This window comes from Carassius auratus, chromosome 45 (genome assembly GCF_003368295.1).
Source record: "Carassius auratus strain Wakin chromosome 45, ASM336829v1, whole genome shotgun sequence".
NCBI lineage: Eukaryota > Metazoa > Chordata > Actinopteri > Cypriniformes > Cyprinidae > Carassius > Carassius auratus.
Genome location: NC_039287.1, coordinates 8,362,498 through 8,506,676, shown reverse-complemented (window position 1 = coordinate 8,506,676; position 144,179 = coordinate 8,362,498). Strand labels below are relative to the sequence as shown.

General features: G+C 36.9%; 5 protein-coding genes across 7 annotated transcripts; 3 read left to right on the top strand and 2 right to left on the bottom strand.

Annotated features, from left to right (window-relative positions):
• The first annotated feature begins 42,485 nt into the window (after nucleotides 1-42,485).
• LOC113063124 (KATNB1-like protein 1) lies at nucleotides 42,486-46,826 on the top strand. Of its 3 annotated transcripts, none has more exons than XM_026233307.1 (10): nucleotides 42,486-42,634; nucleotides 43,638-43,765; nucleotides 43,962-43,999; nucleotides 44,116-44,392; nucleotides 44,597-44,712; nucleotides 45,543-45,593; nucleotides 45,687-45,776; nucleotides 45,900-46,004; nucleotides 46,100-46,193; nucleotides 46,286-46,826. In XM_026233307.1, exons 2-10 carry the CDS (start codon nucleotides 43,649-43,651, stop codon nucleotides 46,316-46,318), a joined length of 921 nt encoding a protein of 306 aa, XP_026089092.1. In that variant the 5' UTR covers nucleotides 42,486-42,634; nucleotides 43,638-43,648; the 3' UTR covers nucleotides 46,319-46,826. The 3 variants fall into 3 exon arrangements, with proteins under 3 accessions (XP_026089092.1, XP_026089090.1, XP_026089091.1); XM_026233305.1 differs by having other exon boundaries at nucleotides 46,097-46,193; XM_026233306.1 differs by lacking the exon at nucleotides 42,486-42,634 and adding an exon at nucleotides 42,688-43,074 and having other exon boundaries at nucleotides 46,097-46,193.
• A 377-nt stretch (nucleotides 46,827-47,203) lies between these two features.
• Nucleotides 47,204-49,681, top strand: LOC113063125 (ER membrane protein complex subunit 7-like). The gene is made up of 5 exons (XM_026233308.1): nucleotides 47,204-47,558; nucleotides 47,855-47,974; nucleotides 48,066-48,204; nucleotides 48,425-48,505; nucleotides 48,610-49,681. Exons 1-5 carry the CDS (start codon nucleotides 47,332-47,334, stop codon nucleotides 48,754-48,756), a joined length of 714 nt encoding a protein of 237 aa, XP_026089093.1. The 5' UTR covers nucleotides 47,204-47,331; the 3' UTR covers nucleotides 48,757-49,681.
• A 963-nt stretch (nucleotides 49,682-50,644) lies between these two features.
• LOC113063121 (muscarinic acetylcholine receptor M5-like) lies at nucleotides 50,645-61,215 on the bottom strand. Its single transcript, XM_026233301.1, has 2 exons — nucleotides 60,110-61,215; nucleotides 50,645-52,381 (listed from the first exon to the last, which is right to left on the bottom strand). Exon 2 carries the CDS (start codon nucleotides 52,301-52,303, stop codon nucleotides 50,798-50,800), a length of 1,506 nt encoding a protein of 501 aa, XP_026089086.1. The 5' UTR covers nucleotides 52,304-52,381; nucleotides 60,110-61,215; the 3' UTR covers nucleotides 50,645-50,797.
• On the top strand, nucleotides 53,320-74,349 carry LOC113063122 (cell death regulator Aven-like). The gene is made up of 6 exons (XM_026233302.1): nucleotides 53,320-53,585; nucleotides 53,931-54,108; nucleotides 72,973-73,043; nucleotides 73,130-73,225; nucleotides 73,315-73,612; nucleotides 73,958-74,349. The coding sequence occupies exons 1-6, from the start codon at nucleotides 53,388-53,390 to the stop codon at nucleotides 74,095-74,097; spliced, it is 981 nt and encodes a 326-aa protein (XP_026089087.1). The 5' UTR covers nucleotides 53,320-53,387; the 3' UTR covers nucleotides 74,098-74,349.
• ryr3 (ryanodine receptor 3) lies at nucleotides 74,350-139,352 on the bottom strand. Its single transcript, XM_026233304.1, has 101 exons — nucleotides 139,253-139,352; nucleotides 135,713-135,811; nucleotides 134,797-134,817; nucleotides 132,940-133,014; nucleotides 132,546-132,624; nucleotides 131,663-131,775; nucleotides 130,538-130,637; nucleotides 130,348-130,441; nucleotides 130,174-130,248; nucleotides 129,688-129,844; nucleotides 128,721-128,885; nucleotides 127,378-127,499; nucleotides 127,051-127,231; nucleotides 126,839-126,974; nucleotides 124,500-124,595; nucleotides 124,077-124,195; nucleotides 123,049-123,182; nucleotides 122,730-122,971; nucleotides 122,423-122,615; nucleotides 121,817-122,033; nucleotides 121,380-121,484; nucleotides 117,814-117,917; nucleotides 117,415-117,498; nucleotides 117,114-117,273; nucleotides 116,843-116,987; nucleotides 114,879-115,081; nucleotides 114,473-114,647; nucleotides 114,109-114,317; nucleotides 113,789-114,016; nucleotides 113,482-113,642; nucleotides 113,154-113,313; nucleotides 112,617-112,703; nucleotides 112,305-112,531; nucleotides 111,321-112,140; nucleotides 109,918-110,118; nucleotides 108,675-108,777; nucleotides 108,373-108,507; nucleotides 106,937-107,210; nucleotides 106,495-106,609; nucleotides 105,687-105,819; nucleotides 104,181-104,284; nucleotides 103,611-103,746; nucleotides 103,319-103,502; nucleotides 103,052-103,160; nucleotides 102,802-102,922; nucleotides 102,437-102,606; nucleotides 101,906-102,126; nucleotides 101,736-101,826; nucleotides 100,667-100,807; nucleotides 100,026-100,189; nucleotides 99,864-99,942; nucleotides 99,657-99,746; nucleotides 99,361-99,542; nucleotides 99,252-99,294; nucleotides 99,090-99,165; nucleotides 98,875-98,998; nucleotides 98,645-98,760; nucleotides 98,486-98,553; nucleotides 98,243-98,364; nucleotides 97,804-97,853; nucleotides 97,645-97,705; nucleotides 97,327-97,565; nucleotides 96,470-96,551; nucleotides 96,250-96,380; nucleotides 95,439-95,756; nucleotides 95,104-95,344; nucleotides 94,878-94,965; nucleotides 94,694-94,786; nucleotides 94,363-94,533; nucleotides 94,224-94,283; nucleotides 94,013-94,147; nucleotides 93,072-93,184; nucleotides 92,248-92,344; nucleotides 89,329-89,441; nucleotides 87,851-87,902; nucleotides 87,693-87,746; nucleotides 87,499-87,598; nucleotides 87,337-87,416; nucleotides 87,175-87,251; nucleotides 87,011-87,084; nucleotides 81,820-81,900; nucleotides 81,640-81,728; nucleotides 81,400-81,528; nucleotides 81,210-81,314; nucleotides 81,051-81,132; nucleotides 79,666-80,969; nucleotides 79,227-79,270; nucleotides 78,990-79,155; nucleotides 78,805-78,891; nucleotides 78,529-78,723; nucleotides 78,290-78,420; nucleotides 77,914-77,956; nucleotides 77,706-77,833; nucleotides 77,567-77,627; nucleotides 77,343-77,489; nucleotides 77,118-77,252; nucleotides 76,694-76,850; nucleotides 76,468-76,532; nucleotides 76,294-76,394; nucleotides 76,151-76,202; nucleotides 74,350-75,405 (listed from the first exon to the last, which is right to left on the bottom strand). The coding sequence occupies exons 2-101, from the start codon at nucleotides 135,737-135,739 to the stop codon at nucleotides 75,310-75,312; spliced, it is 14,343 nt and encodes a 4,780-aa protein (XP_026089089.1). The 5' UTR covers nucleotides 135,740-135,811; nucleotides 139,253-139,352; the 3' UTR covers nucleotides 74,350-75,309.
• Nucleotides 139,353-144,179: the final 4,827 nt, after the last annotated feature.

The following is a 144,179-nucleotide window of genomic DNA, read 5'->3' as shown; positions in this document are numbered from 1 at the left end:
GACAGGACTCAAACTATATTGTTGATTTTAATTTTTCAGTTTAACTCAGATTATTACTTAATTCAAAGCACTGCACAATAACTTGACAGAGAAAAATAATTCAGGCAGTTAAGATTGGTCATACAGGAGGAAACTGAAACTGAGTGTGTGTCTGCTCATGAATACATATCGGAATATAGTTATCGTGGTCACAGATGATCTTGAGGCTTTCTTTCTTAATTGTTTCACTCTCATGTAATTCCAAATTGCTTTTCTTTCTTCTCTTAAAATGTAACATTTTTTTTTTGTCCTTTAAGAAAGTCAGTGGTGTTGGAACACCCTGAGTGTGAGTTAATAATGACAATTTTCATTTTTGGATGAAGAATCCCTTCAAGCATGAAACCCACTTGAAAAAATTGCATTGTGTTCCATTTTGTGAAGAGCTGTCAGCAAATAACCACAAAACAATAATGCCGTATTGTGTACCATGAGGATTTTTTAGAACTATACAAAGATATTATAAAAACACCTAGTCTTGAAGTGGCATCTTGTTAATATGGAAATCTCATCAAATCGTGGTCAGATCTCAGGGTGTATTGCATATCTGATGAATACACTCATGCAGGAGCTGTTTGGCAGTGCCATAAAATTTTTTGTGGCTTTTCTGTCTGTAAGGTATGACAAAACAGTCTGAGCTTCAGACTAAATCAAAGCCAAAGCCACAGTGTTTGTAGGATTCTGTAGCATATGTTTAGCAATTATGTGTAATACCTTCCAGTCTGTAGCCATTATGGCTAAAAATAATGGAGAGTGACATATTTCATTTTCTTTCACACAAATATTATGCAAGAGTCTTATTTTGAGGGTGCAAAAGTATTTGACATTCTCTGTCTCTGTTATCATGCCTAGTTAGTTTTCATGGTTTTTGATTAATTAGCTCCATATCTGTTTCTGTTCTTCTTGATTACGTTCACTGTTTATAAGTCCCATGTTCTCCCCTTATTCCTTTGTCTGCTATCGTTTGGATTTGTGTTTAGATGTGTCCATTCTCTCGTGTGGATTATTAAAAGAACTCTTTTGATTATACTCTTTTGTCATGAGCTTTGTGTTGCACACCAACTCGTGACAAACCTTTCTGGTTTTCCCAATTACCAAATGTTTTCGTTTGTAGTGTCTCTTCAGAGAGGGACTGATAAATGTAGTGTGATGAATTTAAAGACATGAGAAGGAAAGATATTCTTAGGTTGTGTGTGTGGTATAATTTGCAGAAAAAGAGTAAAGGGATAATTCTCGTGAGAAAACAAAGATTTTAAATAATAATTGTTAATTGTTAATAATTAATTAATTGTTTATAAAATAAAATGTATGACAAATATTTTATATGAAATTCCTTTCATTTGGAGTTTATAAACCCAAAACCTGAGACTGGTTCCACCGCAAATAATTTATTTAACCATCAGTGTGTTTTGATAACATTTAAATATTCTCAGATTGACATTTAGTTTATTGTGGTGTATGCTGAGTTTATTTTTCCTTCACTTTCAAGTGTGATTTGTTGGGCCTCTTTGCAGTGCATTCCTGAGTCTAGGGAATGTGCTCTGAAACATCACATAACCACATTACTCCTGGTTGTTTTCATGCTTAGCTTAAAAGCCATGAATAGATGTTCTCAGACAGCACAGAGTGACTCTTAACTTCCTCGTCCCATCCCAGGGATGAAGCCTTGACAAACGCGATCTGTTCTGTGTGCTGGTGGGTGGCCGGTGGAGGTCACTGCCCTGCTTAAGTTGAGAGTGGATCTCGCAGGAGATAATATCTCTTTTAAATAAATCTGTGATCTCTCTATTCTTTCACAGAGTACGATTATGTCTCATGTCAAATGCAACCTTAAACTATAGAGATTAGGTAAAGTGTGTTTGCCATAAAGCGAAGTGACATTCAGCCAATATGGTGACCCAAACTCAGAATTCATGCTTTGCATTGAACCCATCCAAAGTGCACACACACAGCAGTGAACACACACCCGGAGCAGTGGGCAGACATTTAATGCTGCAGCACCCGGGGGTTCAGTGCCTTGCTCAAGGGCACTTAAGTCTTGGTATAGCCAGTCCGAGACTCAAACCCACAACCCTAGGGTTAGGAGTCAAACTTTCTAACCACTAGGCCACGACTTCCCCAACTGGGAGGAAGAAGACCAGTATGATTGAGAAATATTCATACCCATTGATTTGACTAATATTAGGCAGTGGGTCACTTAAGAAGCACTGTATTCATGTTTTGTTTGATATTACATCAAGGCAGCATTATCAGTGATTAGACTTCAGGTCTTGTGCATCTGTATAACTAAAGTTTGTTGCAGCTAGTAGTGTAAGCTGGCCTGGTTTGGCTGACAGCCATGGAAGGCATCATGGAGATGGATTAGAAGAATGATGTCACATTAGTGGTATTCCACGTTCATCTTGTATGTAGCTTATGATCTCCAGAGCTGGACATCGGAGATGTGTCTGGATTTGAAATAATCTAGATTCAGCTATAACAGACTATTCAGGAATGGATTCTTTGTTCTGATTTTGAATGCTGTCAAAATGTTGAAATATTTGTAGCTCCCCACATGTACAGTGCACTGCATAGTTTATCACTTATCAAGAGAGCATAATTTGAATCCCCTATTGTGTTTTAAAACCTCTTATATGTATAACAGGAAATTTTGTTCAAAGAAATCAAATAAAATGCTGAGCAATTCTTAGATGTTGTCACTTGATTGACACAATTTTACATCTCATTGATGCATTTTCTAATTTAAGCACAGGAAGAACGAAGATGGTGCCATATAAGTAGGAGAGAATATCATCTGTCAATGGTTTACTACCATCAACTTGTTTACTTATGCCACATATTTCTTGGTAAGAATAAGTTACAGTTTGTTTACTTGCTGCCAATGGATTCCACTTTTAGTTGGTTTCTGTCTTTTTATGTTATAGAATTTAAAGCATTATATACATGAAATGTCAGTGATATGGGTAAAAATGATGCAAATTGCATTTGTGTGCATTTCCTGCATATTTATAGAGGTATGTTTTATAAGAGGCACCATGAGTCTGTGAGAATCTTTCAGTGGGATAAGAATCACTCTTAAGTTCAATTGCTCTTAAATTAAAGTCTCCCTTGAGACTTGGATTAATCAAGCTTTATATAGGATAGAGCACAGAGTATTCAGTTAAACCCATTTCTGTGGAAATTACATTTTTGCTTTGCCAACAGCTGCTTGTTATAGAGATCCTGGTAAGAAAATGTACATTTCTGTTCAAGGCAGTTTAGAATAACATCTATTTTCACCATCCATTCCTTTCACGTTTTACGTTCTCTAGTTGGCCTCTGGTATAGCCAATTTGCCCTTTTTGCTATATATATATATATATATATATATATATATATATATATATATATATATTTTTTTTTTTTTAGAAATGTTGGCTGTTTGTTAACCATTGGGATGTACATATATATATCAGAAATGTTACCTATATGTACTACCTATATCTCTTACGATAAGCATATTTCAGTTCTCTCAATATTCATGGCCACCGAAATGGCCTGATAAACACATCTAAATTGCACAGGCAGGAAGGTATGCTGAGCAGCCAAAGAAAAGCACCTGTTAAATTTATCATCAACTTCTCAGGCATGTGTAGGAGTACTTGATCTTCTTAGGTAGCAGTTACACAGTCTTTTACACAAATGGGTTTAGTGCCCAGAGGGAGAGTGATGTCACTGATTTCTCTTCTAATCAACAGCCATGTGGTCTGGACTCTAAAAAGCAGTCGGAAGTCTGGACCACCAGCCTAGATGATGTCAGGGTGTATTTGAAGCATTGACCTTTGATAGCACAAAACAGTAACTAAGAGTCACTGTGACTCTTTGTATAGTAGTTTGTGTTTCTGCATGAGTTGCTTTGAAATAGCTATTATTCAGATTTATATTGTTATTCTGTATTCTTCAGAAAAAAGTTTTCACAAAACTGCTGTGCATGTGATGAACTAAAGCTATGGTTCCTGCTTGAGAGGCTCAGAAAAGTGAGGTTATTTCTTTAGAATCATTCGATTGCAGATATCAGTTGCTTTGACATTTTGTCTATGTACTTAGAGAAAGTATGCTTAAACACAGATATAATGTGGCAATGAGAAAGAACTTAAAGCATAATTCCCAGTATCTACATTCTACATAATGTCATTTCAGCTTTTTCTTTGAGTTAATGATGCACTCTGTGTGTTCTTATGTGGTTTTTTTTTTAACTATGCACAATTTGTCTCCTTTCTTTCTGCAGGATTCATACTGTACATCATGACTAAATTGCTTCCTTGATGTTATTTGTGAGAATTATCCAAAATATACCTTTCGAAGGCAGCTGTGGGAAAAGACTCACACCACTGCTCACAATTAATAATTTTGTATTGTAATAACAGCTTTGTGGTTTCATGTCTCACGCTGTTCCTCAAAGCCGCCAGTTTTTCCAAGAGCTTTGCACAAGCCGCTGGTTTATGATATGCAACGATGAATTTGATCTGCTAGCTGTCATCACCTGCATCCCATGAGGAGCTGCTGCTCGCACAAGTCACTGCCTCAAAACAAAAACAAGTAAAGTGTGTTTGACTGTTTGCATATGAGTCTGTGTGTTCGTAGGGGGTTAATGGACCTCTGAGTAATGGAACAATAATTGCTCTGTTTGCTCTCAGTTGAATCGGTGCCATGTTGTTCATACAGTGACCTCTAGGAATGAGATTTCAGGACATTCCAGGCATTCTGTTGCAGGACATAGGTGAAGAGCCCAGTGGCATGGAACTAAGCCCTCTTGCTATTCTCTCTTTCTTTTTGCAGTTTTTAAGCCCATTATGTAATTTCTGGTCTACTTGCATCACATCTGATAGGGATGTTGTGATTTGGAGGCACTGTCCTTCACTCACTTACTCACTCTGATTAGGGGAACTCAGTCAGGTATGACATGAGGTTGCTCATGTACAAATGCACTCTTTGTGCACTCTACGTGTTGTTTGCACTATGAGCATTCACTTACTGGTGTTGCAGAATCGTGAGGTTTCTGTGCATATAAACTAACTAAAAATAAATTCATAAAGACATTTTCATTACTTGAACATTAACTCAAAGAGAATAATAATCACAATAATAATAATAAAAACAGCTAGTTGTCAACATTTCTCATTTCTGATTTAATTTTAATTAAAGGAATACCCCCCCCCCCCCATTTACTCATTTACTCACCTTCAGGCCATCCAAGATGTACAGTAGATGAGTTTATTTTGTTATTGGAACAGATGGAGAAATTTAGCATTACATCACCTGCGCACCCACGGATCCCTTAATTTTACTACTAAGAACTAAAATGGTTTAGACGTGAAAAAAAAAATACAAATGACAAAAACATACTAAAAATTGTAACTAAAATTTAAATAAAATCTGAAAATATATAGAAAAACTGATAAGGAAATATCAATTAAAACTACAATAGTATCTCAGTTATACTAACAATAACACTAGTGCATGACCTGGGATGAAACCCCTGTCTGGTACAGTGCCTTGTGAAAGTATTCACACACCTTCATTTTTTTTTTTTTACATTTTGTTATGGTTTATGTTAAACTGCTTTAAATTACATTTTTTCGACATCAATCTACACTCTATTCACTATAATCACAAAGCAAAGACAGAATTGTCACAACCTCGTAAATTTGTTAAAAATTAAAAAATTAAATAAGTACATTGCATAAGTATTCATACCCTTAAATAAATATTTAGCTGAAGAACCTTAACAGGGTCAAGTCTTTTTGGGTATGATGCGATAAGCATTGCATATCAGCATTTGGCAATTATCTGCCATTCTGCTTCTCGCCTCATCTCTCTCATGCTCTGTAGGTTGTATGGGGGCAGATGCACATTTTCAGGTTTCTCCAGAAATATTTGATGGGTTCAATCCCAGGCTGTGGACTGGGCCACTCAATTTTCACAGGAGACGGTCTAAAAGCCACTCTTGCTGTGTGCTTTGGGTCATTGTCCTGTTGGAAGGTGAGCCTTCTGCCCAGGTCTGAGCTTCTTTAATGGCTCTGGAACTGGGTTTTTCACCTAAGGTGTTAGTGCTAACAGTGATGTTTGTCAGCTCTAAGGGTTGTTTCAAAGTTCTTCCATTAAGGGTAACAGAGACTACATGCTTCTGTGACCCTTCATTGAAGCAGATTTTTTTTCCTGAACTCTTCCCCTGATGTGTGGCTTGACACAACCCTGTTTCTGAGCTGTACATGCAGTTCTTTTGACCTCAAGACTTTTTGTGCTCTAATATGCATTATCAGCTGTTTAGACCTTTTATTAAGGCTTGTGTGCCTTTCCAAATCATGCCCATTCAATTGAATTTGCCTCAGGTTAACGTCACTTTGAGTGTAGTAACATAAGTACAGTAATATGAATGATCCTGAGCTAAATGTCAACTGTCCTAGATAAATCATTTGGAATCAATGGAATCATTTCATTTTCTTATTTTTTTTTATAAATTTGCAAAGACGTTAAAAAACTGTTTTTTTTGCTTTACCATTATGGTGTATGGAGTGCAGATTGATGTCGCAGGAAAAAGTAATTTAAAGAAGTTTAACATAAGTTAGCCATATAAAAAAACATTAACTTCCATTATCCAGTAGATTGATAGGTCATGGAGATCATAGCATTTTTACAAATTTCTCTCATTCTCTTTGTTGCTGCACCCTAACACAGGATTTTAAACATTTTTTTTCACTTGGGGTTCACAGCTCAGAGCCTTGAGGCATAGGTTTTCTCCATGCGCTCCATGCATTTAATATCTTAAATGTTTAAATGTGTTTTTCTCCACCTGGTTTTGATTGTTTCCTCTCTACTATCCATTTTTAAGTTAATAGTGAGGAACTTTGATAGCAGTGAGTTGTGTGAGATACATGGTCATGTTATTGTGCAATTTTTGATGGAACACAATTTTCTTTCTGAATTGCATTATTGTGGCCTTTTGGCAGTCTTTGACAAATTTTAGATTGTAAACAAGTAAATTGACAGGAAAATGCCCCCATTTCTCCTTAAAGAGAAGGCATCCCTAGGGTATCCACAGTAGTACTGCAGGGGTCTTTTTATTTAATGTGCGTTAAATAAATAAAAAGAATACAATTCATTAATTAATCTCAACCAAAGTGATCAAACTAACCCTCACAATATCTTCTACATTTATTTAGTAATGTTAAAAATAATTTGAAAATATTGTACATGGAAACTGCAAGTGTGTGTGTGTGTGTGTGTGTGGTTATTTGCATAAATTAATGTTTAATATTAATTTCAACATTACTTGTTTAATAAATCCTGATAGTAATTTAATATTACTAGTAATATTGAATCATATTTATCCATGAAGGAGTCCAGAAAAATAATTATTGCCCACCTTAAAACATGAACCACAGACTCGGTAGTCATATGTCACTAAACTTTTCCATTATAAAAGAAGTCCACACGACTTCAGGGGGTTAATAAAGGCCTTCTGAAGTGACACAATGCGTGCGTGTTAACAAGAGAGTGGCATCCAGATGATCTCTTTAAATGGAAATAAGGTAATGAGTTACGATGTTAGAAATATTGTGGGATTACCTAATTCACTTACCTAATTAGATTGTAAACCATATTAAATAGTCTCATGCAGACCAGCCTGAGAAATTACATGCAGGAGTTATAGATATGCTCTTCTTTTATGACAAGTCGGCACATGTGTATGGTACCAGGCCCAAGTTTAAAAACCCACAGGGAATGAATACAAATTATAAGTGATATTATTATCACCACAGCTTCTGAGATGGTCATTATTCTTGTTTGACTGTTCACTGACTTCACCCAAACCAGAAGACTTTTTCAGAGCCAAAAAAACACATAGTTTAGTTATGATGGGGTACCAGATTTCTTAATTCATAAAACTGTAGTTATTGTAACATTAAATATCCCACCAGACCTTAAAGGCATAAACCTGAGCGTGGTATTGTATATTCAGCTTGAAAGTTTATTAATATCATGTTAATTGTTCTTAGTTCACATTCAGTGTGACAGAAGCTAACTTTCTATAAGAACACCAGTGCCAGTTTTTTGGGGTAGGAGAATGACATCAGTACTTTCAGCCAGCGCATGACATAGTAAGTTCTGTGTTGCCTCATTTCTTTAGCAAAAATGAAAGCCACTGGTATGTTGAACATAAAGGGCCACATTATATTCCACCTTCTGCGTCAGTATAGCCTTCCACTGACACACCCTTCCTCGGTACACGGGGTCAGACTGTGTTCACTGTGAAACTGGTCAGGTTCATGAAGGATATTTTTCCTTCTCTACTAGATTGCCAGAAGGTAAAGTGGAATCAAAGCCGTTCTGTTTTGAAAATCAATAAAGAGTGCTATGAAGTTCAGTACTGCACTGGGACTTATACTGTTTATGGCATAAGCTTTATTTGGAACTATTTTCAGTAGTAGAGCAAATAGATAAAGGAGCAGGCAATATTGTATCTAATATACTCAATATTTATGATTACTGAGCTCTAAAAAGCAATAATATGTGAATTACACATTGCTTAGATCTAATTTGTGTGTGTTTTTTTCGGATCAAGTCTTTAAATTTAGAAATTATTTATTTTTAGAGAAAGTTGTTTATTAAATGTTAATTAATGTTGGTTAATTTTTGCTTCTGTTCGGGTGTTTGGATGAATAGTTGTAACGGTATAATGTTATAGTTGCGGTAGGGAACTTTTGACGCTCTAGCGGTTAATAAACAGAACTGCTTGCGTCTTGCGGAAGAACATCGTAGCCGGAACTACTTCTCTCTGTTTATGTCTATGAAGAATCACAAAGGTACTGGGTTACTCCGCCGCGGTATCCCCTAAGCAATCTAAAATAATCTGAATATAAACACTTATTATAGGTGCACCCTAGTGGTTCAGGAAAAGCTAAAAACACGGTTTGGAAAATGGATTCATGGTGTACTCGCTTATTATATACATTTTTCTACATTTTAAACACAAACAAAGTTACGGACCGCAGCTCTGATTGGTTGTTTCTTACCGGGAGCGGTCTGTAACTGCAAATGGCAATAGGACCACTGGGAGGAGCTTGATTTTTTCACAGATTATCTGTCTCATATTCTACTGTCAGGACATAATGACAGGTTTAACAAATATGTAAAAAAATATATTTACAAAAGTTACCTAGTGCAGCTTTAATATGAAGGATTCAGATGTCAGCACAGCATGTATTTGGATTGTCTGTCATATAGTCTGTTGAATTCCGACAGTTAAATTATCCTCAGAGTTGTTATTTGTCCTCAGTAAGACATTGTTCTACATATGATAAAGCTTATCCATTTTTCCCTGAGGTTGTAATTAAAGCCACTAGTGAACTAATGGTTGAGGGAATCGATCCCACATGTTGAATTAAATATTCCTGGGCCTCTCTGAACACATATCACATGTTGTTCTTGCCTATTTGCAATTAGTTTTTCATATTTGCACCCTGTTTCATCATGAGCCGTCTCTGGTGTCACAAGCAGAACGATAGCATGGGAATTGAAAGTAGACTTATTTGAAGTGAGTACAAGCCTAATTCCTTCAGTCGTTGCCATTTCTGAAATTATCCACAAGACATTTTCGAATCGTAACCATCTTTCTGACGTTACACCAGAAGACTGTTGATATGAGTCTGTGTTGTGTTAGACAGGGCTTGGAATCACACTATGTTCGCACAGCTAGTCCCACTGTGTCAGCCAGTTGTCTGTGGTTGACATGAAATGAAAAACCATGTATGTGAGGCAATAGCTGGTTTATGGGCACATTTATAGTATTTAATGAAATTAAGCATCAAGCCGTGATGTTCCGAGTAAAGTGGTCTATTCTTTTACATATTTACTTCTTCCAAAAGTGTCCAAAAATCTGAAGAAAAAAAATATTAATAACAAGTTAATAACAAGTTAATAATAATAAGTTAATAACAGTTTTTCATCGTAAAGTATATTATCATTTTGATAATTTGGGCAAAAAGGTAAAAATGACAGACTATCTTAATTTTTAAGTATTTTTAGTATACCTTTTTGTGCTTTAATGACAGTAGTACTCAAGCTTCTCCACAAGTTTGTGTAAAACTTAATGATCATGTTCTCATGATTTGATCCAAAGAACATATTGTGCTTGTGCAATGGAAGCAAGAACATCTGATCATCAGTTCAAAAAAATTGCATGGTCAATATCACAACAAATTTAACAAATTTAGTTTTCAGGTTTGATTTTTCAATATGGTCTCAGGCTCTTGGATTTCTCTGTACACTACTATTCAAAAGTTTGGGCTCCGTAGGATTTTCTTTAAAGGGGTCATGAACTGAGAAATCTAAATTCCCTTGATCTGTTGACATTTAAGAGGTCACTGTAATATAAAAACTGCACAGAAAATAGCCTATTATTTCTGAATTATAATGGGGTTTTTTTATGTAAAAATCTTGATAACATTATAAGTGGACCTCAGAGAACAGTGCAACATAAAAAAAGAAAGGCAGTTTATGACCCCTTTAAAAAAATTAAGACATATATTCAACAATGTGGCATTTAACTGAAATAAAATAAATAAATAAAGAACTTGTCCCCATATACTGTATATAGATATATATATATAGACTTGTCCAGGGAAAAGAGGGCGTTTGGTATCATTAGCATAAGAGAATTATAAAAATCTTTAAAAAATCTTACTGACTACAAATATTTAAACTGTATCTAATGCCTGTGTTTTTCTTTACACACGATAGTCCCAGGAAATCTTTATTTCTGTGAGGATCATATTTGAATCCATTTTATAGCAGTGACAGTGAACTAAAGTTATTTCGCAATAAAGCTGGGAAAATCTTTGACAGTAGCTAAGAAATGCTTTTCTGGAGTAGCACAGAGAGTAAATTTAAGGCCATATGTCTAGTGTGAGGTCACGTTACAGAGGTTTGTTTTTGCTGAATTAATGTTGTTAGTGGACAGTCAGCACGTGTTTTCAGTGCTCATCAACACACACTGTGAATTTAGTTGAAAGACCTGACCCATACTTTGATATCTTAAGGAAATACTTAGTCTTTAAAGGTTAGTTCACACAAAAAATGACAAAAGATGACAACCGTTATGTTGTTTCAGACTTGTACTACTGTCTGTCTTAAGTGGAACACAAAAAGAGACATTTAGCAGAATGTCTTAGCTGCTCTTTCCCATAGAGTGAAAGTGAAAGGAGACATTTTAAGATGTTAATTCTGAACACTAAGTGCTTTTCTCTATGTTAGAACCTTAATTTTTCAAAAGATTGTGGTTGTGAAAAATATGAGATTTAGTGCTATAACAGTCTGAAAGTATTGTGGCTCTGTATTTTTCCTATCACGTGAGACCGATTTCTCCACACGTGTCTCAAAGAGTGTTTTCTCTCTTTTATGAGTTTGTATGTCTCCAGTCATTTTGTATATTATGGTCTACCCTCAAAAATGAAGGGTGGTGATGATGTTGTTGGAAAAGCTCTGTCAAGGTTCAGGGAAAAGTAAAAGTTGCATCTGAATAAGGAGGTATCATCTGTACACTTTATGTAAAGAGCACGTTCTTATGTCTGTGTCGATCATGATTGTTCTTAAACCTTGTGCCAATACATTAGATAGGTTTGCCATCCAGGTGGATCTGATAACCATGTGTGTGTGTGTGCGTGTGTTTGTGTATTTAAACTTTATTAAATAAAAGTCATGTGAGGCCCACAAATCATCATCCAGACCACCTTCAACCACCTGGCAACGTCAAGACAGAAACGGTAACTTATATAATGCCAGAAAATTACAGCCCATTTGTTTTAGACCAAAAGCTTTCAAATTGCCCTAGTGTTGGTGTCCAGCCTACGGTGCTTCCAAGCTCTTTTTGATGGGTTACTACACATTAACACACATTAACCATCTGGTGCATTTTTTGGCATTTTTTCCTCATAACGCCTAAAAGAACTTAAATTACTCTGTCATTTTTGATCGTACAGATCAGAGCCATAACATCATTTGAATCTGTAAAAGGTCTACTTTTATTTGAATACACTCATAATCAGTAGCGTGCCATGGGGTTTCAGTCAGGGCCTTCAGTAAGCAACTGTAAACTACATACCCTTACACATCTTTGTAACAGCTTATGCAGCCATACGCATATAATTTGCATATTATGCTGCACACAGGCTTTCAACGACAATGACAGCTTATCAACAATTTCAACAGTAGATTAGATGGGGCTGGGTTAAATTCAGAGTAAATTTCCCCTACATGGATCAGTAAAAGTAATCACAATACACGATTCACTATGAACATTCACGTTTCACTTTCTAAAATGATGATGCGCTCACAGCAGCAGAACTGTACAAATGCTGAACATCCACACAGCCACGCCACGTATTATCAACCATCACATACCCTCCATACAAGTAACGTCCGAGCAGTAATTTAGCCAAATTTTGTTGAACCATCACCTTTATAAAATTATCATCCCTCCACTAACTACCTTAACAAGAATCCCTTAAATAAAATAGAGAACATGATGTACCATAGAGATAAACTCACAATCTCTGTGCACAATGTTGCCACAACAAAGCCCTCTTATCACTGTTCAGAGCTGTACGGATTTGTCAAATAAAGCATCACCTGTCACTTGGTAAATAAAAGCTATGCGTCTCGTTCATTCCAATGTCCCTTTAACTCCGTATAAAAAATAAACATGGCCAAAGAACTTGTGTCTAAGGTGCTAGCTGTTTAGCCACTCATAGATCAATCTTTGAAAATGCGGACAAACCTGTTGTTAGTTAAATTGAGTTTACGTATTTTTTAAAGTTGTATTCCTCTTTTGTCTGCAAAGATGAAACGCGCTTGAGAAAAGGCAGATCGGCAACCAAAAAGATCTGGTGTAAAGGCGCCATCGACAGCAACTTGGAAATTCCCAACTAAACGATGGATGCAGTGTTGCCAAATTGGGCTACTTTAATAATGTTGCCGCGGGTTGTTTTTCATGTCTGCTGGTTGAAGCGACCTCAGTGACATGATATTTATCCCCTGGAATGTGAATTTTACCAGAAGAACCCCCCCAAAAATGTGTATTTAACTCCTGGAACATGATTTTTAGTCACCTCGAAACGCGATTGGATGGGTTTTTTCTGAAAAAACCTGGCAGCCCTGGCTGGAGGAAGCACTGGGCACGACGCTGGTCCCAGAGTGTGCTGTCATGAAACGTCAAATTTGACTGGCTGATGATTCTGTCACTAATGCTCTTTACAAATCAGATGCGAAGTCTTTGAACAAAAGGGAAGCACTATCTGTAGTGCTGGCCCTGTTTTTATACAGTCTATGTACTATGTACAAGCAGAGAAGGCCCTGTTGGCCCTGAGGGCCCACCACTGATTATTCATATATCATAATAACAACAAAATTCAACAAAAAAACAGGGTGCACTTTCTGCCACCTCGTTCTCTTTGAACTTCTTTCTGAAAAGCGTCACAAAAATGAACCAATACTCAGTGAATACTTGACACACAGAAATGAAAGCTATATCTATAGAAAGCTTGAAGTGTCTACATTTAAATGTAGTAAGTACCAAGGTTCCAATCTTTCCTGTCTGAGCTCATTATCTGAAATGTGATCACACTCTCGTGCAGCAAACACTATTCATAAGATTATCATCCACGTGAGACACGATAACATGCAAATGCCCACATCATCTCTGTAAACATAGCAGTTAGAGGTGGCCTCGTGCAGTGAGGGACCACTGTCAAGCTCACAAGGGCAGCCTTGACTGCTCTGGGAGCAGAGTTCTGTAGCAGGATTCTGTACCCACGAGCAGCTCTCAGGAGCACAATGGGGACTGCTAACTATACCTACTCATAGGTGAGGGGCATTGGCCAAGGAGGCCAAGCTTGCTCATCGGATGCCACAAGTATTGAATTTTTGAACATTTTCCCATTGGCTTTTAAGGGGGAAAATTGTGTTTGGGCCAAGTTCTGAGCTCGGAGCCATCCCCTTGGACAGCATGCCATATATGCATTACCTTTACTTCATTTATTATACACGTGACCCTGGACCACGAAACCAGTCTTAAGTCGCTGGGGTATATTTTTAGCATTAGCCAAAAAAAAAAAAAAAAGATAATTTATTAATTTCCTTAATTTATTAATTAAGTTCCTTTACCTGAGAATGGCATTTATCGATATACCAGATATTGAAGAACTGTTAAGTGTGAGTATTTGTTAGAAAACTCTAAAGTCATTGTAGTCCGTTTTGTTTTTCTTTTCTGAATTTTTTGGTCACATTTCCTCATGCTTTTATAGGAAACATATGCACTTTTTTCACTTTCCTGCTAATTTTCTTCATGAACTGCCCTTGTGTTTTCAATTTCACGAGGAGCAATTGGCTCAAGAAATAGAGTTTCCTATGTGCAGTGAACGGCCAAATACAGGCACTCTGTGGCTATGTGTTTACATGCAGCTCTCAGTGCACTTCCACTGACACATGAGTGTGTATCCGCAGGTGCACATCGCTGCGTGAAAAGCATAAAGAAGTGTCTGTGAGGATACTTCCACCAGCTTCACCGCAAAAATGTATCCCTGCTTTTTCATCATTAAAGTCAGCTGATGAAAAAATAAGCAATGAGGGCTTCTAGGTTTCCAAATTTTATGAAGCACCTTTCATACAGGAGTGTCCTCTTACTTCACTGTCTGTCCACACTGGTGGTCTATCTGCACTGGCACTTTGCCCGAAGCCTGGGACTCATCTTCAGAATCACACATCTGAACTTCTACACATCCATCTATTTTTAATCTATTTTCATATGTAAGCTTTCCTCTTTTTGTCTGCCTTTCTCTGATTTTTTTTTTTTTTTTGTCTTATTAACTTAAGCAAACCCCACTATCCTTCAGCCCTTTTCACAGAATATACACTTCCATTGATTGTGCCAGTATTTATTTCCTTCAAATATAGTGCTGAGAACCAAGCAAAATTGCCCCCAGGAAGTTGAACTGAAGTGATGTGGAAATATTTACATGTCAGCTGTCTAATACCTTCCATGGGCATTCCTGAACCTCCTTTGCAGTACAGAATGAGACCTTTGTGTGGTTGCAGTTAGGCAGCATCTCCACACAACAGCCACTGCCACTATCCCGGATGACTTAGGTTGGTGTGGATTGCATTAGTACAGTGGCTACACTGGCTACTTCATCTCAGGGTCACTCTGGTTTGTGGTCGCAAGATTTTTAGTCTTTTGGCTTTTGGTTTGTGTGAGGAATTGAATTGTGGATCGTCTTGGACAAAGTCAAAGTCACAGAACAGAGAGCCAGTAATGCTCTCTCATACATTTTAAGGTTGATTAAAATACTCATATGTGGACTATTTAATAATTGTAAATTGCACTGTAGATGTCAGCACCTGTGGTGTTGTTTTACAATTTATACAAATGTATGGCAACAGCATTATATTATAAAAATAGATATAAAAGACAGTCAAATTCATAACTAATAAACTCACTGCCTCCAGGAATTCAGTCTATTAAAAAATATATATATCTGACTTCCTAGCAGCTGGCCCTTTTTTTATTTATTTATTTAATTTGGAAGGTTTTCCACAGGAAATTAAAGGTGACTACAATTGTGTTCACCTCTACTGTCTAAAAAAATGTACATATACAGTATCTATATACTGTAACTGGTAGAATGCTTTGCAAAAATAATATGAAGACCTATGAAATTCTCTTAAAAGCCTGCTCTAAGTACAGAAAATATTTAGAAAAAAAGTTTTTATATACATTTATATGATATTTCAGGATATATTTAGAATTTTGATATTGTAAGCTGGCTCATTAATTTGTTTATAAATAGTTCAGGACAAATGTAGGCTACACTTGATGATTTAAAGCTGTCATTTAAATTCAAGCATTTTATACTTAGGACCATTTTACAGGAAATACTCCAAAGCTTATTGCTGACAGACAGCTTTATCTTGGCTGAAAAAATGTACTGTCACTAAAAAGTTACTGAGAATTATTCTAAAGAGAGCTGCTGTGAGTGTTGCATAACTCTGGTACTTCAGCAGGTGCAACTGCAGCAGAGCAGAAGAAGAGGACAGTAGCTTGTAAGTGTACATCAATTTTGAGTGCGGTTGTTGTTGCTAGGAACATGGTTTTTATTACTGTGTTTACCATGGTAAACGCTTGCTGAATGTGCGTTTGTTCTTGTGCGTATCGTGTGGCTTTTGATTATCAGTTTGCTACGTAGTAAGGTATGGCCTAAGCCAGGTAAATGACTTATTTAAGTGACCCTGTCTGCAAGTACTTGTTAGAAGAAGTAATCGAGCAACAGAAAAGGACAGCAGCTTATACAAGGTTTGTTTCTTTTCTCATTAGATTTTAGCGCTTTTGTCATTGCTAGGAAACATTGTTTTGCTTACTGTGTTTACCGTGGTAAATGTGTGCTGAAGTATTGTTTATTCAAATTCGTATCATGTGGCTTTTCAGTTTCTGTTTGCTAAATAGTAAGGCGTGGCCTGCTGAATTCAATAACGAAGTATCAGGCGAGTACATAATTGGTTAGCCCTTGTGTGACTTAAACATCCACCCAGGCTGCTGACTTCAGCAATTTGCGTGACTCAATTGACTTCAAGCTAGTGTCTACTACAGCTACTCAAAAATCAGGTAACCAATTGGACCTTATCTACACACACTAGTCTGCTCCACTGATAACACTTTAGTTACTCCATTGCACACCTCACCTTAGACCACTTCCTCATCCCTTTTAACCTCAAACTGACTCCGGACACAAAACGCACTCCTCTGCAGGTCACCTTTTGGCGTAACCTACACTCACTCTCTCCCTCTCGCCTATTCTCTATGGTTTCATTCTCACTTGAATATGCCCAATCTGTTATATGGTGGTGGTTTGGTTTTCAGAGAACAGGTACCAATGAAAATACCATTATTTCATTTGTAAGGTGAGAAAGAAGAATATAGCTACAAAGAGTGGATCTCTTTCATCACCTCAAGCAGCATCCTGTGCAGTATGAGCAATGCATGACTCCATGAGCCATCATCACTAGCCTCGCAGTGAAATAAAACCCTTTTGTGAGATGATGTGGCTTCTTACACATAATAACACATGCAACAGATCACAGAACCATGCTTCATTGACAAGCTGCGCATGTGGAAATGGCAGCCTTTTGCAGTTTAATTTCGATGAATTGCTCAGTCTTAAGAGAACATGAACAGTTGGGAAACAAATAGGATTTGGAGCTATAGGATTCCACCAGTGTAATACAGTAAACCTGCAGCTGAAGAAGAGAAAATCACTCACTACTCTTCACTGACTATTCTTCACAAGCTTTAGCTTGTATATTAATTCTTGTGAAGACTGTGTAGTGTTTTAGTTTTAGTACATTTAGTACATAACTTTTAGTTTTTAAATATTTTAAAATATAATTTAAATGGATTTCACACACTTAAAGCAGTATCGTATCGCATTATTTAACAAGGTTTCGGATATCGCATTTTTCTTCAATATTGCACAGCCCTAATACTCACAGGTGCCTTTGGGAAGAGATAACATAACTTTTTTGAGTTGTCTGTTTATCCATAGAGGCAGGAGTATTTTGATTTGACGTGTTTGCATAACTGGGCTGTCTGTGATGTTAAAGTGTCTGAAAAATCAGGCCAGCCGAGGAAAGTAGCTCAGCTGCAACTGCATGACTTTAGACCTTAGGCTATCACAAAGATACCTTTATGCAGAGAGCTACTGAGTTCAGCCGAATGATGGAGAGCACACATACACACTGTGAACACAACATGTCAGAGCACAAGTAAGAGTGGTATGGCAAAAGTATGTTCAAATGGGAATGTGAAAGTGCAAAAGGTTACATTTGCAATGTTATTTGTGTACATTTGCACAGAACTATTTGGGGAAAATACACATTTCAGTTTAAAATAGAGTAGACTCTCAAGATACAGTGCCACAGAAACTGATGGAGCCCTGACCTCTCAAACAGGAGGAGTTTTAAAAAAGATTCTCCATGTAGATGGTGATCATGTTTGTAATGGATCAAGAATGCTCTGGGAAACATCAAATAGACCAAAATCCATCTCATAATCACAGAAGTAGCCACAAGTGTCATGTAAACATTTTCAATAAGAAAAATCATTTTATGGACAGAGTATTCTTTCCTGGAATAAGTTTGTTTTCATTCATTGAAATATTGCATTGCACATGCAAGAAAAATGACATGCTAATTCCTCTGTTTTGAAAAGGACAACCTCAGTCAATTTTATTGCATTTTTGAATTTCTTACTAGACTTTAAGCATCATAAGAATGACCAGATGTGGCCCAAGCTTCCTCTAGAGGTTTAGGTGGTTGATATTGATATCATCTAACAATGTATTGGCCCCTGGCACAATATCTACAGTCTGCCACTATGAAGATCGAGAGCTCTTGTTAAAAGTCTGTTGTTTAATTAATTAATCAATTTATTTATTTATTTTTATAAGAACATCAAAGCAGAGATCTCTCCAGGTCCATTTTCATATATTTTATAGTCATTTCATTACATTTACATTTAATCATTTAGCAGATACTTTTATCCAAAGCAACTTACAAATGAGGAGAATAATAGAAGCGATCAGACCAACAACAGAGTATGAGGGGCCGTACAAGCCATAATTCTATGTGAATGGAGAATGTATGTGTGTGAAAGCAAGAATATATGTATGTGAATGGAGAATGTATGTGTGTGAAAGCAAGAATATATGTATGTGAATGGAGAATGTATGTGTGTGAAAGCAAGAATATATGTATGTGAATGGAGAATGTATGTGTGTGAGAGTGCCAGAATGACTTATGGCTTGTACGGCCCCTCATAAGAGAGCAACAGTTTACAAATTATGTTCATAGAGAACATCGGACACCAGGGGGCAGAGGTTTATCTAAGCAAGATTTTAGAGTGGAGCAAAGAATGTCAGTAGCAGTATTAGTGTCCAGTGCTGAAAACTGAGAGAGTGGAGGAAGAGAGGATGAAACCATAGAGGATAAGGGAGAGGGAGAGAGTGAACATAGGTTATGTTGAAAGGTGACCTGCAGAGGAGTGCGTGTTGTGTCAGGAGTCAGTTCGAGGTTAAAAGTGATGAGGAAGTGGTCTGAGGTGAGGTGTGCAATGGAGTAATGGAAGTGTTATCAGTGGAGCAGTAGTGTGTGTAGATAAGGTCCAATTGGTTACCTGATTTGTGAGCTGCTGTAGTAGACACTCACCTGAGGGCAAATGAGTGTTAAGCTATACATTTTAGTGAATCAAGAACATACAGTGTGATCAGTGTAGTTCAAGTTGTGAATGATAGTTTGAATTAGGTTGTTTTAGTGAATCAAACACAATGTCCAGTGAAACCAATGTAGTGTGATTCCTGAACAAATCACTCTAATGATTATTTTATTTGTTTATTTATTTAAAGTTGATCAGAAACATAAAGCATGACCCTTGTAATCAGATTACAGAACAAATGACTCATTTCAGATGATTTTTTCAGTGAACCAAACTCATGCAGCAACTGTAAGACCTACCGCATTTTTTTGTGTGTGTCTTTCTAAAAGATATGTATATTATATATTTTGAAAAATATATAAAATGTTCTAAAATTCTGTTACACTGAATAAATATGCAGACATAATGGCATAACAGAATTTCCATTTCGTTTGACCTGTTCCTTTAATGCCTAGCACACACAAAAACACAGACTAGAGTTAAAAGATTTTAGACAGGGCTGTGGTTAAGATTATTCTGTTGAATGGCATGAGAAATTGGTCAAAGTGGTTTGTTTTTAGATTGGTATTTGGTTTTCAGCCTCAATATTTAATATTTGTATATTCTTAAGTGACAGCAACGCTGCAGCCGGATTGTTTCCATAGTACTGATCCGACAATCCTGAGAGACAACGAGTTTCTCCACTTCGCGTGTTAAGGACCAATAGACAAGAGAACTCTTTTCATCTAATTGTAGACAACAAGTGTGGAAAGTTTCTCCACTTTTTAAAGTCTTTCTTCAAAAGCTCATGGGTTCTCCTGGGGGAACAAAGGGCATCATGTTAGGGCTGCAGTAATCTTGCCTCATGGGCCAGAGGGGAGAAAACATTCCAGGAATTAAAATGACCCTAAGATTGAAATTTGTGTACAGGTACATGCTGCTCAGGTACTGTGGGCTGATATCCTCATATAATCCTTTATGAAACGGCCAAGGAAAACCCCGGACATTGTCTGCAAACGATACCTCCTTTGGTAGGTATGACTGTTTCGATTGGTTGTCCTGCCAAAATGTACTGCCAGGAAAGGATTTATGTGTATAACTAAAATCTTTCCAGACTGCAAACCTTCTAGAGCCTGAAGAGTTTACAACAAATGGATCTAAACCTAACATGCAAAAACTGTTTCAAATATGTCTTTTTTGAAGAGTTGCCAGGGTTTTTAAATCTCTTCCAACACCTTAGATGGTGTACGACATTGTAACCCCCCCCCCCCCCCCCCCCCGCCACCCCATGTGTTTCAGCCTTGTTTTTACATTTTCAGCCTTTGAATTGTGTTACAGAGTAATTAATTCTCAAATAATTATTCCTGCCAACATAGATGTTTTGTTATTTGAAGAAACATCTAAAGAGACATGAAACCCCAGGCTGAAGTTTAACACACAAACACTGCATTCCAGCAAAGCTTGACAGTCCCAAACAAATTAATTCCAACACCTGATCTTGTTCTTGGACCCACTTATGACATATACTTCCAGTTTTACTCCCAATTAAGGCCTGTGGGTGCTTCTTTAATCTGTGACTTTAATCTGTGCCATAGACCTTATGTAAGATTGACTCTAGTCTCACATAGCCAGACCTTCAGAGTGAAGGCTGAAGGTCTGGAATCCATGACAGCTTCCATTGGTCAAGGCATTGGTCAAACCACCAATTACAGTTCGTTTCATTCAGCGTCATGTTTCGGGGCGTGGAAATGTCGCCACAATAACAGACCATTGTGTAAAATTCTCTGACATAGTTTAAAGATTCTATGCCGCAGACTTTAAATATTTCACATAGTTTTTAAAATGCAGTGTTTAGTTGATCCTGATAAGTGCTCATGGTCACAGTTGTAAACAAGATGGTTTTCTTCTTTCTTGAGGGGGTTGGACATATTTGTTTCCAAGTTAAAGAACATGACACAATTCTCCCAGAAATCCTGTATAATTCAGCCAATAAGATGATGACTTCGAAACACTTGAAGTGTTTTCACTTTTGTGTGTTGTATGCATCTGATGTTCAGCCAACGGTCCGCTGGCATGAAGTCTGAGGCTGAGCCTAGATTGACTCCCTCTCTTCTCTTTTCTCCAGGTGTTCAGACAAGTCTCTGTGTCAGGTTGTGTATATCTCAGCTGCTACGTGGGCAAGACAAGCAGATCCCTGTTGACATCTGCAGTAGTCAATGGATTCAAGCTGACAGTCTAATTTGCTTTATTACTGTGTGCACTTGAATAAAAATATGGAAAGATGGATGGATGCATGATGCTAGGGGTGTATAAGTATACAGATGTTGTCTCCAGTTCCCCATCTTCCTGCACGCCCCTTGCATGAATTGTAGAGTCCTTAATACAATTCTTAAGATGGACTTGTAGGACAATATGATAAGTCATGCTACATATCAAACTACAATGTAAAAGAGGTTTTACTTTGTGGTTTTGTCTTGTTTTCCAGTACAAATATATATTTAAAAAAAAGGTTAAAAAAAAAGCAGCTACAGATTTCTTAAGAGGATTTGTCAGGAGCTTAGCTTTACTGGCGGCAAAAGTTTTTCTCAGCAGTGACGTCTGACCCAAACGTTCAACGGTGCAACAATTTGCGAAGGTGGCAGAATCGTGTCTTTGATTTCCCTATTCCTTGCAATCTATGCGAGCTCCATGATCTCAGGTCAGTAAGTGAAAGGGAACAAATCTCCCCTTGTGCCTGGCTGCAGGTTTGAACAGTCTCAGACTCCTACAGAGTGCCAGAGTAAAGGAGTTGCCAGTCACCCTGGCCCGTCTGGCTGATGAAAGCGATGACCACATGCCAAGCGGGACATCCAAACATTGTATTAATGTAAAATGTTGGCTACTAAAAGCTAGAAGTTAAAGTCCTGAAAAGCGGGCACTAAGAAGCACCATAAACCAAAACTACAAAATACATCATAAAAAGGATTTATGAGACTGAGCAAATGTTTACAAGCCCTTTGAGTTATATATGAAATTAGAAACTAAATAAATATGTAGTAAGCTTTAAATTATGATATGATCTTTCCATAGACCTCACTGTTGGAGGTTGTCCTTGATAGTTTTGGAGATCTTAAGGAGCAGGGAGGACACCCTGTTGCATTACTCCCTTAGCAAGAACTGGCTGCAATTAAGAATCTGACACACCAGGAAATTATGACAATGATGTGATGACTTAAGTAACTGGAGACTGAGACTTTTTTTATTTAGACTCTTTTACTTAGACAAGGCTTATTCTGCAATATTGCAAGTTGCAGTTTCTCCCATTAATGATAATCCAAGTGAACTGTCTTGATATGTATAGTCTTCATCGATTCACATGATACAAAACTCTGAGACCACTATTTCCAGGTTTAAATTGAGTTAATCCCAGATTATTCAGTGTCGTCTCAATCTATTAACTGTAGGAACGTGACATTAGGAACATGTTGTTAAAGCCTAACCGATTAAGAAATTGTACAGTAGTTAGTTGTGCATGATTGCTTTTCATAATCATCGAACTTCAGAACAGTCAGCACGCTTTTCCTGACCTCTCTCTGTACAGAGAACACTTACATAATAATCTGCCATTGGCCTTTTCACTATATCACTATGTCCTGCCATGATTATGGGACTTCTATTATGGGAATCTTACTAATGCATAGAAATAAAAACATTTTTTTTCTATTGATTAGAGATGATGTTTATGAGCAGTGCATGCTTTCACACAGAGTTCCTTCCTGTTGCATGTCAGTCACTCTCACCCGGCAGCTCAATGAGGTGTTTATGCAGCAGTTGATCTGATTGGACTGGGGACCTTTCAGCAGCTCTGAGGCTGACTGTGGTGGTGATGTTTTTATTTTTTTATAGGGTTTTGTATGTCAAACACTTTAGTAACACCCTTTCAGCATCAAGACACGTCATGTGGAGAGGGTACTGTTAGGTACACTGAGTACAAAGAATTGCCTTGTTGTTGTTCCTGCATTTTATTGCTTCTTGCTGCTTGCACTAAATTATTTTCCTTCTTGTGGTGTTGATAGGATATACTTGAAAGCACTGGGGTTCGCTATAAAAGCACTGGTTTCCTTCTCATGCAGTCCCAATGGTTTCCTGTGCATGTTTGTAGTACATAAGTGGCATTTGTATATGAGCGTATAGTTTAGTCTCCCCCACTTTTATTCACCCTCATGTTGATCTAAACCTGAATGTTGGTCTGTCAAGCATCAAAATTAAAAAAAAAAAAAAAAAAAGGATCATAAATGTATCATGAATGATTTGTGTGTTGTACTATGTTTTCTTAAGAGCCATATTACTATCAACCTCCATTCTCTTTCAGTAGTAAATATATATATATATATGGTGCAGAGTGCCTGTAATGAAAAGGCACATTCACATCATTAATAACTATAACAATATCTATAAAGTTTTAGCAATTGTTCTAACTGTATCAGAATATAACAGACATAACTGTAGTGCACTTATAATAAACAGAATATTATCGTGCATTGACGTGGACACTAACAAATATTGTTATAGTTATATTTATTGTTTTTGGTTAGAACAGGTATTCACCCCACGGAGAAATGTGATGCGTAACTAAAAGCACTTATCCGCACTGCAGCCATTGTTCAGTATGCAAATATTTATGCCTTGTAAGCCACTTTTAAATTCAAAACAATTTCTGTACTTTAGTGTGAGTTCCCGAAAAGGAAGCACTCCAACCCATTTTGTCAAAGGTCATGCTCTGAGTGTTTGCTCACACATTACTTGCTGTCACTCCTCACACAGATTAATGACATTGTTCACAAGGTTTAAATCCTTGCAGTACTAAACACTCTGGCTGAATATTCCCAGTTTACATATGAATTAATATTTGTATAATCATTTGTATATTTTGCAATATATTATATAATACATGTATCATCAATATATTATTAAATGTATTCAAATATATAAAATATTAGAAAATAAAAAGGGAAAATAATATATTACAATACATCACAATATATTTTAAGAAATATATTGGTAAATATATTTTCCTTTCGTAAGGGACCCTCTGAAAGCTGTGGCTGTGTGAAAACACTAGCTAATTGTCTGTTATATAACTGTGGGTTGAAAAGATGTAGACTTTCGAAATCATCATGCCGCTTTATGTGCTGGTGAACCTCTTCATTTAGTAAGTCAAACACACGTCCATGCTTCTCAATCAAAAGAGGTTTATTTGAAGCCTAAATTCAAAAGTTTCCTCCTCAAAGTAGAATCAGATGCTTCTCTGGGCAAAACACTTCAGGTGGGAACACTCAGCCATGTTATTTCCAAAAGCTAAGAAGCAAACAGTCATCTAATATGTTGAGGGTGGCTCTGAATGAGCCTAAGGTCTAGTCTCAGCCGCAAAAGTCAAACACCGGCTAAAATAACACCGCCTAACAGTACAAAATAAGACATCACAGGCACCATGAGAGCCCCTCTGTTCTCAGATTGACTCATCGAGACCAATTGATGCACCCGGCTGGCAGTGAAGGTGATATGTTTATATGTTAATTTATTAGTGGAAGAGGTCAGTGGTGTATCTGTGGACCTGTGTCATGGAGAAAGAAAATAAAAGGGAAATATACACGGCACACGATGGGCCCCATTGCATATCTGCTGGACAGGGATGAAATGTCTAAGTTCAGACTTGTTTTTTGAGCACAGTGGCCAACAGAGAGAGGTGTTTTGCAAGGAAACATTTACCAGTCTAAGCAGAAAGTTCAATAAATTATTAACCAAAACCCTATTGCTTCTTTCCTGATCAAACAAAAAAGAAGCAATGAAGTAACAATATGGTACTTTTTCATAATGATATTATGTTAAATAAAATGAAGCTATTTTTTGTCCTATATAAGTATGTATTAACAAAAATATTAAAATGCTATTCATACAAGCGATGACTTGAATACACTATGAGCATGTTTTTAACTTCTGAATTTAAATTCACTAAAGTGGTAACACTTCACAATGAGGTTCTATTTGTTATGTAAATTTCAGCATTTACTATTGCAAAATTAAAATAAAAATGTATCTGTTAATATCATTCAATGGACCTCCTGAGCTAACATGAACTATAAACTTTTTAAATAATGTTATACACTAAATATAACAAAGATTACTAAACAATAAAGACAATATATAGCTCATTACTAGTGTTACTGTTATCTTATTGTAAAAAGTTACCAATAACGTAAAAAAAAAAAAAAAAATGATTATTTTTTTTAAATGAATGATTATTAAAGAAAAAAAGATCCATTAAGAGAACAAATACATTTTTATTATCATTTTTCCATTCTTCTGAAATATTTGTGCATCAGTAGTCATCCTGTTTACTTCACATTCTGTTGGCCCACAGCTGGTGGGATGGTTTTGAAATGAGAATTTGTGTGACTCTGAGAAGTCTCTGAGATCCTCCAAGACACCCGCAGAATCTCTTTGTAGTGGAGTTCCCCAACACTGTGGCACATTGAGAACGAAGATGATGAGGATGAATGCATGGATTGATGGGATTCCAAAACAGTACTTGAAAGAGAGCAAATTTATGAAAGACTGTTTGCTCCTCAGTACAGTCTTCTTGATCCTTACTTCATCAACAACACACATTAGTGGCATCTCAGGGGAGTTTTCCAGCTGGTGAGAACTCTGGTGTGGTGAAAGAGTTCTAAACGTGGATTTGTCATGTGGATCTTTCCTACTGTTTGGAATCTCTTTTGAAGACAGTGTTGTTTCTGGCTAAGCATTTAAGGAGAAGTGTTTATATTTTCCAAGATTACCTGTTTTATCTCTATGTACATGCTTCATCACACCCAAACTATTAGAAAGGGTTCAATTTTAGAAATGGTGTATATTTACTGTGGCATTTGTGTTTACAGTGTTTGCTCTCTGTTGTGACAGATCTCCATTTCCATGTCCTGGAGATGAAGAGACATAGAGGAACATTCATTATACTTTCAGCCATATGCGTGGGAAAAGAAGAGGATCAACAAGATTATGCATATATTTACTTAGAGATCAGGTCACCTACAATAATTCCACTAAAAGTAACTAAAATAGATTAAATGTATCTTTCAGTAATATGGTAAATAATCATCAAAAATAGAAAATGGCGTATCTTCCGAGTTATTGATATTACAGATTTTTTTTACTGTGCTATTTTATAATCCCCAATATTCTTAAATATCATGCACCAGATATGGATACATTCATTATATTCAGGCATTAAAAATTTTTATTAAATACATATTTTTCTCTGTTACAGTTACGTAAGTTTGACCAAATGAACCATGGTGAATCAGGTCAAAATTCCCAATAATACGAGTTATAAAAAGTCTTTATTTGCACACATTATGCAATATGCCCTTGCACCCAGTTTATGAGGTTTCTGTGTCGCCTTTCTTGAGTGCTCTGCTTGAAAAATGTGTAATGCAGGGAGGGGTGAGCTCAGCTTCGGGAGGAATTTGAAATCTGACCTTCAGAGAGGTGAACTTGATACTGTTTCAGACAGTTTAGAATTATGCAAAAGGTCAGAAAGGCCATTCTGGCTAGATTAGCATAAAGTAACCTAATGTAACTCTTATGCCCAAATCATTCACAATTTTACTAAAAGTTACATTATTTGTATTTTTTTTTATATATATGTTTCTAAACTATTCCCCTGCTGTAATTTGTCTTTCCAGACATGTATAAAACATCTTTGTTTTCGGCCACACATTGCTCTTTTGCTGCCAAGAGGATTCCCTTCGTTCTGCTCATGCTTGATGATTTTATAACTCCTTATGTTAATGGATAGAGTCAGCAGTAGAGAGTCAAATGACAAAGATTTGCTGGTGTTTAAAATTCATGATCTTAAATCAATAACAAATACTGGGCTTTGCTGCTAATTAGATACAAGCAGTTCATAAGGCATGCTTTTATTGGACGTTGTAGATAATATACACTACTTGTCACAATTTTAAGGTCAATTATATTTTATTAAAAAAAAAACGAATACTCTTTCTCCGTAAGGATGCATTAAATTGATCAAAAGTGACAGTAATTACTTTCTATTCAGAGAGTCCTGAAAAAAAAAATCATGTTTCTACAAATATTAAGTAGCAGTTTTCAACTCTGATAAGAAAAAAAAATTGATCAAATAAATCCAGCCTTGGTGAGCATAAAAGACTAAATTCCATATACTCAAAAATCATACAAACTTTCGAAACAGTATGTTGGTTATTTTTGATACATTAAATTGTTTTACTTCATACGTTTTTTTTTTTTCAAGTTATTGAGTAATTTGTGTGGTAAGTAATGAATACAAAACACAGGGAGCAGTATCTCCTGCAAGAGATTTTACAACAGAGTTGCAGGCTGTGTTATCCTGGAGCAGCATAATTACCCATCCACATCTAGGCTATATTCGTAAATCACACATGTCTGCGAGCAGAGGGAGGTCAGCTTTCCATATGTGTTCTGCCTCTTTTTACAGCATTCTAACATTCAGTAGCTTATTCTGCACTTTTCACATTAGATGTTTGCAACCCCACAGGGATTTGTAGCCATGCTGAACTGTTCTGGGAAACAAAAATGCCTTTGAGGTGCAGGCTATTAGAACGTAGCGTGCAGCGATTATTCCCATCACTGTATCAGACTGAGCTGCGTTTGTTCTAAGCTGTGTTTGTTTACACTAGGTCCAACTGACAGCTGTTTCAAGTCATTAAAGGCCCTTAACTTTGAATAGCAAACATGCTAAAGTCCATGCCAAACCCTTACTATGTGTTACAATGAAGTAATGAAACACTTTAACCCTATATCCTACTTATTTTTTCTTCAGAATATAGATGTAAACCATGGCAGACTCTGCATGAACATGATTGAGTCACTGCAGACACCACACAGCTGTAGAGGTCTGGTCTATCACACTTTACTGTACAAACTACTCATAAATGGGTTCATAAATTAGGTTAAGCCTTTAAAGTCGTATCATGCTTGTTCTGATCCAAGTTAGGTATTCATAATCGTTCCATTGTTCTCATTTCCGTAAACTCTAAATATCAACATAAAGCATTTCAATTCATTTTTAAATAAAGTATTCTTCTTCTTATTGTTATTACATGATATAAGGAAATTAGATACTCGAGCATGATATTGCTTCCATTCAGATAAAACTGACTCTTGTCTTCTTGGGAGATCTGCAGCATCTCTTGTGATGCCAGTGTCTGGAATCTGTCAAAATGAGAAACCTCTTCTGTTTGGAACAACTATGCAAGTCAGCTCTGAAGTCTCTGGTTGAGCTGTGGATCAACTACACTAAATATATGTCTGTTCTCTCGTTTCTGCAGACTAGACATGATGAATAGTGCCCAGGCTCAGACAGATTATGCAGACTTTTTTAAAAGCCTTTTTGTACTAGATTATTTAACATGGTGAAATGTGTTCAACAGAGCTGAGAGTTTTACACAGATTGCCTGCAGAGGTGTGAATTGTAACATGCTTGTAAGATTTTTAACAGGAATGAATGACATATACTTCCATTATAAGCTTATATCATGTATAAGTCCATCAAGGGCTCCATCTTACTGTATGTGTATTGTATATACAGTAAACATACACACACACGTGCACAACCATTCCAAATGTTGGGGTGAGGATTTTTTTGTTTTTGAAAGAGGTCTTTTATGCTCACCATGGCTGCAATCATTTGATCAAAAATGCTGTAAATTAAACAGTAATGTCGATACAAATTAAACAAAAATTTTCAGAGGTCATTATTCCAGTCTTCTATGTCACGTGATCAGTAAGTAATTATTTTAATATAATTTGGTGCTAAAGAAACAGTTATAATTATTAGCAATGTTGAAAGCAGTTGTGCTGCTTCATATTTTTGTTCAAGAAGATAAATTTTTTTGAGGATTCTTTGAATTGAACGTCTAAAATAACAGCATTTAGCATATTGAACAGCATATTGAAATTGAAATCTTTAGTAAAGTTGTAAATGTATGTTCTGTCATATTTGATCAATTTAATGTATATTTAAGAATAAAAGTATTCATTCCTTTTTTGTAAAAAAAAGAAGTAAAAAACAGTTACTGACCCAAAATGTTTAAACTGTATTGCTCTGTTGCTATACAATAATAACATTAAAAGTTTGGAGAAAAAAAAATTATAATAATAATAATGAAAAAAAATGGAATGGAATGGAATCAGCCAACAGTTTCAACTTTGGCTTAATGAGCGTGTGGGAGCTTAGTGTTAGTCAATATTTGTCCCAGTGTGTGAATTACGTGCATTGTTGTGTTTAAATTTCCTCAAACATTTACAAGTATCCTCAAACATTCTGTTGTTACAATACTTTCCCATGCGACTGTCTTTCTACCCGCCTTGATCACATTAACCTCAATGACAGACATGAAGGAAAATGGCTTGATTGTGCTGATCAAAATCATCTGTTGAAGTTGAATGGAAGTGTTTTGGTGTAAATTTGTCACAGTGATGAGAAGAGAATGGTCCTTTAACCTGTCTTGGAGCATATTTGGACTAAAAGCTGAGGAAACAAGAACAATTAGTCTATGGACTGAGGCAAAGGTTTTCTTTGTACGTGAGATATTGATATTGTTTGGTTTTTCTGGGTAATTTGACAAGTATGTTCCAGTTTTAGTCTGCACGTGATCACTTGACAAGATCCTTTTTCTCCTCTCATGGATAATCAAACAAAGCAGTTGGGAAACTCTCAAATTTATCCGATAGCAGCAGTAGCTCTACATCTCTGATAACTAATGTTCCATGTCCCTGTTTGAACTTCAGAATTATGTGGAAAATCTCAGAGAACATAATCAGAATGGAAATATATTTATCAATCCAAAATTACAGAAGTTGATTATGTTCAAGGTACAGCAGCAATTTCCAAGAGATTCCTGGAAAGCCAAATTTGTTGGCCTTCACTGCCTTCAAATGAACCTGGAAAGCCAAGATCATGCATTTAAGTTGAATACGAAATACAAAAGTAGCCAAAGCAAATACACAATTAATGATGCTGCTCTCTCTTTATTTATGACCTTAGTGCACTGTTAACAGTACTTTTACTCAAGTTAAAGGATGTATTTATTCATGGTGTCTAAAAATGTCATTTAAAACATTCATTTAACAATAATTTGCACAAAGCAAACCACAAAAGGTGTTGACTATAAACTCTGTCTTATAAATTAATAATGTTGTTTTTGCTTGCTTTCCCATGGTTGAATAAGGCTTTGTTTGGTTATTCGGGTGCACATACAGTACCTCGTAATTATGATATATATGCCACTTGAAGGCTGCATGTGGCTTCTGTGGTATCATAAACAGAACTGTGTTATTTTGACTAGTTTAAATGGATAGTTCACCCAAAAAATGAAAATTCTGTCATTGTTTACTCAGCCCCTGATTTCAATCCAAACCTATTATCTTTGTTTCTTCTGTGAAACATAAAGATATTTTGAAAAAATGTCTCTTATTTATAAATGTTTCTTGTCTATATAATAAAAGTCAGTGGTAACCAAAATTCTTAAAAAGTTATAACAACATGAATAAATTATGACATTTTGGGGTGGATTATCTCTTTAATTTGCAAATATTATCATAATTGTGATGAAAAGTGTTAAAACTCCTGTTTGAAATGTTTGCATTATCCAGATGTCTTTTTGTCTGCTAGGCAGATGAGAAAACCAACAAAAAAATACTGAAAAGCTTTGACTCTGGACCTCATTTATTGGAAGTTCAGAACTTCAAGTCTTATTCTCACTCAGTCACTTTGGTTTCTGTATGAAATATGATGGTGATGTCATAAACAGTGAGCCAAAGGGTGACTCAGTGCCTGGATCCCCATTAAAAAGGAAGAACAGATGAACTGATGCTGGACTAGAATCTCGCTGCTTAGCGTGTGGCTTCTTGACAGGTTGGTGGCCCTTCACGAATCTGCTGGATTTATTGGTCTGAATGTGTCTGAAGTTCTGAAAGTATGCCCAGAGTGATTCTGGTATCACTCAGACTACAGCTGGATTGAGTGTGCGGCTGTCTCCTACAACCATGTGGTGAAGATTTCATGACATTCACACTTTTAACCAACAATATACAAGATAATGAATTACGAATATTAGTCTTATTACCTGAAAAAAAATGTCCTTCATGTTTCTGATAACAGTTTTTGGCTGATTTATATTTGTTCCTGTTGCTAAATGGAAGGGGAAAAAAACAGGGCACTAGCAGCACTAAGGTCATGGGTTTGATTCCCAGGGAAATTGCTTTGATTTAAAGTGTCTTCAAAATGCCAAAAAATGTAAAGTGTTTGAGTCATTTAGCATTCTTAGCTCATCTGATATCACACTTTGTCACGAGTCAAAGGGCGTACTGTGAAAAGCCAAATGGAAACTATTTTCTCTAAGTTTGTGGTAAATGTAACTTATTGTGAAAAAGCACACTCGCTCGATCATATGAAAATGTGCATCTGTTAGGTGTCAGGGTCTTCTGAGAAACTTTGGCACAGTCAGGAAGAAACCCATCTTGTGAAAGTCTTACAGTACATTATCGATTAAATACACAAGGGGAGCCGTACAAAAGGCAGAACCGACTGCGTAATACATACGCAAATCTACACATGATTCAAAATGCTGGCATATGTGCTATTTGGCAAGACACAGTGTTTAGGTTGCGCAAACAGATGAAAAGAAGCTAGATTCCATGCACAGAGTGTTTAAGGGATAGTTCACTCACAAATGAAAATTCTGTCATCATTTAAAGCTCATTCACACAAAGGGCAATAATAATGATAAATATATACATGTTTAAAAATCAATTTTTATTCTATGAGACCCAAACATCCATACTAAAACTAATGGTAGTGATAGAACAATATAGTTGGAATCACTTTCAGAACAACTTATTTTCCATATATTGAACAATAGGCCTATATATTAGTATCTAAAATAGAGTTGTAGTACTCAAGACCGGTCTTAAGGGCATTTTTTGATGGTCTTGTCTCTGTCTTGACTGCATTTGTACTGCATTTTGTTTCAAGATATCACTAAATTGATGGTACATTGTTTGACTTATCTTCAACCATAATTAATGTGATTGGATGTAAAATGTCCTGCTTCAAATTCAATCCAAAACTAATAAAAAAAAAAATATATATATATATATATATATTGATTTATACCATTAAATCTCAAAATGTTTGACTTCAATGCCCCCTATTGACCACAATAATGATTGAAGGCCCCCCTCTACTAAAATTTTTTATAGCAGGGTTCACCAAACTCGGTCCTGGAGGGCCGGGGTCCTGTAGAGTTTAGCTCTAACCCTAATCAAACACACTCTTACTAGGTATACTTGAAACTTTTCCAGGCAGATGTGTCGAGGCAAGTCGGAGCTAAACTCTGCAGGACACTGGCACCCCAGGACCGAGTTTGGTGACCCCTGTTTTAGAGCTTAGCATGACTAGAATGATGTATATTGATTATAAAAATAACCAAATACTAAGAAATATCTTGGATTTTGGCCAGCCCCCTGGCTTTATGATATCTGGATTTTTATTTTATAATATGACAAAATTCTATGATATAAAGAGCAAAAGAACTGTTTTCAAAAATTTGATATTGCTTTTATTCAAATGTTCAAAACATTTGTAGTTTTAAAACATTATTTTCAACATTATTTATGAATTTGTAATGGAACCAAATCAGATGCAGCTTCTGTGCCGCCTCTGCAGTGCAAATACAAATTTTATTGTTAGAGATTTCATTTGATTTGTAACTTTATAAGTGTCTTATTATTCTTAATTGTATTCAATGATTAAAAAGAAGACATTTCTCAGGAAGTCAATGTATACACCTGTAACTTTCATCACAGTGAGGGAAGTAACAACAACACTGAGAGATATAAAGTCACAGCTACCTTTTGTTTATTTTTATGGCAGCATTCATACAAACCTGATTCCAAAAAAGTTGGGACACTGGACAAATTGGGAATAAAAACAGAATGCAATGATGTGGAAGTTTCAAATTTTAATATTTTATTCAGAATACAACATAGATGACCATTTCAATGTTTAAACTGAGGAAATGCATCATTTTAAGGGGAAAATAAGTTGATTTTAAATTGGTTGGGACAAGGCCATGTTTACCACTGTGTGGCATCACCTCTTCTTTTTAGAACAGTCCTTCTTCTACGCAGCCATGATGTTGTAATTGATGCAGTATGTGGTCTAGCATTGTCATGTTGGAAAATGCAAGGTCTTCCCTGAAAGAGACAGCGTCTGGATGGGAGCATATGTTGTTCTAGAACTTGGATGTACCCTCAGCATTTATGGTGTACCCTCAGCATTTATTGATATGGTGTACCCTCAGCATTTATTGATTCGTCTGACCACAGAACAGTTTTCCACTTTGCCACAGTCCATTTTAAATTAGCCTTGGGCCTGAGTAAAAGCCTGTGCTTCTGGATCACGTTTAGATATGACTTTTTTTTTTTTACCTATAGTTTTAGCCGGCAACGGCGAATGGCACAGTGGATTGTGTTCACCACAATGTTTTCTGGAAGTATTCCTGAGGCCATGTTGTGATTTCAATTACAGTAGCATTCCTGTATGCATCCAGTATGATTTTCTGGCCTTGACGCTTACGCACCGAGATTGTTCCAGATTCTCTGAATCTTTGAATGACATTATACACTGTAGATGATGATAACTTCAAACTCTTCCCAATTTTTCTCTGAGAAATTACTTTCTGATATTGCTTCACTATTGTTTGTCGCAGCATTGGGGGAATTGGTGATCCTCTGCCCATCTTGACTTCTGAGAGACACTGCCACTCTGAGTGGCCCTTTTATACCCAATCATGTTGCCAATTGACCTAATAAGTTGCAAATTGGTCCTCCAGCTGTTCCTTATATATACATTTAACTTTTCCGGCATCTAATTGCTACCTGTGCCAACTTTTTTTTGGATGTGTAGCTCTCATGAAATCCAAAATGAGCTAATATTTGGCATGAAATTTCAAAATCTCTCACTTTCAACATTTAGTATGTTATCTAAACTCTATTAAAAATATATAATATATGTTTATGAGATTTGTTAATTATTCCATTCCTTTTTTACTCACAATTTGTAAAGTGTCCCAACTTTCTTGGAATCGGGTTTGTATTACTTATATGGCTGCATTAAACAATGTTGATCAATCTCTTTCAGGCAAGTGGCAGGTTTCAATCCATGGGCACTGTTATGATGAATTCATCCCTGCTGCAAGTTGGCAGATGAACTCTAAATTTGCAGTCGAGTCTCATACACCACTTGAGATATCATCTTACCTCCCTGCAGAGAGGAGAGAGTCTGGCCAGCCTGTCAGCATCTGGAATCTCAGCCCTGTCGATCTTCTCCTGCCCAGAAGAAACTGGCTGAAAAACAACGGACTGTTTTCTTTCCCTCAATGCTGTTTTCCAGCACTTCCTGTTCTAATTTCATAACACAGTGTTGTATTATCTGGTCTTTGCTCTTATATGTGTTTATTTATTCAAACATGCAGTGAGATGTATTATTTTGAAAAGAGCTGATTACATCCTCCAAGAGTTTGCAAATGTTTTTTCAGACCTCATTCCCTCTAACAAGTCAACCAGGGATCATATTTGTAAAAACTTGTCTTGATTAATGCCTTTTGTTTTACCTTTTTGATGTTCCAAATCCAAATGATTTTTTCCCCTGTGGAACACAAAAGATTAATTGTTGTAAAGTATTTTGCCCACAATTTTCAATGTAATATAAGTAAATAAGGATGGATGATATCAAGTTTGAAAATGATAAATGAAGCACTAAGAGATGTGAACAAATCACTCGGTTGGATTGGATCTTTTAAAAAAATAAACTGAATTCTGTGAAACTGAAGTTCACAGAACTGGACAAATTATTCATTTATGAATTCGCATTGCTCCAGTTCTGACTGTCATTAAATAAATTAATACCGTTTTAGAACAGTATGTTGAATAACTTAATTGTTGGGGGGGGGGGGGGTTCTAACTATTCCTTAGAATTAAACATCTATTGCATTTAAAACTTACTGCACTGATTTCTTTAAACTTCTTGGAAGTTTTGTTTTTGAAAATGTCTGATACCTGAAACCCAATCACAGCCATTTAGCCAGACAGGATGCCACTCTTATTGCTTGTTAATTACATGCCTAAAATGGTCACTAAAATGTCAGCAATCGTGCCCTTGCAGAATTTGAAATATATATATGGAAATAAATGTGGGACTGGCTCATGCAACTGGAAAAGAAATACAGCTTTTTGTTAAATTTTGAATCTTGTTTCTTCTATTTGGACACCTGTGAGTGTTTTATTCTTTAAACCAGGTTTAATGTCAGGTTAACCAAACAAAGATGAGTTCAGAGGTCAAGGTTTATTTTAGGGTTACTATGGTCAGAGAGTTTCTGGGTCATTATACGAAAACGTGCCATTTTGTGTCCCTCAGGAAAAAAAAGCTCTGTAAATCTTAATAAAACATAAAAGAAATAGAATATTTTATATTTTAGTTTCCATAATGTCTCATAATATAAGAATAAATTATTTTCTGTTTCTTTGGTTTTTAAAGGATTTTAATCACATTTTTGTACAAAGCATCTTGAAGAAATGTTGAAAATGGCCTGTCCCTCAGTAAGATTTTTCTACTTCTACTTGCTATCGAGGCCAAAAAAGTCAAACTATCATAAAAAAACATATACTTGTATAAAGCCTTAAGTGTCAGTTCATTAGTCATAAATGGATTTTATTCTTAACGTGTCAAATAAAATAAAAAAACACACAATTTAGTCGGGTCCCTAGGTTCTCGTCAACCCTGTTACTTTTTATAAAAACACCTCTTTAAAGATAATGGACTGTTCCAAAAGTTGCATCAGTTCCAGGAAGTGACATTATCTGACTTTCATGAAGTTGATGGTAGAAGACAAGTAAGTGTTCTCTTCTTTTTAATGAATTTTCTTTGAGGTTATGTAATGTCTGAAAGACAGGGACACGCTCATTGTGTCAGCCCTGTTACCAGAAAAGCATATGTTAAAAAGTTTTTTGTACATATTTAAAAATTTACATATATGATAATATTTAAGCCTCTCATTAAGGCACGTAATGTAGTGTCATTACCTATACCTCATGGCTAGTAATGGCCGGCAATAACCTTTTTCGTCAACCCTGTTACCGTCAACCCTGTAACCATTCCAGGGTAAGAGGGTTGACCCAAGTACGCTTTTGTGTGTCTTACCCATGTTGTATACACAAGAAGGGTTAAATCAAGGGCAACTGGACTAGGTACGTCCATATTTGAAGCTATTGCCTCTCATCCAAGGGGTTTCTTCATTTCTAAATGACTGATGGGGAGTGCCAGGCATTTAACCTCTGTGGGGTTGTCACCCCTGAGCCAACCCTTCTTGGATAACTATGACCTGGATGACTGAGAATTTTAACAGACATACTTTTCTTACAAATAGTATACATAATATACATGTTTTTACAGTTTTTATCCCTAAAAATCATGTTTTTTTATTAATTCTACTGATAGATTGGTTTAAATATGTTGAGGTTACTGATCTATACTGATACACACAAGTGCATTGGGTTTTATAAATGTGCTTTATAAATCAAAAGTCATTATTTTTTTTATTATGAGAAGTCAATAAATTAACAAGCTTTTCAGTTTGCATTTGGGATACTCTCCATACATGCACTCCATCCAAATAGTTTGAAAAAGTTTTCTTGTCAAAAAATAAATCAAGCTTGTGTGACTTGTATGATTATTTGATGGCATGTGAACTACTTACATTTACAGTATGCTACACAATCATAAATAATCAGGGCTGGGGTGTAACGAATGTAAAATACAAAATATGAGTAACTGTATTTCGTTAAAATTACATTTTAAATAAGGGTTAATCAGATTACAGTAACATCTGAAAACTATTTTAGATTACCAGTGATTACTTTTATTTTGATGTAATTTATTAATTTAATATTTAAGTTTGGGGATTTCAAACAATACCGCGACTGATTTTTTCCCGTTACAAGCACATAACGACACAAACATTCTCCTAGAAATCACACTATGCATTCAGTCAACAGATCCATACGAAGCATGCATAAAATAAAGGTTTATGAAGTCAAACAATAGCTTTATGTGGTTTACAGATGAACTTCTTTATTCATTCGAAATGTTCAGTATCATCTTTGGCTCGGTAATGCAAATTCACGATCCAATTCGTGAACAGATGATTCTTATTCGTGAATCTTTTAAAATAATAATTTCCTTTATTTATTTATTTAATGAAACCAGTGTGGAAACCAATGCTTCACTAACGGGATAGATCTGGGTCAGGGTATATTCTGGCAAACCGTTTACCAATCAAGTTTCTCAATTGGCAAAGCAAACTGTGGTACACGCCACTACCAACACCGAATGGGTAAATCTGTGTTTTCTCAGCACAATATCATAGAAAGTATGAGGTTTGAGAAGGAGAAGGCGGGGCAACAGTTAAAACATTTTAAAGGGACACTGAGTAGGAATTACTCCCATCTAGTGGTGAAATTGTATTTTGCATTCAAACTAATTTTGCTCTCCAGCGCCTCGCTTTTTCAAATGCGCATTGCATCTACGGTAGGCGATATGTACCAAAAAGCTTTGACAGGATGTATTCTAATAGCACTTCGTCGAGTTTTCCTTCAGGTGAACAGGTGTGTTATTTCAAACAAACTGCAACATGAAAACTAACAAACGAATGTTACAGTATGAATTACTGACTGTGGAAAACATGAAATATTGTAATTAGTAGTTATGTCTAATTTATTCGTTATATTTTCTGAATTATATGCATTGTTAGATATAAAAAAAATATTATAATATAGACTGTAACACTGACTTACCTGTCGAGAAGAAAACTGGCCACTTCAGCGTCTCTTTTGAAATCTTTATCCAGCATTAGCTCTTTCCACCTAGAAAAAGCTTCCCCGACATTAACTCTTGTTTTCTGTAATCTACGGTCACGTTTCCTTTTACGTTCTATTTTTGACTGTTTTGGCGACGATGTTTTCTTCTCCTGTGGCGCGGCATATGTATGGTCCATAATAAGAATGCAATCCAGACTTTTAAACTTGCCGGTGCAGTTTCAAGCGCCTCTCACTGCTCTGCACCTGCGTTTCTGGCTCTGACCGAAAACGCGTTGTGGAAACGCGTTGGCTTAGTACTTTTTGTCCCTCTCTGCTATTATAGTTTTGCAAGATGGCGGAACTACATGGAAGCCTCCGTCGACCTACCCGTCCCATGTATATAAAGATAATAAATTCTTCATTTACAAGGATTAGTTTAAACATTGGCATAGGTATTTGTACACCATTGAGGGCATATTTATGAATAAAAATATTGATTTTAGATAATAAAATACCTAAAAAGTTACTTATTGTCCCTTTAAAGTTAAAGTTCATGCAAACAGATAAGTTTCGGTTTTTCATCATTTTTATGCTAAAATATCTCAATAGAGCCGTCTACATAATATGCTGATTAGTCATGTTGAATTAAAGGTTTATGAATGTCCAATTAAGACTCCATTACAACCATAATTGTAACTCAAACAAGCAGTATAATCAATACGGTAGCTGTTGTCAACCCTGTAACTGATGTGTCAACCCTGTTACTTGTATAATATTCTAATATAACTTAAAAAATGTAAATAAAAATGTAATCAATTAATTGTAAATGTTTAGTAAGAGAGGCTAATAATCCACTCAAAATTGAATTGAGGTGTTTAATTTTTGTTTCCATACATTTTTCTTAAAACAGAAGATGCTGGGAGAGTGTAATTTGGAAATGAACGTATTCATCCCCTTAAAAAAATAAAACTTTCAATATTCTCAATTCACAAACACTCTTAATGTAACAAGGGGGAGTATATCTTCCACAGTATATCAGATTTGTTCTATACATGTATTTAAAACCTTTTCAAAAAGTAATTAATATGTTGGTAACAGGGTTGACCAAAAACACACATTTAAATTAGTTAAATGAAAAAAATGAAAAAAATAAGATAGCCTGAGATGGCACGGCACATTTTCCTGAGAGGTAAGGATCTACTTAATCCAAAAAGGGGCTTAAAGATTTTCAAAACAGAAATTTGAAAATCAAACATTAAAAGTGGGAAATGGCACGTTTTCGTATAATGACCCTTCTAAGAAAGATGAACTGGTTAATAAACTATCACAAATTCTTATATGAGCCTTGCATTTTAGGTTCTCCTCTTTAAACAAATTGCAATAAATTCCAAAAAATATGGTTAAGCCACAAAATTACGTTTGAGATTGAGTAGTGACATCTAATAAATAAGAGCTCAGCCTTACACACTTCCGTTTCCACAGCTTCACATCGCCATCTGGTGGTTTCAGGAAATGTGCTGTTTTGGAAGCCGTCCAGACGACACTAAAAATGAATGATCCGAGATCCGTTTTTGTCAGTTTTGAACATTCTCTACCATCCAGCTTATATATTACATTTGCCAACAAGAAAAAAAGACAGTTGAAAGATAATCTCAAGAGATATTGACTAATATTTATTTTGTGAATGTCAGTCCTACAAGTCAGCACAAGCAAGGAACTAATTGAGTGAAAAGTGGATTTCTTACTTTTTAACTGATTAAACTAAACATCTTTGATGTTTCTAAGATCTAAGTGCACAGTTATCTTTATACCTGCTTTAGATTATTTTTTCTGTAAATTCAAGGTTAAAAAAAATAAAGTTATAATGCAGCAAATCTTTCACATTTTTATATATGTCACGCATAAGCAGAATCCTTCAGGCCATCAGCCCGTTTCCAGGTTTTGTCATTAGAGGTGAAATAAGAGCCATCATAACAAAACCTCAGTGATCTCAACAATCTTATAAAGAGGAGAACAGATGAACAGTACGGGAAAAGACAGATGGTAACCCCTCTTTTCTATTCATCTAAGATGTTACATCACAGGTGGAGGTCTGCCTAGTCATGCTGATACATTTACAAAAGTCAGATTTGATATTATTTAAGGAACAAAATGTTACAAGCCTGAGTTGTTTCTATATCAGATTGGCACAGCAACTCACAGATATTATATAATAACCTGCAAATATAATATGTGGCTATAACATCTGAAAAAATGAATGATTTTTTTCAGCAAGGACATATTCATTTGATCAAAAGTGACAATAGAGACATTTATAATGTTAATTCAGCTTTGCCATTACGAGTCTAAATTATATTTTTAAATATATTTAGAAAACTGTTATTTTAAATTGTAATAATATTTCACAACAATAGCATTTTACTGTTATTTTGTATCAAATAAAAGCAGCTTTAGTGAGAATAAGAGACTTCATTTAAATAACATTAAATACATCTTAACAACCCCAAACTTTTGAACTGTATAGTGTACATTTTATTATTTTGACAAAATAATGCTTGTTCCTGAATTTAAGTATATACAATCTCAAAATCATTTGAAAGTAATTCCCATATTTTTTTCTATACAAGTGCAGTGAAAAATGAATTTTTGTTTACCAGTGTCTGTCATTTTCATTCCAATAAAAACTAAAGAAGTCTGTATATCTTTAGACTTTTTTGGTTAGATTATTTTTACATATATTGAAATAGAAGTTATCAGTCTAAAAGTGACTCTTGAAAGAGTAACTATTATTATTTTTGTTTTTATTGAAAGACTTGCACAACCCAAATAACGGTAAAACTGGTTGGTGAATTTTTGTGGCTGTCTGAATCTGAGTCCTAATGTCGGCTATTTGCTCAGTTTTCCCCAACAGTTCAGCAGCTTTTTATTTGAACTCTGGTAAGATTTGTCATCTGTGACACATTCTTCAAGGAATGGCATTGCATTTTTTTCTCTTAACTTCAGCTCAGAGTTATTTTAGAACTAAAAAGAGTTTGATAGTATATATATATATATATATATATATATATATATATATATATATATATATATATATATATATATATATATATATATATATATATATATATATATATATATATATATGGCTGTCTGCTGGCTGTGCGCTGCTTCATTCAAATTCATTTCAGTTCAGTTCAGTTCAGAAATCTTCCTGCATTCATATTATCAGTCAACACCAGTAGATCCTTACAAGATGTAGTTTAATAACAATATTCACTGTTCTATTTAAGTCCATTTAGTGGTTTGGCTGAACTTCACTATCTTAACTGTATATTTATTATAACTGAGTTACAGTAAGTGAATCTTGGTGAAAGATTATTCATAATTTATTAATTTGTCTTTATTTACTTTCAAATGGGATCTGTATGATACCAACCTAAAAACCTCAAAGTGCTTATATGACAGTAGCTATATGTCACATTATACCAGCTTGATGGAACATTTCATGGCCTAATGATCACATCAGCACTGCCATAATAGTCGTCACCATTGTTAACACCTTTGAACTTAAGGTCATGTGATATGAAAGGATCTTACCATTAACAAAAATCAATTCTAACAAGATACCCACTGATGATTTAAGTGACAATACATTACAGTGATAATTATTAAGGCCTTTTGTTTGTGATATTTAATTTTTCTGAGAATATTTCTCCCTCAAGAAGGCAAATACTGAAACCTACTTAATGTATGTTTTTTGATGATTTTAAAGACATTTTAACCAAAGGCTTAAGCTTTTTCAATTTCTAATATAAAACAGTGGTTCTGAACTAGGGGCCAACTATAGGAGACCTTAGCAAGCCTCCAGAGGGGCTGCAGGATGACTTTGAAATAGGCCATTCCTACTGATAAAATATTATTGATATATGAAAATAATTAAACTCAAAAAAAATAAAAAATAATTTGGTGAGTCAAAAAGTTTAAGAATCACTGATTTAAAATGGGTGTTGGACTTCAATTTTATTTTGTGTGTGTGTGTGTACATATCAAAATATATCTTACATTATTATTATTTTTTTTATTTTTTTGTAAAGCATTAAATTAAGTTCGTTGAGAGTGTGCAATTCTGACTGGTGATTCATGGATAAACTACTGAAATGTTGTTTTTCAAAGCCGAGCAGTTCCATTAAGTCCCATCAGATGTCGCTTTACCCATCTCAGCATTTCAAGTTTGTATTTATTTGAAAGGTCCTTCCTTCCTTCTGAAATCTTCTTAAATTCCCGTTTCTTCCTGGTTGTGCATGGCAACGCTCTCGGATATATAACGTGGTTTAGGATGCATAGACAACTTTACACAATGTTATGGTGGGTGCTTACGAAATACTCGAGGTTTGACAGCGGTTGTATATGTTATAGGTTTTGTACGTGCTAAGTCCTTGTTTGCTAGCAGGTGATTAGCCTGGCTTGTTTGTTTAGCAACAAGCTATCTGGTGTGTTTTCATCACCTGCTTTGATATGCACATGTCAGTGTGAGCGTAGACTAATCTCTAGACTTGTCTTGTGCAATTTAGTCAAAGATTATTGACTGTTTGTCAAAATGTATTTGACTTAATTAGCTCGCCAGTGCTACCAAACCCTGAACTTAAACAGCAGCGTCACATCATTGGAGGCCTTATGCTCCGTCTGACAGATCTAGACATTTACCAGGAATATTAGATTGTTCATTTGAATCTTACTAGTTACGTTTGATAGAAACTGTTTATAGATTCGTCCTCTTCCTCTGACTCAGCGTAACGTGCTACGTGGTAAGACGTCCGCTTGAAAATTACAAAGAATCTCGTGTTTGTGGTAATGAATAATGCGATATTATTTGCATTAGCACGGCATGTCATAACTTGTCCATAATAATGTATACAGTATTGTCTGTTTAGGTTTTTATACAGCCCTTATGGACTGTTCTTATTCTAGCAAATAAAACGTTTTCTTAACGTTCGCATATGGTTCTCGTTTGGTTATTTTTGGAACCAAGTGATAACGTTCTAGGAACGTTTTGTGCATCTTATTTTTATTTATTTATTTAATGGCTAATTTTAGGTTTTATTTTAGAATGAAAACTAACACTCCCTGAAAGTTCAGGGAACCAATTTTTTTTGCTACTGTGCCAAACTGTATAACAATATCAAAATCTTTACATTTAAATATTTCGTGAAGATTAGTTGACTCGGTTTTTGTACTAGTTCGATTATAGAATGATTCCAGTCTCTAAAGAAGAGGCTACACAATGGAGGCTTTGAGCAAACAAACCGCAGCTGTTTTGCTTTAACATCATGCATCCTGTGCCAGATAATGTTTTGCTATTGTATTTTAGAGTCCCTGATTATGGCCACTGGAAGTCATGTTGGAAGTAATGCAGAAGTCCACAGGCTCAAGCAGGCCCAGCCCCATGATCTTCTCAAACGTATGCTTTGTTCTGGAGATGAGAGGAACATGAGGGAGGTGAGTAAGAGGAATTGTTTAAAATCAACAAATTGTTTGTAGTGTATGTGCTGGGTGGGATTAATAGGGGTTTTCCCCAGTATTTTAATGCTGTGATACACTACACAACTTTTATCCAGATTGTGTCAGATTCTAAGTGACGTGAAGTATATTCCAGGTTTTAGGAATGCTAGCTTTAACTGTTATCTCTTTTCAGGTGGATTATACACTTAAGGACGAAACCGATCAAGATAGGTATGTTTTTGGGCCATAGCAACTCAATGACCTTTTATATTATTCATTGCTTTGAAAAGCTGACTTGTAAAATGTCAGTTAGAAGATATAAGCAAGCATTATTCTCCATCCCACAGATTTCCAGTGGGCCGTTGTGTGCACAAATACAGCAAAGCGAAGCGAGCGGTGGTTAGCAAGAAGAAAACGCGTCACTCTGGGGTGGGAACAAGAGTATGTTGGAGATCGCCCTCCACAAGCAGGACATCTGACATGGCTAACAAAGAAAATGAACTGACCTGTGCTGATGACATGCAGGCTATTCCATACAGTGACAACTGTGGGTTCCCTGTGAGCTCAACAGACACCTCAAAAATGACAGGAGCTGGCTCCAAATACAGTGATTATTTCACTGAGGTGAGATATGCTGCATGTTAATGCTGATATTTTCCTGACTATGTTCTTGCCATACTAAGCTAAAACTTACCTGTGTTGATTGTAAAATCTTCAACCCCTCTATATCTGCAGTATCAGTCATGGCGAAGTGTGATCTATAATAAAATTCTATTATTTGTTGTACTAACTTTGTATTATTTGTACTATTTGTTTGTATAATTTCAGTTATCAAAGGAGCATGAAGTAATGACTCATGTGCTCTTTGGAAGAAATCTGAGACTGAACGTTGCTTTGACTCTTTGGCGGAAGAACGCAAGTGAACTAGTTGCATATTTGAACAGGTTAACAGTTTGAAATTTATCACTGCTATGTTCAAAGTGACACAAAATACACATGTATATGCACTACTTTTGTTGTTGTTGTTAAAATAAATTATTTTATTTAGCAAGGATGCATTAAAGGGATAGTTCACCCAAACATGAAAAATGTTCTTCCACACACACATCGTTTAGCTTCAGATGGTCTTTGTTAACCCCCTCACCCCCTTTTTTGGGCTTCAAAATCTCAACACCCATTCACTGCCATTATAAAGCTTGTTAATGCCAGGAAGTTTTTTAATATAATTCTGATTGTATTCATTTAAAAGAAGAAAGTCATATACAACTAGGATGTCTTGAGGGGTAAACGATGGGGTAATTTTCATTTTTGTGTGAACTATCGCTTTAAATCTATCTAGAGTCTCAGTAACCTGTCACACAAACACACACACACACACACACACACATGTGTATATATATATATATATATATATATATATATATATATATATATATATATATATGTATATATATAAAACTGCATCAAATTAGAATGATTTCTGAAGGTTGATATGGCTGAAAACTTAATAAATTACATTTTAAAATATATTAAAATAGAAAAGTTTTAAATTGTAATATTTCACAATGTTTCTGCTGAATTTCATATAAATTAAGCCATTGGTAATCAAAATGGACATCTTTTAAAAACATTGAATGGTAGTGTATTGCAGGCATTTGTAGATTTGCCTTTACAGCATGCTAAATTGCCATCTTTCTCATGTTTTTTGGCATAATGGATGCCTGCAATTCTACATTTTTATGGATAACATAATAACCAATTAACTTTTTTCCAGAATACAAGACACAGGGGTGCTTGTTGATTGTTTGCCTGTACTTACTAAAAGGTATAAAACCTATTTAAAGTCAACATTTGTTAACTTTTGCTAGACATGTTGTAGATTTAATATGTTGTTTCATACGTATTTCTCCCTCTATAGTCTTCAGGAAGAACAGCCGTGTCTTTCAATAGGCTGTTGTGTTGACCTCTTACCACAAGTGAAAACTATTCTTAACACTAAATACGAAGAGTAAGTATTTTGTCCTGTTTTTTTTTTTTGTTTTTTTTACTATTATTGTTGCTATTTATTTATTGTCATTCGACATTTTGCCCAAGTTTAAATGAATCTTTTAAATGGTTGAATGTTTTCCAGACACCTCATTGTAGCTTTACACTGGGTTCAATCTATCATTAAAAAATGGTGGTCTGAGCTCTCCACAAACAACAAAGGCTTGCGTGATGGCTTTTCAAATGACAGGTGCTTCATTTTTTATGTATATACAGAAATTAAATGACAGAACATTTTATTAATGTTTGCTGGAAGGTGTAACTGAAAGTGTTTGCATCCAGCAGGAATGTTCAGGCAATGAAGACGATGCTTCTTGAACTGTGGGAGGGGAAGAGACATTTATGTTCAGTTCCAGGAACTGTAGGAGAGACCGCAAAGGTGGAGTGTTTGGTCATTTTTTCTTTGCATTTGAAAAATTGCAACTGTTTACAAAAAAGTCTTACCTTGTCTTCTTGTCCTCTCTTCCACAGGTCATAGAATCATATGTGTCACAACTGCGCTGATGTATCATTGTAGCACACTATTGAAGATAACCACTACAAACTCTTGTTGCATTTAAGCTCTTTGATTGGCTTGGAGCTGGTGATTCTGAAGCCCAGTAGGCTGTGGTGGATTGTGGATAGATGAACTGAACAATTCAGACACTCCCAATTCTTCCTGCAGGCACTGAATGACTGCTTCACATTGAAGTGGACTTGCTTGGGGACACATAATCAACTCCATGAGACTCTCTGGAATCAGGCAACTCACTGAAGTGCCAAGCAGAAGTTTTAACTGTTGCACTTGTAGTGCTATGGTGTGAATCTGCTCAAGTGTATGTGATTGTAAGTGTACCTTTATGAGATGTTTTTTCTCTCTCTCTCTCTTTCTCAGTCATGCACTTGAATTGCAGGAGTTTTAAGTTATTAAGTGTGTTGTTGTCCATTGCCTGATCATGAATGGATATTTGAGTGTAATGTGTACATAGTAGTCGTCTTTTAATCAACTTTCAAATAAATTTACATAAACAAAGCTTTATGGTGTTTATTTGAATATTTGCATTGTGTATGTATGTAAAAAAAAAAGATTCAGACACAACCCCAATCAATAAAGGTATGACGTTGTCAGAAAATTGACTGATTGGTTTAATAGAGTTGCAGATTGTTTCATTTGCATTTGTGTTCCATTTGAACCACTACGACAAACTGAACACATTACTCAATAAATAAGTGTATGGATTTACTCGAACGAACTGGAGTATGTAAGTTATGCAGGCTGGAAGTGGACTAAAGTCCCCTTTTTAGCTGGATCGTCGTGATGTATTCGTAAAGAATTGGACTCCTCTCATTCGAAACCCCCGCCCATTTAAATAGACCTTCAACGATGATCACGTGGTGTAACAGATGTTCTTCCGGTGTCTGCGTTCGTTCGTTCCGAGTTCCGTTTACTTCCTTCAGTCCTATTCCTTTGGTCCAGGTTGACGCGTGGTGAAATATTGTACATTTGAAACGTCATATATATCGTGTGACAGAACACGATGCGACAAATGAAACGTCTGTTAGATGTATATGTGGCGTTGCAGGCGCTGTTTGCGTTGTCATGGTGCTTTACCGACGCAGATCCGGGGCCTGCAGTAGGTTCTCAGTCGAATGGAGAACGTTTCAAAATCGAAGGGCGAGCGATCGTTCCCGGAGTGAAAACACAGGACTGGGTCTCCACAGCCCGAATCCTGGTGGAAGGAGAGGAATATGTGGGTTTTGTCAAGTGAGTTGCCAGCAATGCTAACGTCAAAAAGAATGATGTAACGTAAATATTAATTTCGTGTTTGTCAGTTTTTCGATTTACTGCATAACGTTACTTGATCTCAATTATAATGATCTTGTTTTAAGCTTTCTCTTATATGAATAGGATTTCTAGAGTATTTGTGAAAAATGTGTTTGTATGTAATATCATTCCATTGCATTGCATTGTAATTCAGATTAGATGGCCAGTGGTTTCATTGCAAGCCTTTAAACGTTTTGCCAAGATGACAGAATTAACCACATCAGTTTCCCTCACAGGACTGATGGGAGCTTCGCTGTCAACGATGTGCCCTCTGGCTCATATGTGGTTGAAATCGTATCACCATCTTTCAGATTTGATCCTGTTCGAGTGGACATTACCTCCAAAGGGAAAATGAGGTGGCTTTTACTTTCCCAATTTATTCTACCTCCTTCTAACAATTATTTTTGTAAACATCTAAGTGAATCTCACAGTGTTGTTGAACCATAGGGCACGCTTGGTGAATTACATCAAAACCTCAGAAGTTCTCCGACAGCCGTACCCTCTTCAGATCAGATCCAGTGGTCCACACACGTACTTCATGAAGCGGGAAACATGGGGCTGGACTGATTTTCTCATGAACCCAATGGTAAAATCATATAATGGTTATTGTGTGTTTGATTCTTTCAGATTTATTGGGTTTTGCTTTAATTACTGGAGATTAAGCAGTCATTGTTATTTTTTTTATTTCCTCTACTTTAGATTAACTTGCTCTTTATAATAATATGACTTTAGCTATGACATAGGTGTTGTTGATGGTTTTTATTAGCTCTTGTGACTTGTCTTGTAAAATATTTTGTCGTCCTTAGGTCATGATGATGGTTCTTCCCTTATTAATCATCGTCCTGCTCCCAAAGGTGGTAAATACTAACGATCCTGAGATGAGAAAGGTAATAAAAAAAACATAGCATGTAGTACCTACAAGTAGGTACAGATATTTTCATCCAGTGTATATTGCTTTATTTATACAATTTCATATGTTTTTTTCCTGCAGGAAATGGAGCAATCTATGAATATGTTGAACCCTAACCCAGAATTGCCAGATGTTTCTGAATTCATGACAAAGTTGTTCTCAAAGGGCTCCAGTAAGGCTGGCGGTGGCAACAAAGGCAGCAGAAGTGTTGCTCTGAAGAGGAGGTAGTGCCGTGTATTTTGTCGGTTTTCTTTAACACTGTTTTACTGGTTTTCTTTTTATATGTATATATATGAACAGTTTCTTTTTCAACTGAAAAGCTTGACAAAGCAATACTGTGTTTGCACTGTACCACGTTTCCATGCTTAATTGTCTTCTTTGGATGCATTGTTAATAATCAGATAATTTTACTCATTGTAATGATACTCTGAAAACTATACAGACAATTTATTAATGGAGAAAACCAGTACAGATCGAGCAAGGCATGTATTCATCTTTTTTTTTTTTTAGAGCTTAACTAGGATGTTTAAACTTTAAATGTAGAATGAGTGAAAAATAAAGTACTTGATTGGTCAAGAGTCCTCTTCCAAGAGAAACAGTTTTGCTAAAACATTTCAATATCTTGTAATGCAATTAACGTGATGGTAGTCTATGCTTTTACTGCTTCTGTGCAAAAGATTCATCACACAGGTATGATTTCTTCTCGGAATTGAGGTCTATACAGTTTCACCTCAGTTATAACTTGAATAAAAGCAAAATAGTGATAAAATGCAACAGCTGCAGTACGGCTGTACTGATAAAGTCAGATTCAGAAGTTGGTACTCAGTGTATGCTTGTTTTACTCATTTTGTCACAAGAATTCTGGGATATTTTAAAGCACACTTGAGCTTAAGGGTCAAGATAGATAAAAAAATATATAACGAGGTTCCATTTTTTGCAGTGATAACATGTGTATTTCCAGACCAACCCATGGTGATCACATTGAGCCCAATTCTTCTTAATAACTACTTGAAATAAAGTTTTTTAGGTTATAATATTTAATATATCTTGTTGGGTTTGTACAAGACTGTGAATGAAGATGAGAAATGCAAAAGATTTAAGCTATGAAGTATAATCTTATTTAAATTGAATGAAAATAAACTGGTGGAAAATATCCGTTTTGCTTATTTGTCTACGGTTCTCAGCATGATGCTTGCATGGTAATATGTGTGGAGATCAACATTTAAAACACATTTCATGATAAGTGACTGGTAAACAGTTGCTAGTATATGAGTGGGTAGCTGTAGCTTTATTTTGACTCGAACCCCTTCCAAATCCAGACTGATGTTTCAATTAGTTGGGTTAATCTCATGTTAAAACATTTATTTCACATCAAATTAAATAGCACGTCATCACAAGAGTAGAAACTTCTTTAACAATATGCAAGGAAAACAGCCAGGCAACATTTATTAATGTGTTATTATGAGTTAATGTTCAAGTGAGTTCTGATTTAATTTGTGGCACTACAAAGATGTATATATATTGAATGTAGCATAGGCCAGAATGTGAAGCACAGAATGTAAAATGTGCTTTCAGTTTTGTAGTCTTAATGAATGCCATGTAAATTAATATTTCATCCAGAGTGATGCTACAATCTTTTTGTGTAAATCTCTATACACGAATGTCTACAGTGATGGTTTGGAAACACAAAAATCTTCAAATCTGTATCTAACACTGTCCAGTTCTGTAAACATAAGAATAATAATACAACAACATTGCTTTGCACATCATTTCAATATGCTTAAATTTGTATGTATGCAGTGTCACTGACATGACCAAACCATACAATACATAAAAATAATTTTATCACAAAAAGTTTACCTTGTAATAAACACTGTATGTGGTATTTATAATAATTTAAAAGTTCACATTCCATATTTTCATACCTTTATTTATTGTCCTCCCCATCCCTAGCCCTAGACATTTCACAATATTAAAATACACTGTTGTGTAAACATGTTAAATGAAAGCAGATTAGAAGCTACATTAAATATTAATTATATCATTTTTCAAATCATTATAGCAATATAAATGAAATGTACACACACACACAAAAAAATATATGACCTAGAAAATTTTAAGGAATTATATAGGAATATGGTCTATGGCACTGTATGCACAACATAAACTGAAATTAAATTTTAATGCCCTAGCGATCTTGATCATTTAGAATACTCTGAAATCAGACACTTCTGTTGTGTTCCTTCAGAATTTAATGGTTTTGACCACACTAGTAAAGTTTCTCCTCTCCTCTGTTCTTCTTCCACTTGCAGAGGACTAACATCCAAAAGGTCTTCTGGAAGGTCTTGTTGCATAGGGCATAACACATGGGGTTGATGGTGCTGTTGACATAGCAGAGCCAGTAACCCAAATGCCAGAGGGACACTGGGATGCATTCAGAACAGAAGGTGGAGATGAGCACCATGATATTGTATGGGGTCCAGGTGAGGAGGAACGCCAGAAGAATGGCGCTTAGAGTCTGAGCAGCCTTTTTCTCCTTGATGAGGACCATTCTTTTCCGCTTGGTCATCTGGATCTTTAAGTTTGGATCTTCTGGTTTAGTAGAAGTGGATGTGGATGAAGGAGCCTGTGGCTCTGAAGACTGACAATGATCTGTGTTTGTTCTTTCTCCTTTGGGACTACCTTGCAAAGCGGTGATGTCGCTAAGGATCGGCTTGAACTTGTATGACATACATTTTTTATCGTTTGTCTGGGAGCATTTTGCAAGATCACTTAGATACTTGCTGTCTTCATAACAGAGTAGCTGTCCATTTCTATTGGCTTTTGATTCTTGGTTCTTGAATGATTCTCGCGGGGTTGTCTCAGAGATGGACCGCTCGTCATCCTCTGATGATGTGTAACTGTTCAGGGTGCTGACCTGGTCTGATTTTGTCCACAAGTCCTCAGACTGCAATGTTGTCCTAGTTACATAACTCTGGTTGGATGAAGACCATGATGCTTGAGTCCTGTCCCTCTTGTTTTTAAAGCTAAAGCATCGTAGTATTGGCTTTCGTACTTTAGGCTCTTCATGACTGTCCAGCGATGGGTATCCTTGGAGCTCTGCTAAGTTCTTAGTGCGTTTTTCTGTTTCTTTGTAGATTTTGGAATATAAGATTATCATGATGGATACCGGGACATAAAAGGCTGCTATGGCTGTCCCAAAAGTAATTATGGGTTCTGAGAAAAACTGAATCTGGCATTGGTCAGGAGGAACTGTCCTCTCTCCAACAAAGTACTGCCAGCACAGAATGGGTGGAGCCCACAATATAAACGATACCAACCATGCCAAGCCAATCATGATGCCTGCACGTTTCGGGGTCCGTTTAGCCCTGTAGGTAAGTGGTCTTGTAATTGAAAAATATCTGTCAAAGCTGATGACCAGCAAGTTCATTACCGATGCATTACTTGCAACATAGTCAAGCGCCAACCACAGATCACAAGCTATATTCCCTAAAGACCAGTATCCCATAAGAATGTATGACGTGTACAGGTTCATTGAGAACACGCCGATAATGAGGTCTGCAAAAGCTAAACTGAGTAAGTAGTAGTTGTTAACAGTCTTAAGTTGGCTGTTGACCTTGAAAGAAAGAATCACCAGCACATTACCTACTACTGTGATGAGACTCACGACAGCTGATACTGTTGCAATGGTTATAACTTCCAACAGACTGTATGGGGAAGGCAAGATAGTGGAGACATTTCCACTTGCAGTTAAATTTTGAATATCCATGTTCATCCTGTTACCGCTGATCGGTTAGAAAACTCTTGATGAAATTTTCACTGTATTCTTCATGTTCACTTGGCAATGGATAGTCTGAAAACACAATAAAGAGATCGAACACTTTAAAAACAGGAGAATTTGAACAAAAAATGCATGTTTTGTGTGTGAGACACCTATAAACAAATACAGGCCAAACATGTAGCTTACTAAAATAAAGCTTTTCAATTAAAATTCTAAAGGCGAAACACTACAGGCAAAACCATTCTTTTTTTCCTGCACTAGTCAATTTTGGGATCAAGATGTTAGGCTATTCAGCACTACTATATTGTTTCTATAACAAGAAAACATCCAAAATACATATTTAATTGCTAATTTTATTACTTTTTTTTATCTATTTGCATATCTAGTTTTAAATTATTAAAGGCCAACAATCTCCACTTCAGTAGCATTTATATAAACCAAAAGTATTTTAATATTCTTAATATTTTTAAGGCTTTTACAAAGGGGTTTGTTTCTATATAATTCAAAGAGATAAAAATCGAGATCCAAATTCCCCTTTGTAAAAAAACTTTAACAAGGATTTTGAACCTGTCCTTATTCCATGTTCATATTTCATATAATTAAACAGCGCCCCATTTGCATATTTTTTATTAAAAAGAAAAATGTTATTCACCTGTGACATAAATGACTAATTATTTAAAAAGTCTGAATAATTAATAATTTTAGTTTTACACTTTTGAAGTATTTTTTCTTGTAATATGTCAATATGTCTAAGTCAAAGAATTCATCCTTCAAAATATAATGTAATTTACATTTTCTTTACGAATCGAGTATCGAGTCAGATCTCACATGCCCCACACACCACTGGTGCTACGGTTTTTGATACTATTCACACTCATACATTTTTCCCTCAGCATTTTAGATCGGATGCACATTTTTCATTCGATAAACTGAACTCGCATTTACCATTAGGCGGAACTAGTTGGACGGGCGGAACGTTTCCCCAGTGAAAAGGGTTCTCTTTTAAGTGTAACAACTGTTGTGGTGTTACACGATTACAGTCTCGAGTCGAAATTAGTTCTCTAGACTATTTTCAGTTATGGAAGGAAGACGGGGACGCGGTGGGCATTGGAAAAGAGGAGGTGGAGGTGGAGGTGATGCTGAGACCAGCGGTTCAGGAGAGCACAGGGGTCGCGGAAGAGGAGGACCCCACCATCGTGGAAGAGGCAAACGAGATCATCGTAGAGGAAGAGGGCGCGAGTTTGGACCTCCTGCAGACTTTAGAGACTTTCGACGAGTGAGTGACACCCTTTAAAAATATCCACGGAAACCATAGTTTCTGCAGAAATACCATAATCACTGGAAATACGTTATGTTGGGTCAAATAATTGCGTTTATTTTTATCATAATAAAACTGGTATTAATAGACACAAATGGCATGAAAAAAGTGACAAGCATTCAGAGAGTCTCTCACACTGTTTTAATGAGGTTCATTTGATCAATTATTAATTTATGGTAATAAGTAACGGTGCTGTACAATAAAATGTTGACTGGTTAACTTTTAAGGTTTTCATTAATATAATAAAACAACTGGGTTATGTCATGCTTGCTCACTGTCATCCTTTTTCTGATCACTTTCCAGAATCAAGATGACAATGAGAATAAAGAAAACTTTGAGCAAGAGGAAGAGGACAAGACCTTCTCTAGACGAAAGCTTGCATCCAACTGGGACCGTTATAAGGAATCTGAGAAAGAAGAAATTAATGAAGATGTTCCTGCGCAGAGAGGCACAGACTATCATGTCCTCCTCACTTCAGCTGGTAAGACATGACTAGTACCCACTTAGATCTGTGTCATATTTCCCTCGTGCCTCCGATACAGCTCATGCAGGCAAGAGATCAAAACCAAAATTAATGTAGAACAACACTGGTGTTAACCAGCTGTCCTGCTGTGTGCTATTGGCATATGAAAGGGCAATGAGAAGGGCAAAGCTCTATTTCTGTTGCACGGTTGTATTGATTAATGGACTCTTCTCATAAGCAACAGTTTTGCCATGTTTACAAATAGCACAGTGAACTACCATTACTAACCATACAGTTCAAAGTTTGAATTTAATTATTTTTTTTAAGAACTGTGGAGATCGATGTAATGGACATTTTTTGTTACCCATTTATTTATGTCTGCGAAGTTAATACAGAGAGTGTACATTTTGTTCAAGGGCAGGTCATTAACACACAACTGTCTAATTATTAAAAATGAACCATCACAGAGACTTTTGTTCTTTAATGAGCCTTAATCCAGTGCAGAATAAGTTAACATTACGCTGTTCTCTTGAGGGAATTTTCTTTGCTCAATTTGCCTCTAATTTCCCTAATCTGCTTCCTCAAAAGCCACATTGATATTCATGAGATATTTTTGTGTCACCGGTATATATATGTGTGTATATATATATATATATATATATATATATATATATATATATATACCGGTATATATATATATATGTGTGTGTATATATGTATATATATATATATATATATATATATATTAGGGGTGTAACGGTTCACAAAATTCACGGTTCGGTTCGATACGATACACTGATGTCACGGTTCGGTTCGGTAGGTTTTAGATACAGCAAAATGTAAAAACATCTAAACTTTTCAGAATGCCGCAAGCGCACCGTGGGTCATGTGACAAGAACTAACCAATCAGCTTCATCCTTTCCCGTAACAACGTTGAAAGCTCAGCCAAGATGAAGAAACAGCTGATCATAGTTGTATATGGATTGCAGTTTTGAAATAAATTTAGTAGCAGAGCTAGCCTACTGCAAGCGATTTTTAGAGCTGCAAATCCATTTATCCTTTGCTGAAATTTCCGCATCTTCGTGGAGAGAGCACGTCATTGTTGCTTAGCAAAGGCAGATGCCTCACGGGTGCTTCTGCCCGATCGCTTTGGAAAGGAGGAGAAAGACGCGCCTAGCGTTTTCAACGCGTTTTTAGGCGCGATATGTGAACGGCCCCTACGGCGCTCGCTCACTCAGCATGCGCAGAAGGCTCGTTGCAAAATGTCTAATGCATTTAACAGACCAGAAATAGAAGATCCTCCAATAACCAACAGGTCTGGTGTTTGGGTGCACTTTGGATTCCCTGTAAGCTATAATGGTGATGAAGGGGGATAGTTTGTTGCGTGTATGTTTCTCTTTTTTTCCTCTTTTCCCAGATACTGACACAATAAGGTGATGTCGGCGTAAATGAGTTGACATGTTTCAAGTATTCCCGCTGGTGTTTTTTTTTATTCCCGCTGGTGTACCCTATTGTCATGTAGCAGATGCGACCGTTGTTTTTTTTTATCCACCACTCTCTTGCCATCACCATTATAGCTTACAGGGAATCCAAAGTGCACCCAAACACCAGACCTGTTGGTTATTGGAGGATCTCCGATTTCTAGTCTGGTAAACGCACTGGCCACAGCGTACCGTGCATGAACTGCTCGCTCACTCAGCGCGTACTGAGTGAGCTAGCGTCTGATTGAGTAGCCTAACATAAACATATAAGTTGGTGTTTTTTTCTTCTTCGGGGGTGTCAGTGGTGTTGCCTGTTACGTCGTTTGGGTTATTGGGCTACCTTGTTGAACGCATATCATTATATTTCACTTTTTTTTTTCAAATATAATTAATTAGTTCAACGAACCGTTCGGTACATAATGCGTACCGCGTACCGAACCAAAAGCCTTGTGCCGAACGGTTCAATACGAATACGCGTATCGTTAAACCCCTAATATATATATATATACATACATACATACATACAGGTGCTGGTCATATAATTAGTATTATAATATCATCAAAAGGTTTATTTATTTCACTAATTCCATTCAACTTGTATATTATATTTATTCATTACACACAGACTGATATATTTCAAATGTTTATTTCTTTTAATTTTGGTGTTTATAACTGACAACTAAGGAAAATCCCAAATTCAGTATCTCAGAAAATTTGAATATTGTGAAAAGGTTCAATATTGAAGACACCTGGTGCCACACTCTAATCAGATAATTAACTCAAAACACCTGCAAAGACTTTAAATGGTCACTCAGTCTAGTTCTGTAGGCTACACAACCATGGGGAAGACTGCAGACTTGACAGTTGTCCAAAAGACGACCATTGACACCTTGCACAAGGAGGACAAGACACAGAAGGTCATTGCAAAAGAAGCTGGCTGTACACAGAGCTCTGTGTCCAAGCACATTAATAGAGAGGCGAAGAGAAGGAAAAGATGTGATAGAAAAAAAGTGTACAAGCAATAGGGATAACCGCACCCTGGAGAGGATTGAGAATAAAAAACCCATTCAAAAATGTGGGGGAGATTCACAAAGAGTGGACTGCAGCTGGAGTCAGTGCTTCAAGAACCACTACGCACAGACATATTCAAGACATGGGTTGCAGCTGTCGCATTCCTTGTGTCAAGCCACTCTTGAACAACAGACAGTGTTAGAAGCGTCTCGCTTCAAAAAGGACTGGACTGATGCTGAGGTGTCCAAAGTTATTTTCTCTGATGAAAGTAAATTTTGCATTTCCTTTGGATATCAGGGTCCCAGAGTCTGGAGGTAAAGAGGCAAAGGCACACAATCCACGTTGCTTGAGGTCCAGTGTAAAGTTTCCACAGTCAGTGATGATTTGGGGCTGCATGTCATCTGCTGGTGTTGGTCCACTGTGTTTTCTGTGGTCCAAGGTCAACACAGCCGTATACCAGGAAGTTTTAGAGCACTTCTTGCTTCCTGCTGCTGACCAACTTTATGGAGATGAAGATTTTATTTTCCAACAGGACTTTGCACCTGCACACAGTGCCAAAGCTACCAGTACCTGGTTTAAGGACAATGTTATCCCTGTTCTTAATTGGCCAGCAAACTCACCTGACCTTAACCCGATAGAAAATATATGGGGATGCGATATGCCAGACCCAACAATGCAAAAGAGCTGAAGGCCACTATCAGAGAAACCTGGGCTCTCATAACACCTGAGCAGTGCCACAGACCGATTGACTCCATGCCACGCCGCATTGCTGCAGTAATTCAGGCAAAAGGAGCCTCAACTAAGTATTGAGTGCTGTACACGCGCATACTTTTCATGTTCATACTTTTCATTTGGCCCAGATTTCTAAAAATCCTTTCTTTGTATTGGTCTTAAGTAATATTACAATTTTGAAATTTGAAAAAAATATGAATTTAGGATTTTTCTTAGTTGTCAGTTATAATAATCAAAATGAAAAGAAATAAACATTTGAAATATATCAGTCTGTGTGTAATGAATGAATATAATATACAAGTTTCACTTTTTGTACGGAATTAGTGAAATCAACTTTTTGATGATATTCTAATTATATGACCAGAACTGTATGTGTGCGTGTATATATATCACTCATGCATCTCTGTGCAAACATGCATACCAGGATTTGTCAGTTGTTAGCAGCAATCTTTTTCTGTTTGTTGTGGCCAAAACATTAAAGTTGTACTCCACACAAAATCGGAGCACTTGATCTGTTTTGTTGCCCTCCACTTTTTCTCCTGCACATTTACGATTAGTCATCAGTGGTTCAAACTTGCTGATCCCTGTGAATGTGGGTGGAATTTGTATCTGCTCTCCAGAGCAAGTATTGTATCCATGACTTCTGTAATTGTGTATGACAGCTTGTCCATCAAAATGATGTGGTTGTGCTGCTCCACTTGTTTGTCATATGACAACAACAAAAGAAAGCTGGTGTTCATTATAGGACTTTAAAATGGTTCAGTGCTTTCGCTTGACCACTTTGAAGAAGAATCTTTTCTGTCTTTCAAATTTTAACTGTGAAAAATATATTTAAATAATTTGTTTTACTTTGCAAGATATATACAATAAATATGGTCACACCTATTGGTCAAATATTGCAATATAATGACTTCGGCTTAGTTATAAATAGAAAGAAGGCTATTCCGGTTTGTTCAGCTCCACGTCTTTCAAAGTTGCCCGACCTCCCCCTGCGATACTCAACATACTGCCCTTTATCTCATTATGACCCTGCCAGCAGGCTCTGATTAGTGACTGGGGTGGTAACTGACTGATTAGGTACAAAATGAGTGTAATTCAGCTTTCACCGGGGAGTGGAATAAAGTGGGGGAACATCCTTCCCTTGCCCTTGAGTTTTCTCACATATTACCAAAACCATAACTTAATCTGCATTCTTTAAAGGACTGGTTTGCCTAAAAATTCAAATTGTAGTCATTTAAGTCACCCTCAAATTCCTACAGGCTTGGAATGATATGAGGGTGATTAAATGATGATGCAATTTTCATTGTTCCTTTAAAAAAAACTTTTAATCATTTTATGCTCTCCTGCATCCTTATTGCTTTATGCAAATAAGAAGAGAAACAGATACATTAGCAGATGAGTTTTCTTCTGCATCATACCAGGTGCTTGCTCCTGTTTGTTGCCCACAAAGAAGTTTTTTGTGTTTAATCAGTTTAAGTGTGGAAATGCTAATGCATAGAAAACTCATTTTGCCTTCTAAAATGGCTGTAGCAATATCATATGCAACTGAGACAATTTTCCATATGGTATGAATTTTTATTCAGCTGCAAATTTGCCGTGATCTGTTATTATGCATGTCAAGTTATGGTGTCCAGGAGCCCAATCTTTTAGGCAGTCACTGTAAAGAAATCTACATCTGTCACATAACTTCAAATCTGTTTGTTGAGAGGCTTTTTTTTTTTTAGTGTGCAAATTACTGTCTCACAGATGGGTAATTTTAGTAAATCTAATTTCACATCTGATTGGAGATTAATCTGTCAGATCCTCTCAATAACATCTTTGAATTTGGGTAGCATCATCCAGTCCTTGTCACTCTAGCGGTGAACTTGTTGCTAGGGCCAGCTTCATAGGACAATGTTTAAGCACTAGGGCGCTTTTCTTTTTTTTTTTTTGCTCCGTATAAACCTGAAATTCACAATGGTTTGAAGACACACTGTGAGGAAGGATATGGTAGTTGCTGTCTTGTAATAATGATCTCCTTCAGATGAAAATGACGAGAAGCTCCCTCAGAATGCTTTGCATTGATTTCTGGTTTCGGGTAAGGAACCATAATAAACATAGTGCAGAATATTGTATTCACAGGTAATACAAACCTGTATTTACATGTAATTAAAAATTAGTGTGTGTTTGCAGATATAATAATTTTTATGATATAATATTTACCACACAAAGTTATTTTTTTTAATCATTATTTAACACATTTTTACAGCCTTTATTAGTCACATTACATTAATGTTGATTTATACTATGTTAAATTATTAGTATATGTAAAATAAAAAATAAAAATAATATTAACCTAGATAAATAGATGCAAAATTATTGGTAATTGCTAGTGCATTAACTTATGTTTACAAATTGATCCTCATTGAAAGTATATGTTTATTACATTGATTATAGATCATAGCATTAGCACATATATTTATCTATTTAATATTTTTACACTTCACTTTCTATACTTTCTCTGTTGTTTATCTGATCTTCACAAATACTGCTTTTACTATCTATTCAAATCATTTCAGTGGATCTCTGGGATATCCTTAACACATATTTTTTTTTTCTCCAGAATATCTGCTTTTGTGTTCCACAGGTTCAACATGTGGGTGATGAAAATGAAACATAATAAATTTAAAAATGTCAGTCAGTGATATCAGTTGTCTTTCTTTTAATAATGTTCACCTAATATTCAGACCACTAAATTGCCCACTAGTATTTACTACTTTTTCTTATTATAATTCATATGTGTCTTCAGTACTCACTCTTTTCATCATTCAGCCTTGAATTCCGTCTACAGATCTGGCTTGGTCAGACTGTCATCCATCACTCTCTTCATCCAGTAAATTCTATAATCCTCAAAGTGGTAGGAACATGTTCTCCTTTGTTTTTGGAAGGCTTTTCTCATGGAAGAATCAAAGTAAAAAGCTCCGTCTCAAGTTGTGACAACCACACCAAAGTCCATCAAATTGAGTGTTAAGCATCTCTTTTTCTCTCGGTGGTGGACGGTGATGGGGAAATGCTGCTGCCGCTGTTTCTCTGGATGAATATGTGCTGCTCCTGTGGATGCACTGAAAGACACAGATGTGAATGGCTCGGAGGAGGTCATTCCCACTGGGCTGAGATGATCGTCATGATTTGGGGCAGTGAACAACAGGCAGACGCTGAGAATGGGAGGAGGAAGAGGAGTGGGGCTGAACTGAAGCAGAAATGAGGGGATGAAGGTTAGACCGTTCATGCTCGTACTGTAGACAGTGGGGGTGTGTGAAGGGGTGGTATGATGCTCACTGAAACATAATGGAGGCATTAATTACTCTCATTTGACACAGATAGCGTGGCTGTGAGCAAATCGGTGGGTGGAAAGGATGGGTTATCAGGAATTACTGAAGCGAGAGGGTCATTTCATGACTTTTGGTATGTCTGTGAGCGCTACTTCAGCTCAAATCAAAGTAAAATAGTCATCAAAAATATTACAAGCTATTGAGTTTCCTGGTGAATTGATTTTTATATATACTCATACAGTAGTTTTTGCAGTAATTGTCTGGTGTTCAAGAAGTGTTTGTTCCACTCGCTTCACTGTTTGGTGTTTTAAAAAAATATCTCATCTGCAGTTGTTGAATAGCCCCACCTCAAATTTACAAAATTAATTCTAGTCTTTTTTTAAATTCATTATAGTGTTAAAAAATGTTAAAGAAAGTTTTGAAAATAATTTTATATTTATATGCATTTAATTGATACAAAATAATGATTTGCATTTACATTTGTTTTTAACGTTGATAATAATGATTCTTCAGCAGCAAAGCCGCATTTTAGAATGATTTCTGAAGGATCATGTGACATTGAAGACTGGAGGAATGATGCTGGAAACCCAGCTTCCACATCACAGGAATAAACTAGATTTTAATTTGTAATCAAATGTCATATTATTACTGTTTTTACTGTATTTTTTTATCAAATAAATGCATCCTCGATGAGCATAGGAGACGTCCTTTTAAATATATATTTTAAATCTTATAAACTCAGAGCCTTTAAACAAGTGTATCAATTCTGCACTTGCACTATTTTAAGAGGTTAGCTTGAATGAATTTTCATATGAAGATGACTGGACTATGGAAGTGTGGTTTGATCCCTCTAATTCTGCTCTCACAGCTGCATGGGTGTAATTAGTTGCATCACAGGCCATCAAAGGAAGCCTTGAATGATCAATGAAAAGAAACTGATTAAATGCACACAGAGTTAATAGACAGTAAACATGAAGTTTGTCCTAAGTGCAGGAAGCTCAGGGGCTGAGCGAGGACAGCGTGGGCACCATTAATCTGTGTCTTTTGGACTGTGTGTTTGGAAAAGGGTTGTCTGAGCTGGGATTAAGTCCAGATCGACCAATCAGGTCGTTTCTTTTCACCTTTTTCCTTTTTGTCAGGAGCAGCACAATATCACATGTTCATGTCGTACAGTCAGGTTGAAAGGAAATGGCTCATGTAAGATATTGCCATGTAGGGCAGGATTTCCAGGCCTGCAAGTTTATTGATTATAATGAGATCATAATGGAGGATATGAGCTGTATCATGTACCCTGGAGGAGGACTAATAACGAAGAGAATAGATATATAGTGACAGCTCCGCGACGTTTGCCTGCATCTGTGTGTCTGCCGTAATGAAGTATGTCTCCGCTGGGTCTCAGACGGCCAGCAGACACAACTCAGCCCTACAAGCCACATACTTGGTTTACTCTTGCAGAGAGAGCAGTGACTTGAAGGGATATTTCACCCAAACTTTTTTATCTGCTTCCCACCAGGGCATCCAAGATGTAGGTGACTTTGTTTCTTCAGCAGAACACAAACGGAGATTTTTAAGCCAAACCATTGCAGTCTATCACTCTTAGAATGTAAGTGGATGGGAATCACAGCTAAAAATTCAACCCTGCAGCTCGTGACGATACATTGATGTGTAAAGACACAAAACGATCAGTCTGTGCAAGAACCTGAACAGTATTTATAAGGTTTTTGTTTTTTTTTACCTCTGATTTACACAAAGTATGAACTGTCAGAAATCTACTGAGCAATTTGTGTGAATCAGAAGAAAAAAACTATATAAATACTGTTCAGTTTCTTGCACAGACCGATCATTTTGTGTCTTTACACATCAATGTATCATCACGAGCCACAGGGTTTAATTTGCTTTTGTTTTGTTTTTTTGTATGTTTTTAGCCGTGATTCCCATCCACTTACATTATAAGATATAGACTGCAACGGTTTGACTTAAAAATCTCAGTTTGTGTTCTACTGAAGAAACAAGTCACCTACATCTTTGATGCCCTGGGGGTAAACTGAAGAACATGAAATTTTCATTTTTGGGTGAACTATCCCTTTAATACTAAATGTTGCCTGAATTTCATGATCTTGTTCAGCTGTTGACCGCACTTCTTTGTGTCTGTGACCCTGCAGAGAGGGAAAGACATGCTAATTCATAACCAATGACACTGCACCTGTAGGAAACTGCCCCTCCTCCTGACATTCAAGTTTCAAGTTTCATTTATTTCAGGAATATATGGCCTCTCGGCCCATAGTTCCACAAATGTCATGACATGGCAGATAATCTCTTTTTCGTTCCTTGATATATATACAGTGCTAACCGCCATGCATTCTCAGAATCACAAATACTTGGCACATCTTTGCAGACATCACCCACAAGGACAAGTTCACTAAAATATTTCTTGCGTAAATCTCTATACAAAGGACAAACATACAAAAAGTGCATCTCATCTTCAATCACAGAAATATTTGTTAAATTACAATAATGACAGATTCTTTCTGCAACTGGTGTATTACTCCATCTACCCGTTTCTATAGCTAACTGATGGCTTGAACATCTGAACAAGAATAATGATCGTACCAGTTGCCTATTATACACAGACGTAATGTAGCTCTCTTGTATTAACAAAGACTTGCATTGTGAGTATATGTTTAGTTTGTTATTTTCTAAAACTGATGCATACCATGCCTCATGTGCTTTTTCTTTCAATCTTTGATTTAGAACAGCTGTAAATGTTCTTATATCACCTACACTTTGAGCCTCCCAAGTAGCTAAAAAGCCATAAAAATTCAATAATACTCTAATATTCGTAACCCAAGTTTTTCTACCTACTTTATCTAATTCTAAAAGCATATTGTAGCATTTTCTTGGATAGCGATGATCAGGCATTGACACTAATTTTATCCAATACATAATACATCTTTTCATATAGGAGGTCGACAATGCAAATCTTCCCAGGTCACCCAAAACCGCTACATTACTTACACTTGTGCTGACACACAAAAGTTTTTTACAAAAAGACACTTGAACATTCTCAATACATTCAACTGGTTCGAAGCCCCATATTTCACAACCATAATACAGTATAGGTGCAACCATGCGATCAAACAAAAACAGAGCTTGCGTGTAGCTAATTTTTTGTTTACGGATAAACTTTAGCAAGGAAAACATTGCTTTCTTGCCTTGGCTTGCTAAATGCTGACGGGTTTTCCACCATGACAATTTTGGTGTAAACCACATACCAAGATACTTGTAACAATTAACTACTTCTATCTGTTCTTCAGCAAAATACCATTTTTCATTTTTGTTCAAATGTCCCCCTCTTCTAAAGACCATAATTTTTGTTTTACTCAAGTTCACTCTCATACCATAGAACTTACAGAATTTTTCCAACTGTTCAATCTGTCTCTGTAACCCTCCAATTGTATCTGCTACAGTGGCCATATCATCAGCATACAACAATGTTTGCACTTCTGTCATCATTTCAATCTGAATACCTTTACAATTTTTCTTTAGCATTGTTATGTATTCATTTAGAAAAAGAACAAACAAAAAAGGGCTCACCGTGCAACCCTGTCTCACCCCAATGGTACAATCAAAATATTCTGATAAACCTTCATTTCCTTTCACACATGACTTAAGTTTGGAATACATAGATTTTAATACATTAAATACTTTCCCACCAATACCATTCTTAATGAGAATAAAATACAAAAGAGTATGTTGAACACTATCGAAAGCTTTAGAAAAATCAATAAATATACAATACATCTTTCCTTTTTGCTTTGTAATATATTTCTGAACCATTGACTGTAAAATAAAAATATTATCTATTGTGGAATAACCAGACCTGTATCCTGCTTGTTCTTCAAAGAGTATATTATTCATTTCTGCATAGTGCACTAACCTCGTATTCAGGATCTTTGTAAAAATTTTACCTAGTACGTTAAGCAGTGAGATTCCTCTATAGTTCTCCACATCATTTTTATCACCATTCTTATATAGAGGACAAATCACAGCTTCACACCAGGACTCTGGGAAATCTCCTGTTTCTAATATTTTGTTATATAAAGAAAGCATTATGGGACATAGCGTATGTAGAGCTACTTTTATCATTTCAATTATAATACCATCCGGTCCAGGGGCTTTTCCATTACTCATTGACATAATAGCTTTAAAGACCTCATTATACATAATATTACTGTCCAAAATTTCATCTCGATTAAAAACTGTAGTATCATGATTGTTTACACAGTCTGTAACAAAGATTTCAAAATCAACATCTAAGTTACATTTTGACTCCGATAACAACTGCATAAAATATTCTAACCACTTAAAGTGTTCAATGTTATTAGATTGTTTGCTGGCCCCTCTAAAGCTCTTAATTTTCTTCCACAATTGTTGTGTTTTCATGTCACCCTGCAACATATTACCTAAGGTATTGTAATTGTACTGTTTTTTCTTTCTATCACATAATTTTTTAAATATACTTCTCTCAACAATATAACTCTTCAGATTTCTCTCATTACTTATTCTTCTAAAGAGATTTAGTGCAGTATATTTAGCATATTTCTGGCATGAACAATCTTCGTCCCACCATTGTGGTTGGTTCCTTTTAAGTGTAGATTTTTTAATCAAAAATTTTCCTGCCTCATGTAGACAATCTGTCAGGATTTTAGTTGCTATTTTAGTGTTTTCTTCCACTGCTTTCCCAAACTCACATATAAAATTATTATTAAATAGATAAGATAACCTTTGTACAAACTCCCTTTCACTATCTATTCCCCATTTAAATCTTATCCAGGGTTTTACATTACCATCTATCTTCGTTTTTATTCTTGATTCAATGCTATTTATCCTCATAGTATACAGTAATGGGAAATGATCAGAAATATCCACGTGTAAGATTTCAAAATCCTTAACATGTGTAAAGAGATCACTAGAGATAATAAAATAATCGATCACACTGCATCCTGCAGCTGATATAAATGTGAATTCTCCATCAATATCTTTACCAACTCTTCCATTAACTAAATGAATATTTAGATTGCGGCACATATCTAAAAGACAGCGACCAAACGTATTAATCACCTTATCTTTTGATTTTCTGTGCCATTCAAAATAATCATTAGTGTAATAACTGCCACAGGCTATATATTCAGAGTCATCACACTCAATGTAATCACATTCATTACCTGTTCTAGCATTAAAATCCCCTGCGATGATAAGTTTTACATCTTCTCCAAATTGATCTAGCACATTTAAGATTTCATTTTCCAAGGAAACAATACCATTTTTCTCTTCTCTCTTTCTATATGAGCTAGATCCCTCTGGGAAAATATAAGTGAAAATAAGGACAGTGTTATCTTCGAATAACCCACTCTCTTTGTCAGAATATAGAACTACACAGTCAGTTGCTTGTACACAAATCCTATAGAGATATTTCACAATAGAATCATGTACATATACACAAATACCTCCAATATTACGACCAAATGTTGACACTCGCTTATGCACGAGACGAAAACATGTATAATCAGTCAGTAAGTTGCAAAACTCAGTCTCATCTTGTGACCAGACTTCACTCAAACATATGACAGAGTTTCCATTCAGAGTGTCCAATAACTCACTGTTATTGACCTTTGTCTTTAACCCGTGAACATTCCATGCCAATACAGTGAGTTCATTTGGGCCGAGGCCGTCATCCTACCTTACGAAAGTTTCAGATGGTCTTTCTTTATTCGTTTCAATTTCAATCACGGACTCCGACTCTGTGTCATAAGTTAACATTTTACCGTCCACAAATAATTTGTCGAAACGAAGTGACATCCGTGTGTTTGGTTGAGTTTGTCGTAGAGTTTGCATGTAGTTAACCAACTTTCTCCGTATCTCACGCACACGAGCACTGAAGTCCTCTGACACCCTAATTCGATTGTTTACTTCATCTTCACTACTTCGTTCACGCCATTCCCGAGTTTTTTGTCTTGCCTTGTGTAGAATCTCTTCCTTGTCTTTCCACCTTGTGAAACGAACCACCACCGGCCTTGCTCTCCCATGCGATCTTTTCCCAACCCGGTGAGCGCGTTCAATCGGTAGTTCCTCGTCGCTTTTGGCTCTTTCCACACCAAAGTATTCAGCCGCGTGTTCCCGTATCTTTTTCTCACTCTCTTCCCATGTTTCCCGATCCGATTCTGGGATACCATAAAAGACAAGGTTATCCCGCCTGCTTTGGTTTTCCATGCGATCATACCTCTCCTGAAGTTCGGCATTTTCCTGTTCAAGTCTCTCCACTGTTTCCACAAACTTTTCCACCAACTCTTTTAAATCCATGACTTCTTTATGAAGTGATTCAATCTGCGTGAGAGTGTGAGGTTCGTTTGGTTCTAAACCACCTGCCGCTCCAAACAGTGTTGTTTGCCGCGTTGTTCTCTCCGGCCTAAACGTTGTGTCTACGACACCACGCTTGCCTCTCGCGGGACCGGGATTTTCCTCCACATCGCCCGCTAAGATTAAAAGAAGGCAGATTGCTACCGCTAGCCGCAGTCCGCCCGCAAACACGCCGTTATGGAGTTTTATTGTGGCTATCTTGACCTTTTCTTTGGACGCTGGCTGAGAATACCGTCCTATTCTCTGCCTCCATTGTTCAACGGTGATCCCCATGTCAGGTGTAACCTTCCAACAAACACCAAAAAAAAATGTCCTCCTGACATTCTCTCCTATATTTGAGTTCCTTGGACCTCCACCTGGTACTGTCAGTTTCACCAGCTGGACCAAAAATGACTGTACCCTGGTGGGCCAAAGCACTCTATATAGTCTCTAATACCCTCATACCTCTTGTTGGAAAGCAACAGTCTTATCTTGCACAGACTCAGCCATTGAATTGATTGATTGGTGATATAGGATATTAATTTTACATCTTTGTTTTTTCCGAATCTGAGCCCAGTTGATTTAAGCCCATGTGCCACAGGAGAAATCATACTCCAAATATGTAGCTACAGCTGTATAGAAGTGAAGCTTTTTCAAAAGGGAAGTTGTCTGCAGCCTGCTCAGTATGATCGCACAAAGTGTGTTTTTGTTTTTTAAGCACAAACTGGTGTTTCTGTAAGAATACTGGATCTGTCTTCACTTAAATGCTCAGTACCTGCGCTGTGTGCCAGTGTTTTCTGATCACGTACATACTGTGACTGTAGTCCCTTGCATCTAGCATTGGACAGTAATTATGATGCGGGGGTTTGTGTTTGCACCCACACAGAGTATCAGAATGTCATCTCTGCAATAACACGCAACGATAACAGCCACTGTGTTAATGACTGTGTGTCTCTCTTCACTCGCTCTCCTCTCTCTCTGCTGTTGTTACCATTACGCCTGGGCAATTTGCATGAGGCTCATTATTTTAAAACTATTTTGTACCTTCAGACACCTTTATGAGTGTTTGGAAGAGCAACAGATGCCAATTGTTTTTAATTATTTCCATATTGGCTTTCTCTATCTTTTCATCTGTCCACTGTAAGTTACTCCTTGTGAGTTCCTGTTGCTGAGAGACGATTGTTCCCTTTTGTCACATCACTGAAATGTGGCAGCTTTTTTCAAACTGTGTTTACAGGTTAAAGGTTCAAGTGACACTTTTGCATATGTATGGTTGTGTAGTGATAGCTTTTAGATATAAATAGCCCGAATGGTCCAATATTATGTCCCCAATGATCCTGTTTTATAATGCTGCCAGGAAATGGTCCTGATTGTCCCTTCGGGTTCATGTATGCCGTGAGATGCATTATTTGGGGCAGTGTTGTTATTTGGGTCATGAAGTCGATGAAGTTTTTAATGGGTGTTGTCAATACTTCAATTTATTCCTCTGTAGTATCGATTCTGGGTTGGGAGGTCTATCATAAGAGATAAAAAAGAAATTAATCAAGATATTTTTGTATGCCATTGGTACTCACACTCACTTAGATCTGTCTCGAAATTGATTGCAGTCCAAATTTTGTATTTTGGTTTTGAATGATCTAAAACAGTGTTATTATCATGTCACAGTTATTAAATCTATATCAAATATTAAGTAAACAAATACATTACTCTTATAAATAATACATTTATTAATGGCAAGTTTATTTATATAGAACATTTCAAATATAATTGTAATTCCAATTGGTTTACATAAATGATAAAAAAAGCAAAAGATATGACACTATTTTTTTAAGTATTAAAAGAAATGTAAAAACAATATGGAAATATTATTTTACGTAATTAAATAAAATTTATTATTTAAACCCTTATGTCATGTTCTGGTCATTATGAGCTGAAGAGGATTTTCGTTTTCCCAAAAATCCTAGTTAATGTTATTGCATTAGGCTAAATTATTTGTATTTATTTTTTGGCTTTTTTATTTTTATTTTTTTTTACTTTTTTAGGATTCCCCCACCCCCACCTTTATTACACGTGCAGTGTTTCTGTTCAAAAATGACCAGCCTACAAATAAAAACTTGTTTTGCTTCTATAATTGACTTCAATCTTTTTATTCCAGATTCTACGATTCCAAAAAGAAATGCACAACCTGTGCTATTTGAAAGAAAGATTTGGTGATAATATAGCATACTAAGAGATTTAAAAGAAGTATTTAAAAGGCTGATCATTTTTCACCAGGAACACCAAATTAAGTAAAAGATTTTTGGCATAGCACAATGGTTAAGTCATTTGATCTTGATTAATTTATTATTACTTTTATTATTATGTTAATTTGAATGTTATAATTTTATAATATTATAATATCTTTGTAATATTTACATTTATATAATATTTTCCTCTCTTAAATGTTGTTTCTGAAGGTGCTTCTCCTTGCTGCAGTGTGTTTTCTTTGTGTTCATCATGAGGAAAACCACCTCCTTGCACATTGAGTGCTTGATTCATCTCTATGGAAATAAATGACTCTTCTAAATCCCTATTAAGATGAGCCACAGCTGTCTGCATATCTGATGATCAGTTCAGCCCAGCGTCCCAGCTGCAATACAGCCCCACTTGTAGAAGGTGCACACACAGACACAATGAGAGTTATGTAACTTTGAGTGGTTTTTAAGTTTAATGTGAACATGAAAGCAGAATACTACTACCCTTGTAATCTAGTTCAGGTTGGATTCTGAAAAGAACTCTGAATAACCTCCGCTGTTGGTTCTTCTCTTTCTTTCTTTCTTGTAATTTATGGTCCAATTACTTACTGCCATTTATCTGAATAGATGTGCTTTCCCCCCCCCTCTTTTTCTGGTTTAGGAAGCTCAGACCACTTTATAAACCTAATGATTTGAAGGTTACACAACAGTTTGTTCAGTATCTTTCAAGCTAACTGATCAGAACCGAAAGCAGAGCTTAGACTTTTAATGATTTGAGGGGAAATATTTTCACACATTCCACACAAATGTCCAAGCAGTGTCACATTTAAAGATATGTTTTCAAATGAACCAAGTCTTTCCTTTCAAGTCTAGACACTAATAGGAGACTGTTGGTGTTCTCCTTGGCAGCTGTGTCGAAGCGTATAGTAAATAACAGTCTTATTGTTTAGAATTCTCGGCTTGAAATGTTTTAATTGCAATCACCACAGACTGATTTATTTTGATGGTTCCGTTCATTATGCAGTTGCTTTGTGTTAATTGGCGACAAAGCAAATTAGCAGCTTCTTCCAAAAGTGCCATTTAATGAGTAGCAGTGTTCATGCTCTGTCGAATGGTGTTGGGCTTGTAGGTCCACAACATTCTGTGGTCCTGGTGTCAGTGTTTTACAGGGCCCTTGAAAAAGCAAAGAACGCTAGCCAGATTTGGGCTGGCAGGCTGCATGCGTGATGCCACTCTCTGGGAGGAAATGACCTGTACTTGTAGCGCTGCTTCCTGTGCCGCCGCTCTCCCTCATTCAGAGGACGGCAGCCTGCAGAGAGGCACACATCTGTCACACTGACATTATGCCAGCCCTGCACCAGAGCTGCTACTGTCGACTTATGGTTTGTTACTGTTTATTGCGTATATGTTATTAGGTTATGTAAGAAGTAGGGATGCACATTCTCAATATCAACTAGTTTATTTTTTTTTAATAGGCCAGCATTGGAAGCCGCTTCAAGCCAGTTCTGGAAATTATCTGTCTGTGCACTATATTCATATAGAATATCACATGATAGCTCTGTGTGAGGAACCTATTTAATATTTTGTTATTGTGATTAACTGAATTAAGCTTATTTAATTCATGTTTAAAAAGTTAGTAAAGTTAACATATTATATTTCATTTTATAAGCAATTTACAAAATTCTTAACCATGTTCAACTCTTATTTTCTTTCCATTTACCAGTTGCTTTTGGTTATTCATTTGACGTGTACATCCGATGTCCAATGTCATTTTTTTAAGAATTTTTTTTCCTAATTTAGAAGTTAAACCCGAGTTTGAAAAGTTATTTATCATTCATTTGAAATGAAAAAAAAAACATTCTTAAAAAATGAAAAGGTTATTTTATTTTTACTACTATTTGAATTTTACCGTAGTTTAAACTGAAAGAATTAGAACGTTTGTTTGTTCACAGCATTTGATTCACATTCCTGTAAAACATATACACTTTCTTTATGCAGCATATTGTATTTTTTACTTTTGATTTTGGGGTGAAATATGACCTGGAATGACTGAGTAAATAATTGAGTAAACTGCTTTTAATTAATTATAGTCTCGTCATGTTAAATTGAGATTTGCCCATTATGCACAAAAGCTTTTATTTTATCAGATGTTTGAATAAAAGACAAATGCATGCAGTCATGCTGTAGCACTGAATATCAGTATTCCTAATCTGTAATAACGCTCAGTTACATTTGACAGTTTATCAGCCATAACATAAAAATAATTATTTTTTATAAATAAATACTTTTGACATCAGCCAATACACTCTATTTTTTCTATACCTACTGAACACCACTAAAGCTACATTGAGCCTCGGCGCACATGCTGACAGAACCTTTGCTCATTGTTATGGCAGCAGTTTTCATGGCGCTGTCACTGCCAGTGAAGGAAACATGATGAAATCGCCTGGACGGCATCTCCTGTCCGCAGCTCCACAGCCCACTCATAACAGCGCTTCTACACTGATCACATCAGCACTACGTGCTTGCCAGTCTGCTCCGCTTTAACACGAATCTTGTTTCCTGTGACGTCGCTTCTGAGTCAGTGCATGCTCTGTAGACAATATTAAATAGTAATGTTTTTTTTAGTTGCAGCTGTTCATCTTAAAGTGTTTTCTTTATCTGTTTAACACTTATTAAATGAAGTGGCAGAATGCTTCTGAAGTGCTCTTTTGAAGCAGGATCGCTCCTCTTGACCTTGAGACCCTGCTCTATATCATCCGTGTCAGTTTGGCCAACTGCAGTTGGCAAGTGTGTCTTTAGTGAAAGAGGCGAGAGACGGAGAGTATTGTGCTTCACCCTGGCTGGGACAGCTGTGCGTGACAGACCCACGGCTCCTTTCTTCAGCTGTCCCAACTTGCTGCCGCCTCAGAACTCACGCTGCTTGTGTCAAGGTGAAAGTGACTTCAAAAGATGACACGTGTTCAGCTGCTGCTGTGAAGGTGTGCAGTGAACACTGTTTACAACATGGAGATCTGAGAGTTGGTTTTCTTGGCTGTGTTATTATGTCCTAGTTAAGATTGAACTAAGATAATTGAAAACAAGAGTTTTAAATATGATTAATGCTTGTTACTGCAATACAGAGTGAGCTATAATACAGTGGTTATTGTTAATGAAAACTAATAAAAAATGTTAAAGCTTAAAAAATACCGGTACTTGAACATAAAAACACAAAACAAACTTGAAATTATTAAAATAAAGCTAAAGCTAAGTATTAAATAAAAATATGAATAATACTAAAATAGACCAGCTTTAGTATTTTTTTGAATATATTTTTTAACAGTGTACATAATGTGATCTACATTATTTTTATAATATTGATTTTATATATTAAATTAAACCAAGTATTATTATTATTATTCACAATATATTGTTCATAACATTTAATAATATTAATATAAATGTACTGTTAAATATTAATAATACATATTTATGTTAATTTAGACTTTTTACTTTTTAATATGAAATATAAAAAATACTACATTAAAAAAAGAACTAAAAGTGGCATATCACTAATTCTAACTAAATTCAGTCAAAGCTTCCTGAAAGTGCTGAAGTAAAACGAAGACATTAGCTGCTGACTCACTATTTGTACTTGGGTTCAGTTCTATTTTTCAATATAAATTAAGTAATTTTTTATTATTATTTTATTATGTATTATCTGTTTTTCTGTTTTAGGGGACTCGTTCACACAGTTCAGGTTCTCTGATGAGAAGGACTGGGAGATGGACTCACTGGCAAAAAATCAGGTGCATAAGTCATTTCATAAATAGTTTTCCAGCACAATCATTGAAATCCTATTGAGGAAATACGCTCACACGGTGGATTTCTTTAGATTCCAGCTCTGTTTATAGACCTGCCAGCTTTAACTCAGTCACTTCAAGAGCTTCCACTGCACACGAGACTGAACCTGGAGGCTGAGCTTGTGCAGGTGATTCAGTCACCTTTCTTGTTGGAATACTATGAAACACTTAGTTGTACCTGTAAAGAATGTAGTACTAGCGATTGAATCTGTTTCAGGTGACGACTCCTGTTGAACTGCCGTCCGTGACAGTGCCTCGCAGAACTGACTCGACTCTAACAGCTGGACTGAAAGCTTCTCCAGCAGGCCGAGAGCCAGGCCTGGACGTTTCCTGCAGCATGAAGCCTGTTTCAGTCACCACACCGACTATCAGTGTCACCACAGCCGTCCCTCCAGCCACAGATGATGCTGACCAGGAGCTCGACCTTCTCCTCAACTTACAGAAACCCATCACAGAAATGACTTCAGCTGAATCCCTCGCTTCAACAGACGATGTGCCAAACACCCCAGTACAAGGTTGGTATATATTGTGTGTATGTGTGTGTGTGTGTCTTTTGAACTTTCCTCTTTTTTTTTTTCTTGACCAGTAAGTCAGAATATCAGAATGAGTTCTGAAGGATCATGTGACACTGACTGCTGAAAATTCAGCTTTATCATCACAGGAATAAAGTACAAAAAAAAATAGTAGTATGGTAATAATGGTAAATATATTTCAGAATATTACTGTTCCAACTGTAACTTGTCAAATAAATCCAGTCTTGGCATAAGCGACTTTTCAAAAATAAATAACGCACACCCAAAACGTTTTCAAAGTAAGTTCCTGAACACTGATGTGAAAATGTGATTTTATTGCCTCGACAGGATCGGAGGAAGAAGAGAGAAAAGTTCAAATAGCTGACATGAAAGAGACAAAGCCAGAAGAGGAAAGTGAAGCTAAACCTACTCAGCAGGAAGTGACAGAAGACGATCTGGAGGACTGGCTGGACAGCATGATCTCCTGAACCTGATCCCAGAGAAGCTGACTGACACTGCTTGCTAATGCTGACATAGCGAGACTTCTGTCTGGACGTGAACATCATACAGCACTTCATTAAGTCTTATAATAGCCAAGACTAATTCATCATGTGGAACATAAAATGCTTCATCAATATATTACTCATAAAACTGATGTAATGCTGTGTAACAGTTTCACACCCATCATATTCTCACTCATCATTTGACTCCCAATTAAAACCAACAATGACCAACTGGGATTTATTGCATTAGCTACTTTATTTTCATTCCCCCTGCTCAAAACAAATGCAAATCACCAAAGCTACTACACAAATACAAATGGCCATACAACAGCAGTTTACAGGATTGACTTCTGTTCAATAAATGTAATCGTTTTTGTCCTCGTATGGAGATTCCCATTGTTTTGCAATCGCACTTTATAAATGATCAGGCAAACACAATTTCTGTTATTTAACCTTAACCAAACATTTAAAAGGCAGTGTAATCTTTACTTATGAGCAAACATCAACTGAAGCTACAAAACTACTAATCCAGATGAGACAGTCAATGATAGTCTAAACTAAAATGCAAACTAGCAAAACATACGAGCAGGAACAAACTGTTTGCATAGTCTCTTGTCATAAGGCACTTTTCTGCATGAGAAACAGCTAGCGGACTGAAGCAGATGATCATTATATTCTCTTTCCACCAGTCAGATTACCATCTTTAAAGGCATTGCACATTCTTCATAGTCTCTTTTTATTTTTATTTTTATTTTTATTTTTTTAATCAAACAGGCATAAATTTTATTTGGCACTCACTTGATACTATTCTTGTGCATATTTGTGTAGACATTCATTCAACATCAAAAACGAAAATATGTTAACATCTCATCTCACAAGTTTGTGTGCATTAGTGAGTTAAGCAAATGAGGCTATTTCCCATGTTTGTTTGTTTTTTAAATCGAACATGGCTTTGTGTCTTAATTTGGCAATGTGTGCTACGTTTTTTTTATTTATTTTTTTGCACTTGAGTTCACATTTTTGGCTTGATCACAACGAGTTATTTGTGGTGTAAAACAATTGAGGTTTTTCTTGATTGGATGAATTAGTGAGCAGCCTATGATGAGAGCTAGTTGAGGATGTTGTGTCCAACTTGTACAAAGTCCTAAAATTTGTGTGGATATTAGGAGCTCATATAGGTTGGAGTGTGTGATTTCTCTAGCCCAGCTGGTCCTCGTACTGCTTCCGGAAACAGTCTCCGGCAGGGAAGAAATCCCAGCACCTCTCCTGATACATCTTCCAAACATACGATTCCTGTAATAGAAGGATAATATGAAGATATAATTGATGAAATGGCATACGCTAACATACAAAGGTCTGGGGTCATATTTTTTAAAAAAAAGAAGAAATTAATACTTTTATTTAGCAAGGATGCATTAAATTGATTGAAAATTAAAGACAATTATAATTTGACAAAAAAAAAAAATGCTGTTCTTTTGCTCTCTATTCATCAAAGATTCCTTAGAAAATAAATAATCTTACCACAAAAATATCAAGGAATGCTTTCAACATAAATGTTTCTTAAGCACCAAATCAGCATATTAGCATGATTTCAGAAGGATCATTTGAATGTGAAAACGAGTAAATTCAGGTTTGACCTCACTACACTACCTTTTGGCTCATAAGTTTACATACCCCTTGCAGAATGTAAAAAAACATGTTGGATCATGAAAATTGCATGTTTTTTTTTAAGCATTAATTCATCTAATAAATAAATACCTTGTTCAGGACAGTACTAAATAAAAAATAGCATGCACGTTTCATGATCCCTCTTATTTAGGTTTTAACATTTTGCACATTCTGCGGGGTATGTAAACTTATGAGCAGAACTGTGATTTTACAATTTTTACAGCATTTTTGATCAAATAAAAGCAGCATAGAAGAGTTCTTTCAGAAATATATATATTTCTATTTTAAATGACAGAAACCAAACTTTTGAAAGGTAGTGTATATTGCTTTTATAAACAAGCCACTAGTTTTAATTGGATTAGTAGATTACCTGACCAGTGTATTCGGTCTCATCTTTGTTGATAAGATACATCAGGAAGAATCTGTTAGAAAAGGATATTTGAATATTCAGATGTTAGTTGATAAAGGAAGCATTATAACAGTGTAAATGTTTCATACACAATGTTTACTCACAAATAGTTGGCCAGATTGTGCTCTTGTAAGGTATGGGTCTCAAAGCCATGCGGGGTTGTGTCGAAGTAGTCATTTCCAATTCCACAGATGAAGCATTTCGTCTACACACAAGATTAAAACATGTTAAAACAGGAACAGACTGAGCTCTTTTTTTAGACGTGTGACAGCACTCACCTCCATGTCCTCTTTCACCTGCTCCTGCTGGTCTCTCAACTCACCGAAGGCATCAATGATCAAACCTGGTTTGAAAATGAAAGCATTTGCCATTATGTTGGTGTTCAAAATGTACCATGTATTGACTGTGAGATTATGATCAGTTGGGTGGTTTTGTTGCTATTGAAGATCAGTGTGGCTTTTAAAGAGTTAATCAGGCATTTAAAGCAGCACACTACAGCAGTACCCTGAATGATGGCCAGCAGAATGACAATGACGAAGAAGAAGAAGGTGATGTCAAACAGAATGCGGTAGAGCTCGTATGGGTCACCGGCCGGGTCCACGAGTTCATCCCCGATGCCACCGCCAGCTCTCACACCCACGTACATGTGGAACAGGTAGCACTGAGGATTCATGTGAGTTTTTAATGATCAAGCAAAGCAGTTTGGGTAGTATACGAAAAAAAAAATCCAATCAGTCATATTGGCATTTGATATGACCTGACATATTAAATGGTAAAAAGTGCATTTCTGCATTTAAAAAATGACAAATTTAATATTTTGCAATAATGCATCCAGTCAGTATAAGTCTAAGATGACAGGTCAGCCAGATGAACAAAAACACACTAAATTTACTTCGGGGATCCTTTCAAAATGAAGAACTAAACTCACAGTCATCATGTCATCACACTTCATGTCAGGCGCATCCTCATCCTCGCTCTTGTTGTAGAACTTGCGGAAGAAGTTAAAAGCCACCACGGTGTACAGGTAGACCACGACCGCCAGGAGCCCCACCGTCAACACCAGCTGTTCAAACAAAGAAGGTATTTCCATCAGGTCAGAAGTACCTTGGTGTAAAGCTGTACCCACAGTCAGCCCCTGCTGGATCACACTTACCTGTTTGCCATTGTGGGTCACAGAAGAGAGGATGGTCCTCAAGGTCTTGAAGCCCATGGCAATGTCCAGCAAATGAGCGGCAAAGAAGAAGTTATTGTAATGTCCCAAAATAGACATGGTGGTGTACCAGATCAGGTAGAGGTAAGACTAGAGATGAAAGACAAAACGTTATTGTCCCGATACAGGATATCCTTTTTAATGTTTCAGATCTGAGCCATACTCACGTTGTCCGTCAGCACCACCCCCATTTTCCAGATGTGGTACTTGGTATCAATTGAGCTCAACCTGCAATTGGAACCAAAACATGACTGGGTGCTTTTAATGCTCTTTCAAACCTAATGTTTTCAGGTCCTGTCAGCTCACCAGGACACCAGGGAGGCTTCCTTTACCACAGCTTCTTCAGTGGGATCAAAGTCCAGAGCACTCTTATCCAGACCCAGGAGTTCAGCTATGCGTTCAGCCCCGTACAAGTCACCATATTTATTGATGACCTACAGAGCAAAGTTGAAATTGGATATGCAGACAGTCGGATGAATACAAGCACCATCAAGTTTTGTGTGACTCTGCTTACCTTCCTCTTAACAAACTTGTCCCAGTAATTGTTAGGGAAGGACCTGAAAGACAGGTAAGGAAGTTTCTAAGTACTCAAAGGATGTTCTGAAGGATCGATGGATTAATTCATTGATTACGTCCTGAATTACAATGGATATGATATACTGATGAACAGTATGTGGATAAAAGAAAACCTTTCAAACTTTTCAACGGTAGTGTAATGTGTAATTATGTGATGCTACTTGTTGTACTGATGTAAGTGGAGCTAAAGTACACTTTTATTACAGTATATAGTACTTTTGATTGCTACACTATAATAATATTTGAAACTGACACCATAATGTAAATGTAAAGTAAGGGACTGAATAAAAGTAACTGTCTAAAGTGTTTCTTACGGAGTTGCAATGACCAAACGATCCCATTGTCCTTTGATGTCATCATCAGACGGCTGCTCGGTAATATACAAACCATCAAACTCAAGCGTCCTAGCGATCTCCTTCTCCCGCTTGAACACGACTAAAGGAACCTACACCGAAGACAAAACAAGGTTACGTGGACACTGTTGAGCAGCATCTGGCTTTGACATGTTCTTAATCCTGATTCGTGTAACCAAAGGAAAGAAATCGGGATAAACCTTAAGGCAGTAATATCCAACAACACAGAGTAACGAGATGATTGTGTGCAGTACAGCCAAGAATGTTAATGTGGGGGCCATGTAGCCAGTGCTCTCCTGAAGAATGAAGTATTCCATTCCTCCATCATCTTCGTCACCTTCCTCCTCTTCACCATCCCAGGATCCCTCTTCCTCATCATCGAATTCTCCAGTCACCTTCAGAGAGCGGCAATATTCATGAGTTTTAGAGAGCAACTATTCAAAAAACCAAACAGGTGATTCAAAATGCTAAAACACCTTGTAGAAGAGCAGGATGAAGTTGATGGCAAAAGCCACAAACAGAGCCAGAAAACGAAGGTTGTAGAAATTGCGAGCCAGGTAGTTCTACAAAGAAGTAAATGTTAATGTTTCTTCTTTGCCACTTTAACAACATTTTCTGTGGGACAAGTTTAAACTAAAAATGTGACTGAAGCTTTTCTTACCAGCATTTTGGTTTTGTAGACTTCAAGCCCTGCGAAGAAGCTGGCCATGAACGCTGGAGAGTCTTCCTTTGGTGAGCCACGTTTGGCTCTTGGAGCTGCTTTTGCTGCTGCTGGTTCCTCAGGCGTTTCCTCTTTAGCCTTGTCTCCCTTCTCCTGATTCTCAGAGCTGAAAAACATTGCTGTGTCAGAATAATTTGACAAAGAAATGATCAGGCAGCATCTAATTAGTCAACCTACTCCGCTTTCTCTGGCTCGGATTCTGGCTTCTCTGTTGCTACTTTCTGTGTAAGAAAAAAAAAACATTCTTTGTCAAATTTACAAATTGCACGAAACACTGCAGTGTTTCACATGTTGGATTCAAATACTATAATAATAGTGAGGGAAGCACCATATCTATGCTTTGAGAGAGATGAAAACAAGGCTGTGGAGGATAGATGTACACGGTGTTCAATGAATTGTACTGTTGTATAAAACACGCCTGTTCAGCTGTTGAAATATCTTTCCAAAAACTTAGTTCACTTTCACAAATACAAATAATTGAGTTGTGAGAATTACGTGTGATCTAGGGCCTTATATGCCGTTGTCATAATTGCAAGTCTATCCCTCACAGCCACATTTTCATTCACATAAAATTCAATGTGGTATCTACAGTACGCAGACTAAGGTCTAAAAATACCTGGCTCTTCTTTTTCTCAACAGGGGCGCTAGACTCTGTCAGGACTTCACAGACATCACCCAGACCAGGTTCCGCCCCATGCTTCCCCTCCTTCTTCACAGCTGGATTAAGTAGATCCATGACCACATCCGCTTCCAGCTTCTCAGCACCGGCCCCAGTCATCTGCACCATATCTGACGACACCACCAACTCGCTGCTCTCGCTTTTTTCTACTTCCAGTACATCACCATGGATCCCAAACTGTGTTGGATCAGGCATGTTACCCAAGATATCTGTCACTTTCATGTTTTTAGCACCCTCCACGAAACCCCCTCCAAACATGGAGGACCAAATAATATGGAAGAACCCGAAGATTATGCTAAAAATGCCTTTGAAGAACCCGGTAAAGAGCATCCAGAAGAAGGAGAAGAACCCTGTGATCATTTCCCTGATGGTCAGTTTCTTGAATTTCTTAAACTGTTTCCTCATACTCTTAAATGTCAACATTTTCCGGAAATTGGACATGCTCTTCTTCACAGAGGTGCAGGCCGCTATGAAAGCCGAGCCTGACTCAAGAGATGCATCCTCCTCCTCAGACAAGCCTTCAAGCAGACTGTGCAACTCCTCCTCATCCTCCTCCTCAGGTTGCTCTGCTGCATCTGGCTCAGAGATCTGAGAGGCCAACTGCATCTCAAAGATGGTGTCCTCACAGAAGTTCACAAATAACTCCATCTTCTCACTCTCACCACCTTCATTGACCACATCAAAGATGAATTGCCGTTTGGACTCTTTGACCTGAGGCTTTTCCCATTGGGTTCTGCTAGACTCGCTGATCTCAAAGTAAACCCTCTCAATTCTCTTGGCACCCCCCATGATCTCAATACGGCCCAGGTAAGGCTCAAAGTAACTGAGAACGCTTTCAGCTAGGTCTAAAAAGGTGGACAGGCGTGAGTCGTGAGACATGTGCTCTGATAGGTTAGTAAGAAGCACAGCCACATTGAAGCCGATGTCCTTGGCTGGTTCATGGAAGCGTTCCACAAACTCCTTGTAGTTGAACATGTCGTTTTCATCTGCCTCCACACAGGAGAGAAGAAACTCGATCTCAGACTGTGTGTATTGCTTTTGGCTATCCATAGACTTATGAAACTCTTTCTTGGATATAACGCCTTTGTGATCTGGGTCGTACTCCTTGAAGTTGTCAGATGTAGTGAGGTCCTTCAGTTTGAGGAACATGTCGAAGAACTTGAGGATCATTTCCATATTGCTGGAGGACTCCACTAATGTGTCAACCATCTGCTTACCGATAGTTCCATTCACCACATTACCTGTAACATGCAGTTGATGCTTTAACATTGCTAGTCTCGAACAAGTTCCATTATGATGTTCGAAAAGAAAAAATAACTCACCCTCCAGAAGAGATAACATCATGACCACCATATCTTTCTGCAAATCCATCAGCTCTTTCAATAACTCGATTTGACTAGAATCCTGAAATAAATGACATTTATTGTTAAGAGGCATCACGTTTGGTGATGCTACACATTACCAGTGCCCTGACTGGTTACCTGTGACAGTTTCATTTGCATGTTTGCAAAAACATGCAGGAATCCGACCACTGCATCCCACAACCTGCTGTGTGCCAAACTTTGCTGATTCCCAATACAAGGGCCCTAAAATAGAAAACACTGTATTATGAAATGCACAGACATTCACTGAACTCTAATATTGTGTAGTAGTGTAGAGTATTTGCATTACCTGAATGTACTCAGTGAGCGAGTTAAAGATTTGTTTGGCTACTGCCAAAGCTTTGGAGAAGTTAAGTTGCCCAGCCTCATCCATGACATCTTTCCCAGAGTAATACCAATAAAAATCACTTATAGATTCCTGGTGGTGACAAGAAGAACGGCCATAACAGAGGACCGAAGTTGAGTAGACTCAAGGCTATGTCTTTTAGTTTTTTTTTTCATATGAAACTCTTTATGTAGTTTGTGTTACCTGTAGACGTAACAAGTAGTCCACAGTGCTAATGATGATGTTGACAGTAGTAGTGTTTCCGGTCTGTGTCCGCAAGAAGTTTTGGAAATCTGTTGAATTTAAAATGTAAACAATAAATAGTAAAGAGTGGCTAGCAATAAATAGAAAAAAAAAACAATCCAAAACAAATTCTAGTATTACCATTATTGTGTCCCTCGCACAGAAGTTGCAAAAACCTGAATAGATCCTTCGTAAAGTCATCATTTTGTAGGACTTTCGAACCTTGAAACATGAGAACTGCAATTATTTCTGGGCTGCATTTTTAAAGCCAAACTAAAAGACAAATTTACATCGGTTTCAAGCAAGCAGGTGACTAGCACTTTTTTGGGGGGCTTGCTTCACTTAGGATGAAGAGCTTTAGATTGCACGCTTGCAACTGCATCCCAAGAACTGACTGGAAAAAATGAAAACCTTGTCAATAAATACACAGAAATGACAGAGATTTCAAGAAGCTGGGTTAGCGAGGTAACTTTCAAAAGAATGGTGTACAGTATATGCTGGAAATAATTTACAGTAATACTTGACATGACTTTAATAATTGAATACTGCACACATAAAGAGGAGAACCTTTTGTATCATATTGTTTCAAAGCCATACTTGTGAAAGTTAGCCATCCCTGCTGAAAAGTCCAGCATAAACCAGCATGAACTCCAATCTGGTCCAGGCTTGTTTATGCTGGTTAGTGCTGGTGTAGCTGGTGGAACAGCACAGTGGAGCTGGTAAAGCTGGTTCACCAGCATGGTCTTACAGGATTGAGTGTGAGTAGGTCAGTTGTCTGTATACCAGCAGCGTCTTTAGGGTCAAGCATTGTTTTTACTAGCATATTTCTAGATTTAACTGATTCATGATGTGGAAACCATATACCCTAAGATTAAAACATGATTTATTGTAATACATAAATATAATTTTGTTTGTTCAATAAAAAGAGCTCTTGATAATGAAAGTTTAAAATTGGAAATTGCTGTTTTTAAAGACTTTAAAGCTAATTTGAGAACTCATGTGTCAAAATACAGCTGTCAGTCAATGATTTCAAAATGTATACATAATAAAAGTTATGCCACTGCAGTCAGGAGCATGAAATATTTTAGACAATAATTATAGCATTGATAGCAACTGCAACTGCTGAAGTAGAAGTAACTGAACCAAAGTTAAGGGCCAAGTGGGAAGACACCTTAATGGACACCAACTGCAACACTGCTTCAGTGTTACTTTAACTCTATGGATTGGGACCATATGAAAACCAAGCACTGTTTAACACAGGGTTTTACTGTGCCGTTAAATATGTAACCTGCATCATGTTTTTTTTTCTTCTTCTTATACTAGTTTCTTAAAATACTTTATTAAAATTCATTACATACAGTATTGTTCAAAATAATAGCAGTACAATGTGACTAACCAGAATAATCAAGGTTTTTCGTATATTTTTTTATTGCTACGTGGCAAACAAGTTACCAGTAGGTTCAGTAGATTCTCAGAAAACAAATGAGACCCAGCATTCATGATATGCACGCTCTTAAGGCTGTGCAATTGGGCAATTAGTTGAATTAGTTGAAAGGGGTGTGTTCAAAAAAATAGCAGTGTGGCATTCAATCACTGAGGTCATCAATTTTGTGAAGAAACAGGTGTGAATCAGGTGGCCCCTATTTAAGGATGAAGCCAACACTTGTTGAACATGCATTTGAAAGCTGAGGAAAATGGGTCGTTCAAGACATTGTTCAGAAGAACAGCGTACTTTGATTAAAAAGTTGATTAGAGAGGGGAAAACCTATAAAGAGGTGCAAAAAATGATAGGCTGTTCAGCTAAAATGATCTCCAATGCCTTAAAATGGAGAGCAAAACCAGAGAGACGTGGAAGAAAACGGAAGACAACCATCAAAATGGATAGAAGAATAACCAGAATGGCAAAGGCTCAGCCAATGATCACCTCCAGGATGATCAAAGACAGTCTGGAGTTACCTGTAAGTACTGTGACAGTTAAAAGACGTCTGTGTGAAGCTAATCTATTTTCAAGAATCCCCCGCAAAGTCCCTCTGTTAAAAAAAAGGCATGTGCAGAAGAGGTTACAATTTGCCAAAGAACACATCAACTGGCCTAAAGAGAAATGGAGGAACATTTTGTGGACTGATGAGAGTAAAATTGTTCTTTTTGGGTCCAAGGGCCACAGGCAGTTTGTGAGACGACCCCCAAACTCTGAATTCAAGCCACAGTACACAGTGAAGACAGTGAAGCATGGAGGTGCAAGCATCATGATATGGGCATGTTTCTCCTACTATGGTGTTGGGCCTATTTATCGCATACCAGGGATCATGGATCAGTTTGCATATGTTAAAATACTTGAAGAGGTCATGTTGCCCTATGCTGAAGAGGACATGCCCTTGAAATGGTTGTTTCAACAAGACAATGACCCAAAACACACTAGTAAACGGGCAAAGTCTTGGTTCCAAACCAACAAAATTAATGTTATGGAGTGGCCAGCCCAATCTCCAGACCTTAATCCAATTGAGAACTTGTGGGGTGATATCAAAAATGCTGTTTCTGAAGCAAAACCAAGAAATGTGAATGAATTGTGGAATGTTGTTAAAGAATCATGGAGTGGAATAACAGCTGAGAGGTGCCACAAGTTGGTTGACTCCATGCCACACAGATGTCAAGCAGTTTTAAAAAACTGTGGTCATACAACTAAATATTAGTTTAGTGATTCACAGGATTGCTAAATCCCAGAAAAAAAAAAAATGTTTGTACAAAATAGTTTTGAGTTTGTACAGTCAAAGGTAGACACTGCTATTTTTTTGAACACACCCCTTTCAACTAATTGCCCAATTGCACAGCCTTAAGAGCGTGCATATCATGAATGCTGGGTCTTGTTTGTTTTCTGACAATCTACTGAACCTACTGGTAACTTGTTTGCCACGTAGCAATAAAAAATATACTAAAAACCTTGATTATTCTGGTTAGTCACATTGTACTGCTATTATTTTGAACAATACTGTAACTGGTCTTTAAAGGTGCTGTAGGGAACCTTTGTAAAAACATATTTTTTACATATTTATTAAACCTGTCATTCTGTCCTTACAGTAGAATATGAGACAGATAATATGTGAAAAAATCAAGCTCCTCTGGCTCCTCCCAGTGGTCCTATTGCCATTTGCAGAAATTCCATCGCTCACGGTAAAAAATAACTAATCAGAGCTGCGGTCCGTAACTTTGTTTGTGTTCAAAATGTAGAAAAATGTATATAATAAGCGAGTACACCATGAATCCATTTTCCAAACCATTTTCCAAACCGTGTTTTTGGCTTGTCCTGAATCACTAGGGTGCACCTATAATAAGTGTTTATATTCGGACTATTTTAGATTGCTTCGAGGGTACCACGGCGGAGTAACCCAGTACCTTTGTGATTCTTCATAGACATAAACAGAGAGAAGTAGTTCCGGCTTACGCTGGTCCACCAGCACACCTGCTTCCCATGTTGGGGACCAGCAACCAGTATCCCATACTGGTCCCTGCATGCAAAACATACCTTTTGCTGGTGACCAGCAATGCTGGATTTTTCAGCAGGGATGTAAGAATCCAGCTTTGTGAAATAGCCCTAGATTCACAGCATGGCAAAGCTCTTTGCTCATTTTGTACCTCTGGTATACTCTTTAGCTTAGTGTACACCTCTTCGAACATGTATTCATTTTTTTTTTCAACAATGTATGAGTACAGATTATTCATAATGTTCACATGGAAAACAAAATGTTCCCATTTAGTGAACTAGTTTAGTAAAGTTAGGGTTGGTAAATGAGCCTGGCTTTATTCTTAGTTCTGTCTTAATTCTGTGTCAGCATGCATTAGTCTCTACAAGCCAGCGCTGAAGAGTTGGCATTCATATCACCAATAGCAGGGGAGAGGGGAAAGTTTTGAGAAATGGCGACATGCCAGGGTAGAGCATTGCGAAATGAGTAGCTAAACTATATTTACCCCGCTCTGTCATGTTGACTGCAATCCAGTATAAAATGATGGAAAACAAACAGAGAGCAGACATAAGCAAATGGAGAAAGACTGAATTTCAGAAAGAAAAAAGAAGAGTCTTTGAACTTTTAGAGAGAGGATGGACATGCCGTTACAGATGTTGACAGACAGAGTTCAGATGTGTTTCATGGAATATAAGGCCTATATGCAATACATAATGAAATTAAAAGCTGGACCACATACTGTGTTACACATATATGTCATACTATTAACTGGGATCAAACAAGGCTTTATTTGTTTAGTTGTGAGTATAGGGTCATCCTGCAAAATCAGTGGTTAAAGATGGTGTTAGTATTATTTCCAGTGCAGTGGTTTTAGTTATGTTCTGTATCATACTTAAACTATGTTGCCTTTCATTTGATATCTGACCCATCAAATTCAGAAATATGGCTAAGCCATATCACTAAGCCTTTCAAGAATATATGTGGGTTGTAAACATCTGGGTTGGATTTCACCCCAAAATCAAAAGAGTAAAAAAACTGAAATTAGATTTTATATAAAGTTGTATAAAAATGTCCTCAGCTGTATAAAACTAATGATAAAAACAAAATACTTAAATTTGTAATAATAATATATAGAAGTTTTTGTTTCACTCTGTTAATTTAATTTTAATAATAGAAAAAATGGAATTATGGATAGTATTATTCACATTACTGTGTAACAGTAATATAATCTACTGAGAAAAATCTAAATATCTGGACAGATTACAGAATGTCGGGGTAAAAAATTAAGCCCCAGGCAAACCAAACAATGAAGAAGAAAAAAACTAAAACATTTACATCACCCCTGTCAGAAATAACTTCAGCAACAATATTCATATATTTATCTTTAGATATTTTCCATTGTTTCGCATTAATGAGGAGCGTGCCAATTATTGCATTGCTTTGTCTAAAGTTGTTGTGCATAGCATCATCACACCACTGTGTTCCTTCATTTCACCTTTGAAGATGAAGCCCTTTAATTACTGGACAATAAAGCATTTAATGTTAATGGCATCCCATAGACATTTGGCACTGCATGAGGAGAATACTGCAACTTCCACATGTTGCAGTGAATCCACGTACACAATAACAGTGCACTTGACAGGTTATTAGGGTGCAGCATTTGCCAGCTAGCCAAAGGAAGGACCAGAACTGATGCCATTGCCAATGCTGTACATACTAAAAAGAAGCAAATATACTCTGCATATACATAGTATACAAACACAAAACTTGGCTGTTTTGTAGTATAATAGCAGGAGAAATCAAATGCATGTCCTGTTATCAAAACAGTTCACATTAAAAGTGCAGCTAGAGAAGAATAAAGCTTATTGGCTTACTTGACCCCTCTTCAGTCACCATCCCAAGACTCTCTGCCTTATTTTGCCTTTCAAACGCATTTAAATCCAGCACACTGCCAGAGATACAGAATTTATAAAATTATTCCAAATTAATAATCACTGTAGGGCAAAACTGATAAGTACAAGAATACGTTCACACGCACCTGCATGACATCATTAGTCCAGATAAACTTTTAAAGAAGCCCGCATCTCGTTTTTCCTTCAAATAATCCAGCATTTTCTAAAATATACAGCATTAACACACATTTACCAAGATTACTTTTACTAGGGGACACAACTAACATCTAGCCAGTCAAGCTCTTTACCTGCTGGACAAGAACGTTGCCTCCATTTAGGATAGAAATGCCCAGTTTAAGGGTGCCAGTCACCATGGGACCAAGTCGGCCTGCAATCAAACAAATGCTGCTTTAGGAAATCCCATTAAGATTTTAGAGAGAGCAGAAGCGGGCAGAAATACAGATGTGTACCTTTACTGGCACTGATCATCTGTAGCACCATCTCAGCAGCTCCTCTGGCGTGAAGTCTGGCCTGCTGGTAAAGAATCTTCTGCTTCTCCATTTCTTTTTCCTTTGATACGATGATACGACAAAGTGTTGAAATTTAAACTGCTTACTGCTTACATTTTTTTTGCTACTTTCATTCAAATCCAGGAATTTCATACCTCAAACGTTTTTTCTTTTCCCTCCTCTTCCTCTTCCTCATTCTCGGCACAGCTCTATAAATTATATTATTGTATTGAAACTCTTTAAAATATTTACAATACAAATTAAGGAGGACTGATATAAATTAAGGATTCATTTCATTAAATACAACACTGACCTTTGCCATCATATCAGCGTAAGCAATGTAGAGTGGATCCTCTTCTAGGAAACTAAAAAAATTAATAAAAATAGATCGTTGTTTATCTATTATTGAATAGTATTTATTTAGTGAGTAAGTATTTAAAGGGGTCATATGATGTTGCTAAAGAAAATATATATTATTTTGTGTATTTGGTGTAATCAAATGTATTTATGCAGTTTAAGTTTTAAAAAACACTATTTTTCACATATTGTACATTTTTGTTTCTGCTCTATGCCCCACCATTCTGAAATGCGTCAACTTTTACAAAGCTCACCGTTCTAAAAAACCGAGGTGTGCTCTGATTGGCCAGCTATCCAGTGCATTTGCCGAATGTCTCAAGCATGACGGAAATGTTACGCCCTAACCATACTGTGATATGTGTACCAGCACGACAAGACAAAACAAATAAAACCCATTACAAACGAGGCACTTGTTGCATTCAGTGGGGACATAATCACGGATTATAATGACAATACCAGCGGTTCTCAATTCCAGTCCTTGCATCCCCCAGCTCTTTGTTAACACACTTGATTCAGATAATCAGCTAGTTATAAGTGCACTCCGTGCATGAACTATGTTCCCATTGACATGGTCCCTACACAGTGTTCATTGCTCTCTACTCCTGGAGCAGGGGAAATCTTTTGTTTTAGTTAGTTTAGTTTACTTCACTTCGGAACATTCATTCATGGATTTGCGCTGCGCAACATCTCCACACATGGACAAGTGTGACATCATATAACTTTGTAAATAAATACAATTTAATTCATGTCTCACAAACTTCACTTCGGAGTGGAATCATGGCAGAATATCCTGTGATGTCCACTTCGCAGGGCACTTCTGTTCGAATAGAACAAACATCTGAAGCGATAAGAGAAAACATACAAAATGTGCAGAGCAGGGGGGCACGAGGACTGGAATTGAGAACCGCTGACTTATACTGTCTTTTTACATATTGCGTTGTTTTCATCGCGCCACATAAACATAAAACCATGTCTGCATTTGTGATTGGAGAAACAACAAACAACAAGTGCTACTTTACATTGCTCAAAACTCCTCCATAAACACATCTGAATATTTGTGTTGAACTCTTCTGGAACAGTGTTGTAAATACAACTTAACCACTGATTTCTAGTTTTGTCCTCTATTGGAAGGCACAAGGAAACACACAGGAACTCCACAACATGGCGGCGGCGGCAACAGCATGAATTAAAGTTACGCCTTCTTTCTTTGCATGAACATTTGGGCGGAATTATGCAAATCTTCCCTCGTGACGTAGAGGGCGTGTTTTCAATGAGGCATTTTAGGAAGATTTCACTTCACAGATCTTCTTTACGCAGATCTTCTTTATAAGAGCATGTGACACTCCAAAGAGAAAGGAAAAGTTGAAATAACATCACATGACCCCTTTTAATAGTAAGTATTTACATCTATGTACTTATATATGAAAACGTCACCTTCTTTCTGTCAGAGCATTGTGACTGAAGTGAAGGATGAGCTGATGAAGAGGGTCCGGCTGAACTTCAGCTTCTTCTTCCTCTTCTTCCTCTACCACAGTCATGTGAGTTTTCTGCAGGAAGAGCCACTGAAGTTATAAAAACAGCATTTCCCACAATCAGCATTTTATTTCTAACTCCAGCTTTTTTCCTATAACTATAATCAAAAGTCTAATTTTATAGACATTGTTTTCTGTGACAGCTGTTGATGATGCACGAACACACTAACACTGCAATCATCCTCTCACTCAAACCATGCTTCTCTACCCAGGGCTGGGCTAAATTCAGAATTTAAGAATTGGCTCCCTTTCAATTAAATGTGAATTTTAATTCAGTTGCCCATGTCCTGTAGGATGAGGAATTGGAACAAGGAGCAAAGGAAATTAGTGAATTGCAATACAAAGAAATTTAACAGTGGTCAACACAAAAGCAAATTCATGGCAGATCACTTCTACTGTAAGTCTTGTAAACTGTTTGAAGAGATCAATTATAGCAGTCTGGAAAATAAGACTTGCATTAAAATTACCATTATCTATATTTCATACATTGCATGTATGATAACTTGTTTATGGGTAATTCATTATGAAAAAATTTAATGTTTTAAAAAACTACTATGAATTTCTTTGAACTTCCTTAAATTCAAATTACACTTACATTTCTGCTTTCTGTTCTACTTCAGTTCAAATTTAGGAGCTAAATTCTCAATTCTAAATGGTGCACAGCCCTAAACAAATAACTTCTACAGTATTACAAATCAAACCATTACATCACATACACTTCCTCATTAAAACACTAAAAGCTGTTCTCCCTGCTCTGACCACAAACATATGAAATAAACACATTTGATACTTTATGCAATTTAGTTTCAATCCAGTCATTTTCACTATTATGCTTCCAATAGTTTGCTTCCTGATTTTGCTGCAAGAGGCTCTGGATTTATATTAGACATGCAGTTATTTTACACAAAGACACACTTACTGTAAATGTAATCAAGATCAGTTTTCTCTGTTCAGGCCTTGTGAAGTGACTTTAAATCCAATATTTAAACTTAGGAAACTACTGATATGTGACTTTACTTGGATCAGATGTGTTGCACAACTGGGCTAAATTTGCTGGATCCTGGAAGTCCACTGGGCCTCAGCTGAGAAACACTTGATGGGATGACATAGTGGCCTGAGCATGCTCACTGGGGCCTTGTTGGATGCTCCAGAATTACACAGGATCCAATGACCAGCTCAGGATAAACATGCAAATTCATATGGCAATGGAAATGGCTTTGTAATGTGTGTTAAGTGTAACATACTGCTGCAAATTAACATTTTTCATTAACAAACAAATATTAAATATTACGAAAAGGGTGTCTTCACAATTCCCAATTATCAATGTTTACCATTATATTAATACTACTAATAATAATATTACTAAGAATTTATTCCAGAGTAATTAAATAATTCATCAGCGCTCAAAAGAATTCCTGCTAAATATGAAACACATTATAAATAGAGCTGGCAAATGTTTAAATGTGATTAATTGCTTCCAAAATAAAATTTTTTGTTCTATATATATATATATATATATATATATATATATATATATATATATATATATATATATATATATATTGAAAATGTTGTATTATATTTATATTTATATATTTATATTATTATATTTTATATATATATATATATATATATATATATATATATATATATATATATATATATATATATATATATATATATATATATAATATTTAAACTTAAATATTTATCTTAAATATATACATGCATGTGTTTTTATTTATATATACATAAATATGCATAGTACACACTCATTTATTATGTAAACAAAACTTTTAATTTGGATGTGATAAATCGCGATTAATCGTTTGAAAGCACTAAATATAAATAATAATATGTTATTTCAATTCAAAAGAATTCAAAAGAATTCCTGCTAAATATGAAACACATTATAAATAGAGCTGGCAAATGATTAAATGTGATTAATTGCTTCCAAAATAAAAATGTTTGTTCTATATATATATATATATATATATATATATATATATATATATATATATATATATATATATATATATATATATATATATATATATATATATATTGAAAATGTTGTATTATATTTATATTTATATATTTATATATTTATATATTTATATTATTATATTTTATATTATATATATATATATATATATATATATATATATATATATATATATATATATAATATTTAAACTTAAATATTTATCTTAAATATATACATGCATGTGTTTTTATTTATATATACATAAATATGCATAGTACACACTCATTTATTATGTAAACAAAACTTTTAATTTGGATGTGATAAATCGCGATTAATCGTTTGAAAGCACTAAATATAAATAATAATATGTTATATATTCTCATTTAAGACGCGCAAATCAGGCGGGTCGATTTACACTGCCGACTCAACTTTGGCTGACACATGATCTCTACATGAGGTGAACATGCCACCGACTCTCACAACAAACGAGACTTACGAAAGAAAGACGACACCCAAAGAATAAAGCAGAGCGTCGCGGGGAACGTCCGCTCCTCTTACCACGGCTGCGCTGAAACGGACTGCTTTTCTAGTGAGATGGCGGGAACTGAGGCTCAGCCGAAACTCATGCATGCCTTGGCTGCTGTGCCTCGGTCGGTAGTGTGTCACGTAACCAGCAGAGCTGAACACAGGCCAGGATGAGTACATGAGGCGGGCAGAGACGTGCTCCCGCACCTTAGCGGGCACAGTGCTGGCCACAGAGCATTCGGCCGCCGAGAAGGCACCAGCGGGCACACACAGCACACAGGGCAGCGCTGATGCCCGCCCGGTACTTACTGCCAGGTCCTGCACTAGCTTCTCCTCAAAGGAGTACTCCTCTGTCTCTATCCAAAGTCTTTGATAGCCACTGAGGTAGAGGTTAATTGAGCGATGCCTGAAGAGTGGGGGGGAGAGGGAGGTTAAGAGGAAGATGAAGGAAGGAGGTGCATTCTGTGGTGTGAGAGGAAGATGTACAGTCCATGGCCTCATCTGACTGGTCACCTTAATGAGGAAGTCCATGAAAACTACCATTTAAATGATCATTGTTGCACAAAAGGATACTTGAGGTCCAGAACCTTCCACCCACCCTGAAACTTCCCAACGCTACATAAAGCGAAGAGACCCACCAGAAACGGAAGGTGACCATTCAGAGTGACGGCGCTAACTGTATGCTTGTGCTCAGCCCTTGGCGAATGGAAGAGGAGGACGAGGAGGTTGGGATCATGAGTTCTCTTAGTCTGACATTACCGTTAGCATGGAGAACAGACGGTCAAAGCTGGAGGTATGGTACACCTTTTCCAGCCAAACGTACCGATAGCCATTCAGGAAGTAATTATTATTTTTGTATCTGAAGTGTGTTATGGAGACAACAGAAAGGGAGAGGTTTTAGGAGGAAGAAGAAAGGAGCATGAAAAAACACCAATAAAAACACTTTTGCAGCACATTTCAACAGGATGGCACTAGAGGGAGTACAGAAGGCATAAAGACGCATATGGAAGGAAGGAATAACTATTAAGAAAACTTTCACAAGTACCTACTGAGTCAGTATATTTTAAAGCTGAATGCTGTGAATGAATATTGCAAAAGCTGACATTGTAATTTAAAGGCTTTCAAGGGCATACCTTGGTAAGTTGTAGAGTGGTGCCATGCGGAAACAGGCAACCACGGCACGCTTTCTTTGCTTCGACAGCAGCTTTTGAAAAACCATCTTCTTATTCCTCAGCGGCTGCTCAACCTGAGAGTGAAATGTATGTAATTTTGTGACACAAATAAATGTTTTCTTTCTGAGTGTGATTAAAAACTTTAATTAAAATGTATTAGTCTACTTGCTGTTGAAGACAAAAATAGGCGGTAAAAAAAAAGGAAGCTAAATGTGACTCTGGACCACAATAGCCAAAAAAATATTGCATGGGTGAAAATTATCAATTTTTCTTTTATGCCAAAAATCATCAGGATATTAAGTAAAGATCAATTTCCGTGCAGCTATTCAGTAAATTTCCTACTGTAAATATATAAAAACTTACTTTTTGATTAGTAATATGCATTGCTAAGAATTCACCTGGACAAATTCAAAGGTGATTTTCTCAGTATTTAGATTTTTTTTGCACCCTCAGATTCCAGATTTTCAAAAAGTTATATCTCGGCCAAATATTGTCCGATCCTAATAAACCATACATGAGTGCAAAGCGTATTCATTCAGTATGTATAAATCTCACTTAAGACTAAATCTCTGGATAAACTAAACACAGTTTGTGATTTCAGTAATTAGTGGTACCTCTTTACAATTACAGTCGGTTTAATTTGTAACATGAGTTAATGCATCAGGTATCGTCAACTAACAATGAACGTTTGTTACAGCATTTATTAGGTGTAAAACAATAAATATTAAAATTTAATTGCATATTTTTAAAGTATTGCTCATTGTTCATGAACCTAGTTTAACAAATTGAACCTTACTGTGAAGTGTTAAACAAAAAATAAGGATGCTGATACAGAGTAGGTACTGTAGATGAGGAAGGACATTACATAGCATGGGTGAATTTAATTTTTATGGCTGTTGTACCTGATCAAGGTGGTAGACAGCAGCGGAGATGGCCTGAACTCTCTCCACGTTTTGCTCTGGGTCTGGAGGTCCCTCATTCTTCACCACAACATCTTTGTAGAGGTTCAGCTGCCACTGCACTGCTGGATCTGCTGACTGTGATGGGAATAAGCCAATGTCAACATATCAGCATCTAATCATGTATGTGAGATTGTGATTTGCTTCTCCAGACCTTCTCCTGAAGATGGAGGTTCTTCCTCAAGTAATCCTTAACCTCGTCATCTGTGTCTTTCTGTTAAACAGAGAAACAGTTTGAGGTTTGTTACAGATCTCCAATAAAGCATAATTAAAACAACAAGAAATACACTCACCAGACTGTAGCGGATCTTGGCAAGGGAAATGAGCTCCTGGTCTCCAGGAGTGCACATGTTCAGACCAATAGGCAACATCTTCTTGTGAGCTGCTAAGATGAGGGAAGTCTGGATGGAGTACAACTCTCCTCTTCTCTTTTTTCCTCTTCTCTCTTGGTCTTGACCTCCAGACTGGTTTTACAAAGCAATATATCACACATAAGACTTATAATGCCTTTTTATTTTCATGAACACATGTCCCCAGAGGATATTTCCACGTTGGCATCACTACATAGTTAGCTCAGTGCTTTTGGGTCCAATATAGCTTGCAATTACTTTATATCACACTTACTTTTGACATCTTCGTCTTGCTGTCTCCAGTGAGGAATGCCAGGTTGTTAATTTCATTTTGCACCACAAAATTTTGCTCTTCCCTTTTAAAGTTCTATAAACAAAGAGCAGAAACCAGCTCTGGAAATCTTGAAATAATTAGCAAATTCTTACTAATATTTGTTGAAGCCCTACACAGAACTTACATGAGATTTACACCAAAGGATGAAAATCTCTGACACCATTTTGAAAAGTTCAGTTGAATCTGAATCTGGTTGCTTCAGCCATTTGGATCTAGGAAAAAATCAAATGAAATTATTAGTTAAAAGTGATCTCTGTAGACTGTAAATTTAGCAGCATTTTTTAAAGCAGCAATTATACCCAAAATTTGGCAGTGGCCATCAACTCCCTCTGACGTCATAACATAAATACCTGTTGTTGTCCACATAACGGATGAGCATTGGATAGAAGGCATACAGATCCCTGCAGAGAACAGCAAACTCATCCAGAATCTGCAGTTCAGCTTCCTGAGTGTCTGTCCTGCTTTCAGACCTAAGCAGCTCCTCCTCAGCCACTATCTTCACTGTCTTCTTCTTCAGTTTCTCCAGCGTCGGCAGGAAGTGCGTTCTAAGAAGATCTGGGCTAGCCTTGCTAATGATTGGCTGGGTGTATACTAAACAGGAGAGAGTTTACAGATGTTTGAGAAGGCACTGCAATCATCCTGTAACAGAGCATGCTATTCACTGCCAGTTTAAGTTCAGTCTCACCTGCAAGTCTTTTCATCCACGGGGCATTGTCAATGCCAAGGTTGTTATTGAGAATCTTAAGGATATTGCCCAGAATTAGACTGAGATGCTCAGATGTGACAGTTGTGCTGCAATTGGATTTATCTGGGGAGCTTTCTGGGCCTTTTGCCCACCAGTAAGACAGGTAGTTACACAACATGGGCAGGATGACCTCGATGACCTGTGGCATCTCTGTGTAGCGTGCTCCGGATTCAGAAATGTCACCAATGTCCTTCATCAGGCTGTCCAGATCGGGCATCTCAGGACACATCTCCTCCACAGTGTCTGGCATGCTCAAAACTGTAAAAATATTCAATATTATGGCAACAAATTTATCAGATTATCTTTTTTTTTCTTTAGAAAAAGAAATTCCACTGTCACCAAAAGATCGATCTGCCTATTATGATCGGCTGAAAATGAACCATATTTTCATTGTATGATTTCTCACCGAAAACCAAATTAATTAAAATACCGTATTTTCCGGACCATAAGTCACACTTTTTTCATAGTTTGGCTGGTTCTGCAACTTACAGTCAGTTGCGACTTATTTATCAAAATTTATTTGACATGAACCGAGAGAAATTAACCAATAGAAAACATTACCGGTACCGGAGACGGTAATGTTTTCTCTTGGTTCTCGGTTCTAAATAAATGCGACTTATAGTCCAGTGCGACTTATATATGTTTTTTTTTTCCTCGTCATGACGTATTTTTGGACTGATGCGACTTATACTCAGGTGCGACTTATAGTCCGAAAAATACGGTGGTCTCCGTTCCTTCCAAATATACTCACTAGCTCGTTCTCTTGGTGTCTTGGTGTTGAAGACAGATTGGGGATTGTGCATATTTAGGTGGGGTTCCAGGAATGCAACAGGCATGGCTCCAACCAGAGTAGATAAACATTCGCCCAGCACTGGAAGCTGTCTGTAAAAACCCAACAGTCATCTTAGTTTCATGAAGAAACGGATCGAGAACTAAACAAAAAGTTCCCTCAGAAATAAAGTTTTTTGTACTTTTCCACATAGATGTTCTTGCCAGTGCCCAAAGAGTAGAGGCTGGTCAGGATACGGTAGCAGGACAGCTGAATGTCATCCACTGAAACATTCAAGTGCAATTATTTTCCTTACGCTAAATAGTAAATAGTAAATAGTACGCTAAAAAATATTTAAAAAACATGCAACTGGACTGCCAAATTATGAGACAATTCAAAATAACAAATTGAAAATAACTCTTGCAAAAGGCAAGCTTGCACAAACTTAATTAATTTTCTATGGAAAAGTCATTAAAATCCTCTTTCCCAATTTCCATGGCAGCTCATTAATAAAAATAAATTCTGGAAAAAATATAATTCTGGTAGTCATTCTGGTAGTCATTATGACTAAGCATCTCATCTAACTGAGAAATTAAATCATAATGATATATTTTAATATATATCATAATGATATAATGATATATGACATAATTTTTTTCCCATAATTATGCTTTAAAATTGAGGAAAGAACGTAAAAAAAAAAGATATTTATATAAATAAAAATCTATGTATTAGTATCCATAATAATGAGAGACTTTCTATTAATAATATTTTAAAGGATCATATGATATCGCTAAAAAATAACATTATTTATCATTTATTGCATAAACATGTCTGGATTTGTGATCGGAGAAACGGCAAACAACAAGCACTACTCAAAGTTTTGAATCATCAGTGGCAAATCCTTTACATATGTAATATGTAAACGTACTTACAGACTGCGAAGACTGTGACTGAAGTTCTTAAAAAGTCTTAAATAATTGAGTTTCTCATTATGAGATGAGATCTAAGAATCGATTCATAAAACTAACATCATAGGTCAAAGAACAGCTGACTCACAAAGCAGCTCCGCTCCAAACTGGTATTGGGTGATATGCTGAAAAAGAACCGTCAGGACGGGCATCAGGGCCGCTGAGGTGTAGCTGATGATGTGGGTAACGCCCTTCATCTGTGTGCGTGACTGACCCATCTTCCCTAGCTTTAAGTTCTCCAGAGTCTTCTCCAGGTCTTCTGCTGCATTCTCGAAGAACGTCCGGACACCAGCCTTCACCAGCTCTGAGCCAGACTTCATCACAGTCCTATGGGTCAAAACAGAATCAGTTTAAAACACCGTTGGCTGGTTAATGATTCGAGTTGCACTGAGATTTAGCTTACTACCTGAAGTCCAGTGAGCGTGACAGGATGTGCAAGCAGCTCACCATGGTGGTGGAGTCACTTCCTGAAAGAACAGACAGTCTTAAAGATGCGGAATGAATTTCACGGAGCAAAATGAAGCTCACTTATAAAAAGTATTTGAATATGCTTGAGATGTCTCACCAAAGAGTGATATTCTATGTCTGACAAGGGCTGCCAGCTTATAGAATAGACTAAGAAAGAATGGTTTAAGTTAGTATGACAGTAAATAAAACAATCCTTGCATTCAAATTATGCAAAGAATATGCAAAAAAATAATTAATAAATAAATGTCAGAGACTTCAAAGCATCATGGCTCCTTTAAAATGTTAGTGCCACTTTATGAAAATGTGAAAAGTCTGTATTTCACTGAATTCAAGTATATACACTGATGGAATCAGAATTCTGACATCGCCGAATAAATATGGGAATCTTTATACCAGATTTATACTATTATTTTTTTGAAAGTTAACTAGTTACCTATTATTCTACTTTTTCAGGATGCACTTATATCATATGCATTTATATGATATGGATTTATATGGTCTTATAACTGATTTTGGCTTTATTGTAATAGCAGCACCTGGTGATCATCTCCTTCTCTTTGTTGGATGCATAGCCACTGCTGCTCAGGCTGATGTTGGGGGATGACAGGAAGTACAAGCAGTGGTTTTTGAAGTACTGATCTATGAGGGGCAGCAGAACCTACATTGAAAGCGATCAAGAGAAAAACTTTGTAAAAACTGGGCTTTAACTTCGGAAATATTACGTGTCTAGACTGTTCTATATATGGTAAGAGAGTGTTTGCTCGAGAACTGAATGCTACCTTAGCAAAAAACTTGATCTCTTGATCATGGGGAGATTTTTCTGTCTTCCCACTGGTAGCTATAGCCTCTAAGTCATGCAGAGAAAACAACTGATGAGCTTGATATGTTCAGATTTTTCTATCAGTACATCAATATGTTACATTCATCATTTTTCTCACCAAGATGAGCAATAAACTCCTGTGCAGAATCGACATAATTCAAGAGCCTCTTGAGAAACTTAAAGGCGATCCTCTTTTCCATAGAAGAGGAATCCTGCTCCATGTCCTTCAGACCTCTGCATATGCACAAAAAAAAACAAAACATTCATTATAAACCGTACAGACCGTGAACATTTGAATGGTACTGTTTTTTTTTGAGTATATAAGACAGAATTTGAGAGTACACTGACCTGCTGATGGCGTATCCATTGACCTGCAGGAATTTAAAGAGTTCCTGGGCCTTCTCTCGATCTCTGTACTTCTCCTTTGCCATCAGCGTGTCGTATGGTACCAGCAACGGATGACTTCCTCCTCCTTTCAGTGACAACACACAATGAGTCAATGCATCTGGGATATCTTAGACTGGATTGAACCAAACAGACAGTTTTGAGGAGAAAAGCTTCACCTTTACTGTCAAGTTCCTTTTTCTTCTTCTTTGCCCAAATGTTGTGGTAATTTTCTGCAACTGTTTCAACCATCGCCTGTTGAAATGATTTAATTGAAAATAAAGATTTAATACACAGTATATGAAATATGCATTGTTCACAACAATTCGATTTGTACTTGCCTGTAGTTCTCTTGATAGAATAACATTTTCCAAATCTTGTGGGCTGGAATAAACTCACCCTTTAAGTGAAAAACAGACAATGTGCTAAATGCACTATGACAGACACTACAAAGAAATAAACACCTTCCTCCTGATTAATATTACCTGTGAGGACTCTGATATCTTGCGCTGTTTCTCGGTTTCCCTTTGCTTGAACATGGCCTCTCCTTCTTTGGTCCTCTCAATATTCCATCCCATTGCTAACATGCTCTTTAGAGCCTCTTTCACAGGACAGCGGTAACTCTCCCTTTCCTATGCACAGCGATGGATTTAAATAGATTAAAATTCATCCTTTGAAAACTGCATTGGTGTTAGAGACAAAAGTCAATAAGGAAGAACGTGATTTGGGTTTGATGGATTTGATACCTTTTCACTCAGTGCTTTGTACGGTTTCAGCAGTGGATGAGTCTTAGCTTTGTCATCTACTCTATCTCCCACAGTCCAGCCAAGAGTGATCTATCGCCATACAAGATAAAACAAGCAGTCATGCTTCATCTAATTCAACAGAAGTAGACATCTAGTGGCAGAATAATATGTGCAAGATTAATGGGATGAGTTTTAACCATGTCCAACCTTCTCAGAGGACCATTTCTCATGGGAATGCTCAGCAAACTTGCTTGCAATGTAATCTAGCTTTTCGGGCAGCGAGATGCTGTAAGACAAACAGTATAGCATGGAGTCCAGATCAGATGGAAGGATTTCTACATGTGGTTTCAGTGTTTCAGTGGTACTTACTTAGCAGTGTTAATTGGCTGGGGGTCAAAGTTGCCTTGCGCATCCACAGAGGCCTGCTTAACTAATGTGGAACCTGGACTGGAGTCGACGTAGTCAGGTGGTATGGCACCAGCTATGGCACTAAGACATGGCATGGCCATTTTGAAAAGCTCTGCATCATATTTCTGCAAAATAGACAATGTATTGAATGACTTAATGAAGTACGATTTAAAAAAATACTGCGTACAGTGAGACCTGATGCAATGACCACAAATGTGTACTCTACCCTGACCGACAATTAAACAATACATCAGACATATTCAATTAATTATTGTGTCACAGTCATCAAACGTAATGATATAGTTTTTGAATTATCTTAATTTTTTGTTTTGGTTTTTACAGCAGATATTGATATTTGTGATCAATTGAGTTAAAGGGCTAATTTACCCAAACATTTCATCTCTGTGTCATTATAAATGACAAAAGCAGATATTTTGAAGACTGTCAATGCAACAGTTTGGAATGGACAAAAAATAAATACAGATTTGCAATGACATGAGAGTAAGCAATTAAAAAAAAAAGCAGTTAATAAAAAGCAATTATTTTGAATACATTGATTGCTTAACTGACATCCCAAATTTATACTGAAGTATGTTTTGTACCTTTTGAGAAAGAGCATCGAAAAGTCCCCAGAAGAGTTTCTTGGTGAGGTGGAGTTCCTCCTCTGTTGCCATGCCATAGCTGCCCAGGCCTGTCGGCAGACAGTAGTACTTCCAGTTCTGTTCATAGTGATTGGTCAAAAGCTGGAGGGGTAAACAGATTAAGATGTGGATTGAGCTGTCAACATTCAGGATACTTTAAATCATACTCTTCAGACAGATTGTGTTAAAACATCCCTCATTATCTAGAATAAAGATTGATTTTATACTTGGATTTTCTTGGTTCACATGTCTGAAATATTATTTAAAGGTGTCAGTTCTGCCAAGTCCTCTTCTGATAACCCTGCCCTATAGTAGGGTGATTATGACGGGGTGAGACAGCTGCCAGCAGAGAGACAAGGTGCTGAAACTGTGAGGAGAGTACAAACTGCTCACACCTGCCTATCAAAGGATCATGAGGAAAGGATTTGTGATGGCTCATGGTGACAGTTGCATCAGGTAATGTGCAATCCAGATGCTCTGTGAGTGTGTACAGTGTGTAAAGCTGTCAAAACACAGAAGTTATAACTACAAACCGAGTGACCTCACTGTAATGAAACATACTTTTCAACAAGGATGATGTGTGTCCTGTTATTGCTGTGCGTTTGCACAAGCTGTCTGTGTTGTTTTAGCACCTGCTCCATGAAAATAATTTAGCAAATTAGGTAGGTAACGGTGCAAACGCACTCCCAAAATATATCCTAAACATAAATCACATGGAATATATCTTGTGTTTTATTTTTTTTTACAACTCGATAACCATAATAAATGGTTCTTGATAATTAAATAAAGAAATTAGAAATATTACTGGGGGGCGCGGGTTTCACTGTGAAACTGAAGACTTTGCTATCACAGGAAGAAATGACATTCAAAACAGTTATTTCAAATCCTAATAATATTTCACAATCATACCGTCTTTACTGTATACTGATCAAATAAATGCAGTCTTGGTGAACATAAAAAACTTTTTAAAATCTTACCAACCCAAACTTTTGAATAGTGGTGAACTTACATTTACTGTTCACAAACTCACCTTGATGGGCATCTTGCAGTACTCTGTAAGCTGGGGAACATCGAATACAAGACGACGCAACAGCTGCTGTAGCATTGATGGCCGCAGATGCCTGGAGGAAGTATAAATAACATCAGATGATACCTAACCTACATTCCAGCAATTTCTAATCAATTTCAAGTGGTATTTACATGCAGATGGCCAGTAGACATTCATCAATAGCATCTCTCTGGGCCTTGGTGAGTGATCGGCCCTTTGAGAGGCGATAGATAGTGTGCAGCGTGGTGTCAACGAGCATTGCATAGTGCTCAGTGTGAGCGAATAGATGAGCACAGCGGGTCAACAGAGGGAGCACTGCGGATCCAATGTAGCGGTTCATGGCCAGCGCTGTCTCTGTGGATCTGAGCACCTCCTGATGGATGCAGATTAACATGAAAAACAAATCATCATGGAAATAAGTTGAATGCATACATTTTTATAATGATTAAATTAAAACAAATTAAAAAAGAGAAAACTTTAATAATACAAAATCACGAAATACATTCTTAATTTTATAGCTAAATTAAATCCTTTCGATATTCATTCAGTGTCTACTTTTTGCCTTTACTGAATCACTGTATTAAATGGTTGGCATTACATGAACATTCTGGGCTTTTTCACACAAAGCATGATAAATTTATGTCTGTGACTTTTCTCTTTTTTGCTTTGCAAAGCACACTTACTGAGTCCAGGGAGGCTGAGGCTCGCAGATCTGGCAGGAAGCCCACCTCCAGCAGGTGCATCAAGAAGCTTTGGTCGTCAATACCATAGACACGGTCCAGGAAAAGCACCATGGGTGCCTTGTGCTCCGGACAGAAACTGGCATTCATATCTGGCTCTGTCACAGTGCCATCTAACCAAACGCGAGAGTTAAACAAAATGACATTAGGGTTATAATGACTGCGGAATGAGGAGCACAGATAATGAAACACGTCGGGATGAAGATGACATTGACAGAGTAACAGCATCAATCAATCTTAGGCACATAATGGGTTTCAGAGATTATGTCTTCAGACTCTTTCAAAGGCACCTAGTAACATGTACAAACCTTTATTGACAACCGGCATTTTGAGTGGAATACTGATAATTCCAACCAAATCATTAGTGGGAACTAAGGAACGGAGGATGGCCCGGATACGCAGAGCTTCACCTTTGCCTTTGTTTATAAGCTGTAAAACAGCATTGGTATAATATTAAAGTGAAGCCATGTACAGTGCAACAGCATTATACTGAAGGAAATTTCAAGTTTTGCCCCTAGCTTTGTAGATCAATAAAATGTGGCAGAAATGAGCACTCACATGCATCTCAGGTGCACAGCGACCCAGAAGATCAATAAGGGCTGAGTAGAAGGACATAATAGAGTTGCCCATGTGGGCGACCTCCTCCTCCTCTTCATCCTCTCCGATGCTGTCAAAACAAAGAGTGAACATTCTTATTTTTAGTCATGCTCGCTCAATCCTGAGTCAAAGCGTGGGGTGGTAGGACATCTCAAACTACAACTCAACTTTCCAACTCAACACCTAACATAAAACGGAGCATTTGAGGGAAGAATTCAGTAGTCTTACGTGGGTGCAGCCCCCTCGGGTAAGTTTGGCAGATCTAAAGTAGGATCTTCTGAGATTTTGATGGCTTCCTTCATGGCAGCGAGTAAACCTTGCCCTCCCTCTCCTCTGAGAGCAGGTCCAAAGCACTCCGGACGCCTGATCAAAAGCTTTACCACTACATTAGCGTTCTCTTCAACACTTTCACCTACACAATAATAATAAAAAAACAACCTGAATTATTATGAATGAATTGTTTTCCATTAACCAAGACACAAAACAATGAAAACTCATATTTGTGGTAAATTGGACTAACCATTAACAAAGACAGCAAACCGTAGGAAGGACAGATAGCGTTCTCCTTCTATTGGGTTCCAGCCGATATCTGGGTATCCCCTAGCAATGAGCATTGGGCAGTTCTGTAAGCCGCAGCCTGCCAGATATGTCACCACCTGAAAACACACATGGACAGGGTCCAAAATTAATGGCACTAAAGTTTGGCTTAGCCAAATTTATTTGGCAACCATTCAGCAAGTAACTTTATAAGGTATTACAACACAATACATCAATTACCATAGCTTGATCCACATGGCTTTTTAATCTTATGACGCTCTAGTAAAAACTCAGTGACTGTCACAACTTTTCTACCTCAATGGAAAATATACCATCACAAGTTTATTTAGGGTGCCTGAATTGTTGCTGCTGCGGTTGTTGTTTTTCATCCAGAATTATGGCACACACAGGATAAGGCATATTCCTTCAAGTTATAAAGGATCAAAATGTAATATTTTTCTATATATCTTCTATATAAATCAATTGTAATATTAAAGAATTGTATTAGGCTCTGTCATGTAGAGATGATGCTGTGCTGTTACTGAACTGTTACCTTCTCTAGATCAGGTTCTTCAAGTGCCAGAGCTAAACTGTTGTTGTCCATAACAGAGGAAGCAGCCACATCTAAAGGTGTGGAGCCTCTCATGGCTGGGCATGCTAGAGAAATAGGAAACCAAGATTATTTCCATATGACCAATAGGGACAGCAGATTTTTAATAAGGCAAATCACCAACAGATGGCAGTCTTTCCTTTTTTTTCAACTACAGTAGTTTTCCCTTCCTCTTGTCCATGTTATAATATGCTATGTTTTAAACGTATAGAAATAGTCATCTTCAGTTAAGGAATTATAAAGAGTTATAATCGTTCCCCAGTTTATGTAAATAATTTGTATTATTATGGTTTACAACCATACATTTCAGCATATTTGGTTGGATTTCTGATTACAAAATTCTGCTGCTTTGCACATACCAATCAGCTGTAATAATGATAATAATAATAATAAACTGTAGCTGCATAACACTATCTATGCAACAAACTGTTAACATAAAATTGTACATCTGTGGATACGGCCTTATCTTCATCTGATCTGTCCTGTCCCGTCATTGATCTGGGGCTGATAAGGCCTACAGTATAAAGGGGTGAGTGGGCTCTCAGCTGCTCATTAATGTGCTGTTATAGGAAACCACTCCTGCAGAGTCAGGTGCTCTTAGATGCACAAGCTATTATTCACAGTCAAAACAGCGCACTGTGCAGGGTTGCCAGATCTCGCTCTAAAAACAAGCTATCTGATCTTATGCAACAAGCCTAACATAAATGACTTTCCCAACCAACATTAGCAATGGTTTTGTTATCAGGAAGGTGTTTATGGATTGAAATAAGGAAGGTTTATGGATTTTTTTAAAGAAAGGATGTATTCAGCTGATAAAAAGTGACAGTAAAATCATTTCTAATGTTAGAAATAATTTCCATTTAAAAAATAATATATATATATATAAATATTCTTTGAAGGAGCATGTGACTGGATTAATGACTGATGAAAATGTAGCTTTACAATCTCAGGAATACATTGAATTTTGAAATATATTCATATTTAATTTTATTAAAAGCTTCTGTGAGCATATGAGACTTCAAAATCATTAAAAAATATTACAGACCCCAATCTTTTGAATGGTAAATCCTTAATCTCTCCTGCATAAATGCATGGCTATGGGGAAAGAAAAGTGTGTGCTTCTGTGCATTAATACATTATTTATACATAACACAGGGGTGTAACTACCCAATTTTTATAGGGTATGTAACACAACTTTTGTCTTTCCTCTTTAAGTTGCTGTTCTCTGCAGTGTACGTATGTGCGCCATATCTCTTTTTTTTGTGCCCACAGCTAGAATTAGAAAACTCAAATACGTGAGTGTGTTTGTAAAATACCGGTAAGTAAAAAAAGACAATAAAATAAACAAACTGGCACTTTGATAAGCAGACATGGCAACACACAGTGTGATTCAGCCCTGCCTGATCTGCATCCCTGAAGAACTGTGTGTGTGTTTGAGTGTGTGATTACCCAGCCCCACACTGCTGTTCTCCAGGAGGTAGCTCAGGTGGTCAAACATAGCCTTCTGGTTCTGACGGCTGATGCGACAGAAGTAGCACAGGAAGCGACAACAGCTGGCCACCATCTTGGGGAAGGCAATCTCCTGAGAGTTAAAAACAGCATTCATTTCACCTCTGCACAGACGGAGATCGTTTCCTTCACACTTCAAATTAATCTTTCACCTTTTTCACATGCGTGTCCTCACACGGTGGCTAAATGTGTGTAATGTAACATACTCTAGATATCGAAAGAACCCCCCCAGACAGACTGAAATATGAGACGTGAGGCTCCACAGTTAATACAAGCCTCTATGTTGTGTACTTAATCTGAACAGGGAATATGGTGACCCTAAATGTCTGGGACCCACATCCCATTGCGTGAGACCTGTTTAATGAGGCTGCCAAGCAGAAATGAGAGACACTGTGGCAATGTCATATCTGGCATAGTCAGTGTCATAGTAGACAACCGACAAACCTCAAAAAGGACTGGAATGAGAAGTGACCCATTCCTGCTGTTCTTGTCTTAGCTTTCGCCCTATTGCCACCCCTAATGCATAAGGAGGTATTAAGCTGTTAGACATGACACACCGTAGCTACTTTATCTTCCCATGTATTATGTGATATCCCTCTAGATATGGTGTTTAGTTTAAGAAGGTTTGGATGCACAAGTGTCCAATTGAGTCATGGGATCTTACGATCATAAACATCTATCTAAAGTCTACACATTTACATTTGTGCATTTAGTAGACACTTATCCAAAGTATGGCTCAAAAGAGTACCTTATTCTTGTCTCCCCCCAGCACATTGACCATGACCTCCATTACTGTCTCATGCATGCCAAGAACACGCATCAGATTTGGATGCTGGTAAAACACTTTGTTGTTCATGATGTCCCTGAGTGAAAGAATAAGACAAACACTTTAGAGGATGTAGCAGAGGATGTCAGACAATGGTTGATATATATATATATATATATATATATATATATATATATATATATATTTTTTTTTTTTTTTTTTTTTTACTATTTTGTCTGTATAAATGTCAACTTAAACAGTGAGTGCGTGAGAATTAGATGATGGCAAGCGCAATCTAAATGTACAAATAGAAGAAATGATGATGCACAGTAAAATACTGACCAATAACAATAGTGGTATGGTATAGATAAATCTATTTCCCTAGCAGGATGTAGGAAGATAAGTCTGGAAGATGAAATTTTACCCCAGGCCATCAATCATGAGCTGGCCCTCCTCTTCTCCCATGCGGACGCTAAGTAGTGAGCGGATCTGGCCCAGCGAGGCCAGCAGGTTGATCGCGTCCTCTACAGACTTGTCACTGACAGTGTAGCTCTTCCTCAAGGCCCTGAGCAGCTCACCGATGCCATCATACTGCCTTCTCAAAAGGCTGAACATGCTGCGGACCAGTGCTGGGTCTTGGATCTTGCACTCCTGTGCCCAGGTGACCATAGTTTGTGATATCAGCTCCTTCAAGTTGGCTGAAGGAGACAAAAGCAGGTAGAGTGAGATAAAAAAATGTTTTTCCTTTAGTCATTCTTAATTAGATTTTTGCAGATACTGAGGCACTGAATACAGATTAGTGTTATAACTGCTGTGTTGTATTATATTGCATAAAGCATAGTAATATTAATAAATTATTAAGGTTATATGGAACAGTGATTACTAATATTAAACTAAAAATGGCCCCTCATGTAGAAGAGTTTTCAAACCTTTGCTCTAGTCATGTGTTAGGACTATTAGTGTACTGTATGTCGTTTACATCTATTAATATTTTCTATTCACAAATTGCCCTGTGTGCTGTTCTTAGAATAGCTGCTCTAATCACATACTTCTCTCATCAAGAGAGTGCAGCACTGGTGCTTTTTATACAGCATCTACAGATTACATCCATTTTAATACGCACCTTTCCTCCCGTGGCTGGTAACATGATTAAAGTCTATGCTAATGCACTAGCCATTTTAATACCCATTTTTTTTGTTGCAGATTTGGAGCTCATAACTTTCTTTTTATTTCAGAAGATTAATAAAACAGGCACAGTACAATTAATGTTTTTGATCATAAGTTTATCAATTTATTTTTTACTGTTAGGACTAAAATATATAACTTAATAAAAATAGTATGCGGGTAAAAACATTTTTTGTCTAATGTTAATGTATTTTCCATTTGATGTTTACATGGTTTCAACAAGTAATTAATGCCATAATATTTTTCCATGTTTATTGACACCAAGTCATACATTATAACTGTTGTTAATAGAAAAAACATTTATGTTTAGCTATCTTTTTGTTGATTGATTAATTGATTGGTTGATTGACAAAGGCATTGCCCTCCTTAATGAAAATACATCTACTTAACAACATTTAGGTCATGATTTATGAAATATTTTTCATAGCATTTTAGTACTAATTTTGATCTACTTCTTTGGGAGTGCAGCTAAACTTTAAACACATTTGGTAAGTTAAATAATGTATGTTTTACTTAATAACTTGCAAGGTTTTTTTTTTTTATGTTTGCACAGCTTGGTTTAGAATGTTCTGGCCCTCAATAGAGTCTTTGTAGCCAGATACAGCAGAACAAAATGCATAATAAACAGTAACAAATAAAAAACCACTGAAGAATCTTTTTTGTCACAAGCCTTACTGGGAGCAGCCTGTTCTTGCTCTGTTGGTTTTTCCTCCGTTTTTTGGGGGCGACCTTTAATCTTGTATACCAGGGACATTAGGCGGCCTTTAAGAGATGTGTCCTGCTCCTCCTCTTCCTCCTCCATAGGGATGCCTGTGTATATATGCAAAGATGACTGTATCTGATTATTTGTGTTATTTTTCAATTAGGCAGAACAGGCTGTAGGTTGGCAATTTAAACTTGCATTTAAAGAACTCGAATGTAGTGAGAAATAGGGTGAGACTGGAGGTAAACAATAGAAAGAATGGATAAACATATACCACAGTGGAGTCGCAGGTCATCATGAAAGCTTTGAAGCTCCTCTTGCAGCTCCTCAGGGCAGGTGCAATCATCACCAGCACTGAAGTTCAGCAACATATTTATCTGCAATTATAATAAATAAAAACAATTATAATATATATATGCTGCTTGAGGAAACCAAAACTGAGAAATAATCTGATATCTTTATTTTTTATATGATGGAACATGAAATATAGATTTCATAACCCCAACCTTTTACAGAAGTTATATAACATTCTAATGGAAATCAGATGTATCTGTAAGAAACCTTTCTATTGCACTTGTTACAGACACAGACCAGTTTATTTCTGACATGAGCTTGCGATGGCCACATGAGCTAAACTACACAGGGTTTTCTCAGTTAGTAGATGTGGTGTGCATTTAAAACAGGGGGAACTGTTCTGCCAAGCAGGAAAAAAATGGAGTGGGTGCAAAAGATGCATCTTCTAAGTTAGCGAAACAGTGGTTTAATTAAAAAAATAAACATGAATAATTCTGGGAAAAGTCCACTCTGACTTAGTCTTAAAGCTGTGCTCAGCACAAATCAAAAGACAACAAGTCAAAACCTTGGCACAGGTTTATTGGTAGTACTGTTGTGCATTTTCAAATAAAAGTCCAGGATCTGTTCTGAGGCCAAGGTGTTTGTTTTCTCGCCTCCATTCACAAGGATGTAGTTTGCATACAGAAATTAGGGTAACACTTTAGAATAAGGTTCCATTAGTTAATGTTAGTTAACTACTTTCGTTAACATGAACTAAGCAAGAACAATCCTTCTACAGCATTTATAAGTCTTAGTTCATGTTAATTTCAACATTTACTAATGCATTATTTAAATCAAAAGTTGTGCTTGTTAACATTAGTTAATGCACTGTGAATTACCATGAACTAACAATGAATAACTGTATTTTCATTAACTAACATTAACGAAGATGAATAAATACAGTAATAAATGTATTATTCATTGTTTGTTCATGTTAAATAATACATTAACTAACATTAACTAATGGAACCTTATTCTAAAGTGTTACCATTAGTAGTAACAGCGACAGCAGGAGAAACATTACTCTGTCAGCAGATTTTTTTTGTAATAAATCCACATACATGTGCTCAAGACAGATAGAGGCGTCTTTCATTAAAGTGTTCAAGTGTCACTAAAGGTCTTTTCTGGACATTCTGAGATCTATGAGGAATGAAGCTTCATGTGAGTCTATGAAGAAGGCTTACCTGCTCTTGGGGAGGTGAGCGAAACTCTCTTGTCTTCTTGGCAGTGACAGCAGCTGACATGTTGAGGGCTAGCATCAACTCGTTGTAGCGGAACTTCTGATTGTATTGCAGCTTGGACACAAATTCATCTGAGAAGGCCACTATAGCCTCAATGCGCTGCTTCAGCTCACAGTCACAGAAATAGTGCAGCAGTTCACACATCTGCACAACAAACAAACAATTACACAAAATCACTCGTAAGAACCCATATATTCAGTAAAGAAAACACACACATATCTGTAATGTTGTTTAGAGGTACAGTTGAGGTTAAAGGTAAAAAAAATTTGTTGGAAATATAAACCTCCACAGGAAGATTTTATAGTTCACAAACTCATTCATACTCAAATCAAATGCACTTAACTGATTGGAATATACAAATTAAGCCAATATTTTGATTTCCAGAAATCTGTATAAGACCACTGCCATATTAATCAATACTTTGGGATTTACGATATTCACTGCACTTAAACAATGTGCATGTCCAAATAAATTTGGGTGAAATTATAAGGTATCCATTATCATGAAATTACTGTAACATCCAGATTCTGACTTGTAGAACTCATAATTACGACTTTTACACTCCGACTTGTTCTGTACCACCTGACTGCTGTGTCATCATGCAGAAACTCAACAACTCAAAATGGCAGCAGTTTCTGCAGTAAAATGTTACTTTTTTTATTATTATTTGGGGTACTGAAATGTGTTTATGCGCAGTTTAAGGTTAAAAAACACGTTGTTTTCCAAATACTGTAAATACAACTATCCAGTGCTTTGTGATTGGCCTAATGCCTCAAGCGTGTGGAAATTTTACGCCCATTGTCCTACTGTGATGTGTGTTCTGGTCAGAACACCGGCGAGACAAGACAAAAACAAGAAAACCCATTACAACTGAGCCATTTGTTGCATCCAGTGGGGACATAATTAGGGATTATTATGACTTATACTGTCTTTATACGCATTGCATTGTGCCATGTACACATTAAAACCATGTCTTTATTTTTGATTGGAGAAACGACAAACAACAAGCGCATAGAAATGGATTATTCCAATATTGAGGATGTGAACAGTTCCTTGCAGAACATTCAGGTCATCTAGTAATTATGGTAATTACAACATCATCATTATATTTTTTATTCCTTACTTAAAAAAAAAGTTTTTAATGAGTTATTAATGATATAATAAAAAATGAATAAAATGCATTACATTTCTGTCTAAAGTTATCAGTAAGTCAAAAGCAAGCATAATCTAATCACAGAAGAACTTGTAAACTTTACCTTAGGCCTTAACCACAATATGGACATAAATTGCAAAATAATATGAATGCAAATGACAGATCATAATCAATAAGATAACAAGTTACTCACCTGCCGTTTGACTGATTCAGGCAAGCTTTTCTCCAGGAGACCCTTAGAAGGCTGCTTGGCCTCTTTACTCTCTTCCTCCCCAGCCTCCACAGCCTTCTCTTCATTACTGGTTGCCTCCTCTTTCTCGGCTCCCTTTTCTGCCACTGCTGTCTGTTCCTCCTCCTCCTTACGGTCCCCAAACACACTGGGGTCAATGAGAAGCAGGATGGTCCTTACCTCTTCACTGGTCAGCGCCCCCATTATCAGCAGGGTGCCAATCAACTTGAGAATCGGCACAAACTGATACTCAACACTTCCACCCACAGGATCTCGAATGTGGGCGCCTCCACCCTGCACGGCTTCCGTAAGCATGCTCATGGCTTTCTCCTTCAGGATACCCAGGGGGATCTGTGGGCTGAAGAGAGGCTGATCGCGCTTGGGGGTAATGAAACACGGAGGGGTGAAGTTGAAATGAGGGGCAAGTGAAGTGCTCAAGCCTACGCCAGGAAGAGAGTGACGCTTAGAGTCGTCAGGGAAGAGGCGGATGCTCCTCGTCTCTTCTGTTACTGGGATTATAAACTCGTTGTTCATCATGAAATGGGCCTCTTTGGCCGTCTCCAGGTGAATGCTGATGAGGACATCGTAAAAGCCTTCACGCAGTTGACCAGTCAGGTACTGGTTATCAATGGTGTATAAGAGCTGCGATTGGTCAAGATGGCTACAGAGGGCATGAGCAACGCGGGTGTTGCCCAGGGCGCATAGGGCGCAGAAGAGCTTTAAAGTGTGATAGTGGAACTGCCGTAGATCTTCATTTTCTGATAGTTCCATGATGTCGATACACCTATGGTGTGGCGAACAGAAAGTAGGTTAAGATCTTCATTCAAGCCTGCAGGCATTGGAGCCAAATGAGCACTTAAGGGGTTTTATTTCAATGTAAGGTCACATTTCAAGGATCACAAAGTTGCCAGTCACTGCCTGTGAAAAACAGATTAAGTTATGCATCACCTGTTCTCCTCTGGTATATGAACAGCCATCATCTGCAAGGGCTCTAGACACTGCACCACCCAGCCATGCCTCTCACTCACACGGGCCACCTCCACCGTCAGGAACGTGTTGGGCATTCTGCTCCACAGCACAGACACAAGTGTCTGCACATCCAGCCGAGGAGGACACTGGGGCTCTGGGTTTCTTTGTAAACTCTTAAAGATGGCCGAAGACAGGGGCATTGCATCCTATGTGAGGATTGATGCAGATAATGTCAGTGAATTATAATGTGTGAAATGGAGGAACTTTAAAACATTCATTGTATAGACTTACTGGGATTTTTGGAAACTCAAACTGGAAGAGGTTGGGACTTGTGGGTTGAACAAACACAGCAGGGAAGAGCTTCGTGTTAGGCTCAACCTAAGATAACGCAGAAGAAACCATATGAAGTCTATTCTGATAGGTTTACTTTTGCTCTACTTGGACAAGCAAGTGTTGCACTCAACTTAGGATCAATTTAAATCCAGACTGCTCAGACATGATACAGCCTTTTAAATATTTGCTATTGTGAGTCTGATTTAAAATTAGAGCCTTAGGCAAACTAAGAATAGAAAAGCATAGAGCTTAATTAAAGCTACATTGCGCTAGCCATAATCAGCTCTGTAGAAAGTCTCAGTCAAACCAAACTTGGGAATTACTTTCCACATGCTTTACTTTTCATTGAAATAAAACCCCTTATAATTTGCCCAAAAAGAAAATTAGATTGGAATTAACTAAAAACGCAACAAGTGATCATCTGAATATGCAAGCATCTATATCCATACATTGTGAAAAGAGTAGTATGTATGTATGGTTAGGAGTTGAAATTACCTGGTATGCAGTAGGCAGATCTCTCCCATTGGCAGTGAATGACACCAGGCCTGAGGCCAGGTCTATGCAGCAGCCGATCTCCAGATCAGTGTTACTACGGCCTGTGGAGCCGCTGACAACATCACCAGCGCAGACCATGTAACAATTACTCCTCCTCACACTGAATTAAAAGAGATGACAAAAAGACAACAGACAGATTCAGTCAGAAGAAATTTCCAATATGTCTGGGATCTATGTTGGAGTACGGTGAAAATAGCTACGTGAAAACGACAGTAGTCTCAAATATTGGGGTTTCTTTTGGAAGTGTGAACCAGTGTTTTGAACTGACCTCTCGTGAACACGTCCCCGCTCATCTCCCAGTGTGACAGTGACGGTGCGAACTGTGCCGAGGCTGAAGTACTTGCTGTAGTAGTGGTAGTCTGGTGTCACCCAGCCCACCCAAACGGACGATGGATCTTGTCCAGCAAACACTCTCACAGAATAAAAGTGCTTAAGCACAAATACATCAAAAGTCAAATGAGTACAATATTAAGGTTCTTGTATTGTTCTCAAATGTTAGCTTTTACAAAGTGAGGAGTGTTAATAATTAGTGTTTGTTTGTTTTTTTCTTCTTTTTTTTATCTTTTTTTTTTTACCTTTGTAATGCTGCCACAATCAATCTTGCCTCCATCATCCTTCTTGGCTCTTTGGTCCTCAGCGATCACCTCATTGATATCAGTTGTCTTCCGAAGGCCAGAGTAGAACTCAACAGGCATGCTTAGACGACAACAGACCATGTCATCATTGCTGGTCTGGGTCCCATATGTCTTGTGTGTTACCTTTAGACATGGAGGTGTGTCCACAGTCCCATCTATTCTAGTAACCTAAAGAAAAAAAGATGCAGTTTACAGAATCCATCCTAGTATTTTTCAAGAAAGTAAAAAGAGATACAGTAATTCACAACCTCTATATGTACCTCAATATGGGGATGGTCCTCTGGTACATTAAAAAATGTAGGCAGGCGTTTGCTGAACCACATGGTGACCTCTCGATTCATGTTGACAGCAAAGGGTTCAAAGCCTTCCTGGAGGCCACACATAGTGTAGTACTTAAAAGTACTAGCGTCTTTTCCTAAATTCATGCGGCCAATTTGGGAAAGACCCAGGCTGCACACTGGGATGAATCCTATGGTGACAAAGGTCAGTGTGTATCAATTTGTATCAATAAAAAAAAAAATGTCTTTGTTCCTTTACTTTCATTTTGATAATAAGTGATTTTCCTATCTATATGTATAATATATTACAGATGCTTTGTGTTTATGATGAAACCTGTCTGTTTACCATCTTCAGTTTCAAAGTCGGCAAAGCAGAGCTCGGAGCCCTTGTTGGTAATTAAGATCTCTCCATTCAGGGTGAATATCATGGATTTGTCCTCCATGTTGATCATGCAGCCCACCACATCTCCTTTATTCCAATTCCTCCCAAAGAAATGACTGCCCATATGAACCCGTCGGCCCTGGAAGCAATTTTTAGATTCAAATCATGTATCATTGACTAAAACAATATTAGAAAACATTATTCTTTAGAATAAACAGAATATACTTCTATTATGTTCTATTCTATTTTCTTCTATTATGTTCTATACATTTTAAAAGTCTTTGAGTCCAGACTTAATTTTTAACTCCTCTGTTGTTACTTGTTCCAGCATAAAACATAATAGACCAACGTGACAGTATCAGATAATCACCCTGTAGCCATCAAAGACGAAGGACTGGTCATCTAGTCCCAGTTCTTTATCAGGTCTGCATCCGGGCCGTGCCCAACCCACCCGCATGTCACCTCCGGTGAGCGCCTCAAACTCAAAATACCACTTTCCTGTCTTCACAGCGAAGGTCTTCTCCACACGGAAGAGACGGAAGGATTCAATGCCTTCCTTCTCTGTGTGAGCAGCTACAGAATTGGAAAATAGGTGAAATTTTAGGAAAGGGAAAAATATGAACACTTATAATTTTCAATATATACATATATATATATATATATATATATATATATATATATATATATATATATATATACACACAGGTCCTTCTAAAAAAATTAGCATATTGTGATAAAAGTTCATTATTTTCCATAATGTAATGATAAAAATTTAACTTTCATAGATTTTAGATTCATTGCACACCAACTGAAATATTTCAGGTCTTTTATTGTTTTAATACTGATGATTTTGGCATACAGCTCATGAAAACCCAAAATTCCTATCTCAAAAAATTAGCATATTTCATCCGACCAATAAAAGAAAAGTGTTTTTAATACAAAAAAGTGAACCTTCAAATAATTATGTTCAGTTATGCACTCAATACTTGGTCGGGAATCCTTTTGCAGAAATGACTGCTTCAATGCGGTGTGGCATGGAGGCAATCAGCCTGTGGCACTGCTGAGGTGTTATGGAGGCCCAGGATGCTTCGATAGAGGCCTTAAGCTCATCCAGAGTGTTGGGTCTTGCGTCTCTCAACTTTCTCTTCACAATATCCCACAGATTCTCTATGGGGTTCAGGTCAGGAGAGTTGGCAGGCCAATTGAGCACAGTAATACCATGGTCAGTAAACCATTTACCAGTGGTTTTGGCACTGTGAGCAGGTGCCAGGTCATGCTGAAAAACAAAATCTTCATCTCCATAAAGCTTTTCAGCAGATGGAAGCTTGAAGTGCTCCAAAATCTCCTGATAGCTAGCTGCATTGACCCTGCCCTTGAGAAAACACAGTGGACCAACACCAGCAGCTGACATGGCACCCCAGACCATCACTGACTGTGGGTACTTGACACTGGACTTCAGGCATTTTGGCATTTCCTTCTCCCCAGTCTTCCTCCAGACTCTGGCACCTTGATTTCCGAATGACATGCAAAATTTACTTTCATCCGAAAAAAGTACTTTGGACCACTAGGCAACAGTACAGTGCTGCTTCTCTGTAGCCCATTTCCTGCACACGCCTGTGCACAGGGGCTCTGGATGTTTCTACTCCAGACTCAGTCAACTGCTTCTGCAGGTCCCCCAAGGTCTGGAATCGGTCCTTCTCCACAATCTTCCTCAGGGTCCGGTCACCTCTTCGCGTTGTGCAGCGTTTTTTGCCACACTTTTTCCTTTCCACGGACTTCCCACTGAGGTGCCTTGATACAGCACTCTGGGAACAGCCTATTCGTTCAGAAATTTCTTTCTGTGTCTTACCCTCTCGCTTGAGGGCGTCAATGATGGCCTTCTGGACAGCAGTCAGGTCAGCAGTCTTACCCATGATTGCGGTTTTGAGTAATGAACCAGGCTGGGAGTTTTTAAAAGCCTCAGGAATCTTTTGCAGGTGTTTAGAGTTAATTCGTTGATTCAGATGATTAGGTTAATAGCTCGTTTAGAGAACCTTTTCATGATATGCTAATTTTTTGAGATAGGAATTTTGGGTTTTCATGAGCTGTATTCCCAAATCATCAGTATTAAAACAATAAAAGACCTGAAATATTTCAGCTGGTGTGCAATGAATCTAAAATATATGAACGTTTAATTTTTATCATTACATTATGGAAAATAATGAACTTTTATCACAATATGCTAATTTTTTTAGGAGGACCTGTATATATATATATATATATATATATATATATATATATATATATATATATATATATATATATATATATATATATATAAACATTTAAACTCACTCTCCTGATCAGGTGGGTCTATGAAATATCCATATCCAACCAGAGTACGGATGGCCTCTCGAAGACTGTCTCTGTTCGATTTCTTAGTGCGTTCATCTAATAAAGCATATGGCACCAGACGAGGATTACGACGGTTTTTCAAATCCTTTGAATAAAATGCAGAAGAGATGATAAATAAGGGTATTCATTTTACACATTTGTCAATGCGCTTCAGGGAAAACAGACAAATCTAATGTCATCTCTAATGAATAATGAACATGGATGTTGTTACCTGCTGAATACCATAGGTCCATCCTTGTTTTATGCGATCTTTAGCCCAAACATTATGAGCATTTTCAGCCAGTTTATCAACTAGAACCTCTAGACCAGGTGTCAGTTTCACATCAGAGAGGTCCAGTGGTGTAGGTTTATAACCATTTGCCATCATGTAGCTTTAAAGAGGAGGATATACATGAGAAAAGAATTAAGACAGAAAAGGCCAAACATTTCAAACTTGTCAATCAAACTTCATTTGGGCAGATAGTTCAAATATAAATATTTTGGTTTCGATGTTCAATATGTGCTGGTTTTACTTCTTGGGGAGTTTCATTTTTTTCAGGTCGTCTTCAGCATTCATATTGACTTGTGCAACATGGCATCCCAAAGCAAGCAGGGTCCTAAAAAGAGAATAACTTTCAGAAAACTGAGCAAATGATCAACAAAACACCATGGGCTATACTTTATGAAAGAAGTGAATAGAAGTGTCAAGTAATGCATTGCAATATTTATCAAAAGAAATGAATCTGTTCAACACCTCATTGAGCTGGTTATTGTATTTTGATCGAAATACTGCTGAGTCTAGAGAGTCTATTGGAATGAAATGAATTCCACGGCCACAGCTTATCAGTATTTACTGACATTACCATAAGCATTTTAATAATAATGGCCTTATCTACAGCCTTTTATTTGCAAGTCATTGCGGTAATACTCACTTCAAAGTTTCAGTTGACATTTGCAGGTTATAATTCTTTTCTGTTTCTGGCAGTTTAGAGAAGTCCACAAGACAAGGGTGCTGTCTCTTGTTGTCATCTCGGACCTTGAAAAAGAGCAAATATGTAAAAATTATCTGTAATCTAAATGCGACAAAATGCATTTCATACTACATTTATAAAAGTAAAAACATTCACAGAGAAGTAATATTTAATATTTGCCTATTATTTTGTACTCCTGCTAGGAGACTGATTTCAACTTTTAAACTACAGTAGCTGATGTTTAATATACACAACCGTACAAAAGTTTGAGGACAGCAATACACAGGTGCTGGTCATATAATTAGAATATCATCAAAAAGTTTATTTCACTAATTTCATTCAAAAAGTGAAACTTGTATATTATATTCATTCATTACACACAGACTGATATATTTCAAATGTTTATTTCTTTTAAAGGGGGGTGAAATGCTCGTTTTCACTCAATATCATGTTAATCTTGAGTACCTATAGAGTAGTACTGCATCCTTCATAACTCCAAAAAGTATTTAGTTTTATTATATTCATAAGAGAAAGATAGTCTGTACCGATTTTTCCCGGAAAAACACGAGCGCCTGGAGGCGTGACGTGTGGGCGGAGCTAAAGAATCATAAGCGCCAGTTGCGTTGAGGGCGTTTAGAAGCTGTGACAGCTGTGAAGGCTGAAACTGAACGAGAGCAGCAGCAGCAAGGACTCGCTCTGAGCGGGGCTCGAACCCGGGTCTCCGATGGGAGGCGGACGCACTAACAAGGAGGCAGAGATATTTTAAGCAGTTTTACTCACCACCTGTGGTTCCAACACACGAACGTGACCCTTTTTCGTTGGGATTGCATCATCCTTAAGAAATAAACGATGTGCAAATCCGTCATCAGACTGGGCTTTGTTTGTAAAACAAGCATTTTAGAAATGCAGGGAACAAACACAAACACTTGCACAACTCCGTTGATGCTCTGTAAAAATAAACTCCATCCACTGGTCCCTTAATGCTGTTTTTTCTTTGGTAATCTGTGCAGGGTTGTCTTGCCCTGGCAACCAAAAACACACTCCTTTTGTGACATTTCGCGACGCTCTCGCTCTGATCAGTGAATGAATGTCTGTGCTCAGCCTCTCTCTGCTCTGCTATACGGGAGCGCGCGCTCTTCCAGCAAATGTGCCCTCAGGACCCATATAAGGAAATTCCGCTCCATCTAACGTCACACAGAGCCATACTCGAAAAAAACTTTCCGAAACTTGTGACAAACCGGAAGGAGTATTTTTGGAACAGAAATACTCCTTCAAACGTACAACTTAATTTTTTAAATTTTGACCATGTTTAGCATGGGAATCCAACTCTTTAAAAGTGTAAAAAACTCAGTATGCATGAAATAGCATTTCACCCCCCCTTTAATTTTGATGATTATAACTAACAACTAAAGAAAATCCCAAATTCATTATCTCAGAAAATTTGAATGTAAGTTAAAACCAATACAAAGAAAGGATTTTTAGAAATCTTAAAAGTATGAACATTAAAAGTATGAGCATGTACAGCACTCAATACTTAGTTGGGACTCCTTTTGCCTTAATTACTGCAGTAATGCGGCGTGGCATGGAGTCGATCAGTCTGTGGCTCTGCTCAGGTGTTATGAGAGCCCAGGTTTCTCTGATAGTGGCCTTCAGCTCTTCTTCATTGTTGGGTCTAACATTTCGCATCTTCCTCTTCACAATACCCCATATATTTTATATGCAAAATTTACTTTCATCAGAGAACGTAACTTTGGACAACTCAGAAGCAGTCCAGTCCTTTTTGAAGCAAGACGCTGTCTGTTTTTCAGGAGTGGCTTGACACAAGGAATGCGACAGCTGCAACCCATGTCTTGAATATGTCTGTGCGTAGTGGTTCTTGAAGCACTGACTCCAGCTGCAGTCCACTCTTTGTGAATCTCCCCCACATTTTTGAATGGGTTTTGTTTCACAATCCTCTCCAGGGTGCGGTTATCTCTATTTCTTGTACACTTTTGTTTACCACATCTTTTCCTTCCCTTCGCCTCTCTATTAATGTGCTTGGACACAGAGCTCTGTGTACAGCCAGCTTCTTTTGCAATGACCTTTTGTGTCTTGCCCTCCTTGTGCAAGGTGTCAATGGTCGTCTTTTGGACAACTGTCAAGTCAGCAGTCTTCCCCATGATTGTGTAGCCTACAGAACTAGACTGAGAGACCATTTAAAGGCCTTTGCAGGTGTTTTGAGTTAATTAGCTGATTAAAGTGTGGCACCAGGTGTCTTCAATATTGAACCTTTTCACAATATTCACATTTTCTGAGATACTGAATTTGGGATTTTCTTGTGTTGTCAGTTATAATCATCAAAATTAAAAGAAAAAAGCATTTGAAATATATCAGTCTGTGTGTAATAAATTAATATAATATACAAGTTTCACTTTTTGAATGGAATTAGTGAAATAAATCAACTTTTTGATGATATTCTAATTATATGACCAGCACCTGTATATGTTTTTTAATCAATACTTTTATTCAGCAATGATGCAATTAAATAGATCAAAAGTGGAAGTAAATACATTTATAATGTTTTAAAAGAATTATATTTCAAATAAATGCTGTTCTTTTGAACATTCTAATCAGCAAAAAATTATGAAAAAATGTATCGGTTTCCTCAAAAAATTAAGAAGCACAACTGCTTTCAATATTTATAATAATAAGAGATGTCTCTTGAGCAGCAAATGTAACTAGTGTTTCTAACTAGTAAAATAATTCATTAGTGCTGAGATAGGGATTAATCAGAAAGAGAAACTCCAATACTAATACTGCCCTTTAATTCATGATCTTTAAAGCTCTTTAGATTGATGTGATGCGAGAGAGAATACTAAAGCATTTAGGACTGAATAATGGTGGCAGAATGAAAGTGGCATTTTTCTTGCCAAGCTGCTCTTGTCCTGTAACCCCACATGCTCACAACAATGCCACCTGAAGCCAGCTAAGTTTTATTAAAATCTGATTAATCAGAGACCAGCTGGGTCTCTGAAATATTTGTTCCTAATAAATGCTAAGATCCAGCCTCAGAAGTAACAGCAGCACTCAACCATAATTAATTTTTCTGGCAAGCTCTTGGACAGCATGCTGCTCATTAAGATTGTCTTAACTACTGTGATACTGCAAAGCTTTGTCATCAGAGAGCTTTTTCATTGTGCTCTGCAATTTCTGGAGTTACTCTCCTGCAGCGATCAGAGAAAGATATAAACAGGATCAAAGTAGTTTCCTTTTGCCCCTACTATCTGAAAATGGGATCTGCATCCCCATCTGCTGTGTTGCTACTTGGGATGCTTAAATATTCATTTAAACTGCAACCAAAGACTCTCAATTCAGGATGACTTTTCAATGATCCTCCTCTGATTTCCTCCAGCAGTTAAAGTCACACAGCAGAAATTATCCTGATATCGGTACTCATGCCATACATATTATTTTGAAATCCATATGCTAAGAAATTCTGATCATGCTGTTTAGTGTTTGTTATAGTGTCCACTTAAATGTTTTCCTACCTTGCCATACATCCAGCCAAGCTCTATTTTGTTCATGCCCCAGAGCTCATGGATGTTCTCAGCTAACTTGTCCCGTACATTTTCAAGATGCGGAGGCAGAACAAGCTGAGTCACATGACAAAAAAATAAGTGTCGCACAGTATGTCACTAAACATTTGAGCAACATAAATCAAGTAACTGTAAAATTATTATTACAAATTGTAAACAATATAAGAATTATTTTGTATATATTTCATTGTAAAATAAAAACAAGTACTTAATAATAGCAGTAATAATAACAAGAATTAAATTGTTAAAAATAAACATAAGAATTAATACTTTTTATAGTAAAGCTTTGATTAATCTTGGATTAATTGTGAAGCCCTGGTAGAACTTGAGTACAGATAGAAAAGAGTGTAAAAACATAGTGAATTACTCAAATACTGATAATATCTCACCTGGCTGGTGTCAACAGGAACAGGAATGAATGAAGCCTGGGAGAGGAACTCTGTGGTGCCCAGCAGATCTCTCACTCCCTCCAGGTCTCTTTTATAATCCTTCACAGGCTCCACACGCATCGTTTCTTTGGGAAGCAGGGCTTCATAGCACGGGGCATAGCCTGCTGGAGGCAGGAACTTAAAGTCTCCATGGTGACCACCCAACAAGAAACGGACCCTTAAGGAGAAAAAACACAAATCATGATCAATTGCTTGATTAATCCTAATAGCAACACTGGGTTGTCCCAAATTTGTTTGGAGCTGCTTGAGAAATCAAGTGAGTAATGGCCTGTCGCTGTTGATTGAACATGAAGTGCTTTAGGGCGGATGAATACAGCGCAAAAGAAGAAAGGGTTCATTTGACACAAAGCATAACTCCTTTAGAATTATTGCAGAAGAGCTACGCTCAGAGTAAAAATTGTAGAATAACATGTTGAATGATTGCTACAGGATTTTGTCCTCATTAATATTAAAATACACGTAAACTCAAAATTTAACCTTATTCCTTTTTGTTATTAATGTGAAACTCTTAATCAGTGTAGGGTACTCTACATTAAAGAAACTCACTTGACCCCTGCAGAGAAACTGATGACGGGAAAGAAGAAGCCGTCTATGTTGAAGTCTTCAAACATGCCTTGAACAGGCTGACCGTTAATTCGGAAAGACATGCTAGGGGCTCCGAGATCAAGACAACAGCTCACAACATCATCTGAATTCAGCAAGTGCTGGTTAATAGAGGCCACGGGCCGTGGGATTCGCCCTATCAGATGCGGAGAGAAATCATTCAGATGAAATCACGTTCATATTTTGCGTTTTTCATAATGTCATATTAGAGCAGGCAGTGAGGAACATGGGAAAACGGTCTTAAATGTACCTGACCACAGATGAAGCCCATCAAAACCGTAGGAGTAAAGATCGTCACCCACACCATTTCCTCCCCAGCCCTCTCCACCCCCAGGATAGGGGGCGTAGCCTTTGGTGGTGGCCCAGCCAACACGAAGGTGGGTGGGCTCATTGGTCACATAGTGGTCTACTTGATCGATAATCAACTCAAAGTACCATTTCTTATACTGTGCCGAGCCCTCACTCATGCCCAGGAAGATGTTGGGTCTCATACTGTAAACAGAGTGTATTTTTAGTGAAAAACAAACACTCTGAATAAGAAAATTGAGTGTTTGTTTTGGTTTGTATACCTTTGGACATCATTGATCAATCGCGTCTGGAGCAGAAGGTCTCTCCTAGGAAGCAGGTGGTCACAGATGAAATTCTGATTGGCTCTCACAGCCACACCATTGCAGACACAGAGGGAACAGAGAACATCCAGAATCTGCAAGGGAGTACAGCAGACATTTTAACAATGCTGTTATTGCTTTAAACTCATTTTATACTGCACATTTTCCCTACACACACATTATAGTCTTACGCCTGCATATTCTCAAGTGCATACTTGAGAGGGTTTGCTAGCGTAACATGCAGTGCAGCTCCTAGAATGTTTTTACGAGTTAACATGACCCACATTTTATAAGACAGAGGAATTCTCAAGTCAAGTAGCAGGCGTCTACACCAGAATACACCTGCCCCTTGTTAAAATCTCTGCATGTTTGCCCCACTTAAACTAGGTTGACCATATGTCCTCTTTTTCCCAGACATGTCCTGGCCAGGATTCCAAAATTGCCTAAAATGTCCAGGAAAAAATAGGATGAATGGTCACCCTTCCTAAGACCCCTTCGAGCAAATTTTTTGATCATATAAACTTACACTACCTTTCAAATGTTTGAGGTCAGGAAAATGTAATTGATCAAAAGGTAAAGACATTTAAAATGTTTTAAAAACTCTGTTTCTAATGATATCTGAAGGGCCTTGTGACAATGGAGATATATTAAAATAGAAAACGGTTTACTCTGTTTTTGTTATAAAATAAATGCAGACTTGTGAACATAAGATACTTTTTTCAAAAACATAAAAAAATCTTAACAACCATTGAGTTTTGAATGGTAGCCTTTATTTCCCAAAAATAGAAAAATATGCACTAAATGCAAGGTAGACATGAGGGTTTATACATGAAACTTGTAAAAACTGCATTTTCAGCTCTTCATATTATATTTATAGTATTCATTGCAACAGGTATAAGTTTCCATCTTAAGGCTTTGGATGGTCAGCAACATCCTTTATATTGTGTGTGTGTGTGTGTGTGTGTGTTGCAGAAAAGGCAAATGCTGACCTTGTGGTTGCGTCCATGCTTGTACAGCAGAGAAATAATGGATTTGATGTGGGCCTTCTGGATGATGTTCAGAGATTCTGGACTCTCGATTAGGATACAGTGAAGCACCTCTAAAATGCCTGTATAGAATTGCTTTATTAATATTGCACTGCAGTAAACACGAGGGATGATACAAGCATTATATAATCTGATAGCATAGAGTTGTTTAAACAAATTACTATTGATTTTTTTTTTATGAAAATTGTCTAGATGCTGCTATGAATCTGTAATACTGCTGTGACACAGAGTTTGAGCTAAAATCACTGATCTGTGCAGATGCTGATGGTTGATCGCTAAGTTTGTGTCCACATAAGACTGGTTAATGTAACACCTCTATAATCAGTGTTAATGTATGTGTCCGATTTGAGGTATAGTGGTATTTACCTGATGAGGACTCCAGGCGCTCTAGCTTGCTGACTAGCCAATCCAGCTTGCGAGAGAACTGTGTGCAGTTGGTCCTGTTGCCTCGAATCAGAGCGGCTAATGGACAAAAATCAATGGCAATAAGCTCAATGTTACACCATTATTCTAACATACCTCACTCTAACACCTGCAAATCCCTTTCGCTATCCTTCACACAAGGGTTCCCACCTAAGTGGTGATATTCTGAAATTAATGCACCTCTGGTCTGAGTAAAATACTAGATGGGAGTAATCTTAAACTAGACTATATTTCCCAGAGAGCAATCAATCAAACTCAAGCCCAGAGCTAAAGGCACTTTGTGGAGAGATTGTCTAGGCAGTTTTGAAGCCCAAACGAAAAGAGGTGTTTCCTGAGGCAGCAAATGCATCCGTACGGAGATGTTAAAAACTGGCTGTTGTCGCCAGCATAATGTATCATGCTACTGTTGCCAGACAGACTCAGCACGGCACCTCTCGAGGGTGACCTCAATGATTCTGAACAAGCAAAATTCAGAACGAGCCTCGATGGGGGTTCTGATAAATGCCGAGCTAGTCGAGGTGAAGCGAGAAGAGCATTCACACTGGCTGGATCCTTATGTGATGTTACAATTTCATGCAAAATTCAATCGCAAAATAGATAGTGTTCTGTAAAAGAACAAAAGTCCAAAGACTTTCAATCACCCCGAAGCTACTGTGTTTTTTTAATGGATCTGTGGCTAACACAAGCTCAAAATATTTTCATATTTTATTCTACAACATAAAATAAATTAGAAATACCCCACTCATGATTTTTTGAGATAATCTCTTGAAAAAAGCAATTGCTTCTAACTGGCTAAATGGGACTACAGAGGAACATTAAACATTATTACGTCAAACAGGAAAATTCATCTACACTTTTACAGCCTCGTTGTGTTTATAATAATTTATTTAAAAAAATTCTAGCTTATAAATTTTTAAATAGTGTTGTCACAAACTTAGTGGTGGTGAAATTAAATTATGTATTTAGGCTTTGAAGTTCAAGTGTTCATTTGTGAAGATTATTTTGATGACCAAAATGTGTAAGAAATATAAAGCTTCGTAGCTCACAGAGTTTATTTTCTGCAATAATCCTAAACCCAATGATCTTTGCAATAATCTTTTATCACGAGTTCAAGAGTCTAGAGTCATTCCTTTAATTGTTGCAAATAAATTCCATCCTTATAAATCCGACTTACCATTTACAAATTTCAAAACTGTTGTGTTTTAAAGACAAATATGTTCCAAGGATACTACCAGGATTCTAGCTCAATTTGTCTTCTTCTATCTGTATACTCTAAATAGAGTCAATTCAAGATACAAAAATACATAAATACATGTAAAATATATTTACAAAATGCTAATTAATCTAATACTAGATCTAATTAATCACAATTTAATCACATATCAATTTTGCTGAGAATATACCCCCCATAATTTCACATGATATTAACTTATTGTTTGCTGAACTATTGTATAAAATCTGCAAATTATAAAATTTGCAAGCATGCAGATAATAGATAGTAAGTGGAAATAATTACTTTTATTAGGTGTTGCATCTGAATAAATGTTTAGAGATTATTAAAATGTTTATTTGAAGCTTCAGATTTTGCATTATGATTACTCAAACCTGAACACACACACACATACGTCCTCAAATACTATGATAAAAGTCTGCCAAGTTCTTTCTTTATGATATCAGTAGTTAAAGAGTCATTTAACCTAAAAATGAAAATTAGCCCACGTTTTACTCACCCTCAAAGCATCCTAGGTGTGTGTGTCTTTCTTCTTTCAGAAGAATCCAATCAGAGTTGTATTAAAAGGTATATTATTAAGGATGCGCACACTTTATTTCACGTCTTCTGAACTGTTCTGAACGACCAACACCCACTTAGCCCGAATGGAAAGGCTTGGAGGTGGTCGGACAATTTTTAACATAACTCTGATTGGATTAGTCTGAAAGAAGAACGTCACATACACATAGGATGCTTTGGGGGTGAGTAAAACAGGCTAATTTTCATTTTTGGGTAAACTAACCCTTTAATGATAACTCAAATTTTGTTTAAAATATTCTTGTCAAGTTCAGTCAAGTCTAAAGTCATTTGAGGTCTAACTTGAGTGTCCATCTCTGTCTTGAACAAGGTCCTCTTTTTCTAACTGTTACTCCATAAATCAGGCTGAGAGTCAACAACAAGGTGATAAAAGAGAACAGAATTGCTATTTAACTGCCTCTAATAACTGTCATTTCTCTCCATCATCACCCTCTGTGAACAGCTGAAGGCTGTGGACATGGGATTGAATTCTTACCCAGAAGTTCATAGAGGAGGTTGAGAATGTCCTTCCACGCCTCTCCGGCCTCTTCGCCTGCTAACTCCTCAAACTCAGCGGCACTGTTGTACACATTTAGGCGATCGATGCAGTGCGAGACCAGGGTTAGCATTCCCTAAAATGATCATAATAAGTGTCAGCCTGTTCATTTGTATCTAAGTCTAATAAGACACATTTGAGTTGTATTTCACCTCTTCTTTGAAGAGATCTTGGCGCTTGATGAGAGATCGGAGCTGCCTCTGTTTCTCCTCATGTTCGAGTTCAGAGTCAGGCTGCTGGAAGTACACGATGAGGTCATCGAGGGTCTGCACCACTTCACACACAGGCAGTGTCACCTCTGTTGATTTCTCCCCATTCAAACCATCCAGACCTCTGAGAAAAGGATAATAATATTAAAATGATCATATTAAACATTAGGAATTAAATAATGCTGTCGTTTGGTATTCTTGTTTCAAATGGCTCTCATTTACGATGGGACAAATGTTTGCATTTGAGCAGTAAGTTTGGTTCTGCTGTACCTGATGAACTGAGTGAAGAGGCGGGTGGTGTTACGAATGATGCGAGCCGCCCGGGACTCCTCGTGCTGGCAAAGCTGCAGAGTCAGCCCGTCATCCATATGGCCCTCAGGAGACAGGACAGCCTGCACACATCGTAAATGACTTGGAATCTATCTTGAACCAATCTGAATTTTTTTTTTTTACCTTATAATGTTTTACACATTTTTTTATTCAATTTTGCACCCCAGATTTAAAATTTGGTCTCAAGAGTTTTGTACACCACAGTATCAGATTATGTCGGACATTCTGCTGTGTAGATACTGTATCTGTATCAGCACTGGCCATTTTAACCCCTATATCGATCTATCACCAGTGTTGCTATAATGTACATTGAGAGAGGACAAACATAATCATCTTTGCATTTAATTCACTACTGCTCAAAGTTTGGGGTCGATAAGATTTTTACTAAGTTTTTAAAGAAGTATCTTATCTTAGTTTGTCCAAATAGTAATATTATTAAATATTATCACAAATTAAAATAACTATTTTATATTTTAATATACTTTAAAATGCACTTCACTCAAAGGTTAATTTTTGGCAGCCTTTATTCCAGGATTCAGTGTCACAGAAACCTTCAGAATTAATTCTCATATGCTGATTTAAAGCTCAAGAACTATTTTTTATCATTAAAAATGTTGAAAATAATATATTATTTTATATATTAAAAATACTATTGCTTCATGTTTTATGATTACTGCACATTGACTACATAGTGTACTAGTCAATACTGGTTGTTATATTGCTTTCATCAGTTCTTTTCTAATTAAATTTTAAAGATTGCCTTTGGGTTTTATCTTCAACTTGGCAATTCCTCCTCACAGGAAAGGCAGAGTCTGTACAGCAGACTTCATAAGCTACAAAAAAATAAAAGAGTGGTTCAATATTTTCAAAGTGAAAATCGAACCGAGTGTCACCAAAGTTACGACTTTGGCTGACTGGGCTGTGCGTAAAGGTGGCATGCTTTTTCTGGCCTTCAGCCCAGAGCTAAGCTGCATACCACAGTGCTGGAAAGATGTGCAGTCCATGTGAACATGTAATCCTGACCACTCCCCAAAAACACACTGTCACCATGTCTACCTCATTATCACATTTAAACCATGGCCTCGTATGTCCTACACTCTACACAGAAGACACTGCGGTTAAGCTTGAGCCAACATTAGACTATCCTGTGTGCCCCATAATCTTTAACAGGATCATAAATTAGAACACATGATGTCATTAAAGATGTATGTGCCATTCAGAGTTGTTGTAATCATGTAATTGTGACCTGGAGAGGGAGTTCATTGATAGATTCAGCCTCTCACCCTTCTCTTCGGTGGTCCCAGGCGAGATGTTTTGGCATCAGGCGCCAGGTAGGACAACCACAGGCCCGTGGACACATGCATGATGAAGCAGACCGAATCGCCGTATTTGATCTCTGCGACCCCCATACCATCAATATCACGCTTTGGGCCGGAGTCAATCTTTTCCTGCAAAGGGAAGTCAAATTACATGAGTCCTGCCATTTCTGTGCCAACTATTGTTATATGTTCAGTTTGGACATTCAAAGTCAATGATTTACTGAGCCTATTTTAAGTTTTATTGAGATAAAATAGAGAGTAGGACAGCTGGGTTTGTGACCTCTCAGCTTGTTACAGCAGACGAAGGCTAATGAAACTCCAATATACAGTAATAATGCAGTAATTGGGAAACAGGTGTAGCAATTACACAGTCTATTAACTGACTAGCTGAGTTACACTCTAATCAAGCTAATTTGTCCAGTAGTGGATGGGGAGTAAATTCATTGATTCATCTGATTTATAAAATTTTTTAATTAAATTTAAGAAAATGTTACTTAAGCACAAAGAAAAGCAAAAATTACAATGAGGCAAGTATAGTGGACAATGTTAGAGAATTTAACAAAATAAGCTTATAATTTTATAGAATTAAAAAAACTTTTAAAGTTTTTTTATATTTTATAAAAAAAAAAATTAGTCATTTTAGGCATCATGTTGCCTGCAACAAAGTTGCAAAACTGGATGAAAATTTATATAGGAAATTTAAGTAAAAAATGTTCCCACACTACGCTGACACGTTCACTTTATTGTGTCTCCACTATTGGAACAGTGTGTACTTTAACATATACAGATGGACCATTTGCTTACATTATAAGTGCCTCAATGTTGACCGGAGGTTTTTTTTGGAAATCAACATTATGCCACAGATACTGTTGGTTGAGTTTAAATTATATTCCTTTAACGCATGGACAACTTTAAAATAAATGAATCTAACCTTGCTTGCCCGGAAACAGAAGGCCGTTGCAGTGGTGTCAGACTTCTCTCTGTCCAGCAGTGTCAGGCCCTGGTCCTCTGTCTGGCCCAGATAGTAGCCGGTGGAGAGATGGCGGAGGCGGAAGGGCTGACCCCATCTGATGTGACTCCCGCTCCAGCTACAATTCAGGAAAAAAAGACTCCCCTGTGAGTATGCATCTTTTTCATTTTCCACACAACTTATTAAATATGAGTTTTTAAAGCTTAATCAATCTATAGGCCTTCGCAGAAGATTAGATAGACTGATTTACTAATAGTCATGGATTAGATGCACCGCTCACTGACCTGACTTTGAACTACCCTTTTGGGCATAATTGGAAAAGACATAGGAGGTACAACAAGTCTGGGTCATCAAAAATTGACTGCAGTTAACTGCAACCCAAAGGGAGTGTGTGTGTGTGTGTGTGTGTGTGTGGGCACAAGAAGGTACGTTTATGTTTGATTTCACCTTATTCGAAGAGGCTCCAGTCTCCATAAAGACCTTGCCTTGGACCCTCCTTTGCCGGTCTCATAGTTCACCACTCTATAGAAGATAATGTAATGTTCTATCAGACCAATGGATGCATGGATGGATGGATGGATAGATGGAAAGATGAATAAATGGATAGGTAGATAGATTCACCTCTGTTGCTCTTGGCTTTGCTCGGATCCTGGTATGGTGAGACTCTCATCATGACCACGGAACAAGCGTAACACATTCCCACCCAAAAGAAATCCTACAGAGACAAAGGAACAGTTTGACAATTCCTAATAACAACTGTGCTTTTAAAAGTAGTACAGCAAAGACAAAAGTCACAGATTTTTTAACTCACCCACTTCCAAATTGCTTCTGGAGCAGGTAGGCTGAACGTTCCACAGTGTTTGCATGAATGAGGCATCCACTTGTATGCTTCCATTGGACATGGAGAGGTGCTACAAAAGAGAGAAATACACAAGTGTTTTACTAAACTAACTATGCATGCATGTTTTTGCTTGAATAAGCTTGTAGAAGAGGACAGGAAAAGAGATGCTGACATGTGCCCTTGATTCTGCCAGCCTGTCTGTGTTGTCAGGAACTGATGATTTCTGATGATTAATGATTTCTGAAGGATCATGTGATGTATTAAAATAGAAAAGAGCAATTTGAAATAGTTGTACGTTATTGTATTTCATAAGACCACCAAATTTTGTTAGGGGTTAAAACCTTTATTCAGGGTTTTAGACCCCCCCCCCCCTCCAAATTACCCATAATTAGCACCCTGTCAATCAAATATAATCCTATACTCCCGTGGGCTTAAAGTATGGGGTAAAACCTTTTTTTGTCTCTCAGTGCATCTATTCTCCTCATGTACATCTAGAGTGTTCCGTTGGAAGGCTGAGCACGTCACCATGACAACTAACTTGATTAAACCTGATGGTCTCCCTCTGTATGAAAGAGGTATATTAACTGTCAGCACATCTGCTGAAGCCATCTTGCCAGACACAAATGAAATTATAATGAGAAATTATGGAAGAAATTGTTCTTTTCTTTTTCTAGAGACTATCAGCCTACGTACTTTATATTTGCATTGCTTGATGTTAAAAGATTATCTGGGAAATTTTAAGCACTTAATGTGGGGGTCGAAGTCCATTAAAATGAATAGATCACCCAAAGTTTTCCATTAAGCGGTAGTTTGTAAGGACCATGCCTTTAATGCTACAAAATACCCATTAAACAAAAAACACCTTTAAAAACTAACACACCATTTTTTAATTCTGGATGAGAAAAAAAATCTATCTGTTACTCAAAGCTATTGTGTGCATTTAGAAGATGTGAAGAAGTGCATGAGTCAGATGGACTATTTTAGTGTTTTATTGAAACTTTAAAGACGTGCTCACTATGATTTGATGTTGTATGGAAATAGCTGCATGGAAATTGCTGCATTGCTCTTTTAACCTCAAACACACCAGGTACTCACCAGGTACCTCTCAGAGGATACGCTGACCAAGATGAGGTCATCTCCAATGCGCACCTTCTCACCTTCTGACCTCTGCTTGGAGGCCGGGTGAATTGTCCACCAACAAGCTTCCCCTTTTGAAAGTACAAATCATCAGTTAGAAGAAACTGATTAGATGTAAATAAAGAGACAAACTATCAATGTGCAACAGCTGTCAACGATTCAATCATCCTTTGACATTGATAAACTAAGATCACCTGTAAGACCTTTCGGGTGTTTACAAACTTAGATGTTGATACTGATATTCATGTTCCTCTATTCTGGGTGACACAATACACAAAAATAGCAAGATATCTGTGTTTAATTTTGGAAGCTTGGGAATTAGTCCTAGCACTGCATCTGTTAACTACGGTTCAAATGTCAATCGCAGCCGGAAAGAGCCTGAAGCCTGAGCATTCATTCAAAAATTAACACTGTCCATTTTTTACTGATGTAGTCCCATGAAGTCCACCTATACAGAGCACTGCATATGTTACATGTTTTGTTATTTAAAATAAAATAAAATAAAATAAAATAAAATAAAATAAAATAAAATTAAATTAAATTAAATTAAATTAAATTAAATTAAATTAAATTAAATTAAATTAAATTAAATTAAATTAAATTAAATTAAATTAAATTAAAACTACCTGTCATAAATGGGCCTTGGAAACTAAATAGAATTAAATAAGTAATAAATTGACTAAAACCTAAATAAAATTAAAAGCTAATAGAATTATTAAAATTAATTAAGATTCAAATGAGAATTCAAAATATAAAAATACAAAAATAAAAGCTATTTTTAAATATTAATAAATACTAAAACGGTATATAATTAATACTAGAATAACACTGATGTTGTTACCGGTTGATTCCTCTTGAAGGCCAACATCAAAAGAAAGTTTGTCTGTCAGAGACCTGGAAGTCTTCAGGCATGTCAGATACTATGGGATGACAAGGAAACAAGTTCTGCTAATAAATCATAACAAATAACTGCAGCACTGCATCATGGGTAAAGACCCCCAGAAAGCCAAGTTCAGTAAGCTTCAATCTTTATAGTTTATCTATAATATAAACAGATCATTAAAACATAAGCCGTCCTGTCATTGGTGATGTTAAAGCATTTTCACTACTCCCCATCTACCCCTAATATACTGTGGGGAGTCATTGATCATGAAGTTGCAGTGTGTGAGCCGTAAGCTGTGACATGCCGCCTAATCCTTCTCCCAACTGCTTCAATTGGTGTGGTGCATTCTCACCATTCCACTGAAGGAATGCCTAAGGAGGATGGCGTGACCGTAGAGCAGTGTCCGATGTCCACCTCCCTGTGCTGCCTACAGAAGGGACAGTAAAATGCTGTTAGGAACACAAGGCAAGGCTTCAGAGACATGAACAGAATGGTCACTGCTAAAATAAAGAGTCACTGAAACTGAAACATTGACAATGGGAAGAACATGCTGGATGGATGTTAAAAGGAAATTTCTCGTTCAGTTGGTTGAACGAGAACAAAATTTCATTGTTGTACCGTAGATGAGGAAATGTAAGGAGTGTGAGGAAAAAATTGCCTAAAAAAGGCCCACAAGAATGAGAGGATCAGAGTAAATATACTTACCCGTCTTATAAGCCTCTGAGTGCATGGGGGAAAAAAAGATGTTTCTCTTATTTCAAAAGGTATAGAACCTAAGGTAAAACATTCGAATTCTGCACCTGGTGAAATGGTTCATTAATCTTTCATGATCAATGATAACAATTACTGTAACATTTGTGCACCATATTTTTCTTCTGACTTTTTGAGATTTGAACACCATTTGAAACCCTCACCGAAAGTCCAAAAACAAATGATTTTGACGAAGAGGAACATTAAAATGTGTGTTTCATACTCCCAACGGTTGCTGTAAGAGTATGTCTGCAGTCTTGCTGAAACATCAGATGATAAACAACAGTCCTTGGCTGAGTAACTGTGATACCGCACAGTTTAGCTCCATATTTAACCAGAAACTGCCACTTCTAGACAGTTTCCGGTTGTCTGCCTACTAAAAATGGCAAGATCTTTGGACTGCTGATAAAAAGATCAAGAAAGCATCCTGATGTAAAAAAAAACTGAATGTAACTGATGAACTTTCACAATTCTTTGAAGAATAGAATGTTCAAAAGAACAGCATTTGTGTTTTGTAACAATGTGAAAATCAACTTTGATCTGACTTTAAACTTTTGAAAGTTAGTGTGGTATATAGTACACTACTAAAGTAGAATGGTATACTACTTCAGAGATGAAAAAGAAGCAAGGCATCCAAAGACGAAACCAGAAAAATGAAGAAATAAAAAAATAAAAAATAAAAAATTATGGAATGTGTCAAGCAACATTCTTTCTGGAATCGGCATTCCAGATCATTTCCTCGTCACTGGTACTCCTGAAATTTGACTGTTAGAGTCCAAATGCAAGAAGAAACACAGTTCACATCTCAAACAAAATGGCATTAAACATTAAATGAACTCATTAAAGAAATGGCACACATCTGTACGATTTTTATTGTGCACTACTGTATGGTATGTAACTCTGCTGCATAATGCTTCTACAACAAATCTTATTCTCTCCTAGACATTAATGTTAGCGCAACAGATACAAATCACCAAGCCAATAAAATATATGCTGTGACAATCTTATTTCAAAAGGCTGCAATAAAAAAACATGAAATATCAAGCATGCCATTTTATGCTGGAGGGAGGGTAAATAAAGCATTAAAACATGCTTAGCCAGTAGATTTTATATTGGTATTTGCATTATTCAGGGACACTAGGTTCTAGGTTTGACAAGTTAATTAATCTTCTTTGGGCTAGAGGAACATTTTCACACTCTCAATCATAACGTAAAAATGAAGACAGGGAGACAAGTCTGAGATAAAGGACAGAGACCTTGATTCTTTGACAGAGGTAGCATTGTGAACAGTATAAATTGGGTTATGCCATGAGTTAAAGCAAACTTAAAAATGCAGTTTAGTTAAAGTGGTTGGGATACTCAAAAAAGGAGCAGTAGGTCTAATTATGTAAGTTATATTTTTATACATAATTTAGGCTGACATTCATGCATACTGTTGGTCAAAAGGTTGTGAACATACCCAATGGTCACGATCAGGATTCTTGCAAAGATGAACAAAGATACAAATATGATTAAAAAAAGGCAACTGGAAAACCCTCACCATTTTAGCACATTTAGTTCATTATGTCTCTCTGCACACCAAATTAATTAATTAAACTCACTCTAGCTACTGTTTTTAGAAATAAAAATCTAATATTGGTTGGATACTGGATTTAATGAACTGGATGTTGCCAAATGATGAGGCAAGCAATGAGCAAAAACACTTGAAATAACTTCTGTAAAATGAGTATTTGTAAAGTAAATTTCATAAAAAATAAAAAAAAGATTATATAGGATAAAAAAATAGAAAAAAATGTAATTTAATTATTTAGGTGACTGAAAGCATAATAGATATAAGGAGCGGTGTAACTAGTCTATGCAAAGCAGAAGGTGAGGTACCATATTATCATATACATTTTTAAAAAGCTGTATACGATTACAGTATTTATACATTTATGACAATACATACCTCACCTGCATTTGTTAGTAAGTAGATGTTTAAATGATTAAGGGATAATGGATCTGCATTACTATCATCCTGAAGATCTAAAGCAATTATGGCCTCTGAAGACTAAAGACCAATTCCTAAAACTCTCCAAATCGAACCTGCAGGTGTGAATTTTAGTTGTGATTTGTCTACTACAAAATATCAGTGTCATTATTCTTGATATCTTACTCTTAGTCATATAGAATGCAGAAGAACTACAGTCAATGGAGTAGTTTTAGCAATATATCTTTATATGTCTTTCCATGACCATTACCATGACCATGACCAGTGCACCATTATACTTCCCTATTGACACTGAAATGCACTCAAAGGTAAAAGGTTTTAACTATTCTTAGTAGAAGATATATTCAGCATAGTAACCGTGTAATGACTGTGATTTGTTACTTACTCCTTCACCATTCTGCCCGGCGAGCATCTCCTGTAGAGCCCGCACTGAGAGCGACTGCTCCAGCACAAAGTTACAGATGCATAGGTCAGGAGGAAAATACTGTGGGGGAGAGAGAAGAGAAAGTGTATATGTAATTAATAATTGGTAGAGTGGTTCTGTTTACAAATTAAAGCCCTTCATTAGTCCAAAATAGATGTTTTGTTTTTGATATGTGTTCATTAGGATTAGCTTGAGAGGCCAGCAAGGATTAACATGGGCAAATGGTGAGCTCCACCCTTGGTCTAGAGAAGTCTTCTCCCACCCTGCATCTGTTTATTAGATTGCTATTTAAAGCCCCTAGACTGTCTGGTTCAGCTATCCTGAGGAAGTGAACATTCTGTCACCTTCTGATAACTAGAGTCTGAGTCATGTACAGTCTTACCTAGTGCATACTTTAAAAACCATTTTCCTATTAACATCTTCCTTTTGCATTAAGAATTTTGCATTTGGACTTGTGTTTCTCTTTGTCTTTGTGTGTGTGTGTGTGTTCATTACTTTCAGGTGGTGTTCATTGGGTTGGTCGGCAGGTGTGTCGTTACTATCACACACGTCATAGAAGCTTGTGGACCAAATCCGATGGCGCGCTGCCGGGTTTAAAAAGGCCCATTCACAAGAAGCACGGAAGATTGTTTTTTCGCCAGATTTCAGCCAGCTCATGTGAATTGATCTGTTCCTCTGCCTCCAAAGTCATGAACTCTTGTTAATGTTTCAGTTATGCCTAGTCTCTGTGATGTAATACTCCTTCGTGTTTGTTAACTCTGACGTGGTATTTGCTTGTGCGTGTAACATAATCTGGTTTAGCGCATTTAAGTGTGTGCTACTGAGTTTATTCTGCCGATTGGTGAATGTACAGCGTGAACCAACGGTAGGCAGTTTGTTGGAATTGTTAGCTAGGCGTAGAGTGATCGCCACTGTTGTATTTATGTTTGTTAGTTAGAATAGTTTATCTAAGGCGGCCAATCCGCTGAAGATTTCGGGGTTTATTTCTACATTTTACTTTGCTAGTTAGTTTAGAGGTTGGGTAAACTAGCTATGGTATTTTTGTTTTGATTGTTAATTAATTTGGCGACACTCTTGTATTCTATTCTTTATTAATATTTTCACCTTTTATATTGTTTGTTTTGGTCCTGGTAACTGCATCCACTAAAGATTAAACGTCTTGTATTATTGAAGTCTGGTCTTTCTGGTTGTTCTTTTTTCTGCTTGCTTTCATAGCAACAGTAACTCACGCAAGTGTTGCGCAATCATCCCGTTTAACATCTTTGAACACGTAACATTGATTAATAATATAATCAAAATTAAACATATTTTTAATTAAACACTTTTTTTTAAACAAAAGTGAAACATATAGGCACCAAAAATGTCAGAAAAAAAATGGAGTTAAAGAGTTGGAAAAAGGATCACCTCGTCCTAAAAATGACTTGTAAACTCAATCAGGTGTAGCTAATCACCTTCTCAATGGCACACAAACCATTTGAATTTCAGCTGTGACCAAGCTGTGGTCATTTTGATAAGTTCAGAATGAAATGAGCTTTCCTGGAGCATTTCAGTAGTGCAACTGAAGCAAACAATCACCTGTGGCTGGCAAGGCACTATCAAAAGATCTCCAGGATACAGTTGTGGACAGGCAGGAGTCAGGAGATGGATAAAAAAGAAATTAAAAGGCTTTATCAATGCCGAGAAGCACAGTGAGCTCTTATTAAGAAGTTGAAGGTATTTGGAACAACATCAACCCTCCCTGGATCAGGACGTCACTCTAAACTGGATGAAAGAGCCAGGAAGAAACTGCTCAGAGAGGTGACCAAGAGGCTTACTGCAACCCTGAAGCTCGCGGTCATTGTGTGCATGTGACAACAACATCACTAATTCTCCAAAAAAATGACTTGTATGGAAGTGCTGCAAGAATAAAGCCACTCCTCAAGAAAGGCCACATGTAGTCATGACTGAGCTTTTCTGAAATGTACCTTGAAGATTTGGAGGCAGATGAGAGAAAAATTTAAGTATTTGGTCTCAACACCAAACAATATTTCTTGCGGAAATCCAATACAGCCCACCATCCAAATATCAGCATTCCTCCAGTAAATCATGGAGGCTGAAAATATTGTTATGGGGGTGTTTCTCTGCAGCAGGGACTGGAGCACTTGTCAGGATAGAAGGAAAAATGGGCAGGGCAAAAAATCATCAAATTCTTGAGGGAAATCTGCAGCCCTCTGCCAGAAAGATGTCAGTGGGAAGAAGGTTCACGTTCCAACATGACAATGACTCAAAGCACACAGCAAACCTGACCATACAGCGGTTAATGGAGAAAAAGGGGAATGTCCTTGCATGGCCTAGTCAGAGTCCAGAATTAATAATTGCAGTCCACGAACGATCCCCATCAAATCTAACTGAACTTGAGCAGTTCTGCAAAGAAGAGTGGGCAAATATTGCAAAGTCTAGATGTACAAAGTTATTATAGACAAATCTCAACAGACTACAGGCTGTAATTAAAACAAAAGATGGTTCAACAAAATACTTACACCAGGAGGTGATACTTTTTCCAACTCAGTGATTCTATTTTGATTTAGTTTTTTTTCTGACATTTATTATCCCCCATATGAAAACTGCACACATTAGACTTACGAATAAAAACTTAATGATCTGAAATACTACCCATATACTGTATACAAACCCTAACCTCTATATATGGCTTTTTACTTAAAACACCTTTCCATTTATAGTTTTAAAATATACATCTGAGGGTTATTATGAGGGTTATTCATTGGGCATTGCAAGTGAATCCATAAGCATTTATTGATATGCATGAAAAAGACCAATACTTTGTATGATAACAGAAAGATTATCATAATTATCCACCTTCATTTTTACAATGTAGGACCAAGGTCAGGCTCAGTAAATACACTGCATATAACCATATAGATGCCCACACATCTTCTACTGCCTTGCCTCCTGATGCATAGAAAATATGGTGCAGAGCACTAGGATCAATTGCTGTTGCCATGGTTTTCAACTACATGAATCTCTTCCCATTAATTTGATGTATTGCTAGAGGACAACATATCAAAGGCAAACATTTTTTGAACCACTGTAAGACTCCTTGTTTCACTCTACATGTATTTTTAACCATGAAATTTTATTTCCTAAGAGCTACATTATTTAATGCATTCTTAATCAGCACACTGAAAGAAAAAAACATTTTGTGTAATATTATGCTCTTCTATATTGTAGCTGTCTAGGCACCAATTAAAGGTGTTTTCTAAACTGCTTTGCTTCAATCTCTGCCTTGTAGTTTGTGTGGGGAAGTTTACATTTATGCATTTAGCAGATGCTTTTATCCAAAGCGACTTGCAGTGTTTTCAGGCTAACATTTTACCTACATAACGTGTTCCCTGGGAATTGAACCCCTTTTGTGCTGCCGTAATGTTCTACCACTGAGCCACAGGAACACGAGTTCAGAGATATTGAAGCACTGATTAGTTTCTCAGAACACATGGGGTTTACCTTCGCCTCTGATGTGGGCTCTAGATAACACAGGCGGTTGCCTAGTCCCTCTGCGGATAGGCAAAACTTGCAATTCTCCTTCTGAATGGCGGCGACACATCTGCAGTACCACTCATCATCCTGCCAAGACAAAAATAACAAAATATTTAACTTATGCTTAAAAGTAAAAACACAACAAACACTTTCACTCAATGTAGACCTAAAAATCTCAACACAACTTGAAGCTAAAGTTTGTAATTTCTGTGAAACCAGCATTACCAAACAGCACAGCAAAATAAGGTCTGTTTTCAAACAGGTTTCCTAGCCACTCCTGTACCTGCCATTTGCCAGCCAAACAAATAGTCCCCACCCCAAACTCATACCATTGGCCGAGACGAGTTGGTTAGAATTTTTTTTTCTGGTAGTGCCCCAGTGTTTACACTTTTTAGGGAATCCGGTCTAAAAATTCATTACTTATAGTAAGTCACATATTAGAAGAGAAAATGAGAAAGTGTTTTACCATTGAAAAGCATTATACATTACAGTTACACAATGTTCAATAGCAACAAAACTGTTAGATAAAATAGCTATCAATAGCTAAACAAATAAAAATAGCTACAGATACAAAAAAGCACTTAATAAAAAAACTGAACTTATCAAGCCCATTAAAAAGAAATGTAATTAAAAAGCATTTAATATCAAGACATAAACAAATAAAATAAATTTTAGTGATGTAGCATCTAAATTATCACAAACTGTCACTGGAGGAAAGGAATAAGAGTCGAGACACAATGAATCTCTGTACACCCTCAATCTCTCTGAGTAGTAGGAGGAATATATTGATTTCTGTCTATTTGTGTTGCCTTTTCTTGTGTGCCAGCACACGGATCTCATTAATCCTAGTTGATGGTTGCCCATGGTTCTGAAGAACACCATCAGAGCTGTTACCAATTCCTCCACAGTCACAGTGCATAAGTTCATATATATATTTATATTTCATCCATCAGGTTCAAGACACATTAATCAGATGAGAGCTAGCAAGAACATCCAGCATTCTGAATACACGCATAATAACTAGGTGTGTATTTGGGCTAGAGTTAAAGTGGGCTGTCTTACTCTGCTGTCTAAGCTATGCTTAAAACAAAGAATGACAACAGAAACTCTGTTGTAAAACAGAGGAGAACCTAGGTAGCATAATGCAGATGCCAAACCAACATTGAATGTAAATAAATAAGCCTGTACTGTATGTGCAATAATTAAAAAAATGCAACTATAAATGTACATTTTGACACACATTCTTTGCACAACATTTAACAATTAAGCATATCTCATAAGCTTATACTTTTATATTGCAATCATTTTAGATTCAAGCTTCAAATGTAGAAACAAGATAAAGACTATATATTTTTAATATTTGTTTTTTTATGTCTGAATGTGTGCATCACTGATACTAATGATGTCTCAAGGAAATATTTTTCCCCTAATATTTAACCATTGATTATAGCCATTCATCATTTCAGTAGCTATAATTGAGAGCTGTCAATTTTTGACATTTATTAGACTTTAAAAAATAACAACTTCTAATTTAAGTGAACTAAAACAATCTTCACATAAACCCATTATAATAAAGTTATATTTACTGTGCACTTCAGCAAGTATGGAAATATCCAGAAATTTTAATAAAGTTATCAAACACTAAATTCTAAATTAAATATAGATAAATTCCCCTTAAAGGAGAAATTATTGATTTCCTCTATTTTTCTTTTGTTCATTGATTAGCAGACATCACAGCTGCCGGGTTATAAGGTTATTTTGGCTGCTTTAAGAAATGCCGCTGCTGAACATGACGCAGATCTGACAGACATCCATATTTTCTCACAACTCTTTACCTTTTCCACTTCAGGTCTTAAGTCTCTACTAATGAGCTGGAAGAGTGGAATCGGGTGTGTTAGACGAGGGAGACAGTTCTGTTTTGAAAACCACTGCATTTCAGAGGCATGTTCTTTAAATATGACTCATAACAAATATTTACATGCATGTACAGTTTTAAAGCATTAATCACCTTTTTTGGTAACTTCATGACTTAACTGATTACATAACTATGACATTGCCATGCTTGAAGATTCTTTTTGTGCCTTAATATGATTTAGCGTTTCAATGTAATACAGCGTGTGTTGCCGTATTTGTGTGTGCATTTGAAGAGCATGTGTTTATGATCACAGAATAATGGCTGTCAGGACAGGAAATTTGTTTTTACTGATATATGACCTGACAACATCTCATCTGACTACAGTTCACTGTTGTTCTACTTAAGCTCCCTCGACACTTGTATCTTTTATTTCACCTAGATGTGATTGGCATAGTCTTGCATACTGAACTGAAGGTCTGGAATTCAAAGCTTTGAAATGAGGCTGTTTGACCGACATGTCAAACAACCAATCACAGTTCGTTTCTTTCATCGTCACGTTTCAAAGGCGTGGAAATATCGCTACAATAACAGACGGTATGTAAAACTCTTGACATATTTAAATGATTCTATGCCGCAAACTTTAAATATTTCACATAGTTTTGAAAATCCACTGTTTAGTTGATCCTGATAAGCGTTCGTCGTCAGAGTTGTAAACATAGTGGCTTTCTTCTTTCGTGAGGGGTTTAGCGCCAAGTATCTTTGTTTCTAGGTGGAACCTTAAAGAACGCAACACACACGTCTCGTGGAAATCCTGGTAGAATTCAACCAATCCGATGACGACTTCAACACTCCTGAATTGTTAGCTCTGCCCCTGTGTCAATTGCGTTAAATATTACTACTAAAATACTAAAAAAAAATTATACATGCGTTAATGTGATAATTTTAACACCATATGAAGAGTTCAGATGCAAAAACCTCTAAATGCCATCTGAAATTTTCATCTAAATTAGGATTTTTATCGGGCTCATATATTTATATTCAGTTATTTCACTTTAATAGCCTGGAAAAGGACCTGCACATCACAATTAAAGTAAAATGACTCAACCTAAGCATAGGACCTTGATAAAAATCCTAATTTTAGATTGAAAATTTCAGATGGCATTTAGAGGTTTTTGCATCTGAACTCTTCATATATTCTATTTATTTATATTATATATTTTGTTTTGACTTATTTTGGCAATTAAAAGCTTATTCTGATTCTGACAGCATTAGGGATTTTGGGGATGAACTATTGTTTACTATTTGGCATGTTCAATAGTACAGCTGTGCAACAAATCTCATATGCAATAGGCAAAATCAAACATATTTATTAAAACTGCATTTACATACTGTCACAAATTCTGTGCAGTACATTTCCCCTTGCATATATCTATAGAAAACAATGGTTAAGTGTTCTATATATACTCTGCTTACTTTAAACTTATTCTGTTTACTTAGTTTTGGCAATAAAAGATCATTCTGATTCTGATTAGATAAGTGAAAACAAATGTTTGTGTTGGAGACCGTACACACAGTGATTTGCAGATGTATGCATGAATCTATTTACAATACAGTGTTATCTTCCTAATGCAGTAGAGTGGTCTTTATCTAAAAGAGGAGATTCTTCCTTTTCTTAGGTCCCATCAAGATCCCCTGCCAAGGAATCTGGTGAATCTGCAGCAAAGTGATCCAGGGGAAAGCCGCAAAGCCATCTGCAAAACAGCTAAGGGGCAGAGTCACAGTCTATCTATAGGGGTTTTGCGTGTTTAAGGATGCAGGGGGTGGGGTGCGTCAGCAAATCACAAGGGCAAGAACCAGAACTCTCCAAACTATCTGTTATGCATCCATTTCCTGAACGCACGACTGCCTGGACCTTCTGCCAAACAATCTGTGCCTGACAGACAAACTATTAAAGCCATCGTGCCTGTGAGTTTGAACACAGGTGCAGCAGAGAAATGTGGGGTCACTCCACTCTACCCCCACCCCCCCCACCCCTTTCACCATGCTCAGTTTGTGTCTTTAAGGACATGAACAGGTGTGTGTGTGTGTGTGGCCTGAAGACTTCAGGGACTGTAACCCAAGAGGACCTGGTGTGCTCTGTTGCCAAATAAACACTCACAACTCACCCGGTCCTGCCACTGACATGAACTTAAGAAAAGGTGAATACACAAATTCGCCCCTCCCACAATGCTATTTTGAAATGTACGCACATGCTCAGCCCAGGTCTCGAACACTGCAAAATTTTTCAGTCATCTAAAAGATGACGTTTCTGTCTCCAAACACATCATGAATCATTTTAGGAACAGTGACATCTAAAAGTCTGAGACCACTAGGGAATATGCATTTTTCTAATTAAATGCAAATTTTATATTAACAGCATAACAATTTGAGTGGAATAAAAAAGATTATTTTACATATGTTTTGTTGCATCAAAAAGAAAACAAAAATATGTTATATATGTATATACACACACACACACACACACACACACACACACACACACACACACACACACACACACACACACATATATATATATATATATATATATATATATATATATATATATATAATTTTCTCTCTCTCTCTCTCTCTCTCTCTCTCTCTCTCTAAGATTAGAGTTAGAGTTAGGGATTTTCAAAGACCAAAAAATTCTGACTTGTCAATATAAAAAGATTTAGAGTACAATTTAGAGTAAATTTGGGCATTTCATGATGCTCTCTCATAAAGTGGGAGTTTGAAGAGATGTTTATTCCTTAAATAACTCAAATTCATTGCCAGCTACTGCACTTCACCAAGTAGGTGGCTCTCACCCCTGTATGTGACAGCTTAATGAGATGGTTGAATGAGCACACATCTTTATCACCTCCATATCTGCATCCAGTTAACTTGCAGAGTCTTTCAAAAATTCTCTGTGAGAAAGATATGCTCACCTTGAGCTAAAAGTAAGAAAAAGTTACAAAGGATTTCTCTAACTTTTAACGGCCAAATACATCATTA

Bases quoted from the DNA above. Each gene is read 5' to 3' on its own strand.
- ryr3 (XM_026233304.1), bottom strand. From the start codon at position 135,739: ATGCTCGCCGGGCAGAATGGTGAAGGA. The intron at 98,365-98,485 runs GTAGCATTCAGT...CTTTCAATGTAG, and splicing joins AGATCAAGTTTTTTGCTAAG to GTTCTGCTGCCCCTCATAGA. The intron at 89,442-92,247 runs GTAAGTACCGGG...CTCTTCCTGCAG, and splicing joins AGCTAGTGCAGGACCTGGCA to AAAACTCACATGACTGTGGT.
- LOC113063122 (XM_026233302.1), top strand. From the start codon at position 53,388: ATGGAAGGAAGACGGGGACGCGGTGGGCATTGGAAAAGAGGAGGTGGA. The intron at 54,109-72,972 runs GTAAGACATGAC...TTTCTGTTTTAG, and splicing joins TGTCCTCCTCACTTCAGCTG to GGGACTCGTTCACACAGTTC. The intron at 73,044-73,129 runs GTGCATAAGTCA...GGATTTCTTTAG, and splicing joins ACTCACTGGCAAAAAATCAG to ATTCCAGCTCTGTTTATAGA.
- LOC113063124 (XM_026233305.1), top strand. From the start codon at position 43,649: ATGGCCACTGGAAGTCATGTTGGAAGTAATGCAGAAGTCCACAGGCTC. The intron at 44,000-44,115 runs GTATGTTTTTGG...TCCATCCCACAG, and splicing joins GACGAAACCGATCAAGATAG to ATTTCCAGTGGGCCGTTGTG. The intron at 46,194-46,285 runs GTGGAGTGTTTG...TCTCTTCCACAG, and splicing joins CTGTAGGAGAGACCGCAAAG to GTCATAGAATCATATGTGTC.
- LOC113063125 (XM_026233308.1), top strand. From the start codon at position 47,332: ATGCGACAAATGAAACGTCTGTTAGATGTATATGTGGCGTTGCAGGCG. The intron at 47,975-48,065 runs GTGGCTTTTACT...GTTGAACCATAG, and splicing joins ACCTCCAAAGGGAAAATGAG to GGCACGCTTGGTGAATTACA. The intron at 48,205-48,424 runs GTAAAATCATAT...TGTCGTCCTTAG, and splicing joins ATTTTCTCATGAACCCAATG to GTCATGATGATGGTTCTTCC.
- LOC113063121 (XM_026233301.1), bottom strand. From the start codon at position 52,303: ATGAACATGGATATTCAAAATTTAACTGCAAGTGGAAATGTCTCCACT.